At 44.2% G+C, this 144,179-nt stretch overlaps 1 protein-coding gene across 1 annotated transcript; it reads right to left on the bottom strand.

The window, feature by feature from the left end:
* Positions 1–25,737: 25,737 nt before the first annotated feature.
* Positions 25,738–137,193, bottom strand: LOC141107443 (uncharacterized). Its single transcript, XM_073598167.1, has 11 exons — positions 137,061–137,193; positions 80,280–90,512; positions 74,198–74,296; positions 72,282–72,400; positions 67,384–67,442; positions 61,535–61,689; positions 59,032–59,088; positions 45,209–45,371; positions 38,404–38,577; positions 35,756–35,847; positions 25,738–31,257 (listed from the first exon to the last, which is right to left on the bottom strand). The coding sequence occupies exons 1-10, from the start codon at positions 137,131–137,133 to the stop codon at positions 35,772–35,774; spliced, it is 11,208 nt and encodes a 3,735-aa protein (XP_073454268.1). The 5' UTR covers positions 137,134–137,193; the 3' UTR covers positions 25,738–31,257; positions 35,756–35,771.
* Between the last annotated feature and the right edge of the window lie 6,986 nt (positions 137,194–144,179).

Here is a 144,179-nt window from a genome sequence, read left to right as displayed (position 1 = left end):
GAACTTTGATCTTATTTCAATTATACTATGTTAGTGTGTTTTTATGCCTCAAGCGGTTGGATCTATTCCTTTTTCTATCCTACTCTAGAAAAATACCAGCTATAGTTTATTTTTTCTCAAACTTAAGAATATATTATAAAACACAAACCAGAGTGCACCAATATCATGAAACCTCTGCCAGCAACCTAAATAAATAGGAGCTTACAAATACACACATTCATAATATGCATTGCACTTTTTAAAATAATATAAAAAATAGTGAACAGGCTTTTGACTTACACACACACAGGTCCTGGTTGGGTTAATCTGCATTCACCATAGTGACAGTTTAGCTGATTTTTTGCTCCCAATGAACAGGCAGAAGTACATGTGAGGCCAGAGTCTGTAAAACTAGGAGAATAGAACTGGGAATATCCTTCCGGCACATTTGGACCACAAATGTCTGAAATCATAGAACATTTTGTAAGATCAACAATGTAATCATGAGATATATAAAGTGACAGGCACAGGAGCTGGCAGGGCCGGGACAAGGGGTGGGCAGGAGGGTCGACTGCCCTGGGCACAATGATTTACTGCATGGATGTGGGCACCCTTACCCTAACTCTAAGGGAAGGGGGGGATGCAGTTTGGCATTTTTGTTAATAGGCATTTGAGTCACAGTTTTACTATCCCCTGACCACACAGCTAAAAGACACCATGCAGCTGCTCAGGGTTGTACACAGCCATGGCAAAAATGATATCCCCTGTTGTGTTTGGCAGGCAGTCCTTTTCCACTCCTCCATGACAACATCACAAAGCTGGTGGATGTTAGAGACCTTGCGCTCCTCCACCTTCCGTTTGAGGATGCCCCACAGATGCTCAATAGGGTTTAGGTCTGGAGACATGCTTGGCCAGTCCATCACCTTTACCCTCAGCTTCTTTAGCAAGGCAGTGGTTGTCTTGGAGGAGTGTTTGGGGTCATTATCATGTTGGAATACTGCCCTGTGACCCAGTCTTCAAAGGGAGGGGATCATGCTCTGCTTCATTATGTCACAGTACATGTTGGCATCCATGGTTCCCTCAACGAACTGCAATTCCCCATTGCCAGCAGCACTCATGCAACCCCAGACCATAACACTACCACCACCATGCTTGACTGTAGGCAATACACACTTGTCTTTGTACTCCTCACCTGGTTGCCGCCACACACGCTTGACACCATCTGAACCAAATAAGTTTATCTTGGTCTCATCAGACCACAGGACATGGTTCCAGTAATCCATGTCCTTAGTTTGCTTGACAGCCATGCAGACCAATTTGATGCAGTGTGTGGTGCATGGTCTGAGCACTGACAGGCTGCCCCCCCACCCCTTCAACCTCTGCAGCAATGCTGGCAGCACTCATACATCATTTTCCCAAAGACAACCTCTGGATATGATGCTGAGCACATGCACTCAACTTCTTTTGTTGACCATGGCGAGGCCTGTTCTGAGTGGAACCTGTCCTGGTTAACCGCTGTATGGTCTTGGCCACCATGCTGCAGCTCAGTTTCAGGGTCTTGACAATCGTCTTATAGCCTAGGCCATCTTTATGTAGAGCAACAATTCTTTTTTTCAGATCCTCAGAGAGTTCTTTGCCATGAGGTGCCATGTTAAACTTCCAGTGACCAGTATGAGAGAGTGAGAGCGATAACACCAAATTTAATACACCTGCTCCCCATTCACACCTGAGACCTTGTAACACTAACGAGTCAAATGACACTGGGAAGGGAAAATGGCTAATTGGGCCCAATTTGGACATTTTCACTTAGGGGTGTACTCACTTTTGTTGCCAGCGGTTTAGACATTAATGGCTGTGTGTTGAGTTATTTTGAAGGGACAGTAAATTTACACTGTTATACAAGCTGTACACTCACTACTTTACATTGTAGCAAAGTGTAATTTCTTCAGTGTTGTCACATGAAAAGATATAATAAAATATTTATAAAGGTGTGAGGGGTGTACTCACTTTTGTGAGATACTGTATATAGATATTGGTAAACAACTTTTTGGGGTTGATATCTCCTTTAGTGTCATTAGCTTTATAATTGCGACACCCCACCTTTGGCAGACTTGTTAGTATGAGATGGCCAGCTTGGCACGAATCACAACCCAGACTTCGATCCACTCAACAATGAAATGAGGGCAGCAGAAGACATGAGGAGAGAACAAAGCAGACCAGATACTTCAGATTCAGATTCAGAAATGATCTTTATTAATCCCAAAGCGAAATTATTGCAACACATGCCACATACATAGTTACATAGTAGGTGAGGTTGAAAAAAGACACAAGTCCATCAAGTCCAACCTATGTGTGTGATTATATGTTAGTATTACATTGTATATCCCTGTATGTTGCGGTCATTCAGGTGATTATCTAATAGTTTCTTGAAGCTATCAATGCTCCCCGCTGAGACCACCGCCTGTGAAAGGGAATTCCACATCCTTGCCGCTCTTACAGTAAAGAACCCTCTACGTAGTTTAAGGTTAAACCTCTTTTCTTCTAATTGTAATGAGTGGCCACGAGTCTTATTAAACTCTCTTCTGCGAAAAAGTTTTATCCCTATTGTGGGGTCACCAGTACAGTATTTGTAAATTGAAATCATATCCCCTCTCAAGCGTCTCTTCTCCAGAGAGAATAAGTTCAGAGCTTGCAACCTTTCCTCATAACTAAGATCCTCTAGACCCTTTATTAGCTTTGTTGCCCTTCTTTGTACTCGCTCCATTTCCAGTACATCCCTCCTGAGGACTGGTGCCCAGAACTGGACAGCATACTCTAGGTGCGGGCGGACCAGAGTCTTGTAGAGCGGGAGAATTATCGCTTTATCTCTGGAGTTGATCCCCCTTTTAATGTATGCCAATATTCTGTTTGCTTTATTAGCAGCAGCTTGGCATTGCATGCCATTGCTGAGCCTATCATCTACTAGGACCCCCAGGTCCTTTTCCATCCTAGATCCCCCCAGAGGTTCTCCCCCCAGTGTATAGATTGCATTCATATTTTTGCCACCCAAATGCATTATTTTACATTTTTCTACATTGAACCTCATTTGCCAAGTAGTTGCCCACCCCATTAATTTGTTCAGGTCTTTTTGCAAGATTTCCACATCCTGCGGAGAAGTTATTGCCCTGCTTAGCTTAGTATTGTCTGCAAATACAGAGATTGAAGTGTTTATCCCATCCTCCAGATCGTTTATGAACAAATTAAATAGGATTGGTCCCAGCACAGAACCCTGGGGGACCCCACTACCCACCCCTGACCATTCTGAGTACTCCCCATTTATCACCACCCTCTGAACACGCCCTTGTAGCCAGTTTTCAGTCCATGTACTCACCCTATGGTCCATGCCAACGGACCTTATTTTGTACAGTAAACGTTTATGGGGAACTGTGTCAAATGCTTTTGCAAAATCCAGATACACCATGTCTACGGGCCTTCCTTTATCTAGATGGCAACTCACCTCCTCATAGAAGGTTAATAGATTGGTTTGGCAAGAACGATTCTTCATGAATCCATGCTGATTACTGCTAATGATATCATCCTTATTACTAAAATCTTGTATATAGTCCCTTATCATCCCCTCCAAGAGTTTACATACTATTGATGTTAGGCTAACTGGTCTGTAATTCCCAGGGATGTTTTTTGGGCCCTTTTTAAATATTGGTGCTACATTGGCTTTTCTCCAATCAGCTGGTACCATTCCAGTCAATAGACTGTCTGTAAAAATTAGGAACAACGGTCTGGCAATCACCTGACTGAGTTCCCTAAGTACCCTCGGATGCAAGCCATCTGGTCCCGGTGATTTATTAATGTTACGTTTCTGAAGTCTAATTTTAATTCCGTCCTCTGTTAACCATGTAGGTGCTTCCTGTGTTGTGTCATGAGGATAAACACTGCAGTTTTGGTTACTGAAGCCCCCCGATTCACTCGTGAATACTGAGGAGAAGAATAAATTCAATACCTTTGCCATCTCCCCATCCTTTGTAACCAGATGTCCTTCCTCATTCTTTATGGGGCCAATATGGTCTGTCCTCCCTTTTTTACTGTTTACATACTTAAAGAATTTCTTGGGATTTTTTTTGCTCTCCTCCGCTATGTGTCTTTCATGTTCTATCTTAGCCGTCCTAATTGCACCCTTACATTTCTTATTGCATTCTTTATAAAGTCTGAATGCTGAGGATGATCCCTCAACCTTGTATTTTTTGAAGGCCTTCTCCTTTGCTTTTATATGCATTTTTACATTGGAGTTAAGTCATCCAGGATTTTTGTTCGCTCTTTTAAATTTATTACCCAATGGGATACATTGGCTAATGCCCTTATTTAATATGCTCTTAAAGCAAACCCATCTCTCCTCTGTATTCTTTGTTCCTAATATTTTATCCCAATTTATGCCTTTTAGCAAGGTTTGTAGTTTAGGGAAGTTGGCTCTTTTGAAATTCAGTGTCTTTGTGTTCCCTTCATGTTTCCTATTTGTGTGATTTATACTGAAACTAATTGTCCTGTGATCGCTGTTACCTAAATTGCCCCGTATTTCCACATCTGTGATCAGGTCTGTATTGTTGGTAATCAGTAGATCCAGTAATGTTTTATTTCTAGTTGGTGCTTCTACCATCTGACCCATAAAATTGTCCTGCAAGACATTAAGGAACTGGCGAGCCTTAAATGAATGCGCGGTTCCCTCCGCCCAGTCTATGTCTGGATAATTAAATTCCCCCATTATGATAACACTTCCCATCCTTGCTGCTAATCCAATTTGTGATAGAAGATCCGTCTCCACTTCCTCCCTCAGGTTAGGGGGCCTATAGCATACTCCCAGTATTATTTTCCCCTTCGCTTCATCCCTTTGGAGCTCTACCCATAAGGATTCCACCTCCTCCCTAGCTCCCTCAGTGATGTCATCTCTCACATTCACTTGTACATTATTCTTGATATATAGGCATACCCCTCCCCCTTTTTTACCCTCTCTATCCTTGCGGTATAGGGTATACCCTTGAATGTTTGCCAGCCAATCATGAGAGCTGTTGAACCAGGTCTCTGAAATTCCCACAAAATCCAAATCCTCCTTGTACAACAGTATCTCTAGTTCACCCATCTTGTCCGCCATGCTCCTGGCATTGGTGAACATGCCACATAGTTTAGACCGGTCACATATTGTCCTCGTATTGGGTGTTTCAAGATTGCAACTAGGACTTGCTACTATACTCACCTTGTGTTTTTGTGCTTTGGTTAACCTACCACTAATGCCCCCAATACTACCCTCTGGAATATCTTCCGCGCTGGCTATCACTGTCTCTGGACCCTCCCCCCCATCGCCTAGTTTAAAAACCCCTCTAACTTTTTGGCCATCTTCATTCCCAGCAGATCTGCACCCTCCTCATTTAGGTGCAGTCCGTCTCTTCTATAGTACCAGTTACTGACTGAGAAGTCGGCCCAGTCCTCCAGGAACCCAAACCCCTCCTTACTACACCAGCTCTTCAGCCACTTGTTTACTTCCCTAATCTCCCTGTGCCTTTCTGGTGTGGCTCAATGTATATGGTAGTATTCCTGAGAACACTACCTTGGAGGTCCTTTTCCTCAATTTAGCACCTAAGTCCCTAAAATCGTTCTTTAGGACACTCCATCTGCCTCTGACTTTGTCATTGGTGCCAACGTGCACCATGACAGCCGGGTCTTCCCCAGCCCCTCCCAGTAATCTGTCCACAAGATCCGTGATGTGCCGAACCCGAGCGCCCGGTAGACAACATACTGTTCTTCGCTTCAGGTCTTGGTTACAGATTGCCCTCTCTGTCCTTCTAAGAATTGAGTCCCCTACCACCAGAATCTGTCTTTCCTTTCCCTTTGCTGCCCCCCCACTTTCACTGGAGGAGTTCTTCCCCTGGCAGCTAGGAGAGTCCCTCATCTCCAGCAGTGCTGGTCCCTGACTGGTTTCACCAATGTCACTCAATGGAGCGTACTGATTGGGATGCTCCAGTCCTGGATCGGCCTCTCTGGCACTTCCCCCTCTACCCCACCTGACTGTCACCCATCTACTCTTTGCTGGTGCCTGCACCTCTTTGTCTCCACCCGCCTCTGTGCTAGCCCCTGCTGGCACCTGCCGTGTACGTTCCTGGCTCACCTTTAGTATGGAGGGACTTCTCAGTGCTGACAGTTGCTTCCCCAGATTCAGAACCTGGGCTTCCAGGGAATAATGTGCTTACATTTTGCACAGCAGTATTCGCCCTCGATCGGATGATCAAGGAACGCATACATGCGGCAAGATGTACAAAGAGTCGCCTCTTTGTACAACAAAGATAACACAAGATCACAACAATGAACAGAACAAGACACAAAAACATTACAAAATAAAAGATAGTGTAGCGGGCACCTACTTTTAGATAGGTGACCTTTATTATCAGTTTTCTATGTCAGGTAAATTTAGACAGGCTGATGCTATTACAGCAGGCCTGTTTGTTGATTTCTATATTTGAGTGGCAGGTGTTTGTGTGCGAGTCCCGGCCAATCATTAATTTGTTGGACAAGGCCTCGGGACTCTCATATAAAAGCTGAGTCACATGGTCAGCGGGAGGGTTTTTTCCCAGTTGCCTGTTAGAGCTTGGAGAGGCTCAACCTGATTCCTGGAGGGGAGAGGTTCCCCCTCCGGGGAGCCAGCGGAGCTTCACCCTAGCCATGGAGGAACAGACGACATCTTGCAGTATGTAGCCGTGGATGTCGTAGGCTGCCCCCGCGGGGAGGGGAGCGGGCCACAGACAGACAGAGGAACCGGGAATCATTTCGGATGAAGTAGCAGCAAAACGGAAGGAAACTGGGCGATCGATCGTTTAGGGGTGGCACATGGACTATTGATCAAGTGAGTGAAAGCCCAAGGGAAGGGTACTGTCAGAGACTGAGGTTGTTGATGCAAGTCGGTGAGATGGGTGGTTACGACCCATGACTTAGAGTTCAGCATTGCCCTGGGATTACAATCAGTCAAGCGGGAGGAGGTAATCAGAATGGCTCTCCTGTAGCTTAATCTGGAAGTACCATGCAAGTGGGAAGTAGTGGCAAAGAGGTAGCGGAGAAGCTGCATGCACACACATAGAGAAATGGATTGTTCCTTTTATCCAGATGAAGAAGTTATTCAGAGTGACTCTTTATCAGTTTATTCTCTATTAGATCTACTTCCATCCTCCCTGATCAAAGAGATCGTTTGAAATGTTTTGTCTGACTATCCACAATTATTCCGTGATGTTTCCTGTAAGAACCATGCTAAGATGACAATATAACAAAAGAGCATCTCAAGGAAAGTCCTTCTCCTATCCCAGTTTGTGTTAATGAATAAAGCATTAAGAAAAAGCACTGAGGACTGTGATTTACATCTATGGGCTGCGAGGGTTGAGTAGTAAATGTGAATACGGATATAGCCAATTTTAAGCCGCTCCTTCAGAGGTCAGTGCTACATGTGGGGGCGTCGTCCGGGATATCTGTTGCACGTTTGCCGCTAACCATCTCCCATAGCAACAAAACCTGCATTTCAGAAATTGTTGCCAAGATAGCCTGCAGTATAACAGTACCTGCCACCATGGGTCACTGGGGAGGACTTTGAAAATATGCTGCTACAGTTCCTCACGCGCTGAACCAACAAGTGGGGGGTGGAGCCACGCCCCAGAGGAAAAAGTTTTAATCTTCAGCATACCACGCGCCAGAGCAAGATAGGCTGAGGAAGATGGCGGAAGGTGTTGAGAACACGCTTGCCATGCAACGGCTGTCTGGTATGCAGGACCGGGTTCTGGTTGACACCGGTGTTCGGTTGGAGTTGACCGGAGGACTGGCGTTGGGAGTGATTGATGGAGTAGAGAAGCTCTGTATGCTATTTTCTGAATGTCGGAGGCATACAGTTGGAGTCACCACCTGGGCTCAGAGCGGACATTGCGGTACCCAGTTAACAAGATTGGGACCCGTCCAACAGGAGGTCAAGTACTATTTTGTCAAAGAGAAAATGGGACTTTGCTACGGGAATGGGTGATACGGAAGGCCAGAGAGGGTCGTGTATCGCCTGCAGCAGCAGTGAGGGAGCTCCCATCTGATTCGGCTGAATCTGAGTCATCAGGAGATCAGGTAGAATCTGCTGAAGAAGCCTGCAACCTGGCTGGGGATCCGGGGACTGTTGAAGTTGTTGCCCAGTCATCGGAGGGAACCCCAGAGGAGCCAGTGAATAGTAAATCCTTTGATTTGCCCGTCCAGAAGGAGCCTAGATTACAGGAGGGGGATCCCTCGTGTGAGCTGGACAGGGTAAGTAAAGATAGGGTTGTAGATTGGAGATCGCCACAGATCTTGCAGAAATACGGATCAATGAGTGATTTATTTGCATGGTCACCCCCTGAAGAATGTGATTCAAGTGAGGAGGAATGCTTTATTGAAAGTTCAACATCCGTGGAGGCTTCCACAAGAGTGTCTGGTACAAATAAAGTTTTAGTACACCCGTTCAATGTGACTAATACCATTGTTCCTAACAGGCCAGCTATATTCCAGAAATGGGTTAGTAAAGCTACTGACGCTTATGTTTTGCCTGGCAGAGGAAAGGCCAAAGACTTGCCTAGACTCTCTAGGTTTCAGAGAGAGGTCCAGCGAAGGGTAGCTCAGGAATGGGGTTTTGACTATCCTTATGTCCCAGAACAAATTATGGACGTTATAGAAAGTTCCCGGGAGACATGGGAGGATGAACTTGTGTGGGACTATCTTCATGCGCCCAAGCCAAAAAGGACACCTGACAGTGAGGTTTGGGTCCGGTTCAAAGATATTAGAGAGAGTGGAAGCTTGGAAGGGCGATCCACAAGGACAGAGTATTGGTGGTAAAAGCTGGACAAAATACCCGCAGTTACTCTATCTCGGTGAGAGGACCGGGAGATAGCCGAAGGAGGTTGCCTGACCCAAGATATTATTTGTGAGAAGGATTGTGTTCACAAGTTATGTCTTTTACCCAGATTGACTGCAGGATGGCAGATGGGTTAGGGTGGGTTTTCCCCAATTTAAACTGTTGAGCAGGAAACTCACATTCATGGTGCCTAACAAGGACAAAGTTATGGACACTAGGGTGTGCTGTTTCCATTTAAAAGTCCCTTCGTAGCACAAGTACTTATTCAAGGACTCTTGTTTAAGAGCCGAACAGAAAGTTTATTTTGCCAACGGGCAACCAGATTTAATTGTTGAGCATGTCTATTGGGATGCGCTTTGCAGGAGTACTGCTGGGCTCCTTTTGAGGGAGCAATTATCCCAATGGAAACACACATGCCACAGAAAAGTGTATATTTGTTTAATTACCAGGCAGATGATTATAACCCCCTTTGCATGGTAATGCTTGTGAAGTAGTTAGAAATTATTGTGTGGATTTTTCTTTTCTTTAGGTATATTGGAAGATGTGACGGCTGTCCATTCCACAGAAGAAGGCCTGTGGTAACCAAAGTATTCTTCCCACGGGAACAGTGCTTTGGTTCCGCTTGTATTGAATGTCATAATGTAGGGATCTACAGTCAGGCCATGTAAATACTATTGTACTGATATTGTATACAGTGACAATTGATGTTTAATTCTGTCAAAAGTTTATTTCCCTTTTTCCTCATTCCCGTTTATGTAATGAGATGTTCTTCCATTCTAAAAAAAAAAAAAAAACTTTAGAGAGTCACTCTGAAATGTATCCTTCACAACTGAGGACAGTTGTGATTCAAGTGGGGGGTGTAAGTAGTGGGCACCTACTTTTAGATAGGTGACCTTTATTATCAGTTTTCTATGTCAGGTAAATTTAGACAGGCTGATGCTATTACAGCAGGCCTGTTTGTTGATTTCTATATTTGAGTGGCAGGTGTTTGTGTGCGAGTCCCGGCCAATCATTAATTTGTTGGACAAGGCCCCGGGACTCTTATATAAAAGCTGAGTCACATGGTCAGCGGGAGGGTTTTTTCCCAGTTGCCTGTTAGAGCTTGGAGAGGCTCAACCTGGTTCCCGGTGGGGAGAGGTTCCCCCTCCGGGGAGCCAGCGGAGCTTCACCCTAGCCACAAGGGTGGAGGTCTGGTCCCCATGGAGGAACAGACAACATCTTGCAGTATGTAGCCGTGGATGTCGTAGGCCGCCCCTGCGGGGAGAGGTGCGGGCCACAGACAGACAGAGGAACCTGGAATCATTTTGGATGAAGTGGCAGCAAAATGGAAGGAAAATGGGTGATCGATCGTTTATGGGTGGCACATGGACTATTGATCAAGTGAGTGAAAGCCCAAGGGAAAGGTACTGTCAGAGACTGAGGTTGTTGATGCACAAGTCGGTGAGATGGGTGGTTACGGCCCATGACTTAGAGTTCAGCATTGCCCTGGGATTCCAATCAGTCAAGCGGGAGGAGGTGATCAGAATGGCTCTCCTGTAGCTTAATCTGGAAGTACCATGCAAGTGGGAAGTAGTGGCAAAGAGGTAGCGGAGAAGCTGCATGCACACACATAGAGAAATGGATTGTTCCTTTTAAAGTCATCTAGATGAAGAAGTTATTTAGAGTTTAGAGTTTAGACTCTTTATCAGTTTATTCTCTATTAGATCTACTTCCATCTTCCTTGATCAAAGAGATCGTTTGAAATGTTTTGTCTGACCATCCGCAATTATTCCTTGATGTTTCCGGTAAGAACCATGCTAAGATGACAATATAACAAAAGAGCATCTCAAGGAAAGTCCTTCTCCTATCCCAGTTTGTGTTAATGAATAAAGCATTAAGAAAAAGCACTAAGGACTGTGACTTTACATCTATGGGCTGCGAGGGTTGAGTAGTAAACGTGAATTACGGATATAGCCAATTTTAAGCCGCTCCTTCGGGGGTCAGCGCTAGTATAGCGCAGTATAAAACTGCTGCATTTATTCAGTATAGAGGATCCTCGCATGGGAATAAATGAAACAAGCTCAAAGTCCATTCAGAAGTTCGGGCAAACTTGATGAACTCCGCAGCTTAGGCTCCCCCAACATGTTTTGTCACAGAAAACATCTTCAGGAGTCAGGAGTCCTGGCCCACTCAATCTTTGTAACGGAGCCCCAGATATCAGTTAAAGCCTGACAGGGATTCTAACCCTTCCTATGTACATCCAAAACTCAAAGAAGAAGTTTTAGCTGAACACACCTTTTATTTAAAAGCCTCTTATGGACCTGTTACCTCCCTGAACTGAGGCATAACCCTTTCTGGTCTGCTATAGGAGGTTAAAACTGTCCATTTACAATGTCTTTTGTTTAAACCTGAGAGCACCAAGGTTATTTGACAGGGTCTGTTATTAGCATTGAGCTCAACCAAGAGTTGGTATAGCATTACAGCCTGATGTTTCTGCTTTTACAGGAAGATAATAGTAGATTGTAAATAAACACAAATATTTTAACTTTTTACTAAAAAATAGAGGCTTGCAGGACCATTAGGCTCCATTCACCCTTGTATGACTCCAAAGTTGTGCGACTGTGGAGTGCAACTTTGATGCAGCTTTGGATGGGTGCGACTTGGATGCAACTTTGGGAATTGCTCTCACCAGAAATATGTCAAATCACGCTTTGAGTATGTTATGCCCAGACAGTAATATCAAGGAGTCATCTACTAGGATATCTCAAATGGTTCACTGGGACAATGGATTGGTGCACTCCAATTTGCATTATTCACACTCATATGACCGTAAGCAGTTCCATGGGCTCAAACATAAAGGAAACAATCCTCATAGCATAACTCTGTTAAAATGTAATTGTATAACAACTCCCCCTTAACCCTATGCACTTACAAACAGTGATTAAAAGAAGGCATTCAATAAAAACATTGCACTGTGCACTCTAACTCGATACTCTCTCACTGCTCGTGAAGATCTGATCTTCTGCGGTGATTCCCGAGAGGAGAACAGTGGACCAGTGCAGCAAGCCGTGTGGTCACGCCTAGTCGCGTTTCGTCATTCTGTCTTTATCAATAAAGCGTGGCCGCATGGCACGGACTTGCAGCTTTCTAGACTATAGTCTGTTAAATTTTAACCCCTTCTGATACTCGAGGAGAGATCCTCAGCGACTCTTACCACAGACAATCAAAGCTAGAACACAATGCACAGCGATCTACACTGACGGCATCTCTGAGCTCATTTTATAATGTATGGGACCAGCGGCATCCGATATCCCAGCAACCACATAACCAGGAATCGGACGCCGCCGGCAACCCTAATTATGCGGTGCATTATCTATACAATTGCTGTACATATGCACAAAACAAAACATAATACATGATATAATTCATAAAGATGAAGGTGGAATTCCCATATACCTGAGGATTTCCTATATGAACTATCACCTAAGCACTTTATCCGGATTTGTTTCACTGGGTGTTTTCACTATACTGTCACCCAATGGCAAAGTTTCAAATTAACTTCATGGCTGATGGATTATGATGTATTTTACTAATATAGCGGCTGCTAGTTTCACTAATTTCTCATTAAGAGTAATTAACAATCATATACATTGAAGCACCGGATAAGTGACCCTGTTTACTTTTACTTTTGCTTGATAATAGACAACTGTTGCACAACTGTCATACATATAACATTCAGGAGCAACTTTCACGCGACTTTTGAGGGTGTATATTGCAGTCTATGGTGCTCAAGTCTCATGAAAGTCAGGCCAAAGTAGTGCAGGAATCTTTAAGTCAGTTGTAACTGAAAAACATGGGGGGTTACTTGTCATGTGACTTTAGTGTCCAAAGTCGCATGACACGTCGCACACGTGTGAATGGAGCCTAAAAGTAGACAGTAGAGCCTGCTATACCAGGTAAATCCACTAGAGGACAACAGGTGCCCAGAAAATGGAAAATTAATAATCCAAACGCCGAAGGTTATTTGCTTTGCTATATGGTTGAATACTGTCTGTGATAAAAAAAAAAAAATGATTGCCACCAAAAGTTAATTTTTCAGGACAAGCCTTAAGAGGTTTACCCCCTTTTTAGTCCAATCAGTACTAATTACTAGAGCTTTTGCAAAATGTTAAGTAAAAAAAATTAAGAAAAAAGCCCTAGAAGGCCTCCTTAAACATACATTCACATCAACTATTGCTGAAAATGCTGGGTGCCTGGTCGTGTCTGGCCTCAACAAACATGCAGCAAATAACAGAAAGGGAAAACGCAGAATTCCTTATCTATATGTTTGTTACATGTTAAGTGACTCAAGATGTAATGAAGCCAGAGGTTTAACATGACAGCCAGAAAACTAGCATTCTCAGAAGAAGAGGTCAGAAATTGAACCCCTATGAGGACATCTCTTTTAAGAGGTTTCCTTTAATTCTAGATCATTGCTAAACTACAACCAAGGATCCTATGTGCATGGCATAATGTATAAGATACACTATATCATTGATCTTCATCTTTTTTGGTACCAGGGCCAGGGACCGGACCAGACAATTCGTCCAAGGAGGGGGGGGGGGGGGGGGGTTGATATATTCATGGAGTCATTACTCAGCCCCCCTTCACACCACAACCCCCTTTACAGCACAGCCCCCCCCCCCCCCCTTTATATCTGTACAGTGTTCACAGTCCCCCTTTACATCACAGTTCTCCATTTAAAGCAGTTCCACAGTGTCTTCAGTTCCCTATCACCTCACAGCCCCCCCATTTACATTATAGTGCCCCTGGACAGTGCAGTCCCCTTTACATTAATGTAATTAGGACTGCACTGGAAAGAGGGCTGTGATGTAAAGGGGACTGCACTGTAATGTAAAATAGGGGCTGTGATGTAAAGGGGACTGCACTGTAATGTAAAGGAAGGGCTGTGATGTAAAGGGGACTGCACTGTAATGTAAAATAGGGGCTGTGATGTAAAGGGGACTGCACTGTAATGTAAAAGAGGGGCTGTGATGTAAAAGGGGACTGCACTGTAATGTAAAGGAGGGGCTCAGATGTAAAGGGGACTGCACTGTAATGTAAAGGAAGGGCTGTGATGTAAAAGGGGGCTGCAATGTAATGTAAAGGAGGGGGCTCAGATGTAAAGGGGACTGCACTGTAATGTAAAGGGGGGGCTCGGATGTAAAGGGGACTGCACTGTAATGTGAAGGGGGGGCTGCGATGTAAAGGGAACTGCACTGTAATGTGAAGGAGGGGCTCAGATGTAAAGGGGACTGCACTGTAATGTGAAGGGGGAGGGGGCTGCCATGTAAAGGGAACTGCACTGTACAGGGTATGTTTTATTTAGGTGAATAAGAAATGCATCAGATGTATCAAAATACATTATGACTGTAGCACCCTTCTAGCTAGGTTGGTATAGCTGAGGCAAATGTAGCTTTTGGTTCCCTTGTAAAAGAGGAGCAGTGTTCAATTGCTTTTGGCTGTTCTAGGATCTGCTGGTACAGGTTCAACTACTTCCCGCTACATTCGGATAAGTTCTGGAATATAGTGGGTGGGAGAAGCAAACCCTGGGCTGATTATTCATGCAGCCTCAGCCAATTCCTGGTTGGGGAGGGTGACCTGCAGGGGGCTGAGGTGTGCATAAATAGTCTAGAGCCTGGAACAGCGGCTTTATTCCTATGGGAGAAGACCCAGCCTTGGGGCTGAGGGACTCTGGGCCTTGGGGCTGAGGGATTCTGGACTGCTAACTGCCGATTAGAAGAAATCCATCTGGGTCCCAGCTCCAGCTAGAGCTCAGGGACCCACGTCTAGAGTCCTTGAAAGCAGTGCAGGAAGTCCACAGACTTGGAGTCATTCAGTACAGAGGCTGGTACTACAAGAGAACATTAAAGTACCCAGGGGGCAGGGAGTACAAGCCTTAAGAATCCTAGAGACTGTCCTTGTCACCTTTAGGAGAGCTCACTCCGGATGCTGACTCTGGATATACCTTTGCAAAGGGATCCCCTGACTTGTAGTTCACCAGAGACAAGATACAAGAGGGTAGGTGCACCCTGAAGAATAGTCAGAGGTGTCCTCTATCAAGTTTAAGTTATTTTTGAACATCCTGAGGCTCACCAACACCTTACCCAAGTTATACCAGCAAATAAACCACAAAAAAGCACGCACTGCCTGTTTTCTGACTTGAGTGAGTGTGAACTGCTGTGTACCTGGTTGTCATGTGCCCTACAGGCAAAGGAACCTGGGGTAATACAGCCAACCCAGCTGAGGTCTGTACATGAGCAAAAGTGGAAACCCTACCATCACATCTGTATGAGCTTGTTGGACATCTCATTCCAAAACCATGGACATAGACTACACTTGTAGATATAGAGGACCCCCTAACCATTATCCAATCCCCCATGCCCCAACTTATAACTGTTTTGAACCTCTATATGATGGTCATGACATAGAGGAAGATGATTATGAATCATCCTATGATTCTCATCAAAGAATACCTCTGAGTGGAAAACCCTGGGGTTTTTTAGGCAAAGGAAATGGAAAAAAAAAAAAAAAAAAAAAAAACAAGGGGTGCAGAGGAGGGAGGAGAGGGCACTCCAAGAAAAAGGAAGCAGTAAAGGGTGAGGGAATCTTTAACCTAAGTGATGTACAATTGACAGAGTCAGAATTATCTACACTTGATAAGGGTCTGAAATGTGTGCCAGCGAGAACCATTAACAAGTTTGAAACCTTTATCGACATAAATAAATCAGGGCCGTCTTTAAGGCAGGGCAAAATGGGCAGCTGCCCTGGACCCTGTCATTGTTGTGGGACCCAAAGCAGCTGCCTCATACTTGCCAACTATCCTGGTTCAAATTCTCTTGTCGCTTGATGTTTTAGTCCCGTGCTGTGTCCCGATATCTGTGTGAAGTTCTGTTACTAATGCTGCCTAGCTCTGCCCTATAGTTGTGTATGGATGACTCACCTGCAGACCCGGTTTTTACATGTAAATACAGGCATTCATATGTAAATAGTGACTACATTCATATGTAAATAGTGGTGGTCTGCGGCATTCATATGTAAATAATGGCAGCATTCATATGTATATCATGCCCTCCTGAGGTCATATCCACCATCACCAATACTGAATTCTGCCCACTGGGGAGGTTAAGGGGCATGCTTGAAAGTCCTGCCTGCAACTGTGGTCATTAAGCCTAACATCAGCCTGTTCTGCAAAGTTAAGCAAATTGGTGGGGAGGGGGGGGGGGGAGCATAATGTGGGGTGTGCAGAGGTAGGCAGAGAAGGAATTACAGTTTGGGGTGCACAGGTGAGCAAGAAGGGAATGTATAGAGCTAAGGAAGGTGGGTGCAAAGATGAGTAGAGGAGGCAGGTGGAGTTAAAGGGGAGGGGGAGTGGCATGTAGAGAATGGGGGAGGTTTGGGGTGCAGAGGTTAGCAGGGGTTTTAGGATGCAAAGGTGTACTGACAGGGTGGATAAAGATGTAGGTCACGTGTAGGGCAGCCCATTAATTTCAATGGGCTGTTCTATGTGCTATAAATGCAGATGAAAGTCCCTAACCCTTTTTCAAAATCACACGGTGCCAAGACACATGTCAGCAGATGCCTGAGGGTGTCATTAACATTTAATGGCACTGCTGTGTAATCGCTAAAGGGCAGCACGTTTCTGTGGTGTCAGGAAAGCGATTTTGCATGCGTTCCCGACACACATAAATGTGAACGCAGGCTAAATGTCTCAGTTCCATTGGTGGTCAACGTAAATCTGCTCATTACATTGGTGCTTGGTGTAGAATCCTTTCATTCACACTAGTGGCCAGTTTGAATGTTTCCCTTACATTAGTGGTCAGTGTAAATCCCTTCTTACATGGTGGTTACTGTGAATGCTTCTATTACATTAATGGTCAGTGTAAACCCCTTTTACATTGGTGGACAGTGTTGCAACTCCTCTTTATATTGGTAATTGGTAAAAAAAAATCAGCATTGCCATTGATCACACCCTCCCCTCCCCCCAGCACTGCCACTGATCCCAGGAGTTCTAGGATCCCTAGGAATTTTCTGTCTATTGATGGGTCCGCTCATTTCCTCAGTCCATGGTGTGCAGGCAGTGAGGAGATGATGTGCTGTAACCTCTAGCAACCAATCAGTGAGCAGTATTACTGTACAGTAATCTCTAGCAACCAATCAACAAGCACAAATCATGTGCTGTAACCTCTAGCAACTAATCAGTGAGCCGTAATGTGTGCTGTAACCTCTAGCAACCAGTCAGTAAACGGTAATGATATGCTGTAACCTCTGGCAAACAATCGCAATCGTTGTCTGATCTGATACAGTAAACTAATTTTGAGTCTAACCAAAAGAAATTAATACTCAGCGCTGCCTCTCTAAAACATAAATTACATCTACCTACATCAAATATAACAACATATACAACAAAGTGCTATAGTGCCAAATGAATTCATACAATGTAATTCAATGAAGTGCAAAAAGATAAGGTGCAATCAATAAAGTTAATCTATTGTGAAGTACGGGATTGGTGACACATTGGTGCAATCTTGGTGACTTCCTGTGTTCCCCTCCTGGGTCCCCATTAACCAAATAGAGATGAAAAATGCGCCTGTGTGTATAAAGATGGTGTCTTTTGTCCAGCAGATTTATAAGTTGGTTGTTCCTCAGAGAATGGGATCTTCTCTCCTCCACCGCTTATTATGGGTCCAACATGCTTTACTCAGTCATAGATGATTGAAGAGGTAAAGTTCGGACAAGTGAAGAAAGAGAGGATATAGTGTAATACTGCAAGGTTTATTTAAAAGGTTTAAAATCATTACACTTACATCAAAAATCTTTAAAATGTGCAAAAATTGCCACCTTGGCATCCAAACAGCCTTCACAGATAATCCTCAGCTTGACATGTTTCGCCCCTCCCACTGAGCATCATCAGAAGCTTATGGAGTCTGTGGTTGGTTGTCTTATATACCTTAAGTACCTCCTACTACACCCAATGACTCCCACTACTCTCAGTGATGGCGCAGTATCGAATTGGCTTCACTTCCGGTTTCCACCGGAACCGGAAGTGAGGTATTTGCCGTGACCGGAAGTGGTCAGAGGCACAGGAAGTGCTGTAGTCTATGTAAACAAGAGTAAATACCAGTATCCTACTTCCTGAATTATCTGGGAGTGACCAGAGGCAATCTTGTGGTGAGAATACGGTATTGCATTAAAACAAATCAAGGTGTGTTAAACAGTGTGAACCATTATGACAATAACCTTATACTCCATATGGGAAAAAATATATAAATAAAAAAATATCAATAAATAATGGGGAATGATACAGAGGTGGAATTCCTGGACTAACAAAGATGCCAACACCGGGCATCTGTCGCTGGGTACATCTGAGCTAGTCTTACTGGTGTCCTATACCACCTTGTCATGAATTTATAGGCCATTTCCTGCACATACGAACTTATGGATGTTAAATAAGTCGATTTAATCATTTTTTTAATTTGTGTATCTGACAGGTCCTTATTTAGTTCTCTTTCCCATTCCCTGATGAAATATGGAACTGCACTCTTTTGGGCACCAATTATAATAATTGGCGCCCACTAATTTATATAAAATACCGCTGGGAAGACTAATTGAGAAAGGATACAAAAAGGGCATTGTTGATGAGAAGGAGAAAGAGTTTTTTGCACTGCTTGCTCCAAGAGTACCAACAATATATTACCTGTCAAAGATTAACAAGAATCTAGATAAACCTAGGTAAATATATAGATTTTTTTCCTGCAGCCTATGGTCCTGGGAACTCTGGTCTACTTGAAAGACACTATGCAGTGTATAAATGAGTTATCGCAGATTAAATTAGAAGGGGAAAATCCTAAGATGATCTTTAGGAGAGCTTGCACATTATAGGAAACAGTGGCCCCAAACCCACTAGAAAGACCTAATATACCCATCATGCTTGGCAATCTAAAGGGATTTTACCCCTGTAAAAAAAGGAAAGTAATGCCTTAAATCTAGACTAGAGCCATCAAAATCTCTACCTTTACTTCAGGTGTGACCTCCGGGGAGTATGCAATTAAAGATTTCATTACCTGCCATACCAAGGGGGTGGTGTATTTACTTAGATGTTAGTGTGGTCTACAGTGTGTAGGGAGGACCACCCGTACGTTGGGGATTAGAGTGGGTGAACACTTGGCCAATATCAAAAAGGGCTTCATGGGACATAGTTTATCAAAGCATTTCTCACGTTGCCATCATAAAGATCCCTCTACACTGGAGGTCATGGCGATAGAAAAATATACCCCCCATTGGCGAGGAAGTAATTTAAAAAGGAGCATTTCTAGGCGTGAAACACAGTGGATCTTTAACTTCAAATGTTATCGCCCATGGGGGCTCAACATGGATTGGGAAATTAACTCATTCATTAACAACAATTGAATTAGAACATATACATTTTGTGGGAACATTGAGTCTCACATATCATGAGTCTCGTCTGTGTTTCTCTGGTTGCATTGCGAATTATGGGGTTAATGGGTTAGGGTAACTTTGCTGTGATTATAGTAATACCAATGGTAAAATTTACTTTGTTGTAGGTTGCCCCTATTATATCTCTACCAATTTTATAAGGTGTAGTTACAAGGTAGTGTAATACAAATATCTATGTCCCAATCAGAGCGTTGTAGCTGATGAATCTATTTCTGGGAAGTACTGTATTTCATAACATGTTTATATAAATGTTTTATAGGTTTATTTTTCTTGTCTTTAAGGATAGTTTTTTTTTGCTTTTATATATGATGTATCAGGTTGATTCAGTAAGTGGTTAATGGCTTTGCAAGGAACCGTTATTGATTACATTTATTTTTTATTTTCCACTTTTTATTTACAATTTCTATTTTTTTTTTATTGTTATTTTTGTATTTTTTATTTTACATTTTTATTTGTATTTATTTATTTGTTTTTTTTTTATTTATATTTTTTTTTCATTTTTGTTTTTCACACTATTTTTTATAAGATTGCTGCTTCATAATTATCACAAGAATATTTTTATTGAATTGCAGCAGAATCTAATTTTTAGTTGCTCTATGTATATCCATTCATGCAAGATTTTTCCCTGCTTCTTATGCTTTCTTTTTATCCTTAGAAGGTAAAAGAGGAGAGGAGCTAATAACTCTTTTGCTTGCTCATTTTCATCAGTAATTAATACTTCTTATGGACATAATCAGTTTATTGAACGTTATTTGAAGATTTTATCATTTTTTATTACTCTGTGTGTAGTTGTTTTACAACATTTCATACACCTATCCCTCTGGTTTATCAGACATGTATGATTCAAGTTTTTTAATCTTTGAAATAAATAAGGGGTGGTTTTTGGATTCCCCTATTTATTATAAATATGTATTAACTTGTCTTTTCCTATAGTTATTCTATCAAAGTTCTGATAAAGTTATGGTGATGATACAATAAAAAGGCTAGATATAAAAATAAACACACTGCTTCAATAAGCAAGGCTCTTTTCCCAAGAAAGTAGAAATCCTATTAAAAAACAAAAAAAAAATATTAACATACAAAACAAAAGAACATAAATGATACGCTATGTAAGTTCATCCTCTGTATTCGGTAGCTTTTAGCTGTGCTCAGTGGGGCAAGAGCCAAAAGCAAAGAGGAAGAACTTTAGCTGATCAATACTTTTAAGGCCCCTTTCACACGAACGATCCGTTCAGGTCCGCCTGTCAGTTTTTTAGGCGGACCTGAACGGACCCTCCATAGATCTCTATGGAGCGTCGGATGTCGTGACATGTCCGCTGACATCCGACCCTCTCCGATCCGAAAAAGTGTAACGGAGGAAAAAACCTACTTTTCCATCCGCTTTCGGATAGGATCGGGTGACGACGGACTCTACGGTCCGTCATCATCTGATCCCCCCCTAAAGGAGAGCGGCACTCTGACAGGTCCGTCGCTGCACAGTGTGGAGCGACAGACCTGTCATCTTCCTGCTCAGCGGGGATCGGCGGAGAGATCCCCACTGAGCAAGCGGATGTTCACGGGGCGGATCATCATGGATCCGTCCCGTGTGAAAAAGCCCTTAGGCTCACTCAGACACCACCCACACAACCACCCACAGCTAGCCGGTCTACATCTGTATCCAATAAGAATCTATAAGTGGTTGTCCTTCTTAATCACCAGGAAGTATATTCTTCTCTTGGCCATCTTCTAGGAAGCATGCTGTAGTCTCCACTAGGGGCACTAGTAGTCTATGAACCAATGCTTTGACTCAGGTCAACATTCCAAAAGCAGCTGGTCTCTGAAGTTTTATTTGCAGCCATGGTAATGAGGCACTTTAATCTTAATTTTACCAGGTGGTTTGAAGAAAAGTTCTCCTATCCCATACTCCACCACCAGGGGGCATGCGTGACTCCTTCTTTCTTCCAGATGAAGGCTCTGATATGCATTCTTCAGTTACATAGCCCTGCTGGGTAAGCATGCTGAACTGGCATTCGAAGACCAAAAAAACCTTAGGCCAAATGGCTGCATCAACCAGGCAGTAAAAGTCCATAAATATAATATTAAACCATGTTGCCTTCCAACAATCTTCTTCATCCAATAATTAATAAGCGGAAGTCAGCTTTTTTTCCTTCACTGGGGGATCTTATGTAAGCCATGACTGCTTCCGGTTCTTCCTCTTTAAATGCAATTTGTGTAATGTTGCGCGCTAGCCTCCAATCCCAGTTGACACCTTCTAAGGGGAAACGCATCGGACAGGAGCTAGTGGTGTGACGTTGAGGTGCATGGACCGTGCTGCAGGCGGCCATGCCGATTAGATCATTGTTGGCTTTTACTCAAGTGTTTTCCTGTAAGTGCCCCTTTTTTTTATTAAACAAAGCGGTTTTTAGGATAAGGCACTATGAGTTTTTCCTACCTCCATTACTCTTATTGTCTGTGAGCGGAGAGTCGGTGGTAACTTCAGGTCCCAGTGAGCGATCTACAAACAGCTGATTCCTCCCTGATGAGACACTTCACATGTGCATTATAATCCTGTGAGGATCTATGGGTCTGGTAAGCAGCCACCTTATTCCATAACCCAGCGGTGAAGCATTTGCACCATAGCTTTCTGTCTTTTGCATGAAGACACCATTTACTTTAAGGAGATGGATGGACACTTTTATTGAGCATGGCACTTTATACACTGATGGACTTTTGTGCTTATATGGATTTTCTGTTATGCCGCGTACACACGGTCGGACTTTTCGTCTACAAAAGTCCGACAGCCTGTCCGACAGACTTCCGGCGGGCTTTCGGCGGACTTGCGGCAGACTTTTTAACGAACGGACTTGCCTACACACGACCACACAAAAGTCCGACGGATTCGTACGTGATGACGTACACCGGACTAAAATAAGGAAGTTGATAGCCAGTAGCCAATAGCTGCCCTAGTGTGGGTTTTTGTCCGTCGGACTAGCACACAGACGAGCGGATTTCGGGGTCCGTCGTAGTTAGGACGTAAAGATTTGAAGCATGTTTCAAATCTAAAGTCTGTCAGATTTGAGGCTGAAAAAGTCCGCTGAAAGTCCGGGGAAGCCCACACACGATCGGATTGTCGGCCAGCTTTAGTCCGTCGGCGTCCGTCGGACTTTTGTAGACGAAAAGTCCGACCGTGTGTACGCGGCATTAAAGTTTCGGTTCCACTGATAGTGGACTTAATTCACCAGTTTTTTTTTTGTTTGTTTTTTTCATATTTTAATGTTTTATTCATTATTTTAAATTGCGTGCCTGAATGGTTTTAATGGCATGCAATCAATAGCACTGTGTATTTATACATTCACTTGATGGATTATAGTTTTTACTAATTTAGTGAAGATACAGTATATAAGCTTTGACACTTGTTTTTTTAGACAGCACACTTCTTATTTTTTTAACACATAATTGCAAAATACAGACCTTACAAGGTATGTTTTATTTAGGTGAATAAGAAATGCATCAGATGTATCAAACAACATTATGACTGTAGCACCCTTCTAGCTAGGTTGGTATAGTTGAGGCAAATTTAGATTCCGGTTCCCCTGTAAAAGAGGAGCAGTGTTTACTTGCTTTTGGCTGTTCTATAGTCTGCTAGTGCAGGTTCAACTACTTCCCGCTGCATTCCTGTAAGTTCTGGAATATAGTGTGTGAGGGAAGCAAACCCTGGACTGATTATTCATGCGGCCTCAGCCAATTCCTGGTTGGGGAGGGTGACCTGCAGGGAGTTGAGGTGTGCATAACTAGTCTGGAGCCTGGAACAGCAACTTTATTAATATGGGAGAAGACCCAGTCTTGGGACTGAGGCACTCTGGACTGCTAGCTGCAAATTAGAAGAAATCCATCTGGGTTCCAGCTCCAGCTAGAGAGCTCAGGGACCCACGTCGAGTCCTTAAAAACAGTGCAGGAAGTCCACAGACTTGGAGGCATTCAGTACAGAGGCTGGCTGGTAGCACAAGAGAGCATTAAAGTACCCAGGGGGCAGGGAGTACAAGCCTTAAGGATCCTAGAGACTGTCCTTGTCGCCTTTCGGAGAGCTCACTGTGGATGCTGACTCAGGATATACCTTTGCAAAGGGGTCCCCTGACTTGTAGTTCACCAGAGACAAGATACAAGAGGGTAGGTGCACTCTGAAGAGACAGAATAGTCAGAGGTGTCCTCTATCACATTTCAGTTATTTTTGAACATCCTGAGGCTCACCAACACCTTACCCAAGTTATACCATCAAATAAACCACAAAAAGGCACGCACTGCCTGTTTTCTGACTTTATTGACTGTGAACTGCTGTGTACCTGGCTGCCATGTGCCTTACAGGGAAAGGAACCTGGGATAATATAGCCAACCCAGTCTGAGGTCTGTACATGAGCAAAAGTGGAAACCCTACCATCACATCTGTATGAGCTTGTTGAACATCTCATTCCAAAACTATGCACATTAATGTGAGGTTGTCTCACCTTTTGTGGCTATATTAAATCCCCACTCTTCTGGGAAGGCTTTTTTGGAGTCAGTCTGGGGGGGGGGGGGGGGATTTGAGTTCATTCATTCAGCTAAAAGAACCTTGGTGTGATCAGGTATTTTTGTTGGATGAGAAGACCTGGCTCACAATCGGAATTCCAATTCACCCCAAAGGTGTTTGGTGGGGTTAGGGTCAGTCAAGTTTCTCCACTCCAAATTCATCAAGCCATGTCTTTATGGAGCTGGCTTTGTACACAGAGGCACAATCATGCTGGAACAGAAAAGGGTTCTTCCACAAACTGTTACCACAAAGTTGGAAGAGCACAATTGCCAATAAATGTCTTTAGCATTGCAGATTTCACCTCCATAACATCTCTAAAATATGCCCCTTTTTAAACGCTAAAACCACTAAGCAACTTACTCACTCCCTTGTTATCTCTCAACTTTAACTATTGTAACTCACTCCTCATTGGCCTACCTATCTGCAGGCTATCCTCTCTTCAGTCTATCATGAATGCTGCTGCCACACTCATCCACCTTACTAACCATTCAGTGTCCGTCACCCCTCTCTGCTAATCCCTCCATTTGCTTCCCATTGCCCAACGTATACAATTCAAATCACTAACAATAATATACAAAGCCATTTACAACTCTGCACTGAGCTACATCACCAATCATGTCTGCAAATATCACCCAACCCATCCTCTCCACTCCTCCCAAGCTCCCTTGTCTCCTCTTCCCAAGCTTGTCTCCAGGACTTCTCCGGAGCCTCCCCCATCCTCTGGAACTCCCTACCCCAATCTGTCCGGATATCTCCTACTTTGTCCACTTTTAGGCGATCCCTGAAAACTCATCTATTCAGGGAGGCCTATCCTGCCTTCGGCTAACAACTGAATCTACTACTTCTCCCATCAGTTCATCCCTCACAGTTACTACCTTTTATTTTACCAGACTCTCCCTATTAGATTGTAAGCTCACAGGAGCAGGGCCCTCCTAACCCTCTTGTATTAAATTGTATTGTTGCTGTATTGTCTCCCTTTATATCGTAAAGCGATGAGAAAACTGTTGGCACTATATAAATCCTGTATAATAATATAATAATAATTAACATTACCCTTCACTGGAAACACCTGAACTCATTTGGAGTGTCCACTCTGGATGAGATTTGGGTTCAGGTCAATTATGGATTCAAGCTCAACCCAGCCTGTTTGTAGACCCAGTGCACAAATCTGGCATATTGGGGCATCGGATGTTGGGAAGAGGCTCTTGACCATCAACGTTGTCGTTTGTCCCCTACAGGCGGGATGGGCTTTTCCACCATGTGGCCTGGTCTGGTACAGGAAGATTGGGTGGGAAGGGAAATGCATGTTGCCTGCCCTTCCTTTTTGGCCACCCTGGCTGCATGTCTGGAAAAGGGTCTAAGTGGTGTTTTAAGTGGAACCCATGCCATGTTTTTTCACATTTTAAAAATATATATACTGTCACCTTTAAAAGATCACATGATACTGTTGCACAATCCCACTGGCAGCTTTCAGGCATCCCTCAAGCATATTATATAGGGGAATTTGGAATTAATAATGTTGCCCTTTAGACTGCATGAAAGACCCTCTCCCCACTGTATGGTATTTTTCTAAACAATTTTTTTGCATTTGTACCCATGATAGTGCCCAGCTTCTCAATACACCTTTCTTTACAATAGCTTGCAAATTAGTCTTGCAAATGGACAGTAGGGTTCAGCTCCTATCGACTCCAATGAGGTTTGCTGCTAACTTTGGGGTTCATGTACTTGACATGGTCTCCTAGCTAAAACCAAACCCAAATAGGTTTACTGATCTCTAGTGTCCAAATACAAGGTACTTTTGTCCACATAGTGAATGAAAAGGCACAGCTACTCAACTGTAATGATACAAAAATAAGAGAATATATATATTTATTGTATTTTTGCTTTTTGGTTCACATGAATAATTTCATTAAATACATAATAAATAGAGGCACACATATATTCATTGTATATATTATGTTTCTATTCCTTTAATACAATTAATTTGAAAAAAAAAAGCTTAAAGGTTAAAAAGTCATCTGAGCAGTGTATACATGTATACATTAAAAATGTAAATGTATCAAGAGGCTGCAAGTATAAAACACAAAATAAAAGGAATGTTTTCAGCAACAAATCAGAATTCTAGCGTTCACTCTTATGCCCTGTACACACGGTCGGATTTTCCGATGGAAAATGTGTGATAGGACCTTGTTGTCGGAAATTCCGACCGTGTGTGGGCTCTATCACACATTTCCATCGGATTTTCCGACACACAAAGTTTGGGAGCAGGCTATAAAATTTTCCGACAACAAAATCCGTGTGTACACAAATCCGACGCACAAAGTGCCTCGCATGCTCAGAATAAATAGAGCTATTGGTTACTGCCCCGTTTATAGTCCCGACGTATGTGTTTTACGTCACCGCGTTCAGAACGATCGGATTTTCCGACAACTTTGTGTGACCGTGTGTATGCAAGACAAGTTTGAGCCAACATCCGTCGGAAAAAATCCTAGGATTTTGTTGTCGGAATGTCCGATCAATGTCCGACCGAGTGTACGGGGCATTACAGTGAATCTTAAAAATAGGAAAGACAAACATATAGGTGGTTGGCTATGGACTCTTTTGGAGCCCATTCATCAGGTAATATAGGTGTTTTACTGTGCCTTACCCCAAAACTTTGGCACATGTGAACCGCTGTGTTTGTGGTGCATTACGCTGCCATTCATTTGAATGACAAACCAACCAACACAGTGCCAGAATAAAGTCCTCTGGCCTTTAAGGCTAAAATGCCAAAGGGCGCCCCCACCCCCTTTAGTTGAGCTTGCACATGTAGAGTGGCTGGGATGGAGCAGAGAACATACAGTAAATTAAACTATACTAGGGTACATACTATACAGGAATGACTGAGATAAGGAAAAAGACAGAGCGCCTTGTCCTCGAGAATCATGACATAGTTTGTTAGAAACTTTAGTCTAGAACAGGGTTTCTCAACCAGGGTTAAATGGAACTGTAGGGTTCCTCCAGAGGTTGCTAGGGGTTCCATGGACAATGAACAATTTCTGCCTCTCAGATAAGTTCCCACTGACACCATTGATCTTTTTAACGATCTGTAAGGAGGGGAAATTCTTTCCAATGACCACAAGTGTACGGAGCATTCTTCCCACTGACCACCACACTAATGTGTCACGGGTTGTAGGTATAGTACTTTTTGACAGGGGTTCCCGGAGACTGGAAAGTTATTTCAAGGGTCCGCTGTGTTGAAAAGGTTGACAAAGGCTGGTCTAGAATAAACTATTACATTCTTCACGAGGACAAGGCGCTCTGTCATTTTTCTTATCTTTTCTATACAACAGAAGTCCCTATCTGGGATGTGAGCTGCCTATCTTTTATGTTTTTGGACATCTATGGTGGTCCATTACACGGTGTCTCTGCTAGTTGTTGCTAGCACTGAGGAAACTGGTACAGGAATGACAGATCACAAAAAAACAAAAAATGTTTGGTTTGTTTGTGATGTGCATTGCCCTTCCATGTGCACCTTGTTGCAAAGGTTAGTTATTAATTTGGGCGGCTGCCATGTTTTTGTTTACAGGAATGAGAGAATAGGAAAGAGTGAAGGTGGAGATGCCATTCATGCCAAGGATAGTATTTCCACCTTATCTTCAAGCCAAACTCAAACACTTTAGCAGCGCATGGCAATTATTTTTTTAAAGGGGAACGCTGTATAAAGGGGGCACTCTGATGTAAGGGGGTTTCTGCACACCAAAGCCTCCACTTACATCAGAGTTCCTAGCATTCCCTCTTAAATCAGGGCCCTCTCACATCAAAGTCTGCAGAGCACCCCTTACCTTAGTGTACTCACTAGCTGGGTGGCAAGAGAGAGAAGGGAGGAAGGGGGGAGACTTAAGTCACTGGTAGTAGTTGGTAAGCTCACTCACCCAATCATGGAGGCTCAGGCATTTTTTATCCACAATGTATTTTCCAGCTGCTGGGCTTCAAATTTCCCACTCACACCCCAAGGTGCTTCAGAAATGGTATGTGTGGGCAGAAAATTTAAAGCTCAGCAGCTGGTTGATACATTGTGGATAAAAGTGCCAATGCCTGAGTCTCCATCCTCAGATGATTGAGCTCACCATCCACTGTCTGTGACACAGAGGTGTAGGGGCGGGAGAAAGTGGGGCAGATCAAGCTCTCTCTTCTCTCCCATCCATTTGTGGGGGGGAGTTATGTTGGTTCTGGGCAGTGTAAGAGAGAGTGTCACAGACCCTCAACTTGGACCCATTCACATGCCTTTGCACTCGGCAGTTGTGGTACTCGGTTAGTTGGGGAGCCACATTCAGTCTGAATAATGTGTCCAGGTTTCAGGTGGTCTGAAACCCGGACACATAATTCAAAACCCGGACTGTCCGAGTAAATCCCAGATGGGTGCCAACCCTAGTCAAGGATAGCTTAAAACTAACATTAATTTGAAAAAAAAATTAAAAAGAAGTCTAATTTCTTCTTTTATTACAGTTTACATGCAGTACTTTGTGCCATCGTCCTATGTATTGTGGAAGGCTAGCTACAAAGTCGGATGGGGTGCCTTCCCTCCCTCCACAGCCACGCGACAACGCAGCTAGCAAAGGGGATGGCTGCATTAATAGCTGCTGCTTTTCTCCAGCTCCAAGCACTTTCCTGAGACAAGCATCAGCAAGAAGAAGGCAGAAGGCTGGGAAGCTGACCCACCCCTCTCTACCCTACCCTGTATTCTCCTTGCAGAAGCTTGTCTCAGCAAAGTGCTAGGAGCAAGAGATAAAAGCTGGAAGGGATCTATGGGATCACAAAAATGAAACCCAGGTTCAATACTTGAGGAAGACCTGGATGTAACAAACCATTTTAGGTAGAAATTAAATTATCATTTAATTTTTTATATACTAAGTTCACCTGTCTCTTTAGCTTTACAGTCCCCCTGCAAAGTGCCTAAAATACCCATTAATCCTGCCAATGAAGTCCATCTAATGTAGCTTTCTGTGATGGGGTGCCAACAATGCTGCACTGTTCCTGAATTCAGAGCAGAGTTGCCCCACTCATGTAGGCTTTCTCTAGGATGTTGCAGCCTGTAGATTGTCAACACTTGGCCACACCTATCTCTCCCTACTGCTTTCTGGATAGGCAGCTTTGCTTGCTGATAAAAACCCTCCCACTGCAAGCTGCAGTGACTGGGAGGGGAATGTGTGAGACGTAAATGAAGGAGGATTTGGCTCGGTCAGGGAAGGTAAAGGAGTTTTTTGTTTATGAAGCTTGTACATCACATAGTATGGTTGATTTTATAAAGGCAAATAGACTGTGCACTTTGCAAGTGCAGTTGCTCCGGAGCTTAGTAAATGGGGTGAAGCTTCACTTTGTAAAGCCTACCCAATCATGTGCAAGGAAAATTATTTAAAAAAAACAGCATTTATTTTTCTTGCACATGATTGGATGGTGGAGGTCAGCAGTGTAACCCCTCAATTACTAAGCTCTGGAGAAAATGCCCTTGCAGTGTGCAACCTGCACTTACAAAGTGCACAGTCTATTTGCCTTTAGAAAATAAACCCCTGTAACTGGATCAGGGGCTTGTGTACACTGTCATACAGGAGCCTTTAGTTCTACTTACTGTAGGTGTACAGTTTTCTCAGAAATAAATGACTAACAAAAACAAGTTGGAGGGTCATATATCCAGCCATGAAGGTTCATTTTCAGAGTTTTTAGAGACAGAGGTAGCAGATGAACTGACTTGTTTAACCACATGCCTACTGGGAACTTTTCCCCCCTTCCTGATCATGCCAATTTTCAACCTGGGCACTGATGAGGCTGAACTGATGGGTAATGCTGAGACAGCACTGATGGGCACTGATGAGGCTGCCCTAATGAGGCTGCTTAATGGGGTACCACTTATGGGCATTGATGGGCACGGATGAGACAGCACTGATGGGTACTGATAAGCTGCAGTGATGAGCACTGATTAAGAGGCCCAGATAAGGCTTCACTGATAAGGCAGCACTGATGGGCACTGATTTGCACTGATGGGGCTGCACTGATAATCAGGGTACCAAGAGCTCGCAAGGGGGGGTGGGGTTCTGGGAGGACGTCAATAGATGACCTCCTAGAACATGACAATCATGCTGTAACCGTCCTTCAGCTATAACACAATCGGCAAGTAGTTAAAATGTAAGCCTAATAAAGCAAATGAGACCTTATGGTTCTAAGAGTTGTTGAATCCATAAATGATATTTTTAAATACATCTTTTCTAACAGAGGAAGTTCAAGTTTAACATCTGTAGAGGTAAAATTAGTAGAATAAAGCCTAAAAGAAGCATTAACGATAATTTAAAAACACATAACTTTCTGGACCCAAAGCAGCATGGCTTTACTGAGGGCAGATCTTAAAAGACTAATCTGCTTTTGACTATAGCACAAATGTTTTGGACAGGGTGGTGCTGTGGACATAGCCTATCTTGGTTTCAGGAAAGCATTTGATACGGTTCCACACAATGATCTCATAACAAAAATGTGCAAGCTAGGACTTAACACTTGAGTGGTTCGGTGGATACGCAATTGGCTAAAGGATACATATTAGAGCCTCGTTGTAAATGGGGTTCATTGGGAACAAGGACCAGTGACTAGCGGTGGACCACAAGGCTCTTTACTAGGTCCTGCTCTGTTTATCCTATTTGTAAGTGAAACAACAGAGGGTTTAGTGGGAAAAGTATACCTCACCAGTTGACATTTTATTGTTGCATTGCTGTAGTATCACCCACTGCTGTGGTGGATATTGGCCATGCTGAGTTCCCCTAAGGTTAGCTATGTTTAGCTCTGGTAAAGCTTCAACAGTGACTGCTGTGATTCGCCTCATAGCCATCCAATTAATCACCAAATATGACGCTACCTTTAGGAGATTAGAATAAATAACTAAGGACCACTTAACACCTGTAGACCATCAATGGTGCCTGGGCCGCAGTTTGAGAATGACTGCGCTAGTGCCGTCCTGGACTACCTGGAACCTTCCAGCTCGTAAGGGACCAAAAGGTGCATCATGCCATGTCAACACAGCTAGCTTGTGCTTGCAGTTCTTCCTTAGGCACATAGACACAAATTGTCCTGGACTTGCGTATACATTTTACATCTTCAGCCTCCATCATAAAGATACCAGACTCGGATCAGATGACTTTGCATATGTAGAATATAATATTATAGTTTATTAGAAAAGCATTAGGTACAGTATATGCTCAGAGACCATTCATGACCACCACACTTGTTCTTGAAGCTCAGTATTTTGATCAAAATTGATGTCTTGGGTTATAAGGCCACCTTAGTTAGATTATTCAAAAGTATGTGCAAGGCATTTCCAACAGTGTCTCCAGTTATTTGCAGTTGTTTCCTAAATTAAAAAGAAAGATTGGTTGTTTCATGAAATCATTGACTAATTGATCTATCTTTCTATTTGATATAATGTGCAATACTTAGTATTTTATACTAATGTTATGCTTTTTTATATGCAGCATTTTGCAGAGAGCCTTGAACCATTCACATCAGTCTATAACACAAAAAAAGAGCTTACACTCTAATGTTCCTGTCACAATCACATGGGAGGGCCAGTTCTGGAGGAAGCCAATTTAACCCACCGGTATGTTTTGACTTCTGGACAGAAACAGGAGATCAGTATTTAAGTAGTATTTAAGTAAGGTAAGGTGGTCTCCCATCCAAGTACTGACCAGGTCCGACCCTGATTAGCTTCAAAAATCAGATAACTGCAATACTTAGGCAGCTAACAAGTAAGGTAAGTATGCAGCTTCTAAAAAAAATGTTAAAACAAAAATGCAGCGCCTAAAGGATCAAGAATGAATATAACAATCTTATAATCAAAAACCAAAGTGTAGATAATATACTTATGACAAAAATAACCAACAAAAACGTGACTTTAAAAAGTGCATTAAAAGTCCAACAAATATGACTCTTTTTGGTGGTAAATAACAACTCCAACAGTTATTCACGTGTAATACTCATCCAACAGTCCAAATACACTATATTACCAAAAGTATTGGGACACCTGCCTTTACACGCACATGAACTTTAATGGCATCCCAGTCTTAGTCCATGGGTTCAATATTGAGTTGGCCCACACTTTGCAGCTATAACAACTTCAACTCTTCTGGGAAGGCTGTCCACAAGGTTTAGGAGTGTGTCTATGGGAATGTTTGACCATTCTTCCAGAAGAGCATTTGTGAGGTCAAGCACTGATGTTAGACGAGAAGGCCTGGCTCGCAGTTTCCGCTCTAATCTGTGCAGGCCAGTCAAGTTCCTGTACCCAAAACTTGCTCATTCATGTCTTTATGGACCTTGCTTTGTGCACTGGTCCAAATCATTTGGTGGAGGGGGGATTATGGTGTGGGAATGTTTTTCAGGGGATGGACTTGGCCCCTTAGTTCCAGTGCAGGGAACTCTTAAGGCGTCAGCATGCAAAGACATTTTGGATAATTTCATGCTCCTAACTTTGTAGGAATAGTTTGGGGATGCCCCTTCTTGTTCCAACCTGACTGCACACCAGTGCACAAAGCAAGGTCCATAAAGACATGGATGAGTGAGTTTGGGGTGGAGGAACTTGATTGGCCTGAACAGAGTCCGGAACCCAAACTCGCTCAGCCGCTCTTCTATGTCATTGGATGCCAGCAAAACACGCAGCACTTCCAAGTATGAAGAAAACATTGCATTCTCCATGTTTTTCCACAATGTAGCGCTTGGTACCTAGGGTGACCACACTTCCAAACTGCCATTCAGGGACCCCCCCCAGCATGAACAGTGATGTCACAAGGAGGCGGTGCTACCATGTGACATCACTGGGTGCCCCCGCCCCTTACCTATTTAAGAAAGGTTACTCGGCTTACAGTGCAGTGGGCAGGTGGCCATGCTCAAGAGCAGAGCGGGGTTTATATGCAACTTTAGTGCCTTAGATAGAAAAAAACATTTATTTAATGTATGTTAGACAACCATTGCAGGCAGCCACTTAGATTCAAAGAGTGTAATTGTTCTTTCAATGTTAGGCTAACATACATTAAACAAATGCTCTTAATATCTAAGGCACTAAAGTTGCATATAAAAAAAAAACATACTTTAGACCACAAAAGGAATACAAATGACTTCAGGGATCTAGAGTAAAAATTGGAAAACATTAAGCCTCAAGACGATTCTAAAATGAGCTTCCCCTACTTGATATGTACAAATCCATGCACAATGCAGTGAATGCACAAAACTAAATTCAGCCATAGGAAACTACTAATACTTAACGTACCGGATGTCTGTAACACACTGCAGCATCCAGTATTCCGTCTGGGAGTCTGGACACTCAGGGCTCACACGGTTGTAAGACATGCCGAACAGCAACTGGGGGTGACGTCAGCGGTGGGAGGTGGGGAAACAGGGCTGGCTAACGCCTACGGCTCCTCTTTTGTGAAAGCGCCCACCTAGGAAGGGGAGGGGGCTTTATCCACCTCTTGCTGTGTTTCTCCAGGCGTGGCAGGGTGCCGTGCGGTGCGCCGGGATGATGTCATCGGCAATCGATGCAGCCGTTCTTTGCATTGATGCAGAATTGTGAACGGCTGCATCGGCTGTGTCAGTTTCATTCTGGGACACTTTATTTTCCTGGATTGATGGTGCCTGGGACAGACCTGTAAAATGAGGGACTGTCCCGGGCAATACGGCACATGTGGTCACATGGTACCTGAGTAGCTAAATGTCAGGTCCAAGCACTGCGAAAAGGGAGTTGAGGAAGTATACAAAGCCCTGTGTAAGTTTGGACTTACTTTCAAGTTAAAATTTACACAGAATCTTGAGTGGCCAGCTGCTGGCTCAGGGTGGTGGGACAGAGTGAAGGGTGAGTAAATGATATAAAAGGTCCCTGTTTCTTGTCCCAGTATGAACAAAGTAAACAACTAATAAAAAGTTAGCCTTACATTCACCAATGGGTCTGTCTGCCATTTGTCCACCTTGACTACGAGACAGCGCAAGACACGGGTGGTCATTCACATTGACAGAAGATAAATGTACACATATACTGTAGTGGAAATAAAAATATTATATGATAGCCGAATAGACATCCCTTGATTTGCCACACGTTTTACCTGAGCAGATTACTTCTGGCCTCGAAATGCAGCCAATATATGGTCTAAGAAACTGGGGAATCGTGGTACATAATTATATTTTATGTGCAGTTATTTTACCATCTGGTCACTCATTTTTGTGATGTTCCCTGGGGAGCAATAAGCCTGCCCTCATAGCTCTAGTCTTTACAGCTAATGCACCTTAGGCTCTTTAGTGATATATCATACAGTTTACTGTACCCGGTATCTATACAACTTTTGATGAGCCTGCGGAGCGGTCACAATTACCTTAACACTTGATGCTATCCCATTTTTTCATTGTATGTACTTTTATATACAGTGGGGAAAATAATGATTTGATCCCCTGCAGATTTCGTAAGTTTGCCCACTTACAAAAAATGAAGGGTCTATAATTTTTATCATAGGTGTATATTAAATGATAGAGACAGAATATCAACCAAAAATCCAGAAAACAACAGGTGATACAAATGTTATAAACTGAGTTGCAGTTCAGTGAGTAAAATAAGTATTTTATCCCCAAGCAAAACATGACTTAGTAATTGGTGGAGAAACCTTTGTTGGCGAGCACAGAGGTAAGAGGTTTCTTGTAGTTGGTTACCAGGTTTGCACATCTCAGGAGGGATTTTGGTCCACTCTTCTTTACAGATCTTCTCTAAATCCTTAAGGTTATTAGGCTGTTGCCTGGTAACTCGAAGTTTCAGCTCCCTCCATAAATGTTCTATAGGATTAAGTTCTGGAGACTGGCTAGGCCACTTCATGACCTTAATGTGCTTCTTCTTGAGCCACTCCTTTATTGTCTTGGCGGTATATTTTAGGTTATTGTCATGCTGGAAAACCCATCCACGACCCATCTTCAGTGTTCTGGCTGAGGGAAGAAGGTTCTCATCCAAGGTTTTGCAATACATGGCCCTGTCCATTGGCCCTTCAATGGGGCAAAGTTGGCATGTACCTTTAGCAGAGAAACAGCCTCAAAGCATAATGTTTCCACCTCTGTGCTTGACTGTAGGGATGATCTTCTTAGGGTCATAGTCAGCATTTTTCTTCCTTTATATATATATATATATGCTCTGTTTTCGAGCTTGGGAGAAATGAGGGTGTTTAGTGTTATATGGTGATCATATAATTTTCCGGACTCTGGTGTTGCTTTTAGAATTGGCAACGTTGTAATTTTTAGTGCTGGCTGGAGGTGTAGATTGCCTTGTTGTGCTGCGTTTTCTATTTTTGTAGTCCTTAATAAAGAATATTTTTACTATATTAACATTTGTGGTCTCTTCCCCAGTTTCTTCCATACTGTGTATGTGTTAGGTACGCTAATCCACACCAGATATGGTATAATAATGGAATAACAATTTTTTTCCCCCTTACTGCGGTGTCACCCAGTGTGATGATACCCAGTCTAGTTTGTATTATTATATGGTCTAACTATAAACAGAGAAGATATTAAATTGCTTTCTCTGATAATACTTTGCATGTGTGTGTGTGACCTTTAACCACAGTACTGACCATATTACTGCATACAACCCAAATCTCCCAGATTCTATTATCAGTAGGAGAAAAGTAAAGTTGGTTGGAGGGGTTCTTCTGTTTGGCAGCCTTATATCCAGACATAGGTAGTTTGCAGCTCTCTAGAGGCCATAGAGCTACAGATCCTATACTGCATTCCCCAGAGGGTGGCTAAAGAGTCATAGGTTACCTCGGGTAGTTGTGAGAAGAGGTGAGTTGCTTAAAAAAGAATAATGAAGGTAAAAAAAAAAGGCTCACCTTCAGCTTCAGAATATTATAGATCGTATTTCGGGATATACAACCCTGTCTGCTGACCTACAGATGAATGGATTCCACACTCTTTCTTCTCCCTGCAAGACAAACCAGAAGGCAAACACATTTTAAGGATAAATAAGAAATGTTCTACCTAAAGAGCCCAATGGACCACCAGGCCTGAAAGGGTTAACCAATTGGCTTAATGCGCATCAGACGGTTGGAGAACTGTTTGCAGGTATTGAAGTGATGTTTCCTCTTCCTGTCAACACTGATCTCCTTCAGTAATTGATGACAATGGATTATATCCATTAAGGTAAAAAACCTTTGGGGTGCAGCTCCACCAGCCCTCCCTTATACTTACCTGAGTCCCATCTCAATCCAGTGATGTGTATGAGAACGGTGGCTCTCCCACATCTCTCTCTCCTCATTGGCTCACACAGCAGCGGGAGCCATTGGCTCCTGCTGCTGTCAATCACAACCAGTGAGCCAATGAGGGGCAGGGCTGAGCAGCGCTCTGTGTGTGAATGGACAATGTCCTTTCACAGGAGCACAGCTTGGGAGTGAGCCTGCTTGAGTGCTCTCATAGCAAGAGGCTTGCTATTGGGGCACTCAGGCGGGGGGGGGGGGGTTGGGGCAGGAGCGCCAGCAGGGGGGAACCAAAAAGATGAGGATCAGGGATCAAAACCATTCCACAGAGCAGGGAAGGTTATTTAAAAAAAATACCTTTAGAATCACTTTAAAGCACAAGCATATATTGGAATATGCAAACACTACAGGTATGCTTTATTTAGGTCATAAGGAAATTATGTATTATTATTCATTATATGCCAAAGGTTTGTGGAAGCCTGATCTTCACACCTGTATGTGCTTGTTGGACATGCCATTCTTAAGCTTTGGGCATTAATATGGTGTTCAATATTGGATAGGTGTAGGGGTGTACTCAGTAAGGAAGGTAGTCATGCTTTCCCTGAAATGCGTTGGCTCCACTCTTACCTGTGAACTGTGAATTTCAATAAACTTTTTTTTTAAAGAAACAACTTCAAGTGTTACTACTTTCCATACAGTATCGAGCGCGCCTCTACACCTATCCAATATCAATCTCACAGAATGTCTTTTCATTGCTACCAGAGAGGCAGCAGCCGAGACCTCAGCAAGGTTTTCTGCATTAAGGGAAAGACACCCCAAACTACTACCAGGGTTACCAGACTGCACACTGGTGTTCAGGAATTTTTTTTCATCCAGCCAAAATAGTATTTGTGAGGTCAGGTACCAATGTTAAATGAGGAGACCTGGCTCACAATCAATGTTCCAATTTATCCCAAAGGTGTTCAGTAGGGTTGAGGTCAGAGCTCTGTGAAGCCCTCTGGCATTCTCCCACCCCAAACTCATAAAAACCATGTCCTTATGGAGCTAACTTTGTACACAGGGGCACAGTCATACTGGAACAGAAAAGGGCCTTCCCTAAACTGGAGCCTTATGGTTAGAAGCACATAACTGTCTAAAATGTCTTTTTATGATGTAGCATACACTACCCTTCTCTAGAGTGTTGGGTCCAATCATTTAGAGGGGCCATATTATATATCCTTCATTAGGTCAAACATTCATCTCACACCTGCTAAATAAGCTGTAAAAAAATATGGGAGTGATCTCTTTCTGCTTAAAAAATTGTGAAATAGACAAACATCTTCAAGTTTGATTCCAGCCTTGTTTTGCAGCAGTAATATTCTGGGCTTATTCCGACTACAGACACTGTTGAAGGAAAACCCTATAATTCTTCGCAAGCCTCCCCCCCCCTCCACTGCCACATCTGGCAATTTTTGGGGGACAGGGGGGAGCGGGTACCTGGTTTGACACGTACCTGCTCCCACTTCTGGGTAAGATGAGCGCTTGGCGATCTACGACATTTCCGGCCCCTCCTCCTTCCCTCCACTGCCTTCTGGAACACACAGAGGTCTCAGAAGATGGCGGGACCAGTCAGACTCGCCAATGCGCAGTAGGAAACAGGCTGTGAAGCCGCAAGGCTTCACTTCCTGTTTCCCTTACTACAGATGCCGGTGCCTCCATCTGAAGCCAATTGATTAATCGGGTAGGGGTGCAGACATTGCAGGATTCCTGGACAGATAAGTGTCCTTATATTAGAAGTCAGCAGCTACAGTAGCTGCTGACGTCAATTTTTTTTTTTTTTTACAGACTTTAACTCCTTTTTAAGGCTTTGTTACCACACACATGTTGTGGCAACACCTGGTAATGCACCGTACATGCATAAGTGCGTTGAATTGCCATCCATTTCACCTGCAGTGCAGAGGTGTTGTGAAGGTGCTTTGTGGTGCCATTAATTTTTATTGACAACACATCGTATATTAATGTTTTGTGGAGCACTGCATTACTAAAATTTCTGGAAGTATGATTTTATAGTCCAATGGCAGCTTATTCAAATAAATAGGCCATCATAATAAAACACATGTTAATGCACAACATTATGTGCATGAGTTAAATCACCGCAGCAGACTTGCATGTGGTCAATTGGCCGTAAAATGAAAAATAAAAGTATCACTAATACATTAGCATGTTATGTTCATATGTCAAAGTCCCTCCCGATCTTAGGTGTACAAAACACCCCACTAAAAAGGAACTTAGGAACACAGACTCACCTGGAACTTATCTCTAATTTTCGAACTCTGCGAAAAGGTAATGTCACCACAAGAATGACAATGAGGATGAGGCAAGCGGCCAGAACAGACGTCACTCCACCAATCACACCAGGTCTGCTGATCCGGGACTGGCAGTATTTTCCAGGATACCAAAAATAACTTGTATCAGGACAGCTGTGACGAGAGAAAGCATATTGTCACATCTTCATTTATAGTTATACAGTGGGTTAGCTTGATGAAAAAAGACCGTCTGACTTGGTTTGTTTGAAACTCTAGTTTATCAATAGAGGTGGAATAAAATGCCTTTAAAATCATGTGCAAATTTTTGCACTATGTATTAGGGAGATAACAGCTTACTGACCACAGTTGGCAACCAGAAGAATCCTTGGATCAATGTAGAAGATACAGAAGATTTAAAAATGTTTTGCAATAAGTGGCATAGGATGTCCCCTTTTCTTCTTTGGAAACCTGTGGACTGTTTAAAGTCAACCTGTTTAGTGCTCATGAGGGTTCACATTAATGTGCCTCTCCCCAGCAGCACATACGCACCTTCTTTTGCCCCCCTACCAATTTGGACAAACACCAAGAGCTTTGTTTCTGTTTCTGTTTCAATATATTTATTGCATTTTCACAGTAAACATGACAAGCTCACTATTTGCCCATGGTTTGGACCAAATACAATTAGGCAATGTATAACATTAAATCAGCAGAGTTCCAACCAAAACTAAGGAGGACCAGTAGGAAAGTCAAAGCAAACATCGCTATCATTGCCTAGTCTGTCCTCAAAGGGGTGACAATCCCCAATGACAAGTATCACCTATTAAGAGAAAGGAAGAACAAATAATAAAAAAAAGAGAGGGGGAAGCAGGAAAGGAGAGAGGGGCAAGAGAGAGAGAATCAAGATGGGAAGAGTTTATTGCAGACTTGGGACCGGCATGGGCAACATCAATAAACGCCCATAACTGGCTGCAGGCAAGGATGGGAAGGAATAGCTTATCTAATGTTCCCAGATTTTAAGAAACTTTGGGTGTGAGTCCTTAAGAATCCTGGTTTTCACACCCTGGATAGCAAATAGAGGCGTCTTCCAACACACTACTGAGGAGGAGGGGGGGAGAGATGGAAAGGGGTGAGAGGAGGAGGAGAAAAGAGAAAGGAGATACGAGACAAAGCAGGAAAAAAAAAAAGGAAAAAAGGGAAAGAAAGAGGAAAAGGGAAGACACAAAAAAAGAGGTAGAAAGAGGTAGAAAGAAATGGGGGGGAGGGGAGGAGAGAAGCGTAGGAGGGGAAGGTAGAGAAAAAGAGAAAATTGTGAGGGGGGAAGGAAAGGGAAAGAGGGAAAAAATGGGGAGAAGAGAAGGAACAGGAGGGGGAACAAGGGAACACCAAGGTGAAGGAAGAGGGTGTGTGGAGCAAAACACCCACGTTAGAATGTAAAAGAAAGTGTCTCTGTGGAATACAACATGTGTAAAGTGAGGAAAGCTTGTGCCAGTGTGATAAATAATAATGTATGTACCTAGATGACAAGAAACCACAGTATTGGATCCCGGAGGAAGACGTCCCACAGGTGAAAATGGTAAATAAATACCGGTGGTGGCGATGGAGAGAGAGAGTGTTAGATGGAACAGATGAGACACACAAAGTCTCATAGATACACCAGTCTCAAGTGCCTATCCTATAAAAGGAAGATGGCAGATTCAGATCAGGAGAGGGGTAATCAATCCAGCATGATATCCATTGCAGGGGATGATGCAAGGGACATGGGGGCATCCAGAGCTAAGGACTTACCAAGAAATAAGCGCTTTGGAGCCTCCTACGGGTCCAACCTCCAGCCTGGTGTGCAGCAGGCAGCTGCTATTTGTAATTCTCAACCCCGTGGTGTGACCCGGTGCTGGTCTCAGCCGGCGTACGGTGTCACGGGGTCAAGGGTCTCACAGTACGCATGCGCGGACTAGACCATGCACGCGTCTGTGCACAAGTCCCGAGGCTGTTGGGTGGAGCCCGGGCCAGGACAAGTACAAGTGGGTGGGACGGTCACCTGGGGAGGAGCGGCCGTTCGCCACCAGAGAGCCTACTAGTCGCCGCAAGTGAGACAAAGTCCGGGCGCCCCTGCACCACCAAAAAGCACCGGAGACAGGGGAAAGAAGTCAGCCACATGAAATGACAAGTATAGTATAACATAAGATAAACATTGAAATAATTGCAATGATAAAAATACATAATGAATACATATGGATAAAGAAAAGGATTGGGTAAATCCTAGATGATGGCCATAGCAACCAATGCAGTATGGATTAAACAAATCAAAGTCTGGGTTTGACAGCTACATTATGTAAATAACTGACAGATGGAGCATGTATAAGAAGAACTGGAATAAAACACAAGATAATGTTTTAATGTGTTAAAAAATAACGGCAGCATGGCCGAGTAGGTGGTAATAAAAAAGCAGTAAAGAGGCAGGAGGGAGAAGCAGAAAGAAGCATAAGCACAAGGGCATGGTGCTAGATATCAAAAATAGAGATACAGCATATAATAGTGGCAACAATGCACGGTAAGGCAAGGCAAGACATAAAGGGAACTCAGAGAGAGAATCTGGGAGTAATACGATTTATAAAAATGGTTTAAAGGAATTAACTTTGTTAAGCCCCGGTGGAATGGTGGCATTAAGCCTCTCAATCCAGAAGGTTTCCCTTTGTTACGGTCCCCACCCCTAATATCGGGGGGTACCACTTCCAAGGCCAGAAATTTAACAACATTGGGATTGAATTTGTGATATAGGCCAATATGGTGACCGATGGTGGTAAGTTTGCCATTAACTGAATGGCAAACATGGTCTCTGATTCTCTGTCTGAGTTCCCTGATCGTCTTGCCGACATAAAACGCACCACAGGTGCAGAACATGAGGTATAGAACTCCAGTGGTACCACAATGAGCCGAGATATGGGGAGTAAATATTTCTTCATTGGGGAGTGTGAAGGTGGTACCCGAGAGTATCCAGGGGCAGCGGGCACACTGCCCACATGGAGAGCTGCCCCTCGGTCTTGAGGACCACTTGTGTCAGATCTGTAATGGCTGCTAGTTAAACAATCCCTAAGAGAGTTTAACAAAAAGAGAAACCCATCCAGCTAGACCATGAAGGTTGCCACATCCCTGAGATAAGGAAATAAAAATACCCCCTACGGTCAATGGGATTTTAACGGCAACACTAAGTTTTAATAAAAAACAAGTTTATTGGTATAAGCAGGAATATACAAAAAACAACAATAAATATAAAGATCAAAAGAATTATACAAAATATTACTTCATTAAAAACAATGATCTGGAGTGGTGATGATGTAACATTTTGTAGAATTCTTTTGGTCTTTATATTTATTGTTGTTTTTTGTATATTCCTGCTTATACTAATAAACTTGTTTTTTATTAAAACTTAGTGTTGCCATTAAAATCCCATTGATCGTAGGGGGTATTTTTATTCCCCATCCCTAATTGAGTTGGCCCTGTGAAAGACCAGTTCAGGGGTGCTGCGTATGTATTGGTGAAGGGTGGGATGATCTGTAAGAAGGTGGCAGTGCTTATAAAGGATATTCCTAAGTTGATCATGATGTGCTGAGTATTGAGTAATAATCTTTACAGTGTTGGTATTGCTAGTTCGTAAGGGGGGATAAAGCAGAGAAATTCTAGAACGAATTTGTGCCTTATTAAAGGCCTTTCTTAAATTGGTCCGCGAATAACCCCTTCAAAAGCAGTCGTTCCCGCAGGGCAGCTGCCTGGATATGGAAATCCTCCTCTTGTGCGCAGTTCCTGCGCAGTCGTAAATGCTGCGCATATGGGATACTGCCCAAGAGAGGCTTGGGATGAGCACTGGAGGCGTGCAGCAAAGTGTTGCCTGCTGTTGGCTTACGATAGAGGTCTGTAACCAACGTTCCATCAGGGTTCTTGACAATCAACAGATCCAAGAATGGGATCTGTGCATTGTCAAAAGTAACCGTGAAACGCAGGTTCATGGAGTTGACATTGATAGCCTCAATTAATTGGTTTAATTGAAATGATGAACCAGTCCAAACCAAGAACAGATTATCTATAAATCTGAACCAAAAAAGTACCGACTGTAGGAAGGTTGAGTATTTATTATTGGCAAAAATAAATCTCTCCCAGGCTCAGTTGTAAAACAAACTCGTTTAAGTGCCATTTGTGGGCTTTAAAATTGGGTTGAGACTCGGCATAAGCACACTGGCAACTATGGCAATTATCCTCAGAGACATGTCTTGAATGTAACTGTTTTGGGAAACAGACGAGAGAGTTTAGTTCCTTTTTAATTGGGCTACAATTAAGCTCAAGTAAGGGTCAATATTATCAGAAAAGGAGCTCTGGTGGAAGTATATGACTTTCTTCAAATACACAGTAAACAGAGAAATATGGATTGCGGAATTTGAGTTTCTTTTGAAGTAAACTTTAATCATTGGGCAGATCTGTAATGGTGCCAGAACCTATATTGGAGAAGTGGAGCTAAGGTGAAACCTAGAGTGGAAAATCGTGGCAATGTTTACAGCTCCCATGTCTATGGAACCCATAAGGGTTTTGTTTCAGCCTTCAAACTGTGAAGAAGGTCAAGAGAGAAAAGAACATGCGAGAGAAGCCGTTTTGCCACCAACACAAAAAGGGATTCTTCATTGTTGGATTCTGGAATTCCAATGGTAAGGAAAATACATGACTGTAGATGTGGTTTGGATGACTTTCATACTCTCCACCTTTAGGATTCCTCTGTAGAGCGGTGGCTCTGGGAAACTCATCTAACAACAATTGATGTTTCTGGGACAAATTGATTACTTTCTCCTTGCTTTTTTCTTTGGACTTCCTTCTAGATCATAGGTCTCCAAACTTTCTATACAAAGGGCCAGTTTACTGTCCTTCAGACTTTAGGGGGGCCAGACCGTGGCCATTGGGAGTAGAAGGAGGAATTGTGTCCCATCATTGGAATCATTGGGACCCATTGTTAGTGTAATTGGAAGAAATTGTGCCCCATCATCGGTGTCATTGGGAGGAATTGTGTCTCTTCATTAGTGTCATTGGGCCCCATCATTGATGTCACTGGGCCTCATTGTTAGTGTCATTGGGAGAAATTGTGTCCCATCATTGGTGTCATTGGGAGAAATTGTTCCCCATTGTTGGTGTCAGTAGATGATATAGTACAAGAACATATTTGGGGGGCACACCATACAATGCATTTAAATTCAAGATGGTGCTGCTATAAGACCTACAAACAGTACAAAATATTTTACAGCGCACACATACAAGAATGACATTTCCTGCAGGGTTAGTTAAAAACACCTGAACATATTCAAAAAATACAGGGGTTTGGTCACACTATATGGTCATATAGTGCTAAGCCCACTTACTGCGACAAAGTACCCCGAATTAGTGGGTCCTACACTAGTAATAGAATGGAAGATCCTTTGTCTCAACCATGGGAGCTGAACTCCTCTATGTGGGAGAACTGAAAGGGATACATCCTAAACACTGGTGGCCACTAAATAGGAGGTAATGAGGAGGGGGAGGGGTACTCCAGCCCAAAAAACCTGGTCAGGGCCTATTACAACATACAAGAACATATTTGGGGGGAACACCATACAATGCATTTAAATTCAAGATGGTGCTGCTATAAGACCTACAAACAGTACAAAATATTTTACAGCGCACACATACAAGAATGACATTTCCTGCAGGGCTAGTTAAAAACACCTGAGTGTAGGACCCACTAATTCGGGGTACTTTGTCGCAGTAAGTGGGCTTAGCACTATATGACCACATAGTGTGACCAAACCCCCATATTTTTTGAATATGTTCAGGTGTTTTTAACTAGCCCTGCAGGAAATGTCATTCTTGTATGTGTGGCTGTAAAATATTTTGTAATCCATCGCGCCCGTGTCGAGCATGCACCTCCCCCCCCCCCCTTTCTTCTTCTCCTTGTACTCTTTCTATTCTCTTTATATGTTTTAGGTATTTATGTTTTTTTATCAACTAGTGGTCTAGTAATCAGATAATAAACGATTTTCCATTTACATAAGGGATTTGAGAAGTATGCAGAGGTAAACAACTATTCGGAACATGTTATCTATAGTGTATAGCAATATTGCATAGTGGTGGATATGCTCACAGATTACAAAAATAGATCCAAGAATTAAATGCAGCTCTGAGATATCACAGGTTAGTTTCTCTGCAGATAGAATGGGAACATTTTAAGGGAAAAAATATATGACTGCTATGTTTATCAGAATGATGTAAAAGACCACTGATGTATTATTATATCTTTACGATATATTTCCTTTTTTTTTTTTTCCCTGTCTATGTCTATTTCTATTCCTGGTTGAAAACTTTTAATAAACATTATATTTGAAAAAAAAAAAAAATATTTTGTAGTAGATGATATAGTGCCCCAAGGGCCGGATAAAAGCAAGCAAAGAGCCGCAGTTTGGAGACCACTGTTCTAGATTAATGGTATTAAAACCTATTAAAATAGTTTTAATATGGTGAACTTTGATCTTATTTCAATTATACTATGTTAGTGTGTTTTTATGCCTCAAGCGGTTGGATCTATTCCTTTTTCTATCCTACTTTAAAAAAATACCAGCTATAGTTTATTTTTTCTCAAACTTAAGAATATATTATAAAACACAAACCAGAGTGCACCAATATCATGAAACCTCTGCCAGCAACCTAAATAAATAGGAGCTTACAAATACACACAATCATAATATGCATTGCACTTTTTAAAATAATATAAAAAATAGTGAACATGCTTTTGACTTACACACACACAGGTCCTGATTGGTTTAATCTGCATTCACCATAGTGACAGTTTAGCTGATTTTTTGCTCCCAATGAACAGGCAGAAGTACATGTGAGGCCAGAGTCTGTAAAACTAGGAGAATAGAACTGGGAATATCCTCCCGGCACATTTGGACCACAAATGTCTGAAATCAAAGAACATTTTGTAAGATCAACAATGTAATCATGAGATATATAAAGTGACAGGCACAGGAGCTGGCAGGGCCGGGACAAGGGGTGGGCAGGAGGGGCGACTGCCCTGGGCACAATGATTTACTGCATGGATGTGGGCACCCTGACCCTAACTCTAAGGGAAGGGGGGATGCAGTTTGGCATTTTTGTCCTGGGCGCTGGATGGCCTTGTCCCGGTGTCCTGTCAAGAACTGTCCCCCATCAGATAGTGTCCTCCCTGTACTGCACAGGCGCAGCAATTGCTCAGTACGGAGGGCAAAGGAGATGCCGAAAGTCTCCGAACATGAACTGAGCTGTACACGGCGCATGCGCAATCAGCACTACATTCTGTCACACGCTCCCGATGCATACAACTCTGCAAGGGGCAGGTGTAGGGGCAGATGCATACAGAAGATGCCATCCGGCCCTTTGAGAAATCCACCACCATCATATGAGCTCTGGCCATCTTCTGTATGCATCTGCCTCTACACCTGCCCCTTGCAGAGTTGTACGAGCCTCGGGAGCGTGTGACAGAATGTAGTGTTAAGTGCGCAGGCGCCGTGTAACAGTTTTCATGTTCAGAGACTTTCGGCGTCTCCTTTGTCCTCCGTACTGCTCAAGCGCTGCACCTGCGCGGTACAGGGTGGACCCTATCCGATGGGGGGGACCTTTATAGTTAGAACACCGGCACTGGGGGCTGGGTCAAACAATAATGCTATCAAGGTGCTTGCAATGGTCAGCTTCTTTTCACATGGTTTAAAACTCTTTCCAAAAGAGAATAATACACAAAGTTGTAACTGCTTAAAAGTTGGAATATTAAGGTTGGGTTCACACTATTGCGGATTGGATGAGGGTTTCCTGCATCCAATTCACATCAGGGGATTGTGACTGTCTCTCTATGGAGCCTGTTCTCACAGCTCCGGTGCGAATTAGACAGGAGTCCTGTGTGTCTTCTGGTCCGTTTCAGGTCCGAATTCAGCCACAAATTCGGACTGAAATTGGACCCAAAACAGTGAACAGGGACACACTGGACCCTTGCTGTGAGCTGCTCCGTGCTTCAGTGTGAACCCAGCTTAAGTCATCCTATAGATCTCATTCACATAGGTTTCTGGGGATGTGGTTAAAACAGGCATTTGAGTCACAGTTTTACTACCCCCTGACCACACAGCTAAAAGACACCATGCAGCTGCTCAGGGTTGTACACAGCCATGGCAAAAATGATATTCTCTGTTGTGTTTGGCAGGCAGTACCACCACTAAATGCAACCCTTTCAAGTGAATGGGGCCATGCCAAACTGCAAGCCACATGCTTGGGTTGTGGTTGAGGTGCGGCATTTACAAACAAAATCCCCATTTGACTGTAAACTGTTTTCAGCTATCTTTAGAGATTTTATTTGGAAGAAGAAGCAAGTCACCTAGAATTAGGCTAGAGTTTCTTCAATATCTTTGGCAGCACCAAATTCCTGGCTTATTTTTTTGCCTACGCAACTTCAGCACCTGGCTGGCTGGGAAAACAGTTCCCCCAAATAATTTCTTATAGATTAATTTAAGGGTTTGTAAAAGGACAAGGTCCATTCTATGCGTCGGAGACTTCTGCATATTCTTAGCCCTCTTCACAATTCCCTACAATCCATCAGATAGGTGGTGTTTGGGCAAAAGATTTACTCGGTGTAACAGACCGCTTGGTTCTCCGCTTGGTGCTTCTGCCAAGATACAGCTTTCTCCTCTCTGGAACCAGGAACCAGGTATTATAGCTGAGCATTGCACCCAAGAACTAGAGGACACTAGCTTAGGTGCAAACTGGAGCTGACTTTATTGTATACTCACACAGAATTTATACCACACAAAATAAGGTAAGAGCTTGATCACATTATCCCAAACAATGCAAACTGTAAACAGTAATATCAGTACATCTAATCAACAGCTAACATAAACATAAATAGTAAGCTAATTAACAACTAGTCACCTAGACAAGCCTAGGTGACTCAGATTAATGCTCACACAGACAGTTTGGCACCAGTTCCCCATAAAGATGATCCAGGGCTGTCCAAATCTCATTAACCAACTTTCACTTGTGTAATATGTCCACTAGACAAGTCATCATAAGACAAAACTCATACAATGTTCCAGCAGTCTGGAAAAGTGGAATTCATTTATATTCATAGATTTCTTGGGGAAGACTGTAGATAAATATTTTTGTCCCAAGTGAAGCTTCTCCAACCCAGTCTGCAGGAAGGCCACCATTCCCTCTGACCATTAACCTGTATAAGATTAATATTACACCTTTCCATCCACTCCAGAAGCAAAACCTTATTGTCTTTATTCAGAGAATCAATCCAAGCCTCGCTCTCAGCTTTCACCACGTTGTTGTCCATCATTAGAGAATGATCTGCTCTCTCCATGGGATCAGAGGCTGAACTGAGCTCTTTTCCATGCTCTGACTGTAAGAAGCAGATAAAATCCCCGGTCGCTTCCATAATCAGTGGGTAGGAGGCTAGTCCCCTCCAAAAGCCCCTCTCCCAGTTGGGTTTGTGACACTCGGTATTACTGGTTACACCAGATTCACCCCAAAATGGTCTAAATAATTACTTCCTGAATTTGGGAAGTTGCAAAAGTTTTATGACTGGGCCAGAAGGGGCATTTTGACGATTTCTTGTTTATGTGAAATCAATCTTTTAAATAATTTCAGCAGCTGTAAGTAGAATTCTCTTTAGATAAAAGGTCTTTTTATCAATATCTTTAAATCAGACACACCTTTTGGGCCCAGAATGGCTCCCTCTGCTTCTCAATTACAGATACTTTGTTATTCAACATTTTTAGGATGCAGAAAGCAAAGGGTCTTATATCTGGGGTTTATGTACAACTTTAATCTAAATCTTTGTTGAGACGTCCAGCCCCTTGTAGACAGAAGTGGGAACAAGACTTAGGAACTATTTCTGATGTTGCCTGGGAGCGGGTTTTACAAGTTATTTTCCTTGTTTCTCTCTCTCCCTTGTATCAGTTAATGCAATTGTTTACTATTTACATTTTCTGTATGGTATAGGACTACGGCAAGATTCTTGCTGTAGTATTTGTTATCAATTCCTTGGAAACTTGATCCTCGATCAATCTCTTGTGCTGTCCTAAACGTAAATAATATTTAGTTATTCAAATTATTAACATAGTAACAGGTCCTATGCCGCGTACACACGAGCTGACTTTTTGACCGGACTGGTCCAAAGGACCGAGTCCGGCGGACAATTCGACCGTGTGTGGGCTTCATTGGACCTGCAGCAGACTTTTTCGGTCGAAAATCTGACGGACTTTAGATTTGGAACATGTTTCAAATCTTTACGTCGGAACTCCGCCGGACCCAGTTCCTATCGAAAAGTTTGCTCGTCTGTATGCTAGTCTGATGGACGAAAACCGACGCTAGGGCAGCTATTGGCTACTGGCTATCAACTTCCTTATTTTAGTCAGGTCGTACGTTATCACTTACGAATCTGTCGGACTTTGGTGTGATCGTGTGCAGGCAAGTCCGTTCGTTGGTAAAGTCCATTGGAAAAGTCCGTTGGAAGTCCGCCGAAAGTCCGTCGGATAGTCCGTCGGACCAGTCCGGTCGAAAAGTCCGCTCGTGTGTATGCGGCATTACAGTTAGGCTCGGTTCACACTGCCGTGACTTGGGATTTGCATGACTTAATTAGCACTACTGAAGTCTATCTGACTTTAGAAAAGGTTCTTGTACTACTTCAAGGCGACTTCTATCCAACTTCTATTCTATACTTCTAGCAAAGTAGTACTCAAGTCTCCAGGAAGTCACCTGGCAGAGTCGCACTATAAGTCGCATGACTTTCAGGTTGTGATAGTGTGAACCGAGCCTTAGTGTAGACCACGCATGTCAAACACAAGGCCCGCGGGCCGAATCTGGCCCTCCAGGCCTTGTCATGTGGCCCTCGCACCCAGTCTCGCACCCAGTTTTGCAGCCGGAACATGGTGGAACACCATTCCACCACCTACAGCTCTGGCCCTGCGCTCTGCACATAATGTACTCCTGAACTCTGCACGTAGCGCACTCCTGAACTCTGCATATAGTGCACTTCTGAACGCTGCACATAGCACACTCCTGAACTCTGCATGTAGCGCACTCCTAAACTCTGCACATAGCAAACTCCTGAACACTGCACGTAGCACACTCCTGAACTCTGCACATTACGCACTCATGAACTCTGCACATAGCGCACTCCTGATCTCTGCACGTAGCGCACTCCTGAACTCTGCACGTTGCACACTCCTGATCTCTGCACGCAGCGCACTCCTCATCTCCACAAGTAGCACAATCCTGATCTCCACACGTAGCGCACTACTGAACTCTGCATGTAGCACACTCCTGATCTCCGCACGTAGCGCACTCCTGAACTCCGCACGTAGCGCACTCCTGAACTCTGCACATAGCGCACTCCTGATCTCCACACATAGCGCACTCCTGATCTCCACATGTAGCACACTCCTGACCTCTGCATGTAGCGCTCTCCTAATCTCCGCACGTAGCGCACTCCTGAACTCCACACGTAGCGCACTCCTGATCTCTGCACGTAGCGCACTCCTGATCTCCGCATGTAGCGCACTCCTAATCTCTGTACGTAGCGCACTCCTGAACTCTGTACATAGTGCACTCCTGATGTCTGCATGTGGCGCATGCCTGAACTCTGCATGTAGCGCACTCCTAAATTCTGCACATAGCGCACTCCTGAACTTTGCATGTAGCACACTCCTGATTAGGGATGAGCCGAACACCCCCCTGTTCGGTTCGCACCAGAACATGCGAACAGGAAAAAAATTCGTTCGAACACGCGAACACCGTTAAAGTCTATGGGACACGAACATGAATAATCAAAAGTGCTAATTTTAAAGGCTAATATGCAAGTTATTGTCAATAAAAGTGTTTGGGGACCTGGGTCCTGCCCCAGGGGACATGGATCAATGCAAAAAAAAGTTTTAAAAACGGCCGTTTTTTCAGGAGCAGTGATTTTAATAATGCTTAAAGTCAAACAATAAAAGTGTAATATCCCTTTAAATTTCATACCTGGGGGGTGTCTATAGTATGCCTGTAAAGGGGCGCATGTTTCCCGTGTTTAGAACAGTCTGACAGCAAAATGACATTTTGAAGGAAAAAACTCATTTAAAACTACCGCGGCTATTGCATTGCCGACAATACACATAGAAGTTCATTGATAAAAACGGCATGGGAATTCCCCACAGGGCAACCCCGAACCAAAATAAAAAAAAAAAAATGATGTGGGGGTCCCCCTAAATTCCATACAAGGCCCTTCGGGTCTGGTATGGATATTAAGGGGAACCCCAGCCAAAATTTAAAAAAAAAATTGACGTGGGGTTCCCCCTAAATTCCATACCAGACCCTTCAGGTCTGGTATGGATTTTAAGGGGAACCCCGCGCCAAAAAAAAAAAAAAAAACGGCGTGGGGTCCCCCTAAAAATCCATACCAGACCCTTATCCGAGCACGCAACCTGGCAGGCCGCAGGAAAAGAGGGGGGGACGAGAGTGCGGCCCCCCCCCCTCCTGAACCGTACCAGGCCACATGCCCTCAACATTGGGAGGGTGCTTTGGGGTAGCCCCCCAAAGCACCTTGTCCCCATGTTGATGAAGACAAGGGCCTCATCCCCACAACCGTGGCCGGTGGTTGTGGGGGTCTGCGGGCGGGGGGCTTATCGGAATCTGGAAGCCCCCTTTACCAAGGGGACCCCCAGATCCCGGCCCCCCCCCTGTGTGAAATGGTAAGGGGTTACTTACCCCTACCATTTCACTAAAAAACTGTCAAAAATGTTAAAAATGACAAGAGACAGTTTTTGACAATTCCTTTATTTAAATGCTTCTTCTTTCTTCCTTCATCTTCTTCTTCTTCTGGTTCTTCTGGCTCTTCTGGTTCTTCCTCCGGCGTTCTCGTCCAGCATCTCCTCCGCGGCGTCTTCTATCTTCTTCTCCTCGGGCCGCTCCGCACCCATGGCATGGGGGGGAGGCTCCCGCTCTTCTCTTCATCTTCTTCTTCATCTTCATCTTCTTCTTCATCTTCTTCTTCTTCTTCTTCTTCTCTTCTTCATCTCTTCTTCCTTCTTCATTTCTTCTGCGGGCCGCTCCGCATCCATGCATGGAGGGAGGCTCCCGCTGTGTGACGGCGTCTCTTCGTCTGACGGTTCTTAAATAACGGGGGGCGGGGCCACCCGGTGACCCCGCCCCCCTCTGACGCACGGGACATGACGGGACTTCCCTGTGGCATTCCCCGTGACGTCACAGGGAAGTCCCGTCAATTCACCGTGCGTCAGAGGGGGGCGGGGTCACCGGATGGCCCCGCCCCCCGTTATTTAAGAACCGTCAGACGAAGAGACGCCGTCACACAGCGGGAGCCTCCCTCCATGCATGGATGCGGAGCGGCCCGCAGAAGAAATGAAGAAGGAAGAAGAGATGAAGAAGAGAAGAAGAAGAAGAAGAAGAAGATGAAGAAGAAGATGAAGATGAAGAAGAAGATGAAGAGAAGAGCGGGAGCCTCCCCCCTCATGCCATGGGTGCGGAGCGGCCCGAGGAGAAGAAGATAGAAGACGCCGCGGAGGAGATGCTGGACGAGAACGCCGGAGGAAGAACCAGAAGAGCCAGAAGAACCAGAAGAAGAAGAAGATGAAGGAAGAAAGAAGAAGCATTTAAATAAAGGAATTGTCAAAAACTGTCTCTTGTCATTTTTAACATTTTTGACAGTTTTTTAGTGAAATGGTAGGGGTAAGTAACCCCTTACCATTTCACACAGGGGGGGGGCCGGGATCTGGGGGTCCCCTTGGTAAAGGGGGCTTCCAGATTCCGATAAGCCCCCCGCCCGCAGACCCCCACAACCACCGGCCACGGTTGTGGGGATGAGGCCCTTGTCTTCATCAACATGGGGACAAGGTGCTTTGGGGGGCTACCCCAAAGCACCCTCCCAATGTTGAGGGCATGTGGCCTGGTACGGTTCAGGAGGGGGGGGGGGGCCGCACTCTCGTCCCCCCCTCTTTTCCTGCGGCCTGCCAGGTTGCGTGCTCGGATAAGGGTCTGGTATGGATTTTTAGGGGGACCCCACGCCGTTTTTTTTTTTTTTTTTGGCGCGGGGTTCCCCTTAAAATCCATACCAGACCTGAAGGGTCTGGTATGGAATTTAGGGGGAACCCCACGTCAATTTTTTTTTTAAATTTTGGCTGGGGTTCCCCTTAATATCCATACCAGACCCGAAGGGCCTTGTATGGAATTTAGGGGGACCCCCACATCATTTTTTTTTTTTTATTTTGGTTCGGGGTTGCCCTGTGGGGAATTCCCATGCCGTTTTTATCAATGAACTTCTATGTGTATTGTCGGCAATGCAATAGCCGCGGGTAGTTTTAAATGAGTTTTTTCCTTCCAAATGTCATTTTGCTGTCAGACTGTTCTAAACACAGGAAACATGCGCCCCTTTACAGGCATACTATAGACACCCCCCAGGTACGAAATTTAAAGGGATATTACACTTTTATTGTTTGACTTTAAGCATTAATAAAATCACTGCTCCTGAAAAAACGTCCGTTTTTAAAACTTTTTTTTGCATTGATCCATGTCCCCTGGGGCAGGACCCGGGTCCCCAAACACTTTTTATGACAATAACTTGCATATAAGCCTTTAAAATTAGCACTTTTGATTTCTCCCATAGACTTTTAAAGGGTGTTCCGCGGCATTCGAATTTGCCGCGAACACCCCAAATTGTTCGCTGTTCGGCGAACTTGCGAACAGCCAATGTTCGAGTAGAACATGAGTTCGACTCGAACTCGAAGCTCATCCCTACTCCTGATCTTTGCTGCGGGTAGTGCACTCTTGATCCCTGCACGTGGCACACTCCTGAACTTTGCATGTAGCACACTCCTGATCTCTGCACATAGCACACTCCTGATCTCTGCACATAGCACACTCCTGAACTTTGCATGTAGCACACTCCTGGTCTCTGCTGCAGGTAGTGCGCTCTTGATCTCTGCACATAGCGCACTCCTGAACTTTGCATGTAGTGCACTTCTGAACGCTGCACATAGCGCACTCCTGAACTCTGCACGTAGCGCACTCCTGAACCCTGCATGTAGCGCACTCATGAACTCTGCACATAGCGCACTCCTGATCTCTGCACGTAGCGCACTCCTGAACTCTGCACGTTGCACACTCCTGATCTCTGCACGCAGCGCACTCCTCATCTCCACAAGTAGCGCAATCCTGATCTCCACACATAGCGCACTCCTGAACTCTGCATGTAGCACACTCCAGATCTTCGCACGTAGCGCACTACTGAACTCCGCACGTAGCGCACTCCTGAACTCTGCACATAGCGCACTCCTGATCTCCACACATAGCGCACTCCTGATCTCCACATGTAGCACACTCCTGACCTCTGCATGTAGCGCACTCCTAATCTCCGCACGTAGCGCACTCCTGAACTCCACACGTAGCGCACTCCTGATCTCTGCACGTAGCACACTCCTGATCTCCGCATGTAGCACACTCCTAATCTCTGTACGTAGCGCACTCCTGAACTCTGTACATAGTGCACTCCTGATGTCTGCATGTGGCGCACGCCTGAACTCTGCATGTAGCGCACTCCTAAATTCTGCACATAGCGCACTCCTGAACTTTGCATGTAGCACACTCCTGATCTTTGCTGCGGGTAGTGCACTCTTGATCCCTGCACGTGGCACACTCCTGAACTTTGCATGTAGCACACTCCTGATCTCTGCACATAGCACACTCCTGATCTCTGCACATAGCACACTCCTGAACTTTGCATGTAGCACACTCCTGGTCTCTGCTGCAGGTAGTGCGCTCTTGATCTCTGCACATAGCGCACTCCTGAACTTTGCATGTAGTGCACTTCTGAACGCTGCACATAGCGCACTCCTGAACTCTGCACGTAGCGCACTCCTGAACGCTGCATGTAGCGCACTCATGAACTCTGCACATAGCGCACTCCTGATCTCTGCACGTAGCGCACTCCTTAACTCTGCACGTTGCACACTCCTGATCTCTGCACGCAGCGCACTCCTCATCTCCACAAGTAGCGCAATCCTGATCTCCACACATAGCGCACTCCTGAACTCTGCATGTAGCACACTCCAGATCTTCGCACGTGGCGCACTCCTAAACTCCGCACGTAGCACACTCCTGAACTCTGCACATAGCGCACTCCTGATCTCCACACGTGGCACACTCCTGATCTCCACATGTAGAGCACTCCTGACCTCTGCATGTAGCGCACTCCTAATCTCTGCACTTAGCACACTCCTGAACTTCACACGTAGCGCACTCCTGATCTCTGCGAGTAGCGCACTCCTGATCTCTGCGCGTAGCGCACTCCTGAACTCTGCACATAGCACACTCCTAATCTCCGCATGTAGCACACTCCTGATCTCTGCACGTAGCGAACTCCTGAACTCTGCACGTAGCACACTCCTGAACTCTGCACATAGCGCACTCCTGATCTCCACACGTGGCACACTCCTGATCTCCACATGTAGAGCACTCCTGACCTCTGCATGTAGCGCACTCCTAATCTCCGCACGTAGCACACTCCTGAACTTCACACGTAGCGCACTCCTGATCTCTGCGAGTAGCGCACTCCTGATCTCTGCACGTAGCGCACTCCTGAACTCTGCACATAGCACACTCCTAATCTCCGCATGTAGCACACTCCTGATCTCTGCACGTAGCGCACTCCTGAACTCTGTACGTAGTGCACTCCTGATCTCTGCATGTAGCGCACTCCTGAACTCTGCACATAGTGCACTCCTGATCTCTGCACGTAGCGCACTCTTGAACTTTGCATGTAGCACACTCCTGATCTTTGCTGCAGGTAGTGCACTCTTGATCCCTACACGTAGCACACTCCTGAACTTTGCATGTAGCACACTCCTGATCTCTGCACCTAGCACACTCCTGATCTCTACATATAGCGCACTCCTGAACTTTGCATGTAGCACACTCCTGGTCTCTGCTGCAGGTAGTGTGCTCTTGACCTCTGCACATAGCACACTCCTGAACTTTGCACGTAGCGCACTCCTGATCTCTGAACGTAGCACACTCCTGATCTCTGCACATAGCACACTCCTGAACTTTGTACGTAGCGCACTCCTGATCTCTGCACGTAGTGCACTCCTGAACTTTGCATGTAGTGCACTCCTGATCTCTGCACATAGCACACTCCTGAACTTTGCACGTAGCACACTCCTGATCTCTGCTGCAGGTAGCACGCTCTTGATCTCTGTACGTAGCACACTCCTGAACTTTGCACGTAGCGCACTCCTGATCTCTGCACGTAGCACACTCTTGATCTCTGCACGTAGCGCACTCCTGAACTCTGTACGTAGTGCACTCCTGATCTCTGCATGTAGCGCACTCCTGAACTCTGTATGTAGCGCACTCTTGAACTCTGCACATAGTGCACTCCTGATCTCTGCATGTAGCACACTCTTGAACTTTGCATGTAGCACACTCCTGATCTTTGCTGCAGGTAGTGCACTCTTGATCCCTGCACGTAGCACACTCCTGAACTTTGCATGTAGCACACTCCTGATCTCTGCACCTAGCACACTCCTGATCTCTGCATATAGCGCACTCCTGAACTTTGCATGTAGCACACTCCTGGTCTCTGCTGCAGGTAGTGTGCTCTTGACCTCTGCCCATAGCACACTCCTGAACTTTGCACGTAGCGCACTCCTGATCTCTGAATGTAGCACACTCCTGATCTCTGCACCTAGCACACTCCTGATCTCTGCATATAGCGCACTCCTGAACTTTGCATGTAGCACACTCCTTGTCTCTGCTGCAGGTAGTGTGCTCTTGACCTCTGCCCATAGCACACTCCTGAACTTTGCATGTAGTGCACTCCTGATCTCTGCACATATCACACTCCTGAACTTTGCATGTAGCACACTCCTGATCTCTGCTGCAGGTAGCGCGCTCTTGATCTCTGTACGCAGCGCACTCCTGAACTTTGCACATAGCGCACTCCTGATCTCTGCACGTAGCACACTCTTGATCTCTGCACGTAGCACACTCCTGATCTCTGCACATAGCGCACTCCTGAACTTTGCACATAGCGCACTGCTGATCTCTGCAGGTAGGGCACTCCTGAACTTTACACGTAGCTCACTCCTGATCTCTGCACATAGCACACTCCTGATCTCTGCACGTAGCACACTCCTGATCTCTGCATGTAGCGCGCTCCTGATCTCTGCACATAGCGCACTCCTGAACTTTGCACGTAGCGCACTCCTGAACTTTGCATGTAGCACACTCCTGATCTCCACAGGTAGCGCACTCCTAATCTCTTCACAAAACGCACTCCTAAACTCTGCTACATACTGTACTGCTTATGCGGCCCTTTGATGAAATTGAGTTTGACACCCCTGGTCTGTAGATCCTGTGGCATGGATCCGTCGATATCTTGATACCTCCTGTCTGGATGAATATGCACTTTTGGCGACTTCTAGGTCACATTTTGTTGCGCGTAGAATGATTACTGTCGAAAGGGTTTCAACCCCCCCCCCCCCCCACCATATCTGGATGGCTACGGGAGTAGAACACCGGGTGAGTGAAAATGTAGCGCTAGTGTGGGCTGTGTGAAACAGCTACATGATCCAAAAAATTATTAATGAATATAAAACATGTGAATAAACAAATATAGAATCTAAACAACAGACACGTAAGTCTTATTGAGTGATAAAACACAGGTGAATCAAAAAAAATAGGTGTAAATCACAAATGGGAAGTGATAGTTGTAACAACAAGAAGTCCGTCAGATAGTGGACAACTTCATGTGAACAATCAAGGGCAGGAAATGTGAATGTTTGGCAACTGGTGTCCCAAAGGATGAAGGTTGTAAAAGCAAGGAGTCCATCAGATAGTGGACATCTTCATGTGGGCAGTTGGAGACATCAAATAAATGTTGACAGCAGATATCACAAAAAGGAATTAGATGGGTACTCTTACCAGAACATATGGATCTGGATGTCAGCGACACCAGATCAAACAGACATGGATAGGAACACCTCAAGGTATCCTGGGATGATCAGCAAGGAAACTGGAGAGGGCTCTGGTATCTTCAGAAGGCCATATCCATCCAATACGATCACCACAGATAGAGCAAGAGCACACAGATCAAAAGCAATTCGGGTTTTTATTTTCATAAAAACAGCATACAGCGCCTTAAAATTGTGATCGCAATAAAAACAAAGCAATGTGGAGAGCAAAAAAGCAAAGTCCTACAAGTTTCATCCTAATCGGACTTCTACAGGGGCATCAAACAGCTCCCCCACATTGCAACATATATATAAATGTTAAAAAACATAACAAATTCAGCAAATAAAAACCCGAATTGCTTTTGATCTGCACCATCTGGAACCCTCTTTTTTTTACATATTTTTCATCATGAATTTGTCCACCCCATTCATCCGGCCATTATTGGCCCAAGGGTTGCTCCATCTGTGGTGATCGTATTGGATGGATATGGCCTTCTGAAGATACCAGAGCCCGCTCCAGTTTCCTTGCTGACCATCCCAGGATACCTTGGGCTGTTCCTATCCATGTCTGTTTGATCTGGTGTCGCTGACATCCAGATCCTTTTTTTTCCGGTAAGAGTACCCATCTAATTCCTTTTTGTGATATCTGCTGTCAACATTTATTTGATGTCTCCAACTGCCCACATGAAGATGTCCACTATCTGATGGACTCCTTGCTTTTACAACCTTCATCCTTTGGGACACCAGTTGCCAAACATTCACATTTCCTGCCCTTGATTGTTCACATGAAGTTGTCCACTATCTGACGGACTTCTTGTTGTTACAACTATCACTTCCCATTTGTGATTTACACCTAATTTTTTTTTGATTCACCTGTGTTTTATCACTCAATAAGACTTACGTGTCTGTTGTTTAGATTCTATATTTGTTTATTCACATATTTTATATTCATTAATAATTTTTTGGATTCACACAGCCCACACTAGCGCTACATTTTCACTCACCTTGTGTTTATAAATCTTAGTCACATTTGTATGTAGCTGCTCTAGCTTTTTCTATTTCTCCAAAATAGCACAGTTTTATCTTTCCACTATACGGGAGTAGAACAACTGTATTGCATTTGAGAATCAAGCATATATTTTATTCAATGCTATGCTTAAATTTGACTGTGTATTGAAGAGCTGGTTAGATTCTTCTTATCTACAAACCTCGTAATTCATATCTTTTATTTATATATTGTGTTTATTTTTTTATATTGGGCAGGGCTGTGCAGGGATAGGCTTTTTTTGTGTTTGTTTTGTGTATTTATATGGTTGACCTGTTCAGTTTAAATGTGTATGCAATTTCTATAAACATTTTTTCTAATAAATACAATGTGATTTATAAAAAAAAAAAGGCAGTTCAGGAGGTGGCAGTATCACCTTCTGAAATCCTGGTAGTTGCTGCTCTACTGACCTCTAAAAAACTGTGGGGGGGGGTTTCAGGCCTAAACTGTGCATTTTAACACAATAGCTCTGGCAACAAATGCTGTTTTCATACAAGTGCTTGGAATTTTTCTAGAAAAGTAAAACTATAATTTATTCTCACTTACCAGTATAGTTAATAGTTTGGACAGCAGAAATGGAGGATTTACGGAAGCAAAGAAGATCTGAAGAAGAAATAGATATATATGTAAATTATGTACATGGAAGATGCTTCTAAACTTCTAAAAGCTTTTCAGTTAGCTGGATGCCTTTGCTTCGTAATATGGAACTTTTTTTAAACCCTTTTTTATTAAACAAGTCTTCTCAGTACCCAGTTCCAGCGGGGCCCATAATGAGATCTACTGGTGAACTTTACCATGATAAGGAATACATGTACTGAGTAATTGGAAACAGACAGGGCTTTTTATTTAGTGGGAGCGTCTGGGAATTGAGTTCCAGTGTCTTGCCGAGAAAGTTCCCCCGGCGGATAAGGACCCCCCCCCTGTACTGCGCAGGCGCAGCGCTTGTGCAGTACGAACGACTATGGAGCCACCGAAAATAGCCGAAGCTGAAAACCTGGAGTCAGCTGTACACGGCGCCTGCGCCCTGAGTCCAGGTTCAAGCCCCACCATCCAAGTGGACATAGAGGTAGAATAAAAAAGTGCAGAGGGAAGCGAGGCCGCGCCCGAAGAATGGCGAGCGTAGCGAGCCCGTGAGGGGCCCTGTTACAGGCGCCGTGTACAGCTGACTTACAGCTATTCAGCTTCGGCTATTTCCGGCGGCTCGTACTGCGCAAGCGCTGCGCCTGCGCAGTGCAGGGGGGTCCTTATCCGCCGAGGGGAACTTTCTCGGCAGAACACCGGCACCTCCAGGACTGACTGTATGTAATGGCAAGGGGTGCGCTGCAGGGTCTATTGATGCTAGCTGCTGGGTGATCTACAGTGCACCCGGAAAGTATTCACAGTGATTCACTTTTTCCACATTTTGTTATGTTACAGCCTTATTCCAAAACTGATTAAATAGATTATTTTCCTCAAAATTCTACAAACAATACCCCATAATGACAATGTGAAAGAAGTTTGTTTGAAATCTTTTCAAATTTATTAAAAATAAAAAAACAATATGTACATAAATATTCACAGCTTTTGCTCAATAGTTTGTTGAAGCACCTTTGGCACCAATTAAAGCCTCAAGTCTTTTTGAGTTTGATTCTACAAGCTTGGTACACCTATTTTTGGGCAGGTTCTCCCATTCTTCTTTGCAGGACCTCTCTAGGTCCATCCATCAGGTTGGATGGGGAGCAATGGTGCACAGCCATTTTCAGATCTCTCCAGAGATGTTTATTTGGGTTCAAGTCTGGGCTCTGGCTGGGCCACTCAAGGACATTCACAGAGTTGTTCCGTACCCACTCCTTTGTTATCTTGGCTATGAACATTCCAACAGCTTGATGCTGCCACCACCATGCTTCACTATAGGGATGGTATTGGCCCGGGGATGAGTGATGCCTGGTTTCCTTCAGACATGACGCTTGACATTCAGGCCAAAGTGTTCTATCTTTGTTTCATCAGACCAGAGAATTTTGTTTTTCTTGGTCTGAGAGTCCTTCAGGTGCCTTTTGGCAAACTCCAGATGGGCTGTCAGGTGCCTTTTACTGAGGAGTAGCTTCTGTCTGGCCACTCTACCATACAGGCCTGATTGGTGGAGTGCTGCAGAGATGGTTGTTCTTCTGGAAGGTTCTCCTCTCTCCACAGAAAAACACTGGAGCTCTGTCAGAGTGACAGATGGGTCCTTGGTCCCCTCCCTGACTAAGGCCCTTCTACCTGATCACTCAGTTTGGCCGGGGCAGCCTGCTCTAAGAAGAATCCTGGTGTTTCCAAGCTTCTTCTATTTACGGATGATGGAGGCCACTCCAGATGTTGCTGAGAGAGATCTACTGTTGAGGGAGGGGTCAATTGTTACTGGCTGCCGCAGAGTCTTTTGATGCTGGCTGTGGGGAGATCTGTTGTGGTTGCCAGGAGTCTATTGTTGCTGGGGGGGGGGTGGATTTTGTTGCAGGTGGTCCATTGTTGTTAGGGTGATCTATTGTTGCTGGCTGCAGGGGATCTGTTTTACTACTTTTCTTGTTATCATTACCAAATTCCATACAGATTACTTAGCACCACAAAATGATACTTGGTTCTGTATTGTTTAAAGGGGGTGTACTGGGAGGTGGGTAGGGGGTGGAACCAAGGAATGATGCTCAGAGGTGGGTAGTGGCAGAGAAAAGGGGTGCCTCGGTAAGGGGTGGTTCCTGCACCTATTCTCTCAGACTAAAAGCCCTGGAAACAGATGTATGGTACATTCATGTTTGAAGCTCCGCCCCGGTGCTCAGACTCTGAGGCTGCTGGTGCCTCATTAACACAATAGCCAACGTGTTTCGACTGCCAGGCCTTAATCATGCCATGATTAAGCCCTAACAGCCGAAACGCATTGGCTGCTTTACAGTTATTTGTACATGCTTTTTCAAAAAAGGAAGATATTTACTGGTTGCCATCCTGAGTGACGACCATCTTTCCTGTAATTCACATAGAATGATAATGAGTACACAGCTCTGGCTTGTCTTGTGAAATACTCTTTATTGTAATACATTACCTTTCTGCTGCTGGCAGTAGTCTTGGGACTGGTTTGCCGCTTGCAGCCTCTCCACCATGGCTCTCACTGTGTTATTGAATTCTTTATTTAACTGATCCTTGGGAACATTCTTCAGAGTGAAATGAACATCAAAGCTCGCATTGACACTTCCGTTCCTGTCACCAAGACAAATGGTTGTTAGGTTATTGCTCTCATATGGATTGAGAGACAGTATAGCCATACAGATTATGGTGAGAAGCGACTAAAGGACTCAAAAAGACCTCCAAACGGATCAGTGTATAGAATAGTAAAGTCTTCTTAGAACAGAAAGTACTCACGTTTCCCATTCCATCACTTGTCCCAAAAAAGAGGACTATCCCTCATTTTAAGACAGTGGGTGGAGCTATGTAAATCATTCCTTAATGTCCCAAGAGCCAGATGCACATCCACTATTGCAGGGGTATATGGTGCAAATATAACCGAATATATAAAGCCATTTATTCCAAACTACATTCAGCTGTTTCAGGCTTTTTGGCCATCATCAGTGCAGTGTATGGAAACCATGGCTTCTATGGAGTAGGGCTTGGAACACAGCAGGACAGAATAAGTAGACGGATTTGGGTGTGAAGAGACTAAAGGAATCAAAAAGCACTCCAGTCCAGTCAGTGCATAGTAGAGATGGGCACAATGGAAAAATTTGTTTTGTATAGTTTCAAATTAGTTTGTTAAGTTAACAATTTAGTTAGTGGTCATATTCCCTATGTTAGAATGATTCGTTATCGGAATTTGTTTCGTATATTCAGATTTATTTTGCATATTAGTTATTTTCAAATCGATATGACTTTTGAAATTCCGATTGCGGAGGACGGCTCTTTTCGTTCTATTCTACTTTAATCTATTAGATTCTATTCTATGCTATTCTTTTCTGTTTTATTTTATTCTTTCATTTTCTGTTTTATTCTATTCTGTTTTATTCTTTTCTAGTCTATTCTTTTACATTCTATTCTTTTATTTTTCTGTTTCTATTCTAATCTGTTTTATTCTTTTCTAATCTTTTCTATTCTATTCTTTTCCTTTATTTTCTATTATGTTCTATTCTCTTTTCTATTCTGTCTCTTTATTTTATTTTTTATTCTACTCTTTTTATAGTTTCATAGCAGCTAAGGTTGCATAAAGGCAATAGTCCACCCAGTTCATACCGTTGGTGTGTGTCAGTGTTCGATAATCATTTCACATATCCCTGTATGTTGTGTTCACTAAGATGCCCATCCAAGAGTCTTTTAAAAAATATCAATACTCCCCGCTGACACCACCAATTGTGGAAGAAAGTTCCACATCCTTGTTGCCCTGACAGTATTGAAAAACCCCTGCGCAGCTTATGGATTGACCGTGTCTCCTCCAATCTCATTGTGTGGCCCCGTGTCCTCACACTCTCTGAGACTGAATCATTTTTTTTTCGTATGCTGGGATCCCCATTGAGGTATTTGTAAATCGCTATCATGTCCCCTCTCAAGCGTCTCTTCTCCATTGAGAATAAATTTAGCGATTGTAATTGAGCTCCTCCAGTCCCCATATTCATTTAGTTGCCCTTCTCTGGACTCTCTCTAGCTCTAGCACATCCTTTCTGAGGACTTTTTTCTATTCTTTTCTATTCAGTTTTATTATATTGTATTGTTTCCTATTCTATTCTAATCTATTCTATTTTTTTTATTCTATTCCTTTCTATTCTACTATATTCCATTTTGTTCTATTCTATTCTACAAAGTATAAATCATCATCTTATTTAACTTCTATACCTTAAAGTGGTGTTCCACCCTAAAAAAAAAAAGTCATGATTGTGCCTAAAAAGAAAATAAAAAAAAAACATTTGGATATTTTTTTTTTTTTTTTTACTTACCTCTAAATGCCTGTTGCTAGGGGGTCCCTCGTAGTCTGCCTCTTCCAGTGCCTGGGCTGGTGACATCACTTCCCCCTCGGCACAAGAAGGGCTCAGCTCTGCTCCCTCCCTCCTGTCAATCATCTGGGACCCATTACAGGTCCCAGGTGACTGAGCGGCCAATCACGGCGCGCGGCGCCGCTCGTGCATGCGTAGTGGGTGCCAGGCTGTGAAGCCACAGCCCGGCGCCCACAGTTGCAATGCCGGCGCCGCTGAACGGAGGGGGGGGGACGAGCGGGGCTTCGATCTCCCGCATCGCTGGACCCAGGGACAGGTAAGTGTCCAATTAAAAGTCAGCAGCTGCAGTATTTGTAGCTGCTGACTTTTAATTTTTTTTTTTTTTTGATGGGCCCTCCTCTTTAATGTACTTATTGCAATATGTTTCCATTTCAAATTCACGTTTGAATTCAAATGTGAATTGAATTTCAAATTCGAAAAATTTGTTTTGTTCTAATTTATTTCGAATTCGTCTAAATTTGTTACTATTGTGATTCAGAAATTAGGATACATACAAATCTCGGAATAACGACAATGTTTGAATTTCGATTTGTAACGAATCGCACATGTCTAGTACATACAGTACCACAGTAAATTCTTCTTAGAACAGGTGCTATTGACGTGTCTCATTCCATCACATATCACACTGTCCTGAAATGAGGAACAATCTTTTTGGAATATGTAATAGAATGAAATATGTGAATACCTTCTGTTGTGAAAAGGCATTACTCTGCTACTTGCTGGCCTCAGTTGGAATGCTTTAGGACTCCTTTAGGTAAGACCCATTACCCCACTTCCAGAAGTTTTACCCCCTTAATGACTAGGCCGTTTTTTGCGATATGGCACTGCGTTACTTTAACTGACAATTGCGCAGTCGTGCGACGCTGTACCCCAAAAAAAAGTATGTCCTTTTTTTCCTACAAATAGAGCTTTCTTTTTTGGTGGTGTTTGATCCCCTCTGCGGTTTTTATTTTTTGCTATAAACAAAAAAAGGCCGACAATTAAAAAAACAAAAAAAAAAACACAATATTTTTTCCTTACTGCTATAAAACATATCCAATAAAAAAAATTGAATTTCTTGATAAATTTAGGCCGATATGTATTCTTCTACGTATATTGATTGGTTTGCGCAAAAGTTATAGTGTCTACAAACCATGGGATATTTTTGTTTTATATACAGTGGAACCTTGGATTATAATCCGTTTCAGGAGAATGCTTGTAATCCAAAGCACTATCAAAGCGAGTTTCCCCATAGAAGTCAATGGAAACGAAGATAATTTGTTCCGCATTGACTTCTATTGCATGCAATACCGCATGTGGCCAGAGTTGGGGGAGGCACTGGAGAGCCTCGGAAATACTCGGGGACAGCTCGGCTGAATTCGGAAAGCCTCGGAAAGGCTCGGAAACTGAGTATTTCTGAGTGTTTCCGAGTATTTTCGAGTGATTCTGAGTATTTCCCAACCTTTTCCGAGTGTCACCAGCGCCCCCGCACCTCTGGCCAAACGCGGTACTGCACACCCCATTAGCTTGAATTCTGCTCGTATTGCGAGACAACACTCGCAAACCGAGTCAGGATTTTTTTTTAAAAAGTTGCTCGTCTTTCAAAACGCTCGTTAACCGCGTTACTCGTTAACCAAGGTTCCACTGTATATATATTTTTTACTATTAATGGCAGCAATTAGCGACTTACAGCGGGACTGCGATATTGTGGTGGACGGTTGGACACTTTTGACACTTTTTGGGGACCAGTGACACTAATACACTGCACTGTCACTGTGCTAAGATAAAGAAGTTATGTGGTTCTGCTTAAAAAGGCCACATACCTACTATATATATATAGAAATGGAATAATCCCCTCAAAGGATTGGGACTTTATGGGCTCAAGGAATGTACAAAAGTAAAGTACAATACGAGGGGATTATTCCATTTCTGTCACTGCACTAATGACACTGGTTGGGAAGGAGATAACATCAGGAGTGATCAAAGGGTTAACTGTGTACTTAGCCAGTGTTTTTTTTTTAAGTAGGGGAGGTGCTTTTACTAGGAGAAGGCATGGATCCATTCCCCTGCTTTGCAGAGACACAGGATCCATGCCTTCCCTACTGACAGAACGATGATCTGCCTTGTTTACATAGACAGACCGTCATTCTGCCTCTTTGCTGGATGATCGGCGGGCGCCGGCAGACATTGAGTAGGCGGCACCTGCATATCGTATAATCAGCACGGGAGCAGCCCGCCGATGGCGTGCATTGGCGCCCCCAACCCAGAAGTGTCGGATCACATATAAGACACTCGATCTGGCATGGCAGTGCCACCTTGCTATCGTATATTTAAGTTTGCTGGGGTTTTTTGCCTTCCTCTGGATCAACTGTGGGTATAGGTTTGTGTGTGTGTATATATATATATATATATATATATGGGATTGTATTTTTTTTTTTTGGTTGAACTAGATGGACTTTTTTTTTTGTTTTGTTTTTTTTTTTCAACCTGACTAACTATGTAACTTTATATGGTCAGCAAGTGGTTAAGGAAAAAATGAACACCGCTTGTCCATTGAACCTTTGCTTTGCCATGGGCGGGAGGCCTAGTGTGGACTTTTAAGAACGATACACATGATACAAAAATCGCATGGAAAAATTTGTCCGACGAGCGATCTGCCGATTTTCGGATTGTTAGTACGGTGCTTTTCGACAGCCGTTTCGCTTTTTCGTCAGACAAAAGCTGGATGTGCAGACTAAAACATTTTTGTCGGATGTGAACTCGATGTCCGATTTTCGTTTCATTAGTACGGTTTTTCCTACGAAAAAAAATCGCAAGAGCAAGACTACGCATGCTCAGAATCGAAAGAATACATAAAAATATTCAACACATTACGTCACTTCTGACATTGTATTCTGTCCTACGAAAATTTTCATACGGTGAGTAACCTCTTCACTTTCGACATGAGACTAGCATGCAACAAAAATCGGTCGTCTAAAAATCTAAGAGTGTGTACGAGGCTTTATGATCCATTTTTTCACATTCATCACGCTTTATTATATCTAAATCTTTCATTCTAAATGATATGGAAATGACATAGTTATAGTTACATAGTAGGTGAGGTTGAAAAAAGACACAAGTCCATCAAGTCCAACCTATGTGTGTGATTATATGTCAGTATTACATTATATATCCCTGTATATTGCGGTCATTCAGGTGCTTATCTAATAGTTTCTTGAAGCTATCAATGCTCCCCGCTGAGACCACCGCCTGTGGAAGGGAATTCCACATCCTTGCCGCTCTTACAGTAAAGAACCCTCTACGTAGTTTAAGATTGAATCTAATTTCTTCTAATTTTAATGAGTGGCCACGTGTCTTGTTAAACTCCCTTTTGCGGAAAAGTTTTATTCCTACTGTGGGGTCACCAGACGGTATTTGCATATTGAAATCATATCCCCTCTCAAGCGTCTCTTCTCCAGAGAGAATAAGTTCAGTGCTCACAACCTTTCCTCATAACTAAGATCCTCCAGACCCTTTATTAGCTTTGTTGCCCTTCTTTGTACTCGCTCCATTTCCAGTACATCCTTCCTGAGGAGTGGTGCCCAGAACTGGACAGCATATTCCAGGTGCGGCCGGACCAGAGTCTTGTAGAGCGGGAGAATTATTGTTTTATCTCTGGAGTTGATCCCCCTTTTTAATGCCAATATTCTGTTTGCTTTGTTAGCAGCAGCTTGGCATAGCATGCCATTGCTGAGCCTATCATCTACTAGGACCCCCAGGTCCTTCTCCATCCTAGATTCCCCCAGAGGTTCTCCCCCAGTGTATAGATTGCATTCATATTTTCGCCACTCAAGTGGCAATTAAGGAAGTTCATTAGTTATTTTAGGCAAGACAGTTGAGGGAACTTGATAATAGACCCCAGGTGTTAGCCATGGCACAAGAATGAGAACATACTTACGTGAAGACAATGTTTGAAATTGAATTAAATTCTGGAATGTCAATATAAATGAGCCGTATCTGCAAATAAAAACATAATCTCAACCTTGATCTGTTTACTCTCCCCAGGAAAAAAAATTATCTACATATTGTGAGTGATCCTGTGTTTATTTAATTACCGTAGAATTTAAAGCTGAACTCAAGGCAAACAGTCAAATACACAGAAAGCTGTTTTACCTACCAAATAATTTGTATTTCTCTCCATCCAGTGCTGAGATTTACACATCCAAAAGGATGACACCATTTGCAGTTCATTAAAACATTGCTGCCCTCTCTCTGCCCCAGCCTTCTGGGCTAGTGTGAAAGAGCAGCAGTAGATTGATGAGGTCCTCCTACTACTCTCTCTGCTCTCTTCTATCACTATGTTCTTTGTCAACATATTAGCATGCAGCATACTTGCTTGGCTCCCCGACCTGTCCCTCCCTCTCCCAGTCTACTGTATAAGAGATTGCAAAAGGCTGAAACCAGGGCAAATTTGGATACTGACATCAGTTACATAAAAAAATAATAAAGTATTAACCACATGGTGCCCACGCTATAGCCGAAAGATGGCTACAGCGCGGGCTTAAAATACCGGGAGGGCTTCCATGGACGTCCTCCAATGCCCGTGCTGCCCACACGCTCTGTGATCGCCAAGTCCTCGGCTAATCACAGATCGGGGTAAAGGGCCAATCACAGCTGCCCTTTACAACATGATCAGCTGTCAGCCAACGATAGCTGATCAAGGAAGTAAACAGAAGCAGGTCATTATTTTGTCAGCTGTCAGCTAAGGAAAAAAGAAGAAAGCCAGTTAACTGGCTTCTCTTACAGGTCATCAATCTCCTCAGTGCCCACCAGTGCCGCTAATCAGTGCCCATCAGCGCCATCTATCAGAGCCCATCAGTGTCACCCATAGGTGCCCATCAGTGCTTCCCGATCAGTGCCCATCGGTGTCACCCATCAGTGCAGCCTCATCAGTGCTTCCTGATCAGTGCCCATCAGTGTCACCCATCAGTGCAGCCTCATCAGTGCTTCCTGTTCAGTGCCCATCAGTGTCACCCATCAGTGCAGCCTCATCAGTGCTTCCTGATCAGTGCCCATCAGTGTCACCCATCGGTGCAGCCTCATCAGTGCTTCCTGATCAGTGCCCATCAGTGTCACCCATCAGTGCAGCCTCATCAGTGCTTCCTGATCAGTGCCCATCAGTGTCACCCATCGGTGCCCATCAGTGCTTCCTGATCAGTGCCCATCATTGTCACTCATCAGTGCAGCCTCATCAGTGCTTCCTGATCAGTGCCCAGCAGTGCCGCCTCATCAGTGCCTATCAGTGCCCATCAGTGTCACCCATCGGTGCCCATCAGTGCTTCCTGATCAGTGCCCATCATTGTCACTCATCAGTGCAGCCTCATCAGTGCTTCCTGATCAGTGCCGCCTCATCAGTGCCTATCAGTGCCCATCAGTGTCACCCATCGGTGCCCATCAGTGCTTCCTGATCAGTGCCCATCATTGTCACTCATCAGTGCAGCCTCATCAGTGCTTCCTGATCAGTGCCCATCAGTGTCACCCATCGGTGCCCATCAGTGCTTCCTGATCAGTGCCCATTATTGTCACTCATCAGTGCAGCCTCATCAGTGCTTCCTGATCAGTGCCCAGCAGTGCCGCCTCATCAGTGCCCATCAGTGAAGGAGAAAAATTACCTGTTTGCTAAATTTTATAACAAACTCTAAAAAAATAATTTTGTTTATTTAAAAAAAAAAAATTGGGCTTTTTTTGTTTGTTTAGCAAAAGATTAAAAAACCCAGCAGTGATTAAATACCACCAAATGAAAGCTCAACTTGTGTGAAAAAAAAATGATAAAAATGTCAAATGGGTACAGTGTTGTATGACCGCGCAATTGTCATTCAAAGTGTGACAGCGCTGAAAGCTGAAAATTGGCCTGGGCAGGAAGGGGGTGAAAGTGCCCAGTTAGCTGGTGGTTAAAGTATATCTACAGACAAAACTTTTTTTTTTAAGTTTTTGACAGAGTGGAGATGGCTAAGAATACCTATTCAATTCTGAATGCTGTCCGTTCCCCAGTTAAGGACATTCACTCTCTTTATCTGTCTTATTTACCATTATCATTATCATTAAGGCTGGGTTCACAGCTAAACCGGCCCCTTGACAGGGGTTAAAACACCCCTTTACTCTATCCAAAATGAAAAAAACAACAAAAACGTTTTGCCTATAGTTCTACTTTATGAATATAGAGTTGTGTGACTTTGTGTTGTTTTATCTGTCTGCCGTTCAGCCTTAAAGTGGTGTTCCACCCAAAAAATAAAACATACATGAAAATTCCTAAAAAAAATATAAAAAATAACATTTGGAATTTTTTTTTTTTAACTCACCTCTAAATGCCTGTTGGTAGGGGGTCCCTCGTAGTCTGCCTCTTCCAGTGCCTGGGCTGGTGACATCACTTCCCCCTCGGCACAGGAAGGACTCGGCTCTGCTCCCTCCCTTTTGTCAATCACCTGGGACCCATTACAGGTCCCAGGTGATTGAGCGGCCAATCACAGCGCGTGGCACCGCCTGCGCATGCGCAGTGGGTGCCTGGCTGTGAAGCCACAGCCTGGCGTCCACAGTTGCAATGCCGGCGCCACCGAAAGGAGGGGGAGACGAGCGGGGCTTCGATCCCCCGCATCGCTGGACCCAGGGACAGGTAAGTGTCCAATTAAAAGTCAGCAGCTGCAGTATTTGTAGCTGCTGACTTTTAATTTTATTTATTTTTTTTTTTTTGATGGGCCCTCCTCTTTAAAGTGGTTGTAAAGCTCAGACATGAAATATGAACAAAGCATATCCCTCTATAGTGTGTACTTGTCTCAATCCAGAGCACTAAGTGTGCTTTCTGTCTGCTGCTTCCAACCAGCTCTCAGACCTCTCCTCACTGAGCTCTGTAGTGTATAACTTCATCTCTCCACCTTCTGCTTTCTGATAGCTCAAACAAGCTTTATAAACTTAGCACTTTAAACAGCTGTAGAGAAGAGAAGACTGCCCATAAACAGGTACAACTTATGTAGGAGGATTTGTTTCATCTCTGTGTATCACATGAGGATAGTCACTTCACTGGGTATATATAAGGGTTTCTAACAACTTTAACATCTTCAATACAGGGCACTTGTACCCCCTTCCTGCCCAGGCCAATTTTTAGCTTTCACCGCTGTCGCACTTTGAATGACAATTGTTCGGTCATACAACGCTGTACCCATATGACATTAATATTTTTTTCACACAAATCAAGCTTTTTTTGGTGGTATTTAATCGCCACTGGGTTTTTTATTTTTTGCTAAAAAAAAGACCAAAAATTTGGAAAAAAAATGTGTTTCTGTTAGAAAATGTTGTAAATAAGTAATTTTTCTTCTTCACTGATGTGCGTTATTCAACACTGTACCCGAATGACATATTTATCATTTTATTCACACAAGTAGAGCTTTATTTTGGTGGTATTTAATCTGGGTTTCTAATATTTTCTGCTAAAAAAACAAAATAGACCGAAAATATTGAAAAAAAAACAAAACATTTTTCTTAGTTTCTGCCAGAAAATTTTGTAAATAAGTAATTTTTCTCCTTTACTAATGGGCATTAATATGCAGCACTGATGAGCACTGATAGGTGGCACTGACTGGCATCACTGATGAGCACTGACTGGCATCACTGATTAGCACTGACTGGCATCACTGATGGGCACAGATTGTAATCACTGATGAGCACTGACTGGCATCACTGATGAGCACTGACTGGCATCACTGATGGGCACTGTTGGGGCTGCACTGATAATCAGTGCCCTGATTACCTGTACAGATCCCCCTGTGACTGGCATCACTGATGGGCACTGTTGGGGCTGCACTGATGATCAGTGCCCTGATTACCTGTACAGATCCCCCCTGTGACTGGCATCACTGATGGGCACTGTTGGGGCTGCACTGATGATCAGTGCCCTGATTACCTGTACAGATCCCCCCTGTGACTGGCATCACTGATGGGCACTGTTGGGGCTGCACTGATGATCAGTGCCCTGATTACCTGTACAGATCCCCCCTGTGACTGGCATCACTGATGGGCACTGTTGGGGCTGCACTGATGATCAGTGCCCTGATTACCTGTACAGATCCCCCCTGTGACTGGCATCACTGATGGGCACTGTTGGGGCTGCACTGATGATCAGTGCCCTGATTACCTGTACAGATCCCCCCTGTGACTGGCATCACTGATGGGCACTGTTGGGGCTGCACTGATGATCAGTGCCCTGATTACCTGTACAGATAACCCCTGTGACTGGCATCACTGATGGGCACTGTTGGGGCTGCACTGATGATCAGTGCCCTGGTTACCTGTACAGATCCCCCCAGTGTGAGGAGAGGAAAGCCGATAACCAGCATTCCCTTGTTTACATGTGATCAGCTGTGATTGGACGCAGCTGATCACATGGGCAAAAAGCCTCGTCATCGGCTCTTTAAGGAGATCAGAGTTGAGCCATGTCCCAGGGACACAGCACGCCCCCCACTGGCGCACAAGCATGGTGAGACTGGGGTGACGTCATGTGACGTCGTCCCAAAACGAGAGAGCCATATGTACCACTAAATCACCAGTGTAGCTAGATGCAGCGTTTGTTATTAATTGAGACTGGCAATGTAATTATAGGAAAGGTAGTACATAGATGACCCCAAGAAGACTGTAGGGATATTTCTATGCACAATTACTTGAAATGGTCAGAAGCATTACCATCACCTATTAATTAAATCCTTTGTGGCCTAAATCTTGTCCAGCTGTGCAAATGTGGAATATTTTTTTTTTTACAAAGAGCTAACTTTGTGCGGTCACCATAACACAAAATGGTATATTACTTACCTCTGTTTTCAGTCTGATAGCCAACGTGTGATACTGAACGGAGCTTGTGTTGGAGAGAGCTTTATTAAAAATTTGGTTGGTAATTTTCAATTGAAAAATTGTTATCACCTTTACTTCAACTGAAAAATGAACAGTTAGAGGAATGTCAGAATCTACATAATGTTCTTCACACCACATTTCTGCAGTCATGTACAATGATTATGTTAACATGCTGTTTTTATAGACATAGGCACAACAACAATTCTCATATATGATATTGTTAATAGCAGTCTACCACTAGGTGGTGATGTTCTGTTTGATGCTTTCATAAGGTATTGTACTTTCTAATGGAACTACATGGTTATGTTGTCATTTCCTGTCTCTGTGTTCCTGTTGTTTCTTATAAAACAAGAAAGGCTTGGCCTTGTGTTTAGCTTCATCTTAACTGGTAAGAGTCACATCTGAAGCAACTTTCCAACAGATCAAATACATATTCGGGCAGATTTATAGATCTGAAGGAAAGGAAAAGCGGTGTTCTGGGTGGATCTAAAGTGTAGTTAAACTCGAAAGCAAAATTGCAATATACTGTATCGCAATGGTTCTCAACCTCAGTCCTCAAGCACCCCCAACAGGCCATGTTTTGGGAATCTCCCTTGGATAGCTGTCCGAAATACCAAGCCATTGACTCTGATTTAAAGCACCTGTGCAAGATAAAGGAAAACCTGCAAACATGGCCTGTTGGGGGGACTTGAGGACTGAGGTTGAGAACCACTGCTGTATTGAATCTTATCAGTCTTTAGTTTTTTCTTTTCCTTTGTTTTTCTAATGATCCCACCATTTCCTGTCCTAATACCCTGTAGACACGACCGGACTTTCCAGCAGACTAGGTCCGACGGTCTTCCCGACGGACTTTCGGCGGACTTCCGACAGACTTTTCAAACGAACGGACTCGCGCACACGCGACCAGACTTTCCGGCAGAATAGGTCCGACAGTCTTCCCGACGGACTTTCGACGGAGTTACGGTGGACTGCCGAGCGAATGGACTTGCCCACACGGACTAAAGTCCGTTCATTTTGAATGTGATGAGGTACGACGGGACTAGAAAAGGAAGTCATTCTCGCCGCTTTTATCGGCGAGATTAACACCTTGCAAGCCCCGTCGCAGAGCATACCAGGCCCTCAGGTCTAGTATGGATTTTAAGGGGAACCCCCTATACCGAAATAACGGCGTGGGGGTCCCCCCAAAATCCACACCAGACCCTTATCCAAGCACACAGCCCGGCCGGTCAGGAAAGGGGGTGGGGACGAACGGGCTACCCGATAGGAACTGGGTCTGGTGGAGTTCTGGCGGGAAGATTGGAAACATGTTTCAAATCTAAAGTCCATCGGATTTTTGACCGAAAAGGTCCCTCCGAAGTCCGATGAAGCCCACACACGGTCGGATTGTCCGACGGATTTGGTCGGACCAGTCCGGTCGAAAAGTCCGCTCGTGTGTACAGGGCATAACACTTCCAGTCCTAGGGTGACAAGTTTCACTTTTTGAACTATGAAGGAGTTGGCCTGATCTCCTGATTTGGACTACAAACACATTCCCCTTTACCCATATCTATCACATGGGGAGGTATTTTGTAGTTCACAGAGTACAGCTAGTTAACTTGCACAGGAAGTTACATGGACATGAACTTTCAGGCAGGATCAGCAGTATTTTTTCTGTATTTGCTGAAAATGTACTTAGTTAAAAAAAAGAAAAATTTTGCAGTTACCGCATCTAAGACTGCAAAATTTTACATTTTTATTAGATTTAGATAAACCTTAAACCTGTGCTTTGCCCGTAGATCGCATCATTGAAACATTAATCAGATATAGAACTCCACCGTTTCCATACGTTCCAAAACATAAATACTGAGGAAGAATGGCTGAGGAGAAGATCAACTTACCTATACTGATAGTGGGACGTGCATACTGACATCGAGAACCATAAAACATAGCTGAGCAGGCACATGAGGTTCCATTCCCGGATCCTCCATTTAAACACGCTGAAATAGAAATAAGGATAAAAAAAATTCACATAGGGAAATTAAGATAAAGGAATTGTAACAAACATTAGCTCCATCTACACTGGCCTTTCTCAACCTTTTTATCCCAGAGGAACCCTTAAAATAATTGTCAGGTCTCAGGGAACCCCTGTTAAATTAATTAATTGGTGGTCAAGGAGAAGAATGACCTTATATTGGTGGTCAAGGAAAAGAAGGACCTTATATTTTGGTGAAGGAGAAGAATGTCCCCTGCATTTGTGGCATTGGGAAGAATGACCTTTATATTGATGGTCAAGGAGAAGAATGACTTTTACAATGGTGGTCATTTGTAAGAAAGGCCCATACATTAATGGTCAGTGGGAAGAATGTTCCTTACATTGGTGGTCAGCGGGAAGAAAAGCCCCTACATTGATGTTCATGGAGAAGAATGCTCCTTACATTGGTGGTCAGTGGAAAGAAAGAAACTTACATTGGCGGTCAATGGGAAGAAACCACCTTACGTTGGTGGTCAAGGAGAGGAAAACTTCTTATACTGGTGGTCAGTGGGAAGAATCCTCCTTACTTTGGTGGTCAGTGGGAAAAAAGAACCTTACACTGGCAGTCAGTGGGAAGAAGGCATCTTACATTAGTGGTCAAGGAGAAGAATACTGCCTATGCTGGTGGTCAATGGGAAGAATGCCCCTTACATTGGGGGTCAGTGGGAAGAATAGTTGAGAGTTAGAGGAATAAGCTGTAATACTTACCTTATTCCTCACTCCAGAAAGCTTCCTCTTAGGTGAAATCTCAGTCCCCTGAAGCTACTTCTCTTTGCTGCTCAGTTGGTGGCAGCTCTACGATGTAATGCAGGGCCAGCAGTAAAGCATTGTACAGTATGTGAGGGGGGCAGGGGTCCACCCACATCTTGAAAGCATCAGAAAGGAAAGGACAGCATTGGCTGCTAGAGAGGGAGGACTAGGGCAAGTAATACCGCCTAATCCTGTACCCTTGGACTAAATGAGTATTTAACCCTTGCAGAGCGAGCAGGGTACAGGGGGATGATTCCACTTTAAATTTAAACTCTGTAGAGACCTGTGATAAAAAGCAATATGCAAAGAAAGAAATTGGATTTGTGGGCATTGTGTGCAGTACGTAAATGCCTGCAGGATGCCATTTTCATGAGAAATTAAGCAATATACACATTTTAGGGCATTTTTAGAAAATCAACGTGGCCACAAAATGAAATACAAAGATAATTTTACTAACATTACATTTCAAAATGCCTTGCATAGCAAATGCACTATTAATATTTTGGAAAATGTCGATTTAAAGTAGAACTTAAAGAGGAAGTAAACCCTGATGGGTTTTACTTCCTCTTTTGCTCCGTACAAACCCTGCAAATTAAAAGCATAATGGGCGAGTATGCATAGCATACTCGCTCAATATGTAACGCTTACCTGCAAACTAAGCCCGCACTGTCCCCTGTGCAGGTTGCGTCCATCTTCGCCCCTCTTCCTTCCGGGGCCACAGACTCCGGCTCTGTGACTGGCCGGAGCCGCGTGATGTCACTCCCGCATGCGCGCGAGAGCCGCCAGTGGTCTGTTTCCTCACAGCGCATGCGCCGATGACGACATTGGCGCACTATAAGGGAAATGTATCCTAAATGGCGCACATTTAGGAGATATTTCCACTACCTATAGGTAAGCCTTATTCTAGGCTTACTTATAGATAAAAGACAGACAAAAGCATTTACAATACAACCACTTTAAGGCAAAACCTTATTTTTCATTTTGGATAGAGCAAAGGAGGGTTTTAACCCCTGTCAGTTTTTTCTATCTGTATCCGATTGGGGAGATTTCCCTTCACTTCCTGTCTCATAGCCAGAGCAGGAAGTGGGAGGAAATCCCTCCAAAGTGCCATCAGGACTGCTATCCCCATTGGCAAATTCCCCCTTTATTCCTGTTCTGGTGACAACCCAAAATTTTGGATTTTCCTAAACTTTCACTCTCAGTGATAATGGTAAACAGGACAAATATAGAGGGTGACTCTCCCTCTCTAATAAGGACATAGGCAGCAGGAAAAAAAAACCTGACACTGTTCTAATCCCTCTCCACCCTACCCAAATGAAAAAAAAAAAAAAAATTAGCATTTAGTTATACTTTAAGCTGTATGTGATTTTCACAATGCCTGAAAGGCTATGTAGCACTACCCCCAAAGGAGCGGCTCGTTAAGATGGGTCCTCTGTTCTTTGTTACGACCCTTAAGGCCTCAGACCTTCTGACACAACAGGTTACACCAGGGGTCTAAAAGTGCACCTGCCCCAGGTCAGCATAAACAGTAGCAGTGTACCTAGAATCAGACGGGCTGTAAAAGATCTTATTTGACAACACCAGAATTACACTGCCGATGAGTCCTAATGATGGCTTTGCTAGGTCTAGACTGTGAGGTGACTAAACCAGCGATAAGCAACATCAACAATATAAAACAGTTGTAGAGGGAAGAGGACTATTAGTTTTAGTAAGAGGGGCAGTCTCTTATGTCAATCTTCTGCCAGCTAGTGTTGGGGCGCTTTAGATGACTGTTGGTGCACTTGATGCTGTCGTCAAGTCCTCCAGGCAGCTTGAACAGACTAACATAGCCCTTGTGAACCAGAGGGGTGTATGATGGAACCGTGGCATGATTGCACCCCAGGTTCGTGATAAAGAGAGTTCAATTTGGCCGTAAAGACAGCTGGCGGTACTAAGCTATGAGGGGATACCTTAATAAGTCTTGCCCTCAGTAAACTGTCTGTAAGTGATAATTTGAATGGGCCAAAGGCCCGCTCACCCACTCCTTGTTGTCTTGCAGTGGAAGGGGCCCCTTCTTGCACTGGTCCCAGTGTAGCAATGTTTAAACTGACAGTTCAGCTGGTCTGGTGGATGCACCGGTCTCCCTGCAGCAGCTTCACTGTGTGTACAGTGGCTGTTCCGATCTCTGTAATCCCAGACCTACTCCTAGGCTTTATCTCTCTCTCGGCCGGCTCGCTCCAAGCAGGTCTGGACACTCTGGTCCCCACCATGCAAAGGACACAGACTTTTCCCATGCAAAGAATTTATACCCCCACAGGCTCCTCCTGCAGCACACAGCTCCTTGGCATTTGTAGTTTAAAAACAGACCTTGAATTCAACAGCCGCCACCTTGAGCTACATCTCTCAGCATTCCAGTTGTTCCACATTAAAGGAAAAGTACAGCCGAAGCTCATTTGGCTATGCCCCTCCTGTGAATCACAGGAGTGCAGTTTGTTCTGCGCTCCTGTGACCCGTTTTCAGCAGGCAGCGGGCTAAATCCTGCTGTCGGCTGACGTCACAAAGCCAGTCGAGGCACAGCAAAAAGCACTGCAGAAACGTTCAAAAGCAACATGCATAGATGTGAATGGAGCCCTAAGTTCTAGGAGTTTGAGGCGACTTGCCTGTCCCCCTGCAGGAGAATGTAGCTGTAACTTCATACCTCCCAACTTTTTGAGATGGGAATGAGGGACACCTATCAGTAAAAGTATGCAGACATAGGACACACCCCCTGCCACGCCCCTTAAAGGAGAATTGTATAACAAAGATTGGTTAAACCCACAAGTGCTTTTTTTACCACTATGAATCCTTTATATTGGCTTTTGGAATTTACAAATGCAGCAATTTAGAAATCAGATGAAAGGTTCAGCACTGGGAAACACTTTTTGACAGATAAAAGGTGCATTTTATATATATCTATAGAGATCAGACCAAAATGAGGGACAAATGAGAAGGAATGAGGGACAGAGGGACATTGCTCCAAATCAGGGACAGTCCCTCGAAATCAGGGACAGTTGGGAGCTATGCGTAACTTTAACAAATCAGCATAAAGGCAGAAAGACAGATATATCTCCATAGCAAATTTTTTGTCACATATCACTGCAGTGTAGTGTGGTACCTGGTTAGTTACAAATGTAGCACCTGCCTGTAGGTGCTTGGATTAGGTAAATTTAGTTGTGGCTCACTGTAATCAGTGCAACTGTGTCTGATCGTTCTGGTCTGTTCTGTGTTTCAGTTGCTGCGGGATTGACTGCTTGCCCCCGGTTGGCCAGAAAATCATCTGGAGGTTAGTGGGCAGGAAGAGTCTAATCAGCTGAATATTTATGCAGCCCTGCCAAATCCCTGGGGAGAGGGAACTTTTTCTCTGAGGCGATCACAGCTGTTAGCCCCCTAGGCATCTGCCATGTGCCTGTGGGTTATCAAGGCCTCAGTGGAGCTAGCTGGAGGCCTACTTTGCTGAGAGTTTGCTGAAGCTGACTGAAGGGCTGTCATCTGAGGATTTAGTCTAGTACCATGGGGTGAAAGTGTCTGAAGTTTATTGGAAGGAGACAACCAATTTCCAATGACATTAGTGATTACAGACTGGTAAGAGAGTTCCTAGCAGTGGCCTCACTATGGGGGGGTGCGGCCTGCACCGGGTGACACCTGCCAGAGGGGTGACACCGGGGCCGCTGCTACACAGTGCACTATATTGTTTGCACTTGCAGAGCCGGAGCGGTGCGAGCAGGACACGCAGCCATGCGGGGGAGGCTGCCTATAACACTCCCCGTCATTAAATCAAGTGAAGCTGTCTCTCGGGGTTCTCCAATTTCTTCCGAGGCAGCCTGAGTTGGTGGGTGGAGCTGGGGGTGTGGCTGCCTCCTCCACTCCTCCCACAGACTCCTTCAATCTGGCTAATCCCACGGCTGAAGGAGGAAAAAGAGGCAAGGACACAGCAGCCGCGAGTGTCTTCATCTCTGCAGCTATGCTGTAAGTTACTGCACACTGTGACTACATAGAGTCCCAACCTGTCCCACCTCAATCTGCCAATATACCATCCTAACCTTCCCTATATCACCCCAAACTGTCCTATACCACCCTAACCTGCCCTATACCACCGCAAACTGCTCTATATTACCCTAACCTGCCCTATACCACCCCAACCTGCTTTAAACCACCCCAAACTGCCCTATATTACCTTAATCTGCCCTATACCACCCTAACTTTCCCTATACCACCCCAAACTGCCCTATGTTACCCCAATCTGCCCTATACCACCCCAAACATCCCTATATTACCCTAACCTGCCCTATACCATCCCAACCTGCTTTATACCACCCCAAACTGCCCTATACCACCCAAACTGCCTTATAATATCCCAACCTGCCCCATACCAACATAACCTGCCCTATACCACCCCAATCTGCCCTATACCATCCTAACCTGCCCTATACCCCTCCAAAACTGCCTATATTACCCTAACCTGCCCTATACCATCCTAACCTGCCCTATACCACCCCAAACTGCCCTATTTTACCCTAACCTGCCCTATACCATCCTAGCCTTCCACTGTACCACCCTATACGACCCTAACCTGCCACTATACCACCCTATACTATCATTTACAGGGGTCGGTTTGGGGTGCGTGACTGTGCACTGCCTGCAGGGAGCTGAGCAGGATAGACGGGGGTGACACCATGTTTTACCGCACCAGGTGACACCAACCCTAGTGATGCCACTGGATCCTAGAGACTATGTGCTGTTGCCTTCCCTCTTTTGCTAGAGTCGGTGGGTTTAAAGAGGACATTGTATCTGGTGTCCTGAGGAGCTCCGTCTATTTAATTCTTAGTGAAAGAACTTTGCTTGGATGTTCAAAGAGGAAGATTAAACTCCTCAAGTTGCTACTTGAAAGCTCAGTCCATCATTTACTTGTGCAAGGACTTGGCTCACAGTTCTAGAGGAAAAAGTTTAGTGTCCTCAAATTGTTTCTAAAGGTTACTGGAAAATCCTACCATTAACCACCCCCTATCTAAGTTCTCATTAAAGCATCACAATGCATACCGTTAAGACTGGTTATTGAATCTGAAGAGTGATTGGAACTGTATGCCTGGCTGTGAGGAAATTACTGGGAAAAGGATCCTGGCATCTACTAAACAGCATCTATGGTGGTAGCGCTACAAAAGTGTACAGATGGTTATACTTACTTTCTGTTGTCTGGAGTCCTTTACTGGTATGTGACAGGGTTGTAGACTCTGTTGTCCTCGATATCTCAGTACTCTGGCCTTCAGTTGTTATATGGGAAGATCCAGAAATTAAAGCTGAAGATGATTTTCCTGGTAGGGTGTGGAGTGTGTGTATAGTTTCCACAGTTGTAGAGCTCTCAGTCGTGGTGTGGAATGAATTCTCACTTATGGTAGGAGTAGATCTTTCAGTTGTGGTGTGGAATGTATTCTCACTTATGGTGGGTGTAGATCTATGAGAAGTAGTGTGGAACGTATGCTCACTTATGGCAGGCGTAGATCTCTCAGTTGTGGTGTGGAATGTATTCTCACTTATGATAGGAGTAGATCTTTCAGTTCTAGTGTGGAGCGTATGCTCACTTATGGTAGGCGTAGATCTTTCAGTTGTGGTGTGGAACGTATTCTCACTTATGATAGGAGTAGATCTTTCAGTTGTAGTGTGAAAGGTATGCTCACTTATGGTAGGTGTAGATCTCTCGGATGTAGTGTGGAATGTATTCTCACTTATTGTAGATGTAGATCTCTCCGTTGTGGTGTGAAATGTATTCTCACTTATGGTAGGCGTAGAGCTCTCAGTTGTGCTGTGGAATGTATTCTCACTTATGGGAGGTGTGGATACCTCAGTTGTGGTGTGGAATGTATTTTCACTTATGATAGGAGAAGATCTCTCAGTTGTAGTGTGGAATGTATTCTCATTTATGGTAGGCGTAGATCTCTGAGATGTAGTGTGGAATGTATTCGCACTTATGGTAGGTGTAGATCTCTCGTATGTAGTGTGGAATGTATTCTCACTTATTGTAGATGTAGATCTCTCCGTTGTAGTGTGGAATGTAGTCTCACTTATGGTAGGTGTAGATCTCTCCGTTGTGGTGTGAAATGTATTCTCACTTATGGTAGGCGTAGAGCTCTCAGTTGTGCTGTGGAATGTATTCTCACTTATGGGAGGTGTGGATACCTCAGTTGTGCTGTGGAATGTATTCTCACTTATGGGAGGTGTGGATACCTCAGTTGTAGTGTGGAATGTATTCTCACTTATGGTAGGCGTAGATTTCTCAGTTGTGGTGTGGAATGTATGCTCACTTATGGTAGGTGTAGATCTCTCGGATGTAGTGTGGAATGTATTCTCACTTATTGTAGATGTAGATCTCTCCGTTGTAGTATGGAATGTAGTCTCACTTATGGTAGGTGTAGATCTCTCCGTTGTGGTGTGAAATGTATTCTCACTTATGGTAGGCGTGGAGCTCTCAGTTGTGCTGTGGAATGTATTCTCACTTATGGTAAGTGTAGATCTCTCAGATGTGGTGTAAAATGTATTTTCACTTATGGTAGGCGTAGATCTCTCCGTTGTGGTGTGGAATGTATTCTCACTTATGGGAGGTGTGGATATTGTGGTGTGGAATGTATTTTCACTTATGATGGGAGAAGATCTCTCAGTTGTAGTGTGGAATGTATTCTCATTTATGGTAGGCGTAGATCTCTCAGATGTAGTGTGGAATGTATTCTCACTTATTTTAGGTGTAGATCTCTCAGTTGTAGTGTGGAATGTATTCTCATTTATGGTAGGCGTAGGTCTCTCAGTTGTGGTGTGGAATGTATTCTCACTTATGGTAGGCGTAGGTCTCTCAGTTGTGGTGTGGAATGTATTCTCACTTATGATAGGTGTGGATATCTCAGTTGTGGTGTGGAATGTATTCTCACTTATGGTAGGCGTAGATCTTTCAGCTGTGGTGTGGAATGTATTCTCACTTATGGTAGGAGTAGATCTTTCAGTTGTAGTGTGGAATGTATTCTCAATTATGGTGGGTGTAGATCTCTGAGATGTAGTGTGGAATGTATTCTCACTTATGGTAGGAGTAGATCTTTCAGTTGTAGTGTGGATTGTATTCTCACTTATGGTAGGTGTAGGTCTCTCAGTTGTGGTGTGGAATGTATTCTCACTTATTGTAGGTGTAGATCTCTCAGTTGTAGTGTGGAATGTATTCTCACCTAGCTTAGGTGTAGATCTCTCAGATGTGGTGTGGAATGTATTCTCACCTAGCTTAGGTGTAGATCTCTCAGTTGTAGTGTGGAATGTATTCTCACCTAGCTTAGGTGTAGATCTCTCAGATGTGGTGTGGAATGTACTCTCACTTATGGTAGGAGTAGATCTTTCAGTTGTAGTGTGGATTGTATTCTCACTTATGGTAGGTGTAGGTCTCTCAGTTGTGGTGTGGAATGTATTCTCACTTATGGTAGGCGTAGATTTCTCAGATGTAGTGTGGAATGTATTCTCACTTATTGTAGGTGCAGTTCTCTCAGTTGTGGTGTGGAATGTATTCTCACTTATGATAGGTGTGGATATCTCAGTTGTGGTGTGGAATGTATTCTCACTTAAGGTAGGCGTAGATCTTTCAGTTGTGGTGAGGAATGTATTCTCACTTATGGTGGGTGTAGATCTCTCAGTTGTAGTGTGGAATGTATTCTCACTTAGCATAGGTGTAGATCTCTCAGTTGTGGTGTGGAATGTACTCTCACTTATGGTAGGAGTAGATCTTTCAGTTGTGGTGTGGAATGTATTCTCACTTATGATAGGAGTAGATCTTTCAGTTGTAGTGTGGAATGTATTCTCACTTATGGTAGGTGTAGATCTTTCAGATGTAGTGTGAAATGTATTCTCACTTATCATAGATGTAGAGCTCTCAGTTGTAGTGTGGAACGTAGGCTCACTTATGGTAGGCATACTTATGGTAGGCGTAGATTTCTCAGATGTAGTGTGGAATGTATTCTCACTTAGTGTAGGTGCAGTTCTCTCAGTTGTGGTGTGGAATGTATTCTCACTTATGATAGGTGTGGATATCTCAGTTGTGGTGTGGAATGTATTCTCACTTAAGGTAGGCGTAGATCTTTCAGTTGTGGTCAGGAATGTATTCTCACTTATGGTGGGTGTAGATCTCTGAGATGTAGTGTGGAATGTATTCTCACTTAGCGTAGGTGTAGATCTCTCAGTTGTGGTGTGGAATGTACTCTCACTTATGGTAGGAGTAGGTCTCTCAGTTGTGGTGTGGAATGTATTCTCACTTATGGTAGGCGTAGATTTCTCAGATGTAGTGTGGAATGTATTCTCACTTATTGTAGGTGCGGTTCTCTCAGTTGTGGTGTGAAATGTATTCTCACTTATGATAGGTGTGGATATCTCAGTTGTGGTGTGGAATGTATTCTCACTTAAGGTAGGCGTAGATCTTTCAGTTGTGGTGAGGAATGTATTCTCACTTATGGTAGGTGTAGGTCTCTCAGTTGTGGTGTGGAATGTATTCTCACTTATGGTAGGTGTAGATCTCTCAGTTGTAGTGTGGAATGTATTCTCACTTAGCTTAGGTGTAGATCTCTCAGATGTGGTGTGGAATGTACTCTCACTTATGGTAGGAGTAGATCTTTCAGTTGTGGTGTGGAATGTATTCTCACTTATGATAGGAGTAGATCTTTCAGTTGTAGTGTGGAACGTATGCTCACTTATGATAGGTGTAGATCTTTCAGATGTAGTGTGAAATGTATTCTCACTTATCATAGATGTAGAGCTCTCAGTTGTAGTGTGGAACATAGGCTCACTTATGGTAGGCATACTTATGGTAGGCGTAGATTTCTCAGATGTAGTGTGGAATGTATTCTCACTTATTGTAGGTGCAGTTCTCTCAGTTGTGGTGTGGAATGTATTCTCACTTAAGGTAGGCGTAGATCTTTCAGTTGTGGTCAGGAATGTATTCTCACTTATGGTGGGTGTAGATCTCTGAGATGTAGTGTGGAATGTATTCTCACTTAGCGTAGGTGTAGATCTCTCAGTTGTGGTGTGGAATGTACTCTCACTTATGGTAGGAGTAGGTCTCTCAGTTGTGGTGTGGAATGTATTCTCACTTATGGTAGGCGTAGATTTCTCAGATGTAGTGTGGAATGTATTCTCACTTATTGTAGGTGCAGTTCTCTCAGTTGTGGTGTGGAATGTATTCTCACTTATGATAGGTGTGGATATCTCAGTTGTGGTGTGGAATGTATTCTCACTTAAGGTAGGCGTAGATCTTTTAGTTGTGGTGAGGAATGTATTCTCACTTATGGTGGGTGTAGATCTCTCAGTTGTAGTGTGGAATGTATTCTCACTTAGCATAGGTGTAGATCTCTCAGTTGTGGTGTGGAATGTACTCTCACTTATGGTAGGAGTAGATCTTTCAGTTGTAGTGTGAAATGTATGTCCACTTATGGTAGGTGTAGATTTTTCAGATGTAGTGTAAAATATATTCTCACTTACCGTAGGTGTAGATCTCTCAGTTGTGGTGTGGAATGTATACTCACTTATGGTAGGCGTAGATCTCTCAGTTGTGGTGTGGAATGTATTATCAGTTATGGTAGGCGTAGATCTCTCAGATGTAGTGTGGAATGTATTCTCACTTTTTGTAGGTGTAGATCTCTCAGTTGTAGTGTGGAATGTATTCTCACTTATCATAAGTGAAGATCTCTCAGTTCTGGTGTGGAATGTATTCTCACTTATGGTAGGTGTAGATATCTCAGTTGTGGTGTGGAATGTATTCTCACTTATGGTAGGAGTAGATCTCTCAGTTGTAGTGTGAAATGTATTCTTACTTATCGTAGGTGTAGATCTCTCAGTTGTGGTATGGAATGTATTCTCACTTATGGTAGGCGTAGATCTCTCAGTTGTGGTGTGGAATGTATTCTCACTTATGGTAGGCGTAGATCTCTCAGTTGTGGTGTGGAATATATTCTCACTTATGGTAGGCATAGATCTTTCAGTTGTAGTGTGGAATGTATTCTCACTTATCGTAGGTGTAGATATCTCAGTTGTAGTGTGGATTGTATTCTCACTTAGCATAGGTGAAGATCTCTTATTTCTGGTGTGGAATGTATTCTCACTTATGGTAGGCGTAGAGCTCTCAGTTGTAGTGTGGAACGTATGCTCACTTATGGTAGGCGTAGATCTCTCAGATGTAGTGTGGAATGTATTCTCACTTATTGTAGGTGTAGTTCTCTCAGTTGTAGTGTGTAATGTATTCTCACTTATCATAGGTGTAGATCCCTCAGTTGTAGTGTGGAATGTATTCTCACTTAGCATAGGTGTTGTGGTTGTGGTGTGGAATGTATTCTCACTTATGGTAAGTGTAGATCTCTCAGATGTAGTGTGGAATGTATTCTCACTTATTGTAGGTGTAGTTCTCTCAGTTGTAGTGTGGAATGTATTCTCACTTATCATAGGTGTAGATCTCTCAGTTGTAGTGTGGAATGTATTCTCACTTAGCGTAGGTCTCTCAGTTGTGGTGTGGAATGTATTCTCACTTATGGTAGGCGTAGAGCTCTCAGTTGTGTTGTGGAATGTATTCTCACTTATGGTAAGTGTAGATCTCTCAGATGTAGTGTGGAATGTATTCTCACTTATTGTGGGTGTAGTTCTCTCAGTTGTAGTGTGGAATGTATTCTCACTTATCATGGGTGTAGATCTCTCAGTTGTAGTGTGGAATGTATTCTCACTTAGCGTAGGTGTATATCTCTCAGTTGTGGTGTAGAATGTATTCTCACTTATGGTAGGCGTAGAGCTCTCAGTTGTGCTGTGGAATGTATTCTCACTTATGGTAAGTGTAGATCTCTCAGATGTGGTGTAAAATGTATTATCACTTATGATAGGCGTAGATCTCTCCGTTGTGGTGTGGAACGTATTCTCACTTATGGTAGGTATAGATCTTTCAGTTGTGGTGTGGAATGTATTCTCACGTATAGTGGGTGTAGATCTCTCAGTTGTAGTGTGGAATATATTCTCACTTATGGTAGGTGTAGATATCTCAGTTGTGTTGTGGAATGTATTCTCACTTATGGCAGGAGTAGATCTCTCTGTTGTAGTGTGAAATGTATTTTCACTTATCGTAGGTGTAGATCTCTCAGTTGTGGTATGGAATGTATTCTCACTTATGGTAGGCGTAGAGCTCTCAATTGTGGTGTGGAATGTATTCTCACTTATGGTAGGCATAGATCTTTCCGTTGTGGTGTGGAATGTATTCTCATGTGTAGTGGGAGTAGATCTCTCAGTTGTGGTGTGGAATATATGCTCAGTTATTGTGGGAGTAGATCTCTGACTAATAGAGTGGAATATGCTTTCACTTATGGTAGGATTAGATATCTCAGTTTTAGTGTGGAATGTATTCTTAGTTATGGTAGGAGTATATATCTCAGTTGTAGTGTAGAATGTATGCTCACTTATGGTAGGTGTAGATCCCTGAGTTGCGGTGTGGAATATGGTCTCACTTATGGTAGGAGTAGATCTCTCAGTTGTAGTGAAGAATGTATTCTCACGTATGGTGGGAATGGATCTCTCAGTTGTGGTCTGGAATGTATTCTCACTTACGGTAGAACTAGACCTCTGAATAGTAGAGTTCAATATATTTTCATTTGTGGTAGGAGTAGATCTCTCAGTTGTAGAATGAAATGTATTCTCACTTATGGTAGGAGTAGATCTCTGAATAGTAGAATAGAATATACTTTCACTTATAGTAGGAGTAGGTCTCTCAGTTGCAGTATTGAATGTATTTTCACTTAAGGTAGAAGTAGAGCTCTCAGTTGTAGTGTGGAATGTATTCTCACTTATTGTAGGCGTAAATCTCTCAGTTGCGGTATGGAATGTATTCTCACTCATAGTAGAACTAGAAATCTGAGTAGTAGAGTTCAATACATTTTCAGCTATGGTTGGAGTAGATTTCTCAGTTGTAGAGTGGAATGTATTCTCGCTAATGGTAGAACTAGCTCTCTGAGTAGTAGAGTAGAATATGTTTTCACTTATAGTAGGAATGGATCCCTCAGTTATGTTGTGGAATGTATGCTCACTTATGGTAGGAATGGATATCTCAGTCGTGGTGTCGAATGTGTTCTCACTCATGGTAGGAGTAGATATTTTGTTTGTAGTGTGAAATGTTTTCTCACTAATAGTAGCAGTATCTTTCTCAGTGACAGTGTGTAACGTACTCTCACTTATGTTAGGAGTAGATCTTTTAGTTGTGGTGTGTAATCCATTCTCACCTATGGTACTAAGGAATTCCTCAGTTGGGGCGTGAAAGTTATTCTGATTTATGGTAGGAGTAGGTTTTTCAGTTGTAGTGTTGAATATATTCTCACTTATGGTAGGAGTAGATCTCTCCTTTGCAGTGGGGAATGTTTTGTCACTTATAGCGGGAGTAGAACTCTCATTTGTAGTGTAGAATGTTTTCTCACTTATGATAGCAGTTGTTCCCCCAGTATTGGTGGTGTGTATGTTTTCAGAAACAGTTGGAGTGGTTTTCCCAGTTTCAGTTTCGTATGTATTCTCTGGTACATTTGGAGTAGACCTATTGGTTTCAGTGTGGTGTGTATTCTCGGGTACAGTTGGGGTTGGTCCCTTAGATTCAGAGTGGCGTGTGATCTCTGGTATAGTTGCAGTAGTTTCACCAATTTCAGTGTTGTGTGTATTCTCAGATACAGTTGGAGTAAGCCTCTCAGATTCAAAATGGTGTGTATTCTCTGATACAGTTGGAGTAGTTCCCCCAGTTTCAGTGTGGTGTGTATTCTCTGATTCGGTTGAAGTAGTTATAACAGTTTCAGTGTAGTGTGTATTCCCTGACTCGGTTGAAGTAGTTCCACCAGTTTCAGTGTGGTGTGTATTCTCAGTTACAGTAGGAAAAGGTTCATTAGATTCAGAGTGGTGTTTATTCTCAGACACAGTTAAAGTAGTTCCTCCAGTTGCAGTGTGATGTGTTTCCCCAAGTACAGTTGGAGTAGGTACCTCAGACTCAAAGTGGTGTGTATTCCTAGGTACAATTGGAGTAGACCTCTCAGTTTCACTGTGGTAAGTATTCTCAGATACAGTTGTAGTAGGTCCCTCAGATGCAGTGTGGTGTGTAATCTCAGGTACAGTTGGAGTAGTTCCACCAGTTTCAGTGTGGTGTGTATTCTCAGGTACATTTGTAGTAGGTTCCTCAGATTCAGAGAAGTGTGTATGCTTGGGTACATTTAGAGTAGACCTCTCAGTTTCAGTGTGGTGGGTATTCTCAGATACAGTTGAAGTAGTTCCCCCAACTTCAGTGCTGTGTGTGTTCTCTGGCACAGTTAGCGTAGGTCCCTCAGATTCAGAGTGAGGTGTATCGTTAGATATAGTTTTAATAGTTCCCCCAGTTTCAGTGTAGTGCGTATTCTCATGTACAGTTGTAATAGGTTCCTCAGATTCAGTGTAGTGCTTATTCTCAGATACTGTTGGAGTAGATCCCCCAGATTCAGTGTATTGCTTATTCTCAGGTACAGTTGTAGTAGATCCCTCAGATTCAGTGTAGTGCTTATTCTCAGGTTTAGTTGTAGTAGATCCCTCAGATTCAGTGTAGTGTGTATTATCAGATACAGTTGGAGTAGGACCCTCAGATTCAGTGAAGTGTGTATTATCAGATACAATTGGAGTAGGTCCCTCAGATTCAGTGTAGTGTGTATTATCAGATACCGTTGAAGTAGGTCCCTCAGATGCAGTGTGGTGGGTAATCTCAGGTACAATTGGAACAGTCCCACCAGTTTCAGTGTGGTATGTATTCTCAGCTACAGTTGTAGTAGGTTCCTCAGATTCATAGTAGTATGTATTCTCAGATACAGTTGGAGTAGGTCCCTCGGGTTCAGTATAGTGTGTATTCTCAGATACAATTGGAGTAGGACCCTCAGATTCAGTGTAGTGTATATTATCAGATACAGTTGGAGTAGGTCCTTCAGATTTAGTGTAGTGTGTATTATCAGATACAGGTGTAGTAGGTCCCTCAGATGCAGTGTGGTGTGTAATCTCAGGTACAGTTGGAGTAGTTCCACCAGTTTCAGTGTGGTGTGTATTCTCAGCTACAGTTGTAGTAGGTTCCTCAGATTCAGAGTAGTGTGTATTCTTGGGTACATTTAGAGCAGACCTCTCAGTTTCAGTGTGGTGAGTATTCTCATATACAGTTGAAGTAGTTCCCCCAACTTCAGTGTTGTGTGTGTTCTCCGGCACAGTTAGAGTAGGTCCCTCAGATTCAGAGTGAGGTGTATCCTCAGATACAGTTTGAATAGTTCCCCCAGTTTCAGTGTAGTGCAAATTTTCCAGTACAGTTTTAGTAGGTTCCTCAGATTCAGTGTAGTGCGTATACTCAGATATTGTTGGAGTAAATCCCTCAGATTCAGTGTAGTGCTTATTCTCAGGTACAGTTGTAGTAGATCCCTCAGATTCAGTGTAGTGCTTATTCTCAGGTTTAGTTGTAGTAGATCCCTCAGATTCAGTGTAGTATGTATTCTCAGATACAGTTGGAGTAGGACCCTCAAATTTAGTGTAGTGTGTATTATCAGATACAATTGGAGTAGGACCCTCAGATTCAGTGAAGTGTGTATTATCAGATACAATTGGAGTAGGTCCCTCAGATTCAGTGTAGTGTGTATTATCAGATACAGTTGTAGTAGGTCCCTCAGATGCAGTGTGGTGTGTAATCTCAGGTACAGTTGGAGTAGTTCCACCAGTTTCAGTGTGGTGTGTATTCTCAGGTACAGTTGTTGTAGGTTCCGTAGATTCAGAGTAGTATGTATTCTTGGGTACATTTAGAGTAGACCTCTCAGTTTCAGTGTGCTGAGTATTCTCAGATACAGTTGAAGTAGTTCCCCCAACTTCAGTTTTGTGTGTGTTCTCCGGCACAGTTAGAGAAGGTCCGTCAGATTCAGAGTGAGGTGTATCCGCAGATACAGTTTGAATAGTTCCCCCAGTTTCAGTGTAGTGCAAATTCTCATGTACAGTTGTAGTAGGTTCCTCAGATTTATTGTAGTGCTTATTCTCAGGTGCAGTTGTAGTAGATCCCTCAGATTCAGTGTAGTGTGTATTCTCAGATACAGTTGGAGTAGGTCCCTCGGATTCAGTGTAGTGTGTATTCTCAGATACAATTGGAGTAGACCTCCCAGTCTCTGGGTAATGTGTATTATCAGGTACAGTTGGAGTAGGTCCCTCAGATTCAGTGTAGTGTGTATTCTCTGATACAGTTGTAGTAGACCTCCCAGTCTCTGTGTAGTGTGTATTATCAGGTACATATGTTGTAGATCCCTCAGACACAGTCAATAAACTTCTCTTCTGGTATCTCATTTTGTTCTTATGTTCCCTCCAAACAAAGTGATCTGACATCCGTATCCCTTTGTGTCCATCATTTCTATTGGCTGGAAAGGAACATATAATTGTAAATTGGGATTATTTTGGGTTGATACAAAATAATAGTCATTAGTGACACAGAGTGAAATAAACACTTTGTATTGGATGCTCCAAACCCCTAAGCCATCCCAATTTTGATGAGGCTATCCCAGAATTGAAACTTTATCCATCATATCACATCTTATTGTATCCCCTTAGATCCTAATGTGGTCCTGCTGGACACTTCTTGGCCTTCACATAGAGGAGAGAAGGAAGCTTTCCTATGTTATCTAACATCAGTAGAGCTTCTAGTCTTCACAATGAATTATTTAAAGCTCTGTTGTCATCACACCTGTAAGGATGTACCTCCAAGACCAATGATATGGGTGGCCACTAAGTAGAAGGATAAGGGAGCAGATATAGCAGTCAAACACATACAATTGAATGTTGGGGAGTTATGTGACTGTGATGGCTTGTTTGTACTTTAACCACTTGATGACCAGTGACGTACCGGTAGGACGTTGGACTTCAAGTGGTTATACCGGCAGCTGCAGGCATCATCCCAATACCCTTTTTTTTTTAGAGCCGACAGTCAGCTCACTTGTAAAAGCAATCCTAGTGGCTAACTAGCTGCTGGATCGCTGTTACAAGCAGCGGGAGGGGACGTCCCCCCCTCCAACCACCTTTCGTGGCTTTATCAGGCTGTCTAGTCCCACCAGGACAGATCGACCATCTGGCGCTTCTGGCTTGCCATTCTTGGTGTGAATAAATGCTTTTTAAGGGCAGAGGAAGGAAAGAGTGCACAAAGAGTACCTGTCACATGCCTATTGCTGTCACAATTGGCAAAAGCGAACACACGTGTTGGTCCCACGTGCACGTAAACAGCGATCGTCCCACACATATGAGGTGTCACTGCAAACATCAGACCATGGGCAGTAATTCTAGCACCAGACCTTCTGTGTAAATCTAAAGTGGTAACCTGTAAAGGATTTTAAAGATTTGCCTATGGATAGTAAAATGTACGTTGTTTGTCACTGTTGCACAGGCGTGCACAAATTTAAAGCGTTACATGTTTGGTATCTGTTTACTCGGTGTAACATCATCTTTTATATTTTACCACAAATTGGGTACATATTGTATTTTTTGCATTAAAAGAGTGTATTTTTTCCCAAAAAATTGCATTTGAAAAACCACTGTGCAAATACCGTGTGGCATAAAAAAATCACAACACCCACAAATTTATGCTCTAGGGCCTCTGCTTCAAAAAAATGTATATAACGTTTGGGGGTTCTGAAAAAATTTGGATTGGTACAAAAAGTGGCATAGAAAGCCTGTTGGTCAAGTATTTAAACACACTGGGGTTGATTTACTAAGGGCAAATATACTGTGCACTGCAAGTGCAGTTGCTCCAGAGCTTCCCTTCAGAATCTGCAGAGCTTCCCTTCATTTAGTAAGATCTACAGCAACTGCACTTGCAGTGCACAGTATATTTGCCTTTAGTAAGACAACCTCACTATTCACATGGGCACATGTCTCCCTTTTCAGCTAAAGACCATTTATCTGTTCTGGTTAGTGTTGTCACCTTTTATTCAAGCCAAACCCGAACACTTAAGTGCCCTGGGACACATTTGGGTGCCCCAAGGAGAGTAAAAATGTGGTGCTGCAGTGAACAGTAGGTGTGGCCAAATTGTTTTTTGCTGACATCATCGCCTGCCCCCCGTGGTGCCAAACCTGCCCCCAGACAGCCGCCCGCAGCTCCCAGACAGCAACAGATTTGTGTTTGACTATCTTGGTGACTTGGGCAGCCACAGCCTGGTCTGAATAATGTGTCCGGGTTTCAGTTTGCCGGTGAATCCCGGACAGGTGGAAACTCTAGTTCTGGTGTCCTTCTTCCAGGCAAGTCTGCTAGGAAAACTGCAGCGGGAATTGCTAGGAGGTGTCTGAAGGGAATTGAACAGTATCTAAATTCAGTGTAAAGTGTATTGATTTGAGAAAGATAACAAGCAAAGCAGTAAAGTAGTTCTAGTTTTGTCAATGGTACATTTTGGCAGGCACCATTGGCTTAACTGTAGATCACACATCAGTTGGTATTGGGGCTGATGGAAGGCACAGATAAGTAGGGTGCTGTCTATGTGTAAATATGTGTATATATTAGAAATGTGCACACTGAAATATTTCATTTCGGAATTTCGTTTTCGTCCAAAAAATAAATTTATTTAGTTACTCCCGAAATTTGTTTTTATGTATTTAGTTTCGTTAAAAAATGCATTCTGCCAAAAATCCGAAATAATTAAGGTCGAATCTGTCATTGAAGGCTTATGGTGTCTGTCGAATGTTCTAAGAAGAGTCAACGGAGCAGCTAAACTGTACGACGCCTCAATTGTACATTTCCGGTCGAATGTTCCGCCTACAAGCTATAGTAGAATTCTAATGTTGTATGACACTAGTAATAATTATATTAATTATTATTACTAGTCAACCAACATTGGAATTCTTCTATAGCCTATGGGCGGAGCATTTGACCATAAATGTCCGCTCGCGGTGACTGCTTCGTCGAATCTTCATGTCGAACCTTTTCTCTCTATGTCGAATAATCTTGGACTAATAGAGCTAAAGTTAGGCACATTCGACCACAGGTTCGATGGACACAGATCGCTATTGTCAGCGTCATGTCGAATCTCCTATCTACAGTATATCGAACTGTTGTTGCAACAAAAACGAAACTAAAGCATTTGTTTATGTCGGATCTTTCGGTTTTCAGATTCTGCATGTAAACGATAACGAAAATACCTGAAATTTGGACGAAAATGCATTCAGACGAAAACAAATGCACACGTCTAATATATATATATATATATATATATATATACCCTATTTATCGGCGTATAACACGCGCCGGCGTATAACACGCACCCCAAGTTTAGGAGGGAAGTTTAAGGAAAAAAACTTTTAGGAGGGAAGTTTAAGGGAAAAAAATTACATTTGAAGTGTGTATCTGCAGCCTTGCCCAGTGTCCATCTGCAGCCTTGCCCAGCCTTGCCCAGTGTCCAGCCTTGCCCAGTGTTCATCCGCAGCCTTGCCCAAAATTGCAGCGTTATCGTTTAATCACTGCGTCCCTGAGATTTTTAAAATTAATGCGCCGCTCGTCTCGCAGTCCCACCCGTTGGTCGGGCTCCTATGATGGACACATTACCGGTCCAATGGCGGGGCTAGGAGGCGGAACTGCGAGCGGAGCCTAGCCGAGCCGAGTACACAGTACACTCGGCTCTGTCTTTTTCGGCGACGCTCGCACTCAGACAGCAGGGAGGCGGGACAGCGTCACTACGAGCGCAGCCAAGAAGAGCTGAGCAGAGTGTACTGTGTACTCGGCTCGGCTCTTCTCGGTCTTTTTCGGCGGCGGCGGCTTTTCCCCTCATAAACAGCGGGGATCGTCGTATAACACGCACCCACGATTTTCCCCTGATTTTAAGGGGAAAAAAGTGCGTGTTATACGCCGATAAATACGGTGTATATATATATATATATATATATATATATATATATATATACTCACCAGCCACTTTATTCATTCAGTACACCTGTTCAGATGTTTGGTAACACAAATTGCTAATTAGCCAATAACATGGCAGCAACTCAAGGCATTTAGGCATCTAGACGTGGTAAACCGAGCATCAGAATGGGGAAGAAAGTGGATTTAAGTGACTTTGAACGTGGCATGGTTGTTGGTGCCAGACGGGCTGGTCTGAGTACTTCAAAAACTCCTGATCTACTGGGATTTTGACGCACAACCATCTCTCGGACTTATAGAAAATGGTACGAAAAAGAGAAAATATCCAGTGAGCAGCAGTTGTGTGGAGGAAAATGCCTTGTTGATGTCAGAGGTTAGAGGAGAATGGGCAGACTGGTTCCAGATGATAGAAAGGCAACAGTAACTTAAAAAACCACTCGTTACAACCAAGATATTCAGAATACCATCCCTGAATGCACAACGCATCAAAGCTTGAAGCAGATGGGCTACAACAGCAGAAGACCACACGGGGCGCCTCTGCTATCAGCTAAGAACAGGAAACTGAGGCTACAATTTGCACAGGCTCACCAAAATTGGACAATTGAAGATTGGAAAAACGTTGCCTGGTCTGATGAATCTTAATTTCAGCTGCGACATTCAGATGGTGGGGTCAGAATTTGGCTTAAATAACATGAAAGCATAGATCCATCCTGCCTTATATCACCGGTTCAGGCTGGTGGTGGTGGTGTAATGGTGTGGGGGGGGTATTTTCTTGGCACACTTTGGGCCCTTTAGTACCAATTAAGCATCGCCTAAACCCCACGGCCTACCTGAGTATTGTTGCTGACCATCCCTTTATGACTACAATGTACCCATCTTCTGATGGCTCCTTCCAGCAAGATCCCCCTTTATTGTTCTAGTTAATTAAAGGCATACTGGAAACAAAGAATATCTGTACTACTAAATAATACAGTATATACTGTGTATCAGGGCTCGAAATTTCAAGTACTGAGCTACTAGCTACTAGCCAGGCCTTAAGGATTACACGCCATCAGTTGCCCCACTCAACCCCTACCTAGCAGCTGCCCGTAATTCCGGCCCTAAACACGCCCTCATAAAGTATCCAGTGAAATTACACCTAAATGTTTTATGCAGAATTAAGTTACAAAAATAAATATTAACAACAACTTTATCTGTGCCCATCAATGCAGCCTCACCTGTGCCCATCAATGCAGTGTGACCAGTGCCAATCAATGCAGCCTCACATGTGCCCATCAATGCAGCCTCACCTGTGCCTATCAATGCAGCATGACCAGTGCCAATCAATGCAGCCTCACATGTGCCCATCAATGCAGTCTCACCTGTGCCCATCAATGCAGTGTGACCAGTGCCCATCAATGCAGCGTGACCAGTGCCCATCAATGCAGTGTGACCAGTGCCCATCAAAGCAGCTTGACCAGTGCCCATTAATGCAGCCTGACCTGTGCCCATCAATGCAGCATGATTAGTGCCCATCAATGCAGCCTCACCTTTGCCCATCAATGCAGCATGACCAGTGCCAATCAATGCAGCCTCACATGTGCCCATCAATGCAGCCTCACCTGTGCCCATCAATGCAGTGTGACCAGTGCCCACCAATGCAGAATATTCTGTGTCCATTAATGCAGCATTACCAGTGCCCACCAATGTAGCCTAACCTGTGCCCATCAATGCAGCCTAATCCGTGCCCATCAATTCAGCCTAACCTGTGCCCACCAATGCAGCATGACCTGTGCCCATCAATGCAGCGTGACCAGTGACCACCAATGCAGCCTAACCTGTGCTCATCAATGCAGCCTCACCTGTGCCCATCAATGCAGCATGACCAGTGCCAATCAATGCAGCCTCACATGTGCCCATCAATGCAGCCTCACCTGTGCCCATCAATGCAGTGTGACCAGTGCCCATCAATGCAGCGTGACCAGTGCCCATCAATGCAGTGTGACCAGTGCCCATCAAAGCAGCTTGACCAGTGCTCATTAATGCAGCCTGACCTGTGCCCATCAATGCAGCATGATTAGTGCCCATCAATGCAGCCTCACCTTTGCCCATCAATGCAGCATGACCAGTGCCAATCAATGCAGCCTCACATGTGCCCATCAATGCAGCCTCACCTGTGCCCATCAATGCAGTGTGACCAGTGCCCACCAATGCAGAATGTTCTGTGTCCATTAATGCAGCATTACCAGTGCCCACCAATGTAGCCTAACCTGTGCCCATCAATGCAGCCTAATCCGTGCCCATCAAATCAGCCTAACCTGTGCCCACCAATGCAGCGAGACCGGTGCCCACTAATGCTGCATGACCTGTGCCCACCTATGCAACTCACCTGTGCCCACCAATGCAACTCACCTGTGCCCACCAATGCAGCATGACCCATGCCCACCAATGCAACTCACCTGTGCCAACCAATGCAGCATGACCTGTGCCCATCAATGCAATTCGCCTGTGCCCATCACTGCAGCAAGACCAGTGCAGAGGAAGAGAGAGTGGAGGAAGAGGAGAGCCGGCCGGATCATAGAGCAGGGATTGAATGCTGTAACGGCTTTCATTTGAATTGCCATCCACTCGCCGTCACACACAGTCCCATCTCCTCACCCACCTCCTTCGATAAATGTCACATGTCCCGGCATTGGACCGGTGTTCTATCTATCAAAGTAGCCAGGCCAGGAGGCAGGACTGTGTGTGAAGGCGAGCGGACTGCAATTCAAATGAAAGCTGTTATAGCGGGTAATCCCTGTTCTGTGATCCGGCCGGCTCTCCTCTTCCTCCACTCTCTCTTCCTCTGGGAGAACAGCTCCCATTCAACCCCGGCGGTGCCCTGCCCCTTTCCAAGGCAGCCCGCGCTCGCCCACAATCATTTTCCACTCGCCAAATGCGAGCTAACGAATGGAAATTTTGAGGGCTGCTGTATCTATACTATTTTGACCTAGCCACACCTCTTTGAACCTTGCTTTAGTAGTCAGAAGCAAGACAGACAGGTAACTATCATTTTCAGACGAAATACCTAAGTTACTGACAAAAAAAATAATTCACAGAATAAAGCCTCCTCCATACTATCAGACACACATTCCACGCTCCGCGCATTGGGCCGCCCATCCACTTGAATAGGCTGCCCATTGCCTGACAAACATACCAAAGAAACTTATGTACCGAATTTTGACACTGAGCCAGGCGTTTGGCGACGCATGTTTTGCAGCATTTTTTAACTTTTTTTGCACCACAAAGTCTCACTAAATAATGGCACCGCAAGCGCTTTTTGGCATGTTTCTGAAAATGCAGGCGGAAACGCCAGACTCTGCCCACATAAGTGTGAATGCAGCCTAATGCCGTGTACACACGACCGGACTTTTCGACGGACTGAACTCCGAAGGACTTTTCGACAGAGTTCCGACGGAGTTCCAACGAATCGGACTTGCGTACACACGTTTACACCAAAGTCCGATTGTTTCGAACGTGATGACGTACGACCGGACTAGAATAAGGAAGTTCATAGCCAGTAGCCAATAGCTGCCCTTGCGTCGTTTTTTTGTCTGTCGGACTAGCATACAGGAGAACAGATTTTTCGATAGGACTCGAGTCCGTCGAAAAGATTTGAAACATGTTCTATTTCTAAAGTTCGTCAGATTTTTTGACAGCAAAGGTCAGATGAAACCCACACACGATCGAATTGTCCGACGGATTTGTTTCGTCAGACCAGTTCGGTCGAAAAGTCCGGTCGTGTGTACACAGCATAAGACTGGCCATAGATTATGCTTTTTTTCTTTCCTTCAACCATGGGATGAAGAAAAGAAAATTGCTTGATTCCCCCTTCAACCCAGTCCCACTGCGCTATGGAGGTATTCCCTCCATCAGAATACAATGATCACCGCTGATGGGTATACTGTAGCCTCCGGCAGTGATCATATGTTAAAAAAACTGTTAGACTGGTTGTACTCAAACAAAATCACATAAAACAAAACCAACACTACATAAAAAAAACAAACAAACAAAACAAAAACAAAACAAACTCCAACCTCCCCCGCCCCCCCCTGGAGTTTAGGACACTGCCACAGAAGATGTATTAGCGTACCAGTGTTGCTACACCTAGCACACGCTCTCAAGCCTAAGGCATGCAAAAATTGGGGAGTTCCATAGACCCTATGAAGGATAAAGATCTGGGTCAGTCTATGTGATGGAGAAAGAGACAGTCAAGGCAGAGACCAGAGAATACCTTCCCATACCTCTTCGGGGAAGGGGCCAATATCTTGTTCCCATCCAGCCCTAGAGTGGATGGGAAAGTTCTATAAGAACCTGTCTAACAACACCCTATATGTAACAGAGGTAAAACCTTTTGTTGACCTTGCTTGTACTATTTGGTCAAAAACAGGTGAAAGGGAAAAGAATATCTTAACAGAGGAAAATTGAGCATGTAAAGCATGTCTCAGTTGGAGAAACTGATAAAACCAATTTGATTGTAAAGAGAACTCTCCCCTTAGCTCTTCAAAGGATTTAAGTAGACTGTTCTCATAAAACTGAACTAAGGTTGTTATTCCTGATTTTCCCCATCCTTGAAAACCTCTGAGAGCCAAAAGTTGAGGGAATCTATCGTTATACCATATAGGGGTGTATCTGGTAGTATAAAAAATACCCATAATTGTTTTGACTGTATCCCATATTTTGCACGTTAACTTACAGGTGGGCTTATCAGTAAGCGAAACACACCCTCTTGCCCCATCTAAAACATGGAGTGGTTGCCGACTCTTAAATGCATAGAAAAATAATCGTCGAGCAGGAAAGGATAGCTGTTCAGACTCCCATCCAGCAAAATGCTGTAATTGGGATGCAAAAAAATATATCATTGGATTAGGAACTTCCAACTTCCTGCATTTTGGGATGTTGTAGAGTCTCCAATTTAATATGGGGGGTTTTATTCCGCCATATTAAACGCCTAAATATACTGTTAATCTTGATAAAAATCCATAACGGTATCCAGATCGGAGCATTATGTAAGTAATACAGAAACTGAGGCATCCATATCATCTTAATTTGATTAATACGGCCTATTAACGAGACAGAGAACTTATTCCAGATTTTACTTTGGTCTTGGAATCTAGAAAGTAATGGGAGTAGGTTATCCACAATCCACAATATACGACTGAGGGGAATCAGAAAAAGTCATACCCAAATATTTTATAGAAGACACAACCCTAAGATAAGTAAGTGAAGGTGGTGATGAGTCTGGAAGGGGATCCAAGGGCATCAACATGGATTTCTCCCAGTTTATGCCTAACCCGGAAAATCTGCCAAACTCCTTAACATATTTCATTACTGCCGGCAAAGATGAGTCAATATTAGTCAGATACAGAAGAAGATTGTCTGCATATACAGTAATAATACCTTTTTCCTCCACATCTCCCCTAATTAGACCAGTAACATCAGAAGCCTGCATAAGACAGGCCTATGGCTCTATAGCTAGGGCAAGATGCAGGGGGGACAATAGACACCCCTGCCAGTGCCCCGGCAAAGTCTGAAGCTGGAAGATTGGAGGCCATTAACCCTAACTGATGCCATAGGAACGGTGTACAACAACTGTACCCATTGGCAGAAATTAGAACCAAGCCCAAAATTTTCAAGAATGGCCCACAAGTAAGACCACTCAACACTATCGAAGCCCTTAATGGCATCCAGTGCTAAAAAGGCACGATTTGAATGATCTGAGGCCAGAACCTGCATGTTTAAGTATGCACGTCTAATAATAGCTGCGGTTGACATGTTAGGCATAAATCTTACCTGATCTGAGTGAATAATATGTTTAATAACCTTGTTTATTCTAGTAGCAAGTACTTTAGCAAGAATTTTAACATCTGTACATAGTAAGAAAATTGGTCTAGGATTCAGGATGTAACAGGTTTTTATCCTTTTTAGGTATAACTACTATAACAGATTGACCCATAGGGAGTTATTTACGAAAGGCAAATCCACTTTGCACTGCAAGTGCACTTAGAAGTGCAGTCGCTCTAAATCTAAGGGGTAGATCTGAAATGAGGAGAAGCTCTGCTGATTTTATCATCCAATCATGTGCAAGCTAAAATGCTGTTTTTTACTTTCCTTGCATGTCCCCCTCGGATCTACAGCGACTTTACTTCCAAGTGCAGTTGCAGTGCAAACTGGATTTTCATTTAGTAAATAACCCCCATAGTGTCTGGAAGCCGCCCTAGATGGAAAGCATAGTTTAGTGTGTTAAGAAGGGCAGGAAGCATCTCCTTTTTATATTTTTTATAGATCCCTTTTATATACCCCTTTCACACTGGAGCGTTTTGCAGGCGCTATAGCGTTAAAAATAGCACCTGCAAACCGCCCTAAAACAGCTGCTCCATTCACTCCAGCGTGAAAGCCTGAGGGCTTTCACACTGGAGTGGTGCGCTGGCAGGGCGTCAGAAAAAGTCCTGCCAGCAGCTTCTTTGGAGCCATGAAGGAGTGGTGAACTCACAGCTCCTCGACCGCTGCTCCCCTTTGAAATCAATGGGGCAGTGCTGCCATACCGCCGGCAAAACGCCGCTCTGGCAGTGTTTTGCGGGCAGATTTAGCCCCTTTTCAGGCGCTAGCGGGGGGTTAAAACCGCCCCGCTAGCGGCCGAATAGCGCTGCTAAAATGACGGTAAATCGGCACTAAAAATAGCGCTGCTTTACACTGCCGGTGGCGGCACAGTGTGAAAGGGGTCTTAGAATTAGGGAAACTAGCCACCGTACCTTCTAGTTCCAGTAGAGTAAGTGGAGCATTGGGGGTCTCCCTCTCTTTCATTGAAAGAACCAGGAGATTAATAGTTTTGTTTGTATTATTTTAAAGTTGTTTGCATATAAAAATAAAAAGAATCTGATTTAAAAAAAAGACTGGTTGTACTGAAGTTGATAGATGGACTTAAGTAAAACCAGCCTTCCCATAGATGGATTGAATTTTGTCCGGTTCCTTCAAAATTTGAATTTCGAAGATGGTTATATTCTTTCAATTTTATTCTACTCTATTCTTTTTTTTTCTATTCTATTCTTTTCTACTCTATTCTGTTTTTCTATTCTATTCTTTTCTATTGTATTCAGATTCAAATGTATTCTATTTGAAATTTGAGAAGATGGATATATTCTTTCTATTTTATTCTATTTTGTATTCTATTCTATTCCTTTATTTTCTATTGTATTTTATTTTGTTCTTTTATTTTCTATTCTATTTTGTTCCGTTTTACTCTACTCTTTTCTTTTCTATTCTATCCCTTTATTTTTTATTCTATTTTCTTTTCTATTCTGTTCTGTTTTACTCTATTATATTCATTTTTTTTTACTTTCTATTCTATTCTATTCTATTCTTTTCTATTCTATTCCTTTATTTTCTATTATATTTTATTCTGTTCTTTTATTTTCTATTCTATTTTGTTCTGTTTTACTCTATTCTTTTCTATTCTATTATTTTATTTTTATTCTTTCCCTTTATTTTTTATTGTATATTTTGTTCTATTCTTTTATTTTCTATTCTGTTCTGTTTTACTCTATTATATTCTATTTTTTTTATTTTCTATTCTATTCTTTTCTATTCTATTACTTTATTTTGTATTATATTTTATTTGGAAATTCGATTCAAAAATTATTCAAATTCGAAAACTATTTTAATTAAAATTCAATAACTAATCAAATTTGATTCAAAAACAATTTGAATTCCAATTTCGTCCAAAATTTTGTTTTGGTTTTTGGGATCTGTTTACATTCGTTACGATTGTGATTCGGAAATCTGGATACATCCAAACTTCCGAATAACGAAAAATCTGTCCGAATTTCAATTTGGAACGAAACAAATTGCACATGTCTAGAAACTAGCATTTTCAGAGGGAGGTCACCAACAGCTGCTTATATATTTCTTTCCTCATAGCCTTCCATTGTACCAGGAATTAAAAGCTGTTTATACCTTTGGTATGATTGCTCTATGAGTAATATATTTAGCTTATTTTATCAACATTGAACGCCCAACAAAAATAAGGTGACGGTTAGATGATTTGTAATGTCTGTGATATGTAATCTACTCCACCCATTCTTTGGAAACCAGGCCAAGTCTTATCTATGTAGATAAACAGTCTTCATTTTAGTGAAGAGGGGACAGGATTTGGAGGTAAAAATGTTAGGATGACATACTTTATTTACAAGGTTCAGGATCAGCGGGGCACTTATGTCACGTACACACGATCGGACATTCCGACAACAAAACCGTGGATTTATTTCCGAAGGATGTTGGCTCAAACTTGTCTTGCATACACACGGTCACACAAATGTCGGAAATTCCGAACGTCAAGAATGTGGTGATGTACAACACGTACGACGAGCTGAAAAAAATGAAGTTCAATAGCCCAGTGCGGCTCTTCTGCTTGATTCCGAGCAGGCGTGGAATTTTGTCTGTCGGAATAGTCTACACACGCTCGGAATTTCAGACAACAAATTTTGTTGTCGGAAAATTTGAGATCCAGCTCCCAAAAATATGTGTTGGCGGAAATTCCGACAGCAAATGTCCGATGGAGCATACACACGGTCGGAATTTCCGACAACAAGCTCACATCGAACATTTGTTGTTGGAAATTCCGACCGTGTGTACGAGGCATTAGGATTAGGAAGGCTGGAAACTCTTGGGATGGGGTCAAGGGGACTCTAAAGCATCATACACACGATAGGACTTTCATCAGACTTTTCAGTGGATTTTGGTCCGAAGGGCGTTGGCCTTGAACTTGTTCTGCATACACACGGCAGAACATTTTCAGCCAACTTTCACCAAATCACGTGGTTTTTCAGCTCTTTAACGCCACTTTTTTGGGCAACTTCTGCTATTGTTGTCTGATCTTTAGCATTGGTTCTGAGCATGCATGTTTGTACTTTGGACTTTAGTCCTATAGACTTGTGTACACACGATCGGATTATCCTCCATCAGACATTGCCGGAAAGTTTGAGAGCATGCACAGCGAACATTTGTACGCTGAAAAACCAAAAACAATTGTCCGATGGAGCATACACATGGTCGGATTGTCCGATAAAACAGGTCCGTCGGACCGTTGTTGTCAAAAAATCAGATCGTGTGTATGGGCCTTTAGAGCAAAAAAGTGTGTAAGCTAAAGGATTTCAGGGCTAGAGACGGCTGTCAGCCAGAGCAGGTTTTAGGACTAGGAGGTCATCCAGAGACCAGACAAGAGATGGGGCTCAGCCACTGAGAAGACATGGCAGACAAAAGTAAGAAGTTACTTTTCAAAGATGCACCGGCTGCTTGAATAGTGACAGCTCATCACCCACAGGAGTAAGTATGGTAGGGACCAGGGAGGACCAGGGAGGATGTAGGGTTTTAGTTTGAAGTTTGGTTAGTTTGAAAAGGTGAACTAACCATTCTAAGTTTGCCATAGATGGATTGAAATTTCAAAATGTATCCAGTCCAGCAGGGACTGGGGGAATTTCAATCCATCGATGACAATTCCCATTTGAGAACAGTCAATCTATTAACCGGTTGCTTTTGAACTTGCTTTCTCGAAAATGTAGTTTCAATCAAGAGCAGTCCCAGCTGTCAGAATACAATGACACAACAGGGAGGATGCCCCCAATTCATCTTGGTTGTGTGGCTGGGGGAATCCGTTCAGTCTTTTTTTTTTTCGATCAGCCCACTGATACGTGTATGGCCAGCTTTAAGGTTGGATGAAAGGTATAGTGCAGTATAATACCTTTGGCAGTTAATCAGTACATTCTTCTTGAGGGCCATACATCTGATCAAAATGAGGGACAACCGGGGAAGAAGGAAGGGTTTGGTTCCAAAAGAGGGACAGTTGGGACCTACCCTGTTTCCCTGAAAATAAGACCTAGCATGATTGTAGGTGATGGCTGCAATATAAGACCTACCCCCCAAATAAGCCCTAGTTAAAGTCCTTGTAGGTCTTATTTTCAGGGTAGGGCTTATTTTCGGGGGAAACAGGGTAGGGCTTATTTGGGGGGTATTGCTTATATGGCAGCCATCACTGGCAATCACGCTAGGTCTTATTTTCGGGGAAACAGGGTATGTGATAAGCACAACAAACTAGGTGCTAACCTGGGGCAATGGCATACCTACCAACTTTTTGAGATGGGAACGAGGGACACCTATTAGCAAAAGTATGTAGGCATAGGACATACCTCTTTGCCACGCCTCCTTAAACACTTCAGCTCCAGAAGGTTTTACCCACTTCCTAACCAAGCCATTTTTTGCTATACAGCACTGCGTCGCCTTTAACTGACAATTGCGCGGTCGTGCGACGCTGTACCCAAATAAAATGAATGTCCTTTTTTTCCCACAAATAGAGCTTTCTTTTGGTGGTATTTGATCACCTCTATGGTTTTTATTTTTTGCGCTATAAACAAAAAAAGACAGATAATTTTGAAAAACAAACTATATTTTCTACTTTTTGCTTTAATAGATGTGCAAAAAAAAAAAATTAAAAAAAAAATTCTTTACCAATTTAGGCCAATATGTATTCTTCTACATATTTTTGGTAAAAAAAATCCTGATAAGCGTATATTGATTGGTTTGCGCAAAAGTTATAGCGTCTACAAACTACTGGATAGATTTAGGGACTTTTATTTTATTTTAATTTTTTTACTGGTAATGGCGGCGATCTGCGATTTTTTTGCTGGACTGCGACATTGCGGCGGCCAAATCTGACACTGTGACACTTTTTTGGGGACCAGTGACACCAATACAGTGATCAGTGCTATTAAAATGCACTGTCACTGTACTAATGACACTCGCAGTGAACGGGGTTAACACCAGGGGCGATCAAAGGGTTAAATGTTCCCTAGGGAGGTGCTTACTAACTGTGTGGGGCAGTGTCACACTGAAGGAAAAGAGAGACCCATGATTCAGCTTAGCTGAATCACAAGATCTCTCTTTCCCTTCCTGACAGATCCACCATTTACCTTGTTTACACAGGCAGACGGCCGATCCGTCTCTCCTGTGAACGATCGGCGGGTCCTGCTGATTGGCTTCCGCTGTGTCCAACCGCGTGCACGAAATCACGTACAGGTTCCTGATTTTGTGCAGCCGGGCCGCTCTGCTGCAGTAAATGTACGTGGGGTGGTCCGGAAGCAGTTAAAGGAAAGTTATAATAAAAAAAAAATTATTACTGTATTTATTGGCGTATAACACGCACTTATTCACCCTGAAAATCGGGTGCAAATAGCATGTGCATGTTATACGCCAATACTTCAATTTTAACTGCCTCGGGGGGGGGGGGCGGGACGAGCGCCGTCAGATTACGTACCTTAATGCCGCGTACACACGGTCGGACTTTTCGTCTACAAAAGTCCAACGGACGCTGACGGACTAAAGCTGGCTGGTAATCCGATCGTGTGTGGGCTTCTCCGGACTTTCAACTGACTTTTTCAGCCTCAAATCCGACGGACTTTAGATGTGAAACATGCTTCAAATCTTTCCGACGGACTCGAGTCCGGTCGAAAAATCCGCTCGTCTGTATGCTAGTCTGACGGACAAAAACCCACGCTAGGGCAGCTATTGGCTACTGGCTATCAACTTCCTTATTTTAGTCCGGTGTACGTCATCACGTAAGAATTCGACGGACTTTTGTGTGATCGTGTGTAGGCAAGTCCGTTCATAAGAAAGTCTGCCGCAAGTCCGTCGAAAGTCCGTCGAAAGTCTGTCGGACAGGCTGTCGGACTTTTGTAGCTGAAAAGTCCGACCGTGTGTACGCGGCATAAGACTCTCCTGTTTACTTGGTGGCCTCTGTAATAGGAAGTCCCATCTCCTGGGAAGCCATTGGACCACTGTTCTGTCTATCATAGGAGATTCTCACTGTATGTAATCTGTCGGTGCTCATCCTGCCCCCCTCCCTGTCCCCTCTAGGCTGCAGATGGGCATTGATCAGACTTCACTGAGGGCAATGGTGAAGCTGCTGCATTAAAGGCAATGGTGAGGCTGCTGCATTGATGGCAATGGCGAGGCTGCTGTATTGATGGCAATGGTGAGGCTGCTGCATTGATGGCAATGGTGAGGCTGCTGTATTGATGGCAATGGTGAGGCTGCTGCATTGATGGCAATAGTGAGGCTTCTGCATTGATGGCAATGGTGAGGCTGCTGCATTGATGGCAATGGTGAGGCTGCTGCATTGATGGCAATGGTTAGGCTGCTGCATTGATGGCAATGGTGAGGTTGTTGCATTAATGGCAATGGTGAGGCTGCTGCTTTGATGACAATGGTGAGGCTGCTGCATTGATGGCAATGGTGAGGCTGCTGCATTAAAGGCAATGGTTAGGCTGCTGCATTGATGGCAATGGTGAGGCTGCTGCATTGATGGCAATGGTGAGGCTGCTGCATTGATGGCAATGGTGAGGCTGCTGCATTGATGGCAATGGTGAGGCTGCTGCATTGATGGCAATGGTGAGGCTGCTGCATTGATGGCAATGGTTAGGCTGCTGCATTGATGGCAATGGTGAGGTTGTTGCATTAATGGCAATGGTGAGGCTGCTGCATTGATGGCAATGGTTAGGCTGCTGCATTGATGGCAATGGTGAGGTTGTTGCATTAATGGCAATGGTGAGGCTGCTGCATTGATGGCAATGGTGAGGCTGCTGCATTGATGGCAATGGTGAGGCTGCTGCATTGATGGCAATTGTGAAGCTGCTGCATTGATGGCAATGGTGAGGCTGCATTAATGTGGACTGATGAGGCTGTATTAATGACACTTGTGAGGCTGCAGATGGGCACTGACCCTTATTTTGCTTCAAAGTTCCTTATTTAAAATTTACGTTTTTTTCCTGAAACTTCCCTCTTAAAATGAATGTGCGTGTTATACGCCGATAAATTATGTAGTTAAAGCCACAAGTCCTTTTTTTTTTTTACCCATACTATTCCTTTGCTTTTGAAATTTACAAATGCAGCAATTTAGAAATTAGATGAAAGGTTTAGCACTGGAAAACACTTTTTTAAAGAAAAAAAGTTTATTTAATATACAACTATATAGTTCAGACCAAAGTGAAGGACAAATGAAGAGAAAGAGGGACAGAGGGACTTTGTTCCAAATCAAGGACGGTTCCTCGAAACCAGGGACAGTTGGCAGCTATGGGCAATGAGATACATACAAGGGGTAATAAAAAGCACTGAAATGAGATTGACGTGTACTAACAGGATACACTGGGGATTACTAGGACAGACTGATAACCAAGCCGGAATGCAGCGAGTGTAGTGACAGACATCATACTGGGTGGAGGAAATAATCGGAAACAAAAGCATGATTAACACTCAACAGAGATAAAGCTCGAGCAAACCTGCAAGATTTTTTGGATTTTTAGTTTATAAGCCTGCAAGATGGCGGGACACAAGGCAAAAATACTAATCAGAAATAAGAAAGGGGTTTTGGGACGTTGAGTGAGGCACAAAACACGTGGTGGGAGAAATGATAAAATTGTTTAATTGACATATGAACAAAGCATACCTCATAAACATGGTTGAACATGAGTATTTTTTATCTATATACGAGGCAATGGCATACAGAAAAGAAGGATTCATATATATATGTATATACACATGCACGCATCTGAAATCACATAGTATCCCATAGAAGTAATTCATGTAAAAAGCCAAATGCTTATTGAATAATGGATACAAAAGGGTTATAGGATACAAAGTTGAGGTCAAGCTATGTGTTGGGAACATGATGCCATTAATAGGCTCAATGCATTTCGTGGCCAGGTGCCACTCATCAGGAGCAAACGCATTGCATATGTATAAATTGTTCCAAATAAGCAGTACTGTAAGTCAGGGTTTGCGAGGCAAGTCTGCCCCAGGAGCTGAGGGAATGAACCCAAGGAAGAAGCGAGCGCACCAACACACCCCAAGAGCACCCTCCAAGCGCAATAGGCAAGGGTGTTTTATTCATGCAATGCGTTTGCTCCTGATGAGTGGCACCTGGCCACGAAACGCATTGAGCCTATTAATGGCATCATGTCCCAACACATAGCTTGACCTCAACTGTGATTCATTTGTATCTTATAACCCTTTTGTATCCATTACTCAATAAGCATTTGGCTTTTTACATGAATTACTTCTATGGGATACTAAGGCCCCTTTCACACTGGGGCGGTGGGGGCGTCGGCGGTAAAACAGCGCATTTTTGCGGCTGTATTCGGCCGCTAGCGGTGCGGTTTTAACCACCGCTGGCGTCCGAAAAAGGGTTAAAACCACTCGCATAGCGCGGCTATAGCCGCGGTATTGCCGCGGTATAGCCGCGATGCCCCATTGATTACCGTCATTTTTGCGGCTGTATTCGGCCCCTAGCGGTGCGGTTTTAACCCTCGCTGGCGGCCGAAAAAGGGTTAAAACCGCTCGCATATCGCGGCTATAGCCGCGGTATTGCCGTGGTATAGCCGCGATGCTCCATTGATTTCAATGGGCAGGAGTGGTTTAGGAGCGGTGAATACACCGCTCCTTCACCGCCCCAAAGATGCGGCTTGCAGGAGTTTTTTTCTTCTCCTGCCAGCGCACCGCTTCAGTGTGGAAGCCCTCGGGCTTCCACACTGAACAAACAGCAGCGGCTGTTTTGGGTCGGTTTGCAGGCGGTATTTTTAGCGCAATAACGCCTGCAAACCGCCCCAGTGTGAAAGGGGTCTAAGTGATTTCAGATGCGTGCATGTGTATATACATATACTGTATCTCACAAAAGTGAGTACACCCCTCACATTTTTGTGAATATTTTATTATATCTTTTCATGTGACAACACTGAAGAAATGATACTTTGCTTCAATGTAAAGTAGTGAGTGTACAGCTTGTATAACAGTGTACATTTGCTGTCCGCTCAAAATAACTCAACGCACAGCCATTAATGTCTAAACCGCTGGCAACAAAAGTGAGTACACCCCTAAGTGAAAATGTCCAAACTGGGGCCAAAGTGTCAATATTTTGTGTGGCCACCATTATTTTCCAGCACTGCCTATGGAGGTCACCAGAGGTCACCAGAGCTTCACAGGTTGCCACTGGAGTCCTCTTCCACTCCTCCATGACGACATCACAGGGCTGGTGGATGTTAGAGACCTTGTGCTCCTCCACCTTCCGTTTGAGGATGTCCCACAGATGCTCAATAGGGTTTAGGTCTGGAGACATGCTTGGCCAGTCCATCACCTTTACCCTCAGCTTCTATAGCAAAGCAGTGGTCATCTTGGAGGTGTGTTTGGGGTCATTATCATGTTGGAATACTGCCCTGCGGCCCAGTCTCTGAAGGGAGGGGATCATGCTCTGCTTCAGTATGTCACAGTACATGTTGGCATTCATGGTTCCCTCAATGATCTGTAGCTCCCCAGTGCCGGCAGCACTTATGCAGCCCCAGACCATGACACTCCCACCACCGTACTTGACTGCAGGCAAAACACACTTGTCTTTGTACTCTCACCTGATTGCCGCCACACACGCTTGTCACCATTTGAACCAAAGAAGTTTATCTTGGTCTCATCAGACAACAGGACATGGTTCCAGTAATCCATATCCTTAGTCTGCTTGTCTTTAACAAACTGTTTGCAGGCTTTCTTGTGCATCATCTTTAGAAGAGGCTTCCTTCTGGGACATCAGCCATGCAGACCAATTCGATGCAGTGTGCGGCGTATGGTCTGAGCACTGACAGGCTGACCCCCATCCCTTCAACCTCTGCAGCAATGCTGGCAGCGCTCATACGCCTATTTCCCAAAGACAACCTCTGGATATGACGCTGAGCATGTACACTCAACATCTTTGGTCGACCATGGTGAGGCCTGTTCTGAGTGGAACCTGTCCTGTTAAACCGCTGTATCGTCTTGGCCACCGTGCTACTCAGTTTCAGGGTCTTGGCAATCTTATTATAGCCTAGGCCATCTTTATGTAGAGCAACAATTCTTTTTTGCAGATCCTCAGAGAGTTCTTTGCCATGAGGTGTCATATTGAACTACCAGTGACCAGTATGAGAGAGTGAGAGCGATAACACCAAATTTAATACACCTACTCCCCATTCATACCTGAGACCTTGAAACACTAACGAGTCACATGACACCGGGGAGGGAAAATGACTAATTGGACCCAATTTGGACATTTTCACTTAGGAGTGTACTCACTTTTGTTGCCAGCGGTTTAGACATTAATGGCTGTGTGTTGAGTTATTTTGAGGGGACAGCAAATTTACACTGTTATACAAGCTGTACACTCACTACTTTACATTGTAGCAAAGTGTCATTTCTTCAGTGTTGTCACATGAAAAGATGTAATAAAATATTTACAAAAATGTTAGGGGTGTACTCACTTTTATGAGATACTGTATATGAATCCTTCTTTTCTGTATGACATTGCCTCGTATATAGATAAAAAATACTCATGTCCAACCATGTATCATATGCTTTGTTCATATGTCAATTAAACAATTTTATAATTTCTCCCACCACAAGTCTTGTGCCTCACTCAAAGTCCCAAAACCCCTTTCTTATTTCTGAATTAGGAATGGAGGTGCATGGTATCATGTACCTCATTTAAAGTCCCAAAACCCCCCTTTTGCTTTTCAAGATATATCTTATCATAAGCCTTGGTTCACATTGATGCGAATTGGCATGCGATTTGACATTTCAAATCGACGGCTATTGCCCACAATGGAACCATCTGAATTGGTACGATGCCGACTTTGCAGCGCTGCACTGATTCCCGAAAAGGTTTAAGGTGCAACTTCAATAGACATCTGTGCAGGAAACCGCACAGCTTTCTCTGAAATCGTTGGCCTGACATACAGGAATTCAGCTAAACTTGCATGATTTCAATCCCGCAGCAGTGTGAACCTGGGCTCAAAGAAATGAGCTACAACATGCCAGATAGCAAAGTAGTAGGTTACAAGATGCATGGAGACACGTAATGCCCCATACACACGATCGGATTTTCCGACAACAAAAACCATGGACTTTTTTCTGAAGGATGTTGGCTCAAATTTGTCTTGCATACACACGGTCACACAAATGTTGTCGGAAATTCCGAACGTCAAGAACGCGGTGACGTACAACACGTAGGACGAGCCGAGAAAAAGGAAGTTCGACAGCCAGTGCGGCTCTTCTGCTTGATTCCGAGCATGCGTGGAACTTTGTGCGACGGACTTGTTTACACACGTTCAGACTTTCCGACAACAAAACTTGTTGTCGGAAAATTTGAGAACCTGCTCTCAAACATTTGTGTGCGGAAATTCCGACAGCAAATGTTCGATGGAGCATACACACGGTCGGACTTTCCGACAACAAGCTCACATCCAACATTTCCCGACGAAAATTCCGATCCTGTGTACGTGGCATAAGATTCAAGCTAAAAATCTAGTAAGGTACACACATAGCTAGTTATGGTGTGAACAAGAGAAATCAAATAGATTAGCGTGGATGAAGGAATCTCCTCCGCCAGCTATTGTATTCTTACAGCTAGGGCTGCTGTTAGAAATCACAGGGCCCCGTACAGCCTACCTGACAGGGGCCTCAACGCTGCCCCTGATTCCACCCCCTAAGGGGGGAAAAAGGTAGGGGGAGGGGGGGAGGTGGGAGAGAGGGGTGGGTGAGAAATAAAGAGGCGGGGTGACAGAAAGAGAAGGGGGTGAGAGAAAGATAGGAGGAAGCAGAGAGAGAGAGGGGGAGGTGAGAAAGGGGGGATCAGGGCTGCAGAATCAGGGCAGTGATCCTGGTGGCCAGTGAGTGGCCGCTGCCTGCAGAGGAGGGGTGGGGTTTGTTATACATGGCTCTCCCGGAGGGGGTGTTCCCTGTTCTGTGGTTGGACACCGGCAGGTTCTCCGCTGTCTCCTTCCTGTCCTACCCTCATGTAAGGGGGTCCGTGTCTGCGGAGAGGACGGGGGGACTGATAACATGTCACTGATCTAGGAACCTGAACTGATAGGAAATTGGACTGCTGAGGAGAGCACTGTTCTGCATGAAAGTTTGATGGAGTATGATTGACGCTCCGCAACAAGTACTACTGGCCCCGGGCCCATGGGCAGTACCCAAATGGTCAGTCCTCCCCTCAATGGAACATGTATTCAAAGCTGCCAGCTGGCTGAGCACCCATTATTAAGTGATGGGGCCTGAGCCCCCTACAAGAGTCCTGGTGGTACCCCCTTATCGGTGGCCCTGCTCACAGCTGCCGACACCCATCTGAGCAGTGACTGCATTTGACAGGATGCAATCACTGTTCGGCTGACAATTTTTCATCTGGCACCATCAATTTTTCAATTGAAGTTTGTTGAGCTGGGTGGTGCCAACAGGGCCACACATAGCTCAAAGGAAGGAATCGGGTGAATTCTGAGCAGTGGTGGCTGGTGAAGTTTTAGGATGGGGGAGCGCCAGACACCGCTCCTTCCTTTTTTGACCCCTCCCACTTCTCATAAGTCCCACCCCTTAAATAATTCACCCACTCCGTTGCCTGTATTCCACTTGATCCCACCCATAGTGTCAGGAGTATACGGCTCAGCATCACAGGACAGAGTACACAGCCACAGAATCACAGGACAGAGTATACAGCTCAGCATCACAGGACAGAGTATACAGCCCCAGAATCACAGGACAGAGAGTATACAGCCCAAGAATCACAGGATGGAGTATAGAGTCCCAGAATCACAGGACAGAGAGTATACAGCCCCAGAATCACAGGACAGAGTATACAGCCCCAGAATCACAGGACAGAGTACACAGCCCCAGAATCACAGGACAGAGTACACAGCCCCAGAATCACAGGACAGAGTACACAGCCCCAGAATCACAGGACAGAGTATACAGCCCCAGAATCACAGGACAGAGTACACAGCCCCAGAATCACAGGACAGAGTATACAGCCCCAGAATCACAGGACAGAGTATACAGCCCCAGAATCACAGGACAGAGTATACAGCTCAGCCTCACAGATCAGGATATACAGCTCAGCCTCACAGATCAGGGTATGCAGGTATACATCATCTGTCCTGTATACAGCTAGCTATATACACCCACCTTCCTTCCTGTATATAGAGACCTTCCTCCATCATCACTGACTGCAGATATACATAATCTGTCCTGTATACAGCTATATACAGTAACAGGACAGATGATGTATATCTGCGTGGAGGAAGGTCTCTATATACAGGAAGGAAGAAGGTGGGTGTATAAAGCTGTATACACTACACAGGACAGATGTACTCACAATTTGTGAGTGCTGCTTGATACCTCTTATTTAAACTGCTTGTAACTTACTCATCAATAACACAATAATGGCAGAACCCTCTAATGTAGGGGTAGGCAACCTTTTGAGCAGAGTGTGCCAAAAATATTTTTTGAAGAAACTGAGAGTGCCGGCTACATGAAACAAAACGTCAACTTCACACAATCACGAAAAGAAAATTTTATAACGTAATTTCTGAAAACAACTTGAATAATAGTAATATATACTGCGAGGTAACTCTGGTAAAGTTGAAATGTATATGCCAGTCCCAATTTTTGCACCTTTACACCTCAGATCAGTCCCAACTCCAGCCCCATCACACTCTCAAGGCCTGGTATATAGCATTTCTCACAATCCTGGTATATAGCATTTCTCACAATCCTGGTATATAGCATTTCTCACAAATCCCGGTATATAGCATTTGTCACAAAGCCTGGCATATAGCTTTTCTCTCAAATCCTGGTATATAGTATTTCTCACAAATTCTGATATATAGCATTTCTCACAAAGCCTGGCATATAGCATTTCTCACAAATCCTGGTATATAGCATTTCTCACAAAGCCTGGTATATAGCATTTCTCACAAAGCCTGGTATATAGCATTTCTCACAATCCTGGTATATAGCATTTCTCACAAATCCTGGTATATAGCATTTCTCACAAATCCTGGTATATAGCATTTCTCACAAAGCCTGGTATATAGCATTTCTCACAATCCTGGTATATAGCATTTCTCACAAATCCTGGTATATAGCATTTCTCACAAATCCCGGTATATAGCATTTGTCACAAATCCTGGTATATAGCTTTTCTCGCAAATCCTGGTAAATAGCATTTCTCATTGGTCTCCTCTTCTGCTTGAGTCTGTTGCATGGCTACTTAAGCAGAGGAGGGTTCAGAGACAGCAGGTGCACACATGGAATAGCCCAGCCATAAGCCTGCTGATTAGGAGACTGCCACAGAGGGAAAAAAAAGTGCATAATTACCACCATGAGCAGCGCTGCTGGCCCCAGGGCACTCGATTCCCTCACTGCACAGTTGGAATCAATGGAAAGTGCTCACTGATGCTGGCAGGAAGAGAGGTAGTCAAGGACCAGCCCCACTGCTGAATCTCCTCTATACTGCCGATGACTGGCTGAACTGGACCGGTTTTCTCATCGTTCTCACATGCCCTCCGACAGTTGTCCACGTGTGCACTGCTTCTCTATACAGCCGCTCAACTAGACCGGCTTTTAGATGTGCCAGGTGGGTCTCCCAGGATCGCTCTCGAGTGCCACCCAAAGGGTGTCCACGTGCCATGTCTGGCACGCGTTCCGGGGGTTGCAGAGCCCTGCTCTAATGTATGGTCTCTATTCTCAATAAACTTCAATATCACCACAGTACCGGTCTCTGTGATATGTAACGTCATATATAATACACATCACACTGATATTAAGACAATCAAATGACTGCAAACTTAGCAGGGATGGTGGAAACCCCTCCTACAGATATTTGGCTGTGGACTGTGTCAGTAAAGCAGTGGACAGTGTCAGTAGGGCAGTGGACGGTGTCCATTGCTTATCAGTGCAGCCTATCAGTGCCCATAAGTTCAGCCTCATAAGTGCAGCATATCAGTGCACTCTTATCTGTGCCCATAAGTGCCACCTGCCTGTGCCCATCACTGCAGTCTCATCTGTGCCCATCAGTGCAGCCTATCTGTGCCCACCAGTGCCCACTAGTGCGGCCTCATCTGTACCCACTAGTGCGGTCTCATCTGTGCCCACCAGTGCCGTCTCATCTGTACCCACTAGTGCGGTCTCATCTGTGCCCACCAGTGCCATCTCATCTGTACCCACTAGTGCGGTCTCATCTGTGCCCACCAGTGCCGTCTCATCTGTACCCACTAGTGCGGTCTCATCTGTGCCCACCAGTGCCATCTCATCTGTGCCTACTAGTGCGGTCTCATCTGTGCCGACCAGTGCCGTCTCATCTGTACCCACTAGTGCGGTCTCATCTGTGCCCACCAGTGCCATCTCATCTGTGCCTACTAGTGCGGTCTCATCTGTGCCCACCAGTGCCATCTCATCTGTGCCTACTAGTGCGGTCTCATCTGTGCCTACTAGTGCCGTCTCATATACAGCTATATATACCCTACCTTCCTTGCTGTATATAGAGACCTTCCTCCATCATCATTGACTGCAGATATATATATCATCTGTCCTGTATACAACTATATATACATTAACAGGACAAATGATGTATATCTGCAGTCAATGATGATGGAGGAAGGTCTCTATATACAGGAAGGAAGAAGGTGTGGATATATACTGTATAGTTGTATACATTACTACACAGATAATATACACAAATTGTGAGTACATCTGTTCTGTGTAGTGTATACAGCTATATACACCCACCTTCTTCTTTCATATATATACTCCATCACTGCAGTCTCATCTGTGCCCACCAGTGCCATCTCATCTGTGCCCACCAGTGCCATCTCATCTGTGCCTACTAGTGCCATCTCATCTGTGCCTACTAGTGCGGTCTCATCTGTGCCGACCAGTGCCGTCTCATCTGTGCCCACTAGTGCGGACTCATCTGTACCCACTAGTGCGGCCTCATCTGTACCCACTAGTGCGGTCTCATCTGTGCCCACCAGTGCCGTCTCATCTGTACCCACTAGTGCCGTCTCATCTGTGCCCACCAGTGCCGTCTCATTTGTGCCTACTAGTGTGGTCTCATCTGTGCCCACCAGTGCCGTCTCATATACAGCTATATATACCATACCTTCCTTGCTGTATATAGAGACCTTCCTCCATCATCATTGACTGCAGATATATATCATCTGTCCAGTATACAGCTATATATACATTAACAGGACAAATGATGTATATCCGCAGTCAATGATGATGGAGGAAGGTCTCTATATACAGGAAGGAAGAAGGTGTGGATATAGCTGTATACACTACTACACAGATAATATACACAAATTGTGAGTACATCTGTTCTGTGTAGTGTATACAGCTATATACACCCACCTTCTTCTTTCCTATATATACTCCATCACTGCAGTCTCATCTGTGCCCACCAGTGCTATCTCATCTGTGCCCACCAGTGCCATCTCATCTGTGCCCACCAGTGCCATCTCATCTGTGCCTACTAGTGCCATCTCATCTGTACCTACTAGTGCAGTCTCATCTGTGCCCACCAGTGCACTCTCATCTGTGCCTACTAGTGCAGTCTCATCTGTGCCCACCAGTGCCATCTCATCTGTGCCCACCAGTGCCATCTCATATAAAGCATATAATATAATCCCCTACGCCATTTGTTTTTTTAATTTGGTGCAGGTTTCCCCTTAATTTCCATATTAGACCTCATGGGCTTGGTATTGATTTTGGGGAAACCCTCACACAATTTGTTTTTTCATTTTTGGTTCGGGGTTCCCCTCAATATTCATACCATACCCAAAGGGCCTGGTAATGATGGACAGGGGGGGAACCCATGACCTTTTTTTCAATGAGTTTTATCCATATTGCCGAGACCCGACAATTCATTACAGCGATCAGTTTTAAATGACAATATTTCCTTTAGAAATGTCATTTTGTGCAGGGACTGTTCTAAACACGGGAAAAATGCGCCACTTTACAGGCATACTATACACACCCCCCAGGTACGATATTTAAAGGAATATTTCATTTTTTTAGTTTCATTTTAAGCATTAAACAAATCACTGCTCCCGAAAAAAACGTCAGTTTTTAAAACTTTTTTTTGCATTGATACATGTCCCCTGGGGCAGGACCCAGGTCCCCAAACCCTTTTTATGACAATAACTTGCATATAAGCCTTTAAAATTAGCACTTTTGATTTTTCATGTTTGTGTCCCATAGACTTTAACAGAGTTTGTGTGTTCTTCCGAATTTTTTGCCATGTTCGGATGTTCTGGTGCGAACCGAACTGGGGGGTGTTCGGCTCATTCTTAATGGTGACAGGTGCTCCCAGTATTCTCACCTTAGTGAGTAATCAAAATACGCTTTTGATCACATAAAGAAATCATCCTCCATCGATGTTAGCCCAGTTGTAGTCCTTTTAAGTTGATTTGGGTATCCTGTGGTGGTGGTCCTTTTAAGGCTCCCTCACATGCGATTCGCCTGAGGTGTGCTGGGGCGCTGCAGGATCCCAAAAATCTCCGCTGGTTAATGGGCGCTGAAGGAGATTACCTATCCACTGCCAGCTCCCATGGTCGCATTTGTGATGTCTGGAAGGGGAAGTGGCAAGATGGGCTTTCACAATACACGGTATCTTTACTCCTACTGTCTGCCCTCTCGGGCTGCTCATAGACTCCTATAGTTGGTGATCACGCGGTGTTATTTTTCTGATGATTTGATATATTTCTATAATATGGACTATTTGAGTTTAACTGTTAAGTTATTGGTTTTACCTTTGGTTTGCGCAGCACTTATCTATATATACTATTTCATTACTGGTGGGAACGCAGTGTGGTGTTTGCGGCAACCATACCTGGCATTATTTGAGCACTTATAAACTACATTATTCACACTTTACTTTTTTTGTACAGAGGTAACGCAGAGGTATCATTCATTATTGTACATAGAACATATTGCCAAGTGTTTATGGACACTTGTCTATCACATTCACTCAGTGGCGGCCCGTACATAAGGGGCGCATGGGCACCGCCCCCCTAATCCATGTGCCCCGCCCCTAATCTACATGTAGGGCATCGGATGCATGGATTTTAATTAGTTTTTTTTTTTTTTAAGCACATGATTAGAGCCTGAGGCTCTAATTGGCTTCAAAAAAGGGTGGGCTTGGGGCGCAGAGCACTTCGGCCGGAGGCCACCCAGTTGTGTGACAATAGTGAATTAATATTCGCTATTGTCTTCCCGATTCTCCTCCTGGCCAATCAGGAAGCGGGTCCTGAGACCTGATTAGCCATTGATCCCAGCCAATCGGGTCTCAGGACCCACTTCCTGTTCGGCCAGGAGAAGCAACGGCCCCGGAGCGACGAGAAGCTGGAGAGAGGAGCAGCAGCCCTACCCCGGATCCTTGTCATCTGCCTCCTAAAGTAAGGAGGCCTCTGATCGCCGCCTTCTCATTCGTCTCCCATGGAGAAAGGGGGGGGGGGATCGCTGATTTCCCGTTTGTCTCCCGGGGGAGGCATTAGTTTGCCCCCCTCAAAATACTGAGCACCAGCCACCACTGCATCCACTGTAAATGATGTTATTTGGCATTCCACTTTAAAACCACAGGAGTTAATATGGAGTAGGCCTCCCTTTGTGGGTATAACAGCCTCATTTCTACTAAAAAGGCTTTCCATAAGATTTTGGAGTGTGTTTGTAGGAATTTGTGTCCATTCAGCCAAAAGAGCATTTGTGAGGTCAGGTACTTATGGTGGATGAGAAGACCTGGCTCACAGACGGCATTCCAATCCATCTGGAAGATGTTCAGTATGGATGAGTTCAGGGCCTTGTGCAGGATACTCAAGTTCCTCCACACCAAACTTATCAAACCAAGGCTCTATGTAGCTGGGCTTGTACACAAGAACACAGTTGTGCTGGAACAGAAAAGCGCCTTCACCAAACTGTTGACACAAGGTTGGAAGTTAAAATGTCATTGTATGGTGTAGCATTAACAGCATACCTTCATTGAAAACATCCAAACTCAAGTATTTGGAGGTGGTTCATATACTTTTGGCCATATAGGTAGATGTGATGGTCAGATGGCCACATGCTTAAAGTGGTAGTAAAGGCCATTTGTTTATGTTTTAGCTACAGGTGAGTTTACCTATAGGTAAGCCTATAAAGCTTACCTGTAGGTACTCTAAATATCTCCGAAAGGTGCAAAGTTTAGGAGACTTTTTTTGTAGGCACTGGTGACATCACCGGTGCATGAGCTCTGAAGGAACGGCATGCCGGTGCCATTCCTTCAGAGCTCTGTGCCATAAACAGTGACTCCCGCACGTATGCGCGGGACTGACGTCATCATAGTTTGGCCTTTCAAAGGACTGGAACCCGCGAACCCAGAAGGAAGATCCAATGAAGGTGGAAGCCATGTCAGTGGTGACAGTGCGTCGCTGGAGGGTTTGGTTTAGTAAAGTGTTACTAAACCCAGGACCCTGCATTCACAATATCCGGTCTCCCACAGTGCACAGAACATGAAAATGCAATTATTTTAGTAAATATAATCTTCTAAATACCTTTTCTCATCAGCAGTATTATATCTTCTATCTAACTTCTATCAGTGTCTGGTTAAATCTCGTAGGAGGAGTTTTCATTCTGCTCTTACTGTCCTATGAGGCTGCAGGACCCCCGACCCTCTGTCTGGACAGTGCTGATTGGCCCTGTGCTGATCACATGCATCCTATCGAGAAAAAAAAAAAACTCTCTAGCAAAGCACACAAAACTGAGCATGTGCAAAGTGACTCCAAGGCTCTGTCTTTTTAGGAGATGGATTGGGGACTGTGGAAGAAGAAGAGGATCAGAGAGGACAGGATCAAATAGCCTTTTTATAAAATGCGGAGGGATTAACCCCTTAGGTGACACAGTGAGTATAACAAGCATGCTTTACTGCATATACAGACTGATTTTACTGTTGTGGGTTCAGTAACACTTTAAGGTAAGTTTCAAATAATGTGCTAATACGCGATGCATACTAGCACATTATAACATTGCCTTGCAGGAGAAAAGTTTTTTTTTTTAATTTTTTTCCTCGACGCTGTACCCAAACAAAAAGACTGCCAATTTTGAAAAAAAAAAATTTTTTGTTTATTTTCTGCTATAATACATATCCAAAAAAAATATAAAAAAACTATTTATTCATCAGTTTAGGCCGATATATATTCTTCTACATATTTTTGGTAAAACAAATTGCAATATAGTGCAATAGTATATTGATTGGTTTGCGCAAAAGTTATTGTGTCTACAAACTATGGGATAGATTTAGGGACTTTAGTTTTTTTTTTATTGTTTTACTGGTAATGTTGGCGATCTGTGATTTTTAGCGGGACTGCGACAAATCTGACCCCAAATGACACTTTTTGGGGAGCAGTGACATTATTACATTGATTATATTACATTGATCAGTGCTATAAAAATGCACTGATCAATGTAAAAATGACACTGGCAGGGAAGGGGTTAACACTAGGAGGCGATCAAGGATTTAGGTGTGTTCCCTGGGTGTGTTCTAATGGTAGGGGGGGATAGGCTACCAGGGACATGACAGAGATCGCTGTTCCCCATCAATGGGGACAGTAGATCTCTGTCATGTCATCTGCCAGAAGGGGGAATCGCCTTGTTTACATAGGCAGTTCCCCGTTCTGCCTCTCCTCACAAGTTCGCTGCTGCGGCGCGTGCGCGCTCCCGCCGTCCTCCTTGCACGGACCTGCCGCAGTATATCTGCATGAGCTGGTCGGCTAGTGGTTAAAGGAATACAGTCAGGATAAAATGATAAATACGCTTATGCCCCGTACATACGGTCGGATTTTCCGATGGAAAATGTGTGATAGGACCTTGTTGTCGGAAATTCCGACCGTGTGTGGGCTCCATCACACATTTTCCATCGGATTTTCCGACACACAAAGTTTGAGAGCAGGCTATAAAATTTTCCGACAACAAAATCCGTTGTCGGAATTTCCGATCGTGTGTACACAAATCCGACGGACAAAGTGCCACGCATGCTCAGAATAAATAAAGAGATGAAAGCTATTGGCCACTGCCCCGTTTATAGTCCCGACGTACGTGTTTTACGTCACCGCGTTCAGAACGATCGGATTTTCCAACAACTTTGAGTGACCGTGTGTATGCAAGACAAGTTTGAGCCAACATCCGTCGGAAAAAATCCTAGGATTTTGTTGTCGGAATGTCCGATCAATGTCCGACCGTGTGTACGGGGCATTACAGTTCCATATAGGTAAAAATAATTATTACGTTTACCACTTCCTCGGTGACAGGGTTTCTTTTTTCTTGGCCACTAATGGCCCGTACACGCGATCCGAAAATTGGACGACAAATCATCCCTTTTTTTATGCATGCTAGTCGCATATCAAAAATAGAGAGGTTACTAAAGTTACGAAAATTCTCGTACGACAGAATAAAAAAATCGCAAGTGATGTGATGTGTTGTAGTGTATTTCTATTGTATTTTCGGACAACAACTGTACAGATTGAATGAAAATCATACGATCTGGTATCATACGAAAAAAAAATTTGTGTTTGTCCGATCGGATAATATGGGATGAACTGTTGTGATCGTCTCTCGAAAGCTCTGTACTAACGATCCGATTATTGTATGATCGATTCGAAAGCGGTATATTTTTGTCTGATTTTCGGATCGCGTGTGCGGGCCATTAGTGGCCAAGAAAAAAGAAACCCTGTCACGGAGGAAGTGGTAAACGTAATAATTATTTTTACCTATATGGACCTATATAACCAGAAACATTCCACAGTGACTCCATTTTTACCCCTGTTTATGTATAATCATTACCATGAGGGTAGGTTTGAGAATAACCAAGATCAAAGAGTTGCTTGACTTTTTGAAGGTGCCAGACTCATAAGTGTAAAAGGAATGGGCCAAACCACAAGAAACCACAGTAATTTACTATAGTAGTGCTTGGTGACTGACTGTCGGTTGGCCATAATACCTAATGATTGGCTGTTGGTTGGCCAAATAATATCACTTAAGCCTCGTAAACACGGTACGAAAATCAGAAGGGGATTGTCGTTTGACAGGCTGTTGTCTGAAATTCTTACCGTTAGTACGCTCCTTTGGACTTGTTTTACAATTTTTGACCAACAAATGTTGGATGACAGGCTAGTCAATTTTTGGCTAACGACGGCTCCACGCCTGATTTTTGTATGGTCAGTACTCAAATCCGTCACACAAAAGTCGAAAAGTACAACCACGCATGCTCGGAATCAAGGAACGACTGGGAAGAGTTTGGTCTTGTAAACTACCGTTCATAATTTAGAATTAACATTCGTGACGCGGCAGTTCATGAAATGTCAAAATTCTCATCTGCTTTAACCACTTGAATACCAGGCACCAAAACTATACCAAAACTGTCAGACGTAAATAATGGATGTAGCACTAACTCTCGGTGGAGCTGCTGGTTTAAAGCGGGCTGTTACCTTCACTCTTGATACCCCTGTTTCACCGGCACCGGGTCTAGGGTTCCGTTGAGTTTACCTCTGGGCGATGCAAGCACTGAACACTCAAGTATATTTTTCAATGCTTTAATGAACAAAAGCAGGAAAGAGGCAGAAGGAAAGCTGCAGGGAAGCTCAAATACCTTTCCGTAGTATTCTTCAGAACATTCTTTGGAATTGAACACTTGTAGTTGAATAGTCTCCCCCTTTGTAGGATTTAATCTTTGCCCGCCTGGATAGACATCTCTCACTTGCCTAGCAGCTAGTACGTAGCATGAACAAAAGTCTCTGCCACAGACTTGTTTGGAATAAAACCCGTACGATCCTCTGCCACAGGACTTATTGGTTTGCGATGAATATCAGACACAGTACTTGAACCTTTAAGCCGACCCAGCAGTACTATATTTCAGGATACGTCCTCCAACCGAGTCACCAGGCCCCTCTCCAGACCAGCACTCTGCATGATCCCTCCATGACGGGTCCTCCCCTGGGATCTCCTCGGTTGTCCAGCTTCTTCACTCATGATAGACAGCTCAGGACCATTCCTCTGCTGCTGTGGTAGGCCCCAGACAGACCTCTGGGCCCACTCACACGCCGCAGCGACGCAGGCCTCTGGAACGGAGGACCACGAGGTGGTACTCTTAACGCATACCTGTCGGCCAGGAGGGCCAGCAGGTGGCTGAAAACGAACCCCAAAATATGGCGTCTGTCCCATAAATACCTTCTCCCAGAATGCAACTCGGAGGACCACCTCCACCGAGTTGTCTCCGGGACAGAGGAGCACCCATACGCTTCAACACGTTGCTTTTCCAACACTGGCCCATGGTGACAGCGACACCCACCGGCACAATGCGGAACTACACACAACGTCAGCCAAGCTGGAACAGAGGCAAATCTAACTTCACCTAACAAGTGACCCACTAGATTTACCTATCAGCGGTAGATTAAAAAATCTACCAGCGCTACATAGAGATAGGAGACAACCCCCTATAAAAGAAAAGAAGCCCCAAGGCTAACGCTGCGCTAGATGATTTTCAACAACTAAAGTGAATAAAAAAATATAAACACCCCCCTTCCTGCCCCGGCCAATTTTCAGCTTTCAGTGCTGTCACTGTTTAAATGACAATTGCCCGGTCATGCTACACTGTACCCAAAGGCTCGATTCACACAGGGGCAACACGACTTCAGCGCGACTTTGCACGGCGACTTCAACGCGGCTTTAACGCGACTTCAGCACGACTTTGATCAATTTACAATGCGACTTCAAGTCGCCTCCAGGACAGGCGACTTTGGCTGTGGCCAATCACAAAATAATCAGCTCTCTGGGAGGGAGGGGTTTGCCTGGGCAAACTAATTTTTTTAACTCTAAAGTTGCTTCAGTATAGATAGAGATCTGACTTGGAGGCGACTTCCATTGATTTCTATGGTACAGGTCGCCTACAAGTCGGATCCAAGTAGTACAGGGAGTACGCTCTGAAGTCGGAGCGACTTCAGTAGTGTCTATTAAGACGCTCTGATTCCCTGTAATGTTAATCTCTTCTTGGGGCGACTTGGGGCGACTTGAGGGCTTACAAGTCGGATCCCAAGTCGTCCTAGTGTGAACCGAGCCAAACAGAATTTGTATCATTTTGTTCCCATAAATAGATCTTTCTTTTTGTGGTATTTGATCACCTCTGTGTTTTTATTTTATGCTAAAAAAATAAAAAAAGACCGAAAATTTTGAAAAAAAAAGTTTTTCTTTTGTTTCTGTTATAAAATTTTGTAAATAAGCAAGTTTTCTCCTTCACTGATGGGCACTGATAAGGCGGCACCGATGAGGTGGCACTGATGGGCACTGACTATGGGCACTGATAGGAGGCACTGATGAGCATTGGTAGGTGGCACTGATATGTAGCACTGATGGGCATTGATAGGAGGCACTGATGGGCACTCGTGGGTGGCACTGGCGGGCACTGATAGGCAACACTGATGGGCACTGAAAGGCTGCACTGATGGGTACTTATGGGTGGCACTGATAGGAAGCACTGCTGGGCACTGATACATGCCACTGATGGTCATTGATATGTGGCACTGATAGATGGCACTGATAGGCATCACTGATGGCACTGGCAGGCATTAGGGGTGGGCACTGATTGGCAGCTGCCTGGGTCCCGATTGGCATTTCCCTGGTGGTCCAGGGTGGCATACCTGGTGGTCCAGTGTGGTGGCAATCCCTGGTGGTCCTGGTGGCATCCTGGTGGTCCTGGGCGGGCATCCGAGGTAGGGGGCTGCGGTGATAAACAATCAGCACAGACCCCCCTGTCAGTAGAGCAGCAGATCGGCTCTCCTCTACTCGCGTCTGTCAGATGCGAGTAAGGAAAAGCCAATCAACGGCTCTTCCTGTTTACATTGTGATCAGCCGTGATTGGACACGGCTGATCACGTGGTAAAGAGCCTTCGTCAGGGGCTCTTTACCGAGACCGGTGCACCACCGATCACTACGATGCACGCCCGCCCCCACTGTTATCCTGCTGGACGTCATATGACGCCCACTGCCCGGCCGTCATTCTGCTATAGGCCGAGCGGGAAGTGATTAATGGGATAATAATGAAGCTGCTTTGCATGTAGTTATGCCAAACGTATATTAAAAGGCATTTGTTTTGTACGATCTGAAAATTGCGAATCAACGCTCCCCAAACTTCTACTAACATGAAATTAGCAGAAGGGGCCCAAATGGTGGCGCTTGAGAAATGACCTTCCTCTTTATACTCTCATAGTACGTCACTACGTTCGTGTTTGTCAAACGACAATTTGCGTACCGTTTGAAGGTCAGATTTCTTTACCAGAGATGAATTTGCCCATGGGCAAACTAAGTTGTTCTGGTCAACTGAGCTTATTCAGAAGAACCCAACTCCAGAACCACACTGCTGTTGGTATACCATGAGCATAAATATGAATCCCCCCCACCTGCCTTTGGAAACTTCACTTTTCCGGGAATACTTTCCACTACATTTTGAAGCCTGTGTGTCGGAATGTGTGCCCATTCAGACAAAAAAAGCATTTGTAGGATCGGGTACTGAATGTTGGACAAGACCTGGCATGCAATAGGCTTTCCAATTTGAAAGAGGGGAATACTACTGACCACCGACAGTGAAGAAAGCTAATGTGAAATATGTAGTATAGGCCTTCAGTGATAAAAAAAGGAGCAGAAAACGACATATTCCTTTACAGACTGTAGAAAAGGATGTTTATTGTTTTATTATTAGCAGAGCAGAGTGTGCAGAAGGCTGGGCAGGCTGGCAGAGAACTATATCAGCTGGGCAGAGTATATAAACAATTGTGCAATTGTAATATCAGATAGGCACCATGTGCAATAGGCTGGGCCGAAAGTAAAATTATTGTTTTTTGAACCGCTGTGCTGTAGCAGTTGATGCATTTTTTTCGTCTGTCCGTAATTTCGTTTGTTCGTGTTCTCGAATCGTTCTTTCGAATGGACAGTGTATTAGTGAGTGATGTATCTCACTTGGGGGGTTATTTACGAAAGGCAAATCCACTTTGCACTACAAGTGCAAACTACAAGTGAAAAGTGCACTTGGAAATGCAGTCCCTGTAAATCTGAGGGGTAGATCTGAAATGAGGGGAAGCTCTGCTGATTTTATCATCCAATCATGTGCAAGCTAAAATGCTGTTTTTTATTTTCCTTGCATGTCCCCCTCGGATCTACAGCGACTGCACTTCCAAGTGCACTTTCAGTGCAATTTCAAGTGCACTTTACTTGTAGTGCAAAGTGGAGTTGCCTTTAGTAAATAACCCCCTTAATATCTTTAGCCAATCAGCTTATCCCTTTTGAGTCACACTGCATTCCTGAATCTTTTTAGATTCCGTTGAGGCGGAGATGGAGTCTGATCCGGTGACCGAGGGAGTGGATTGGAGTAAGTTCAGGACTTATTAGAGAAGCAAGAATAGGATTGTTATTCTTTATTTCCTACGAAAGTACGAATCAACGAAAAAGGCAAATCTCACAAAAGTAACAGTTACTAAATTACGAGTAGTGTACCGAATAAACGAAAATGATCATCTAACAAAATTACGAATTTCGAATCAAAGGAACTTAGACCAACGGAATTCCGAATCATTTCGTATCAACGAAAATATAACTGTTACGAAAGTCTGAATATGAAAACTCGCGTCTTATGAAATTACGAATCGTTACGAATCAACGGAAACGTAAAGAAACGAAACAACATTTTTTTGTTGTGCACATGTCTAGCATACACCACTCCTACAGTGCCCCTGCCCATTGAAATCAATGGACAGCGCCGACGAAGTGCCTACAAAGCGCCGGTGCAGCGGGGTAATTGTTAGGGTTAGTGTTCTAACCCTAACAATTACTGCTAGCTCTAACGATTACCACTAACCCTATCCCTAACTCTATCTCTAAGCCTAACTCGAGCATTTAACCCTAATCCTAGCCCTTAACCCTAACATTTAACCTTAATCCTAGCCCTTAACCCTAACATTTAACCCTAATCCTAGCCCTTAACCCTAACATTTAACTCTAACCCTAGCCCTTAACCCTAACATTTAACCCTAATCCTAGCCTTTAACCCTAACCCTAAAATTTAACCCTAATCCTAGCCCTTAACACTAACATTTAACCCTAATCCTAGCCCTTAACCCTAACATTTAACCCTAATCCTAGCCCTTAACCCTAACCCTAACATGTAACCCTAATCCTAGCCCTTAACCCTAACCCTAACATTTAACTCTAACCCTAGCCCTTAACCCTAACATTTAACCCTAATCCTAGCCCTTAACCCTAACCCTAACATTTAACCCTAATCCTAGCCCTTAACATTTAACTCTAATCCTTGCCCTTAACCCTAACATTTAACCCTAATCCTAGCCCTTAACCCTAACCCTAACATTTAACCCTAATCCTAGCCCTTAACCCTAACATTTAACTAGGGTTGTCCCGATACTAGTATCGGTATCGGCACCGATACCGAGCATTTGCCCAAGTACTTGTACTCGGGCAAATGCTCCCGATGCTTCCGCCGATACCTGGAAGTCAGCTGTGATCAGCGTGTGGGGGAGTTACAAGATTCTCCCCCAGCGGCTTTCAGCAGCTTTAGTGACATACATCACCGCTGACTGTCACTGCATCCTCCTCCATGCCCCCTCCTTTCCTCTGTCCCCCTCCGCTGTCCCCCTCTGTTCCTCTCTCCTTCCCTGTGTCTCTCCGCTGTCCCCTCCGTTCCTCTCTCCTTTTCTGTCCTTCTCCGCTATCCCCTCCGTTCTGCTGTGCCTCTCCGCTGTCCCCCTCCGTTCCTTTCTCCTTCCCTGTGCCTCTCTGCTGTCCCCCTCTGTTCCTCTCTCCTTCCCTGTGTCTCTCCGCTGTCCCCCTCTGTTCCTCTCTCCTTCCCTGTGTCTCTCCGCTGTCCCCTCCGTTCCTCTCTCCTTTTCTGTCCTTCTCCGCTATCCCCTCCGTTCTGCTGTGCCTCTCCGCTGTCCCCCTCCGTTCCTTTCTCCTTCCCTGTGCCTCTCTGCTGTCCCCCTCTGTTCCTCTCTCCTTCCCTGTGTCTCTCCGCTGTCCCCCTCTGTTCCTCTCTCCTTCCCTGTGTCTCTCCGCTGTCCCCCTCCGTTCCTTTCTCCTTCCCTGTGCCTCTCCGCTGTCCCCCTCCGTTCCTTTCTCCTTCCCTGTGCCTCTCCGCTGTCCCCTCCGTTCCTCTCTCCTTCCCTGTGCCTCTCCGCTGTCCCCTCCGTTCCTCTCTCCTTCCCTGTGCCTCTCCGCTGTCCCCTCCGTTCCTCTCTCCTTCCCTGTGCCTCTCCGCTGTCCCCTCCGTTCCTCTCTCCTTCCCTGTGCCTCTCCGCTGTCCCCTCCGTTCCTCTCTCCTTCCCTGTGCCTCTCCGCTGTCCCCTCCATTCCTTTCTCCTTCCCTGTGTCTCTCCGCTGTCCCCCTCCGTTCCTTTCTCCTTCCCTGTGCCTCTCCGCTGTCCCCCTCCAATCCTCTCTCCTTCCCTGTGCCTCTCCGCTGTCCCCTCCGTTCCTCTCTCCTTCCCTGTGCCTCTCCGCTGTCCATTCACATAACTGAAACATTATAATCTCCTGTGATTACGATGTGTCAGTTTATGAATGGAGAGGAGCCGCTGTCTTCTCTCCATTCATTCTCAGTGCAGCTGAGGCTGCAGAGAAAGGGACTGGGGAATCTCTATCCTCTGTTTCTTTCTCTGTCTCAAGGGGGAGATATCAGAGGTCTGTTAAGACCCCTGATATCTCACCAAAGCCCCCCAACAGGGCTGATTAAAAAAAACCCAAAAAACAAAAAAAAACATATAAAGAATTAAAAAAATGTTATTGTAAAAAATAAAAATTGTAAAAAAAAAAAAAAAAACACACACACAAACACATAGACCGTTCACCCCCTCCACCCCCCCCCCCCCCCCACAAAAAAAGAAAACACTGTTAAAAAAAAACACTGTCACGTGACATTAAAAAAAAAAAGTATCGGTAATCGGTATCGGCGAGTACTTGAAAAAAAGAATCGGTACTTGTACTCGGTCCTAAAAAAGTGGCATCGGGACAACCCTACATTTAACCTTTATCCTAGACCTTAACACTAACATTTAACCCTAATCCTAACATGCAACTTTGGAAACATAAAGGTTCCTGCACTACTTTGATGTAACTTTAATGTGACTTTGATGCTACTTGAGTGCCAGAGAGTGTAAAGTTGCAGCAAGGTTGCATCAAAGTCAAACTCAATGAACAAAACTGTTATACTTTCCTATAAGTAAAACCCTAACATTTAACCCTATTCCTTAACCATAACATGCAACTTTAGACACATAAAGGTTCCTGCACTACTTTGATGGGACTTTGATGTTACTTGAGTGGCAGAGAGTGTAAATTTGTATCAAAGTCGCACTCCATGAGCAAAACTGTCATACTTTCCTATAAGCAAAAAAAAAAAAAAAGCAAAACGCATCAAAAACACAACACTTGTGTTATTGCTGCAGGTCCAATGAAGTCTATTACACTTGAAATGCAATCTGCTGCAGGAAAAAAAAAAGTCCCTGACCCTTTCCAAAAAACGCACCTGCACAGAAAGCACAGATGTGAACTAGATCCATAGGAAATCATGTCAAATGGACTGATAAATGTCAGCTAGGGTTAGAGTAAGCCTGGGTTCACACCTATGCGAATTAGATGTGCGTTTCCCCACATCTAATTCGCATAGCAGGAGAATGTGACTGGCTCCCTATGGAGCCGGTTCACAAATCTCCGGGGCGGCGGCGGAGCGCACTGCACAAAAACGCTGTGCGTCTTAGGCTCAGTTTCAGGGCCGAATTCAGGCATAGAATCGGCCCTGATTCGTCCCTGAAACGGGGACCAGGGACGCACAGCGCTCCTGTGCGATCCGCAGCCCGTTATAGTGTGAACCCGGGCTAAGGGTTAAAGTTAGGGTTAGAGAAAGTTAGGGTTAGGAGTAATCATTAAGGTTGGGGTTAGGAGTAATCATTAAGGTTAGGGTTAGGAGTAATCATTAAGGTTAGGGTTAGGAGTAATCATTAAGGTTAGGGTTAGGAGTAATCATTAAGGTTAGGGTTAGGAGTAATCGTTGAGGTTAGGGTTAGGAGTAATCATTAAGGTTAGGAGTAATCATTAAGGTTAGGGTTAGGAGTAATCATTTAGGTTAGAGTTAGGAGTAATCATTAAGGTTAGGGTTAGGAGTAATCATTAAGGTTAGGGTTAGGAGTAATCATTGAGGTTAGGGTTAGGAGTAATCATTAAGGTTAGGAGTAATCATTGAGGTTAGGGTTAGGAGTAATCATTAAGATTAGGGTTAGGAGTAATCATTGAGGTTAGGGTTAGGAGTAATCATTAAGGTTAGGGTTAGGAGTAATCATTAAGGTTAGGGTTAGGAGTAATCATTAAGGTTAGGGTTAATTGTTAGGGATAGTGTTCTAACAATTACTGCTAGCCTTAACCTTAAAGTGATTGTAAACCCTCGTTTTTTTTAAATTTAAAATAACAAACATATCGTACTTACTGTACCTCCACTGTGCAGTTCGTTTTACACAGTGTGGCCCCAATCACCGTCTTCCGGGGTCCCCCGGCGCGTTTGCGGCTTCTCCTCGCATCATTAAACCCCCTAAGACAGTGATGGTGAACCTTGGCACCCCAGATGTAGTGCAGTGTAGTTGAACATCATGGGAAATGTAGTTCCGAAGCATCCGGGGTGCCAAGGTTCGCCATCACTGCCCTAGGAGAAGCGCTTTCCCTGGGGGTTACCTTGCGGGCGCGCTGCCGAGTCCAGCATTTGCGTACATAGACACAGAATGCAGGACTTGGCCCTGCCCCCTGGCGTCCGCATCATTGGATTTGATTGACAGCAGCGGGAGCCAATGGCTGCGCTGCTATCAGTCTATCCAATCAAGAGCCGAGAACCCCGGGCAGAGAGGAAGAGCGCGCCTCCGCCGAGGGAACGAACGGGCTCAGGCGAGTAAAATGGGGGGCTGGGGGGGCCAGTCACTAGAAGAAGTTTTTCACCTTAATGCATAGGATGCATTAAGGTGAAAAAACACGAGGGTTTACAAGCCCTTTAACTCTAATGCCGCGTACACATGACCGGTTTCCCCATCGGAATAAACTCTGAAGGTTTTTACGACGGAATTCCGCTGAAACTGTCTTGCCTACACACGGTCACACCAAAGTTCGATCGTCTAGAACGCAGTGACGTACAACACGTACGACGGGACTAGAAAAAGGAAGTTCAGTAGCCAGTAGCCAATAGCTGCCGTCTCGTACTTGCTTCAGAGCATGCGTTGTTTTTGGTCCGTCGGAACAGCATACAGACGAGCGGTTTTCCCGATAGGAATTGGTTCCGTCGGAAATATTTAGAACATGTTCTATTTCTAGGTCCATCAGAATTTTCGAAAAAAAAAGTCCGATGAGAAGACAATGAAAAGCTTTGGTCGGACTTTTTCTTTTCGGATATTCCGCTCGTGTGTACGCGGCTTAACTCTCACTCTAACCCTAACATTTAACCCTAACCCACGCCCTTAAAGTGGCTGTAAACCCTTTACAACCACTTTAAACTACAGGCAAGCCTATAATAAGGCTTACCTGTAGCTACACTGGATATCTCCTAAAGCTGCACGGTTTAGGAGATACCCCTGTATTTGCATGTGCCAACGTCATCGGCACATGCACACTTAAGCAAACCGAAGCAACGGCACGTACGTGCCATTGCTTCAGTCAGAGGCGGCTCTCTAATTAGGCAAATTAGGTGGTCGCCTAAGGCCTCGCACTCACAGGGGCCTCGCGTCCGCCTAATTTGCCTGTTCTCAATCACTTAAGTTGACGCCGGTGGCTCCGCCTACCCCCACTGGGACTCTGTGGCTTAGGAGCTGACGGACAAAACAGATACTGCCCGCAGCCTGAGGAATACCGGCCTCATCACGGAGCGTCCCAGTCCGTGGGGCCTCATGTGTAAGTTTTGCCTAAGGCCTCACAAAGCCTAGAGCCGCCTCTGGCTTCAGTTGTACTGTGCTGTTCCCGGCTGCTCACGCGCGCAATCACAGCGCCGGAGCCGCAATACCCGGAAGTAACCCCCCCGGGGAGATGCCGGCCGCCGGAGCGGTGAACGACGATCGCTGCGGGGGCTTCGATCTCAGGTAAGTAATTCATAATGAGCTGGTATGCTATGCATACCAGCTCATTATGCCTTTGTCTTGCAGGTTGTTTTTTTTTTTTATTTTTCAATAGGGTTTACAACAACTTTTACTCTAACATGCGACTTTGAACACATAAAGGTTCCTGCACTACTTTGATGTGACATTGACGCTACTTGAGTGCTAGAGAGTGTCAAGTCGCATCAAAGTCGCACTCCATGAACAGAACTGTCATACTTTCCTATTAGTACAAAAAAAAAAAAACGCAAAAATGCATCACAAACTAAACACGTTTTTGTTGCAGGTCCATTGAAGTCTATTACATGCAAAACAGAAAAAAAAAGTCCCTGACCCTTTCCTAAAATGCACCAGCTCAAACCGCACAAATGTGAACTAGATCCATAGCAAACCATGTTAAATGTGAGGGTTGGGGTAAGGGCGTGGGTTAGGGTTAGAGTTAGGGTGAGGGCAGTGGCGGACTGACAACTCATGGGGCCCCCGGGCAATAGGAGATTATGGGGCCCCCAGGCAATAGGAGAAAATTATGGGGCCCCCGGGCAATAGGAGATTATGGGGCCCCCAGGCAATAGGAGAAGATTATGGGGCCCCCGGGCAATAGGAGATTATGGGGCCCCCAGGCAATAGGAGATTATGGGGCCCCCAGGCAATAGGAGAAGATTATGGGGCCCCCAGGCAATAGGAGAAGATTATGGGGCCCCCGGGCAATAGGAGAAGATTATGGGGCCCCCGGGCAATAGGAGATTATGGGGCCCCCAGGCAATAGGAGATTATGGGGCCCCCAGGCGATAGATTATGGGGCCACACAGTATACACACACATACACATAAGTATACACACACAGACACACACAGTATACACACACATACACATAAGTATACACACACAGACACACACAGTATACACACACAGAATACACATACACACACTGAAAAGGTACTGGAGAGGTCGGGGCAGTTATAATCTTGAGATTTTTTAAAAAAACACAGATTTTTACATACTGTCCCTGGTTTTATTGAGGCTGACAACCCTGATGGGGCCCCTTAGTGGCATGGGGCCCTCGGGCAGTGCCCGAGAGCCCAAATGGTCAGTCCGCCCCTGGGTGAGGGTTAAAGTTAGGGTTAGCAGTAATTGTCATGGATAGTTTTCTCTCCGTTATGTTGCATACACACGAGTGGACTTGCCAACGGGCTAAACTTCGTCGGCATTTCCAACGGAAAGATTTAGAACATGTTCTATATCTGAGTCCGTCGGAAATGCCGACAGAAAAAGTCCGATGGGGCATACACACGGTCGGAATGTCGGACCAAAAGCACCCCTCGGACTCTTTCTGTCGGGAAGTCCGGCCGTGTGTATGCGGCATAACTCTTATGCCCCGTACACACGATCGGACTTTCTGACAACAAAACCGTGGAATTTTGTCCGAAGGGCGTTGGCCCAAACTTGTCTTGCATACACACGGCCACACAATTGTTGGCCAACAATTACGAACGTAGTGATATCACTTGAAAAAAAAAGCTTTTGAAAATTCGTTTGCAATAACTCCATCAGTATCACCAGCAAAGCAGCTTCATTATTATCCCATTAAAGAAGAAGAGAATTGTGCTATGCATTTATAGATTTCATAATTTGCCACGTCACGAATTTTAATTCTCCATTACGAACGCTAGTTTACAAGACCGACCGCTTCTGCTTCTGAGCATGCGTGGACTTTTGTGCGACGGACTTGTGTACACATGATCGGAAAGTCCGACAATGAAAATTTGTTGGTGGAAAATTTGAGAACCTGCTAGCCAACATTTGTTGGCTGGAAAGTCTGACAACAATTGTCCGATGGAGCGTACACGCGGTCGGACTTTCCGCCAACAAGCTCACATCCAACATTTGTTGTCGGAAAATCCGATTGTGTGTACGCGGCACTACTCCTCTAACACTAATGCTCGGTTCACACAGGGGCAACACGACTTCAGCGGTGACTTGCAAAACTACTTCTGTGTAGAAGTCAATGCAAGTCGCCTGAAGTCGCCCCAAAAGTAGTGCAGGAACCTTTTTCTAAGTCGGAGCGATTTGAGTCGCTCCTGTTAGAACGGTTCCATAGTACAGAACGGGATGCGACTTGTCAGGCGGCTAAGTCGCCTGACAAGTCGCCCCTGTGTGAACCGAGTGTAAAATGTAACCCTAACCCTAACATGTGACTTTGAACGCATAAATGTTCCTATACTACATTTTTATACAACTTTGATGCTACTTGAGTGCCAGAGAGTCACAACAAATTTGCATTCCATGAACAGATATAGTAGTTTCTTATAAGTTAAAAACCAATGCAAAACACATCAAAAACGCAACACTTGGTCCATTGAAGTCTATTAAACACAAAACGCAATCTGCTGCAGGAAAAAAAAAAAATTCCCTGACCCTTTCTAAAAAAAACACACCGGCTCAAAACGCACAGATATGAACTAGATCCATAGAATATTATGTTAAATGGACTGTTAAATGTTAGGGGATAGGGATAAATGTTATGGTTAGGGTTAAATGTTAGGGTTAGGGTTAAATGTTAGGGGATAGGGTTAAATGTTAGGGTTAGGGTTAAATGTTAGGGGATAGGGTTAAATGTTAGGGTTAGGGTTAAATGTTATGGGTTAGGGTTAAATGTTAGGGGATAGGGTTAAATGTTAGGGGTTAGGGTTAAATGTTATGGGTTAGGGTTAAATGTTAGGGGATAGGGTTAAATGTTAGGGGTTAGGGTTAAATGTTAGGGGGTTGGGGTTAAATGTTAGGGTTAGGGTTAAATGTTAGGGGATAGGGTTAAATGTTAGGGTTAAATGTTAGGGTTAAATGTTAGGGGGTTAGGGTTAAATGTTAGGGTTAAATGTTAGGGGATAGGGTTAAATGTTAGGGTTAGGGTTAAATGTTAGGGGGTTAGGGTTAAATGTTAGGGGGTTAGGGTTAAATGTTAGGGTTAGGGTTAAATGTTAGGGGATATGGTTAAATGTTAGGGGTTAGGGTTAAATGTTAGGGGTTAGGGATAAATGTTATGGGTTAGGGTTAAATGTTAGGGGTTAGGGTTAAATGTTAGGGTTAGGGTTAAATGTTAGGGGGTTGGGGTTAAATGTTAGGGTTAGGGATAAATGTTATGGGTTAGGGTTAAATGTTAGGGGTTAGGGTTAAATGTTAAGGGATAGGGTTAAATGTTAGGGTTAGGGTTAAATGTTAGGGGTTAGGGTTAAATGTTAGGGGGTTGGGGTTAAATGTTAGTGTTAGTGATAAATGTTAGGGGATAGGGTTAAATGTTAGGGTTAGGGTTAAATGTTAGGGCATATGGTTAAATGTTAGGGATAAATGTTAGGGTTAGGGTAAAATGTTAGGGTTAGGGTTAAATGTTAGGGCATATGGTTAAATGTTAGGGGTTAGGGTTAAATGTTAGGATTAGGGTTAAATGTTAGGGGTTAGGGTTAAATGTTAGGGGTTAGGGTTAAATGTTAGGGTTAGGGTTAAATGTTAGGGGTTAGGGTTAAATGTTAGGGGATAGGGTAAAATGTTAGGGTTAGGGTTAAATGTTAGGGAATATGGTTAAATGTTAGGGGTTAGGGTTAAATGTTAGGGTTAGGGTTAAATGTTAGGGGTTAGGGTTAAATGTTAGGGTTAGGGTTAAATGTTAGGGGTTAGGGTTAAATGTTAGGGTTAGGGTTAAATGTTAGGGTTAGGGATAAATGTTAGGGTTAGGGTGAGAGTTAGGGTCAGCAGTAATTGTTAGGGTTGGCATTCTAACCCTAACAAGTACTTTTAACTCCAACCCTAACTCTCCATCTAACCTAACCCTAAATCTAACTATATCCTTTAACCCTAACCCTTGCCATTAAATCTAACCCTAAACGCAACACTTGGTCCATTGAAGTCCATTACACACAAAACGCAATCTGCTGCAGGAAAAAAAAAAGTCGCTGACCCTTTCTAAAAAAAAACACACCAGCTCAAAACGCACAGATATGAACTAGATCCATAGAATATTATGTTAAATGGACTGTTAAATGTTAGGGGGTTAGGGTTAAATGTTAGGGTTAGGGTTAAATGTTAGGGTTAGGGTGAGAGTTAGGGTCAACAGTAATTGTTAGGGTTGGCATTCTAACCCTAACAAGTACTTCTAACCCTAACTCTGCCTCTAACCCTAACCCTGAATCTAACTTGAACATTTAACCCTAACCCTTGCTCTTAAATCTAACCCTAAACGCAACAGTTGGTCCTTTGAAGTCTATTACATGCAAAACACAATCTGTTGCAGGAAAAAAAAGTCCCTGACCCTTTCTAAAAAAAACACACCAGCTCACAGATATGAACTAGATACATAGGAAACCATGTTAAATGGACTACAAAATGCATAGTTGTGAACCAAGGGTAAGGTCGGGCTCACACATGCAAATTGGATGTGGGTTTCCTCGCATCCAATTTGCATGACAGGAGACTATGACTGGCTCTCTATAGAGGCGGGGGGGGGGGGGGGGCGGCCACGGAGCAGATTGCACAAGGGACCTGTGTGTCTTTGGCTCCATTTTAGGTCCGAATTCAGGCACAAATTTGGGCCTGATTTGTCCCTGAAACAGAGAAGAGGGACGCACCGGACCCCCTGCTGTGAGCCGCATCCGTCAGAAGTGTGAACCCGATCTCAAGGTGGATGTAGGCACAGGGAGTCCTCAGCATTGGTGTACAGGATTAGAGTGCTCCATAGACTATAGAACCTTGAAAGCCACCGGTCTACTCTACCATGTATGGTGCACCCCAAATACATAATACCAATAACGCCGTTATACACACAGTCCAGCATACTGAACACGTTTTTATGCAATGTACAGAAATGTTCCTTGCAAGCAGAACTTTGTCTAACCTGGACTTTCAGAATAAACTTCCTCTCCTTTTGTTGGGAGTCCATCGTACCCAAATCCTTCTTGTGAAGACCCTCAAACTGACACCATAAGAAAAATCCAGAATACATCATAAACAACATTTTTACTTACTGGAGGAATCGTATAAATAAAACATTCCGAAAAGCAATAGACCTCCGCAGGCAGCAGATTGCCAGAACCCCATCGCTCTATCATGAGATTCTCCTTTCCTGGGAAAATCGCACGGGTGGAAAAAAAAAAACCTCAGATTCCCAGTACAAGGAAATGTATCAGTCTTTATAATTAAGACTCCAATAAACCCCACCCTATCGCATATTACAGGTGTAATTTTAGGGAGGGATCCCTTGATAAGGGCATGGTATCGTCATTGAGTAAATACAATACAATGGCTTTTTATGTACAATCAGTGTTTTTTTAGGCATTTACAGATAGAGTTTTTTCAACGGTGCGAAAAGAATAAAGAGGTAAGAGTAAAGAAGTAAGAGTAACGAGGTAAGAGTAAAGAGGTAAGAGTAAAGTACATAAGAGATGATATACAATAGAAGGTATGTACTAGTTACATTGCAATATCAAACATCATTACGGGTTCATTCACCATACACGGTATTTAGTTAGCAATACTATGTTTGTACAGGTGAAATCACAAAAAATATTACCTAAAACGAAACACATTATAAATATTGGTATAAAACAAACATTCTTCTGCGGTTTAGTAGATATGATTAGGTAAAACACCATAATCCCAAAATAGTATTTTATAAATAGTAACAGGAAGAAAAAATAGCGATTAGGAGAGAAAAGAGGAGGAAATAGAAGAGGGGGTACATTTAAAAAAAATAAATAAAAAGGGGGGAGGTTTATATATACCCTCAGCGGCCAATTTTTTAGGTAACCTGTTCAATTGCTTAGTTAGGCTCGATTCACATCTATGCATGTTGCTTTTCAGCGTTTCTGCAGTGCTTGCCGCGTTTTTGGACACGCGTTTTTACCGCGATTTTACCGTGATTTTGCCGTGATTTGCGTTTTGCTGTTTTTTTTTTTTAACACTGTAAATAGCTGGTTGCTAAGGAAGGGGTCGGGAAGCCGGCCGCTGCGTGCTTAACAACCGATGAATCATCAGTTGTCAGCGGGCTTCCCGCTGAATGTAAAAAAAAAAAGAATTGCCGGCTAAAAAAAAAAAAATCGAGAGAAAAAACAGCGTGGGGTCCCCCCCCCGGTCCATACCAGGCCCTTGGGTCTAATATGGATTCGGAGGGGACCCCAAGCCAAAATTTTTTTTAAAAATGGCGTGGGGGTCCCCCCAAAATCCATACCAGACCCTTAGCCGAGCATGCAGCCCAGCAGGCCAGGAAAGGGAGGTGACGAGCGAGCGCCCCCCCCTCCTGAACCATACCAGGCCGCATGCCCTCAACATGGGAGGTTGGGTGCTTTGGGGCAGGGGGGCTCTGCACCCCCACCCCAAAGCACCTTGCCCCCATGTTGATGGGGACACGGGCCTCTTCCCGACAACCCTTGCCCGGTGGTTGTCAGGGTCTGCGGGCGGGGGGCTTATCGGAATCTGGAAGCCACCCTTAACAAGGGAGCCCCCAGATCCCCCCCCATGTGAATGAGTATGGGGTACCCATTCACTAAAAGAAAAGTGGTGTAGTGTTAAAAAATACAGTAGACAGTTTTTGACAAGTCTTTTATTAAAAATCTTCTTCTTCTCCTCCGCTTCTTCCTCCGGTCTTCCTCCATTTTCTCCCGCATCTTCATCCTCCGGTCTTCTCCCCCTGCTTCTACTTCCGTTCTTCTTCTGTCTTCTTTGTTGGGTGTTCTTCTTCCTCTGCCGCCGCTTCCGCCAATGACAATCCTCCGATGCTGCGTCCCTCTGCTCTGTCAGCGCCGATGTCCTGCATTTCTTAAATAACGATGGGGGGCGTGGCAATCGGATTGTGTCATCCGGAGGCCATGCCCCCTTGTGACGTCACCGCCCGGGGCATGCTGGGTCCATAACGTCACAAGGGGCATGGCCTCCGGATGATGCAATCCAATTGCCACGCCCCCATCGTTATTTAAGAAATGCAGGACATCGGCGCCGACAGATCAGCGGGACGCAGCATTGGAGGAGGGTCGTCGGCGGAAGCAGCGGCAGAGAAAGTCGAACACCGGACAAAGAAGACAGAAGAAGAGCGGAAGTAGAAGTAGGGGGAGAAGACCGGAGGATGAAGATGCGAGAGAAAATGGAGGAAGACCGGAGGAAGAAGCGGAGAAGAAGAAGATTTTTAATAAAAGACTTGTCAAAAACTGTCTACTGTATTTTTTAACACTACACTACTTTTTTTTAGTGAATGGGTAGGGGTACAATGTACCCCATACTCATTCACATTGGGGGCTTGTTAAAGGGGGCTTCCAGATTCTGATAAGCCCCCCGCCCGCAGACCCCGACAACCACAGGGCAAGGGTTGTCAGGAAGAGGCTCTTGTCCCCATCAACATGGGGGCAAGGTGCTTTGGGGGGGCGCAGAGCCCACCCTGCCCCAAAGCACCCATCCCCCCCATGTTGAGGGCATGCGGCCTGGTATGGTTCAGGAGGGGGGGTGCTCGCTCGTCCTCTCCCTTTCCTGATAGCTGATGACTCATCGGTTGTTAACGACGCAGCGGCTGGCTTCCCGGCCCCCTCCTTAGCAACCAGCAACCAGCTATATACAGTGTAAAAAAAAGAAATAAAAAAAAAAACGCAAAACGCAAATTGGGGTAAAATCGCGGTACAAACGCCGTACTTGCGTTTTGGATACGGGTCCATTGACAGCAAAACGCTGCATTTTGCAGGGGGGAAAAAAGTCCCCGACCCTTTCCAAAAACGCAGAGGCACAAAAATGCATTGATGTGAACATGTTCCATAGGAACCCATATTAAAAAATTTCCCTGCATTTCTGCAAAATGCAAAATGCATCAAAAAACGCGTTAGTGTGAATCAAGCCTTACACAAATTCCTAATCAGCCGATCACATGACAGCAACTCAATGCATTTAGGCATCTAGATGTGGTGAACCGAGCATCAGAATGAATACTCACTATTCTCACACTGAATCTGCTCTCCGCCAATCAGGAAGCGGGTCCAAAACCCATTTCTCGATTGGCCGAAAGGAGAAATAGGGGATTTAGGTGGCATTGAACGTGGGATGGTTGTTGGTGCCAGACAGGCTGGTTGGAGTACTTCAAACACTGATGATCTACTGGGATTTTCACGCACAACCATCTCTCGGGTTTACAGAGAAGGGTCTGAAAAAGAGAAAATATCCAGTGAGCAGCATTTGTGTGGAGGAAAATTCCTTGTCAGAGGAGAATAGGCAGACTAGTTCTAGATGATAGAAAGGCAACAGTAACTCAAATAATCACTCGTTACACCCGAGGTATGCAGAATACCATTTCTGAACGCACAACACATCAAACCTTGAAGCAGATGGGCTATAGCAGCAGAAGACCACACCGGGGGCCACTCCGGTCAGCTAAGAACAGGAAACTGAGGCTACAATTCACACAGGATCACCAAAATCAGACAATAGAAGATTGGAAAAACGTTGCCTGGTCTGATGAGTCTGGATTTCAGCTGCAACATTCAGATGGTCAGGTCAGAATTTGGTGTATATAACATGAAAGCATGGATCCATCCTGCCTTGTATCACCGGGTCAGGCTGGTGGTGGTGGGGGGTGTAATGGTGTGGGGGGATGGGGTATCACCGGTTCAGACTGGTGGGGGTGTAATGGTGTGGGGGGTTATTTTCTTGGCACACTTTGGGCCCCTTAGTAACAACTGAGCATCATTTAACCACTTGCCGAGCAGTCGCCGTCATTATACTGCGGCAGGTCAACACATTCCCGCGAGCTGTCGTAGCTATACGTTGGCTCCTTTAAGCAGGATGGCAGGCGCGCACACGCCGCCGGAGGCATGTGCCCGCTGCACTGCAGGGGGGGTGCCGATGCTTGTGGCTAATGGTCGCGAGCGATGGCGGGCACAAGAGGCAGGACAGGGACGTGTGTAAACACACAAATCCCTGTTTTGTTCTGTGAGGAGTGACAGATTGTATGTTCCTAATAGCTAAGTACCATGATCTGTCACTTCCTCTAGTCAGTCCCCTCCCCCTGCAGTTAGAATCACCTCCCGGGGAACACAGTTAACCCCTTGATCGCCCCCCAGTGTTAACCCTTTCACTGCCAGTGACATTTTTACAGTAATCAGTGCATTTTTATAGCACTGATCGCTGTATAACTCAATCGTCCCAAAAATGTGTCAAAAATGTCCGATGTGTCCGCCATAATGTCGCAGTCATGATAAAAATCGCAGATCGCCGCCATTCCTAGTAAAATAAATAAATAAATAAATAAATAAAAATGCAATAAATCTATCCCCTATTTTATAGACGCTATAACGTTTGCGCAAACCAATCAATATACGCTTATTGCAATTTTTATTACCAAAAATATGTAGAATAATACATATCGGCCTAAACTGAAGAAAAAATTTGCTTTTTTTTAAAAAAAAAATAATGGAGTTATTTATTATAGCAAAAAGTACAAAATATTGTGTTTTTTTCAAAATTGTCGCTCTTTCTTTGTTTATAGCGCAAAAAATAAAAATTGCAGAGGTGATCAGATACCACCAAAAGAAAGCTCTATTTGTGGGAAAAAAAGGACGTCGATTTTGTTTGGGTGCAACGTCGCACGACCGCGCAATTGTCAGTTAAAGCGACGCAGTGCCGATTCGCAAAAAGTGCTCTGGTCATTGAGCAGCCAAATCTTCCGGGGCTCAAGGGGTTAAATGCCACGTCCTACCTAAGTATTGTTGCTGACCATGTCCATCCACATGTCACAAAGCTCCAATCATCTCACCCCTGGACAATGAGGTCCCTGCACTCCAATGGCCTCCACACTCACCACATCTCATCCAATAGAGCACCTTTGGGATGTGGTGGAACGGGAGATTTGCATCATGGATGTGCAGCCGACAAATCTGCAGCAACTGCGTGATGCCATCATGCCAATACGGAGCAAAATCTCTGAATGTTTCCAACACCTTGTTAAATCCAGTAGCGGCTGGTGGTAATTTTTTGGGGGGTGTCGGCAAACAGTGCACCTGCATCCCATCCATGGCAATCACCGGCGGCTTCCCCCGCTCACCTCCGCGGGCATCATCATGAGCAGCTTCTCCTTCCCCTGCTCGGCAGCTTCCGTCTCCTCCCTCCTCCTCGGCGGCCAATCAGAACGCTTCTCCTTTCGGCCAATCGAGAAGCGGGTTTTAGACTCACTTCATGATTGGTGGAGAGGAGATTCAGTGTGAGAATAGTGAATGTTCATTCGCTATTCTCACACACCTGGGTGGGCTCCGAGTGCATTCTATTTGGAAGCCTATTAGAGCTTCTGGCTCTAACCGGTGCTTCAAAAAAACACCCCCTACCATTGGAATCCATGCATCCGGGGTCCTGGAAGGGGTCGGACACATGGATGGGGGGGGCGGTGCCCGTGTGACCCTAATGGACGGAGCTGCCCCTGGTTGAATCTATGCCACGAAGAATGAAGGCAGTTCTGAAGGCAAAAGGGGGTCCGACCCGGTACTAGCAAGGTGTACCTAATAAAGTGACCGGTGAGTGTAAGTAATGGTGTTGTAGAACGTTCCTGGAAGGCCCCGAGATATATTGGGTGAGATTTACTAAAACTGGAGAGCGCAACATCTGGTGCAGCTGGGCATGGTAGCCAATCAGCTTCTAACTTCATCTTGTTCAATTAAGCTTTGACAAAAAAAAAAAAAAAACTGGAAGCTGATTGGTTTGTATGCAGAGCTGCGCCAGATTTTGCACTCTCCAGTTTTAGTAAATCCCCCCCATTATGTCTAATCATAAATAAGTAGAAAATGTGTCAGAGATCTGAAAGTAGTCCAATCCAAGGAAAATAGTCAGAACCAAGAGCCTGGAAATAGTTTTGAATTCTATTCTTCTCTATGTATAATGTCTTCCATGGATTTCATCTCACATACCCATTCTGTCATACTGGGAGTATTAGCTATGCACCAGTCTCTTGCCGTAATGGTTTTGAACAGCGGCAAGTCCTTTCAGATAGAACTAAAGCTGAACTTTACCTATAACAGTTTGATGACAATTCATTTTCTTTAACTAAAAAAAAAAAAAAAAATTAACATACATTCCACATTAACCACTTCAGCACTGGAAGATTTAGCTGCTGAATGACCAGGCCATTTTTTGCGATTTGGCACTGCGTCTCTTTAACTGACAATTGCGCGGTCGTGTGACGTTGCACCCAAACAAAATCGACATCCTTTTTTCCCCACAAATAGAGCTTTCTTTTGGTGGTATTTGATCGCCTCTGCGGTGTTTATTTTCTTTATCGTACATCACGGGACACAGAGCACCATAATAATGACTATCTGGTTTATATGCTACCTTTAGGTGATTGGACACTGGCAACCAATAGTAAGAAGGTTCCTCCCATATAACCCCTCCCACACAGGAAGTACCTTTAGTTTTTTGCCAGTGTCTTGAAGGTGATGGTCACGGCTGTGGAAGCTCTTCAAATTCTTCAATAATGTCCCAGTGAGGATGTTATAATCGGATCAATTCGGATGGCATATTAAAGTGGATGGTGCCCGAGCCTTGGTTCAAGAAAAAGGTTTTGCCTGTAATGTGTCCTTTATGGCGCTGGACCCTTGTTATATGGTATTCTTGGTCTATCACCTGCCCAAGGAAACCAGAAGGGTGCCTTACAGGTCCAAGGGTGTGGACCCCGTAACAAAGGGGGACCCGGTCCTTGAAGGTCCTCTGTGGTGCTACCCGCAGTGATGGGGAAAGATTGGGCCTGTTCCAGGCCCTGCAGCGAGGATCGGTGAGTGCTCCCTCTGGAGGCCTAAACTGTATTGCTGTGTTGCTATAACATGTGTTGTTTTACCCAAAATTTTCGTGCCTTATGTTACAAACTGCCGAGGCTGGTGCCTCCCGCATGGTGGCATGTGTGCCAGGCGCGCGCGTGCGTCGGGGATGTGCGCCACATACCCGCATCCGCGTGCGATATGGCGTGCGCGGGGCGAGGAGGTCGCCACGTGCATCGCGGCTTGGCTGTATGATGCCACGAGGTTCCCCGCAGGCGTGCGCAGTAAGTTCCTGGGCATGCGTGCGTCACGTGGTGGTGCACGCATATAGAGGGAAGTCAGCGTCCGCGTGTGTCATTGCTGCTTGTCAGT

The sequence above is a fragment of the Aquarana catesbeiana genome, linkage group LG09 (assembly GCF_042186555.1).
Source record: "Aquarana catesbeiana isolate 2022-GZ linkage group LG09, ASM4218655v1, whole genome shotgun sequence".
NCBI lineage: Eukaryota > Metazoa > Chordata > Amphibia > Anura > Ranidae > Aquarana > Aquarana catesbeiana.
This window is presented reverse-complemented; position numbering and strand designations above follow the sequence as displayed.

What these genes read in the sequence shown, in the direction of transcription:
- LOC141107443 (XM_073598167.1), bottom strand. Translation starts at nt 137,133, where the DNA reads ATGGGGTTCTGGCAATCTGCTGCCTGCGGAGGTCTATTGCTTTTCGGA. An exon ending in CTACTGCCAGCAGCAGAAAG is followed by an intron (nt 59,089 to 61,534) that starts GTAATGTATTAC and finishes TTTCTTCTTCAG; the next exon opens with ATCTTCTTTGCTTCCGTAAA. An exon ending in AAATTAGAGATAAGTTCCAG is followed by an intron (nt 35,848 to 38,403) that starts GTGAGTCTGTGT and finishes TTTGTCTTGCAG; the next exon opens with GGAGAAGAAAGAGTGTGGAA.